Genomic DNA, 127,603 nt, shown 5'->3' with positions numbered 1-127,603 from the left:
AACCGGCAAAGATAAAGTTCATGTCAAGGATGCATTTCGTCGGTTAAAGCAATAAAATCATAGGAAAGGACCTTGGTGCCAAGAGGAGTACCAGACTTTGTTTGATTTAGTGAACAAGGATTTACTTATGAGGGCCTCAGAAGAAAGGAAAACTAATTAAGCATGGCGCGCATGCTGCGTGGTATCCTGAGAAGCAATTAGTGAGAAATTGGGAATTATAACCAATGCAGTTTGTAGCATGAAGTGGTATAACCAACTTGTATCACCTTTGGCTAAGCAAAAGCGTTAGGCTGATATTGATGACTATAGGTTGCTCGATGCTCTCAGTAAGTTGGAGGCTAGCTGTATTGAAGATGTAGAATGGGATGATCTGCTTAAACATAGGCCTAGAGATGTATGACGGCAGCGATGAGATCAAATGGTTAAATATATTGGTGAACATGTGATGGAGTCATTTCCTGAACAAGTGGTGGTTTTATCTAAACGGTATCCTGTTCATTTAATTGATGCAATTGAGGTCTTTGATAGTAAACAAGTGGCTGACTGAGATTAGTTGGTGGTATCAAGTAGCTAGAGTACTTCAAGCCGAGAGAAGTCTCTGATAGTTTAACCAGTACTAGACTAGTTTATTTAACAAGTAATGGCTTCTCACTTTTGCTTCTTGTTTGTGATTATATGTCCATATGTTTTTGTGTCAAAGGTTGTATTTGAGAATTGGTAATCACTAGACAATGATCTTTGTTTTGACATCATGGATGCCGGTGTCATGAGTGTCAATTAAATTCCAATATAAAATATTTTTGTACTAGAAACAAGAAAACGAATGGTATTCTTTGTTTGGTTCAATGGTTGATAGCCGTTTAGGCTACAATGGTATCAGCACAGACATTAATTTTCTTACAGAAGTACCGCAAAAACTCAAAATGTACAATGACAGAAGTAATGATGTTGTGATAAAAGTTCCCATGTTTTCAAATGTATCCATTTGGTCATTCAAATCATAAATATGCTTAAATTTTTCGAGCAAGATTCTTCTCTCAATTCTTTAGGCCTTGAGCATGTGTTCATGATAGCTATGATGTGTGTCAAGAATCATATATATATAGCTCTTCAAGACCTACAATGATGGAAGTTGTATGGCTAGGAGTGAAGAAAAATTGCTAGTCTGCCAAGAAGGATCAAGAATCAGAAGAAGGTAGGTGAAAAAGATTGCTCTGACTCAATGGAGTTGTGTTCGGAGACATGAGACAAGGGTCTCGCTTCAGAGGAGGGAGAGAAGAGCCTCGTTTCAAGGAGTAGTTCTCATACTCGATGTTGGAAAGACCCTACATCACCTTAACGAGAGGTAATAACCCATCAAAAGTGAGGGACAAATTAAAATGATGAATTCTTTTGGTCAGGGTTTTGCATAAAGAATTATGCTTTATACAAAAAATAAATAAATTGTTTAGTGGCACATGCCACATCATCATCTTGTACCTAATGTATACATGGTACTCTAATCTACATATAATCTAAAATGGAAATAAAAGAAAATTATGTGAAGCTTATTTTTACTAATAGATTTTAAGGTTATCCATGTAACAGAAATATAAGGTAGGCCTTATAGATCTTTTTGACAATTTTTTTTCTATGTGTCCCTCAACTTCTATAATTCTATTGCTAAAACATGGTTTTATAGCTATAATTAAGATGTATCTTACAAAAATAATAATTAATAATTAAGTCATCTTAAAATTTTCGTCTTTGGCCTCAATTTACATTTATTAGGTCTTGTTCACATATCTTAATAAATATAGATATGTTAAAGGAAAAACATAATTTCCTTATTAGTGTGCCTTCGTCAAAATAACTGACGGAGACAATTGAGCAATCAATATTAATATGTACTTAATTATGGATATGAATTATGTAACGGACAACTCTTATTCATTGTCATTAAATTGATTGATATCTTTCCATGTAATATTTCCACTATATAAAGGGGTTCGTAATAATACGAGTAGACCAATTCCATTTTCACTTTAACACGTTATCACCACGTTAGCTTTCCTCTGAGTATTCTGGCCAAAACACACACACACAAAAAGATTGAAAAACCCTAGTTTTTTTTCCCGCCGTGTGCTCGCACCCCGCTCCCATCGCCGCTCCCGCCGTCTGTCCTCCCGGCGGCGACATCGCCCCCTGCTCCGCTCGTCTCTCCTCCCGACGCGGACCAGATCTCCGACGCCACCCAAATCGCCGACCCCCGATCTCCGACGCGACAGGACACACGCCGCAAGCAAGATCGGTGACGCTCCGATTCGGGATCTCCGATTCGCGATTCACGATCTCCGACCCACGACTTGAAACCCGCGACCCGAAACCCGTAACCCGCGCCCCACGACCCGCGAACTCCGACCCGCGACCCGTTTCGAAAAGAAAAAAAAACTGAAATATTTACCATTCTGGTAAATCAAGGTTATTTTTTTTTACAATTTTTGTTTGTTTGTTTTTTTTTTGTAATTTATCGTAATCATTTCTTTTTATTATTTTAGAAATTTAATTAGTAAATGTGAAAGTTGGTTACTGTTTTTTTACCATATGTGTTATTTATTTTAAAGTACGTAAATATGCATGTCTACGAGATGGTTTGTTTGTCGGGTTTACTACATGCAGATATGCTATGTTGTAATGTTTTCAATTATGCATGGTAAATTTAAGACATTATTTTTATTTTATTTTTTTATGATTATGGCATATTTGATCAATGTGTTATACTTTATAACGTGCTTAAGAATTAAATGTATGCATATTTCATAGGTTCTTAACATCAATCTTATTATTAGCATGACTTATATATTATTTTCATGATAATGAAAATCATGCGCTTTACAAAGTTTTATAAAGTAACTATGTGATAAAGCATTTTCACAAAAAGCATCGAAAGAAAATATGTGACCACCATGAAATTTGGTCTCGAAATCCAATGCACACTCTTGGAAATTAATAAACATTTACTCTTGTTTTTGTAGATGGCTGACCAAACTCGACCCGAATTCGCCATTTTGGACTAAGAAGGAATTGAGTACCATCGTTGGGTTTCTGATGTTGAAACCACGTTTGTGGGAAAGGACTACACAACCACCATTTATCCTCCCACCGACAAAAAAGATGAACCGTCGGCAAAAACCAAAGCCAATGCCCTAATGTTCTTGAGGCGGCATATTGATCAAAGCTTGGTATGGGAGTACCTTCAGTTGAAAACACCCAAAGAATTGTGGGATGCCCTAAAGGGACGTTTTGGGAATATTCATGATACTTTGCTCCCAGAATTAACTGTCCAGTGGAATGAAATCCGCTTACTTGACTACAAAAGGGTTAATGACTTCAACAGTGATATGTTGCGCCTGAAAGCACGTCTCAATTTCTGTGGCAAGGAACTCACGGAAGATGATATGATCCAGAAAACTCTATCCACATTCCCTACTTCGGCCCTTATACTAGCGAACCAATGTAGGTTGGAGTATGACAACAAAACAATCACTACCTTCCATAAATTGATCACCATGTTGCAAGTATCTGAGCGTCATGATCAAGTTATTCTGAAAAATAATGCCAGACCTATTGGGACAAAGAAAATTCCCGAGGCTAACTATGGCAAGGTGAAGGATGGAAAGAACCCTAAAGTAAAGGGGATTGGACGTGCTGACCCTTACACACGTGGGGGCAATACCCCACGTGGAAAAGGATATGGAGGTCGTAGTATGGGCTGTGGAATGGGCCGTGGACGTTCTTCCAATGTATGGCGCAGAGATGGTGGTGCAGGTCCTAGTGGCCATGGTGGCACTGGACCCAGTGGTCACAAAGTGCAAAAGGCACCGAAAACCCCCAAGCAAAAAGGGAAAGAGTTGGGAATGAACCTTGCTATAGGTGTGGAGACACTGCTCATTGGTATAAGAACTGCCAGGCAAGTAACAGAGTAGCAGCCAATTACAAGAGGTATAGAAAGTCTAGAGAACAAAAGGCTCACTATATAGAGGAAGAAGGTCCTGAACCTAATGTCAACCTCACAATCTCGGACTTTAATGGCAAGATGGACCATGCCAAGTCAAGCGATACTCCAGATTTTCATTAATCTTTTTTATTTATTTTCCAAGTTGAGTGTGAAAGCGTAATGCCTTATTTTAATTAGACTATTGGTTTGGTCTTAAAGTTTATTTTTCAATAATGGTTTGTTGAAATTGGATTTCTATGTATGAGACTTATTTTGATTACCGTTGGATTATTAATAAATTTTCAGATTTTATTCTGAAGTATTTGAGATTGCTCAAGTTTTTAAAATTATTATACATGGTTCGGAAATAGCACTATTACTGATGTAAAGCAATACATCCATAAAAAAAATGTTGGAATGAAAAGTATATCATTTGACCTACAATAGAATACTCTACTGCATATGAGATATATATTTTTAATGATCATATCCAAATTTAATTGTAGGAATGAATCGAGGAGAAATAGAGTGCTTAGTCGATTGTGCGACTACTCACACTATATTAAGGAATCAACAATTATTTGTTGAATTAATTCCTTATAATTCATGTTTGTCTATTATGACTGGATCCGACCAAATAGTAAAAGGGCGAGGAACTGCCCAATTTTTCTTGCCAAATGACACGTTAAAAATCACCAATGCTCTATATGCACCTAGAGCCCCTCGAACCTTGTTAAGCTTCAAAGATATTCGCACCAACGGTTATCATCTGAACACTTATTGTGAGAATGGAAGTGAATATTTGTGTCTTACTTCTCTTGAATGTGGACGGACACGCGTTTTAGAGAAGATGAAGAGGCAAGACAATAGACTATATCTTACTACCATTCGGATTATTGAATCTTATGCTGTCACCAATGATAAAATTTGGGACACTAACTTATACAGGCTTTGCATGACCGATTAGGTCATCCTGGTCGGGACATGATGGTCCGTATTTTAAAGAATTCACACGGACATCCCTTCTTTCGAGGGAAAAATAAAAGGGGACAACAACCCAATACGATGCACAGTGCTCGTTACACTGTTCCAATGCAATCATTATCTTCTAAAGTAATAAAAGTGTTCCCTCCCTCTGTCTTAATGACTATTTCTAAGGCACATCAGTCATTTTGCAAAGCCTGTTCTTTGGCAAAAACAGGATCGAGACCTTCCTATGCTAAAGATACTAAACAAAACATTCCATTCTTACAAAGGATACAAGGTGATATTTGTGGACCTATCCATCCAGAATGCGGGCCATTTAAGTATTTTATAGTTCTGGTAGATGCTTCAACTCGCTGGTCATATGTTGCATTATTGTCCACACGAAACGCTGCATTTGCAAAACTTCTAGCACAAATTATTCGTTTAAGGGCTCACCACCCTGATCACCCTATTAAGTCTATAAGGCTTGATAACGATGGAGAGTTTACATCAAAAGCATTTGATGATTAGTGCATGTCTATTGGGATCGATGTAGAACATCTTGCTCTCCATGTGCATACATAAAATGGTCTCGCTGAAGCCACCATTAAAAGATTACAGATGGTGGCTAGGGCACTTGTTATGCGCACCAACTTACCTATCAGTGCATGGGGTTATGCAATATTGCACGCAACCTTGCTTATTTGTTTCAGACCTACTGCTAGCCAACCATTTTCTGCGTACCAGTTGGTTACTGGATATGAGCCTGACATTTCACACTTACGCATATTTGATTGTGCTGTATATGTGCCTATTGCGCCCCCACAGCGCACTGGGTCCTCAGAGATGACTAGGTATTTATGTTGGATATGAATCCTCAACAATTATTTGCTATTTGGAACCTTTGACAGGCGATCATTTTACCGCTAGATTTGCGGATTGTCATTTTGATAAGACAGTCTTCCCGTCGTTAGGGGGAGATAAGAAAAAAGATTTTCAAAGGGAACGACAGGAATTGTCATGGTTTGTCCCCACTCAATCTCATTTTGATCCCTGCACTCCACAATGTGAAAGTGAAGTGAAAAGAATAATCGATCTTCAGAACGTAGCAGATTCGATGCCTGATGCGTTTTCTGATATCGCTAAAGTGACAAGATCACATATACCAGCTGCAAATGTGCCTGCAAGGTTAGAAGTCCCCAAAAAGGGGCATGGTGCCGTAGTAGGAGGCACTGCAACCACAATGGAGGTGTGGTTGAGGCCATGGCTCCTCAAAGGAAGAAGGGGAGGCGACTTGGTTCGACTGATACTCGCCCAAGGAAGAAAAGGGCAACTAAGGCACAACCAGATCCATTAATCATCGATGTGGAGAATCCCTCTCATGAGATTATCTCTGATTATAGTTATGTCCATGAATCATTACTGGAGGACGCTCCGATGTTTGGTATGATTCCAGAGAACAAATAAATCTCAATGAATTATGAGAGTGCACATGAGTTGATGGAAAGATCTTTCATACACATTGATGATGCATTTGCATATAACGTTGCTCATGAAATAATAGAGCATGATGATATCGAACCATGCTCTGTTGTAGAATGTCAACAAAGAGCAGATTGGCATAAATGGAAAGACGCAATCCAGGTAGAATTAGATTCACTGGCAAAAAGACAGGTATTTGGTCTGGTAGTGCTAACCCCACCAAGTGTAAAGCCTGTAGGACATAAATGAGTTTTTGTTAGAAAGCGTAATGAGAAGAACGAAGTCCTAAGGTACAAGGCTCGCCTTGTGGCGCAAGATTTCTCACAACGCCCTGGAATTGACTATGAGGAGACATACTCTCCCGTAATGGACGTCATAACGTTTCGCTACCTTGTTGGTTTGGTAGTTTCCGAATGACTGGACATGCAGCTTATGGATGTGGTTACAGCATATCTCTATGAGGATCTAGATTCAGAGATATATATGAAAGTGCATGTGGCCTTCAATTGCCCAAGTCAAGTGACTCTAAACCACGGAGTGCGTTTGCAATCAGGTTGAAACGCTCACTTTACGGACTAAAGCAATCTGGGCAGATGTGGTATACCCGTCTAAGTGACTACTTGATTGGGAAAAGATATAAGAATAATGAATTGTGCCCCTGCGTATTTATAAAGAAAACAAGTTCCGGATTTGCTATTGTAGCTGTATATGTTGATGACATGACCATAATAGGCACTCTTGATGAAATAAGAGAAACCACGAGCTATTTGAAATCCGAATTTGAGATGAAAGATCTTGGGAAAACTCGGTTTTGTCTAGGCCTTGAACTAGAGCACCGAGCTTGTGGAATTCTAATCCACCAGTCTGCATATGTCCAAAAGATGCTCAAGCGATTTAACATGGACAAAGTGCACCCTATTAGCAGTCCCATGATCGGTCGAAGTTTGGATGTAAAGAAAGATCCGTTTCACCCACTAGAAGAGGACGAAGAGGTATTAGGAGCTGAAACTTTCTACCTAAGTGCAATAGGCGCATTATTGTACTTGGCCCAATGTACTCGACCAGATATTGCATTCTCAGTGAACTTGTTAGCTAGATTTAGCTCAGCGCCTACGTAGCGTCATTGGAGTGGTGTCAAGAACATATTTCAATACCTAAAAGGAACCATTGACTTGGGTTTATTCTTTCCTTATAGTAAGACAGGAGGATCCGCGAATGGAATTGCAGTTCCTAAAGAAAAGGTCGATGACAAAATTACTATCCCCTACTCTGAAACCCCAAATAATGTTTTGGTTGGTTTCGCTGATGCTAGGTATCTTTCTGACCCACATAAAGGCCGTTCCCAAACTGGTTATGTATTCACTATTGGAAAAATGGCGATATCTTGGAGATCAACTAAGCAAACCCTTGTGGCTTCCTCTTTGAACCACTAAGAGATTATTGCTCTACATGAGGCGGTTCGTGAGTGCGTATGGCTAAGGTCCATCATTACTCATATTCGAGGAACTAGTGGTTTAAGTTCTACCACTGAAGAGCGTACATGCATTTATGAAGATAATGCAGCTTGCATCGAACAGATGAAGCTAGGTTATATTAAGGGTGATAATACAAAACATATATCTCCAAAGTTTTTCTACAATCAGCAACAACAAGCTCTCCTCAAGATTCAAGTGAACCAAGTTAAATCTGAGGAGAATGTGGCAGATCTATTCACCAAGTCATTGCCTAAAGTTACGTTTGAGAAACATGTAAAAGATATAGGAATGCGAAAGCTTTCCGAACTCTCTTGATTAAAGTAAGAGTCATAGGGATGGGTAGACTTTAGGGGGAGTCTAGACCCACACATGTCATTAGTGTGTTGTACTCTTTTTTCCTTAGATCAAGATTCATTTTGTCTCATTGGGTTTTATCATCTGGCAAGGTTTTTGATGAGGCAACAGTTCACGCACTACTGTGTCTTTGACTTGGCACAAGGGGGAGTGTTAAAGGAAAAACATTATTTCCTTATTAGTGTGCATTCGTCAAAGTAACTGACGGAGACAATTGAGCAATCAATATTAATATGTAGTTAATTATGGATATGAATTATGTAACAGACAACTCTTATTCATTGTCATTAAACTGTTTGATATCTTTCCATGTAATATTTCTCCTATATAAAGGGGTTCGTAATAATACGAGTAGACCAATTCCATTTTCACTTTAACAAGATAGTATTTCTTTCCTAATCCCCATAATATAAGGAAAAAACTTCCGTCCATACTGTTATGGAGGGCTGCGTCCATACTCTCCCCTCTCACCCAATCACAACTTGCCACATCTCATTTGCCTTTATCCTTTTTATTTTCTATTTTTTAAAAGATTTAAAGGTAAAAAATATGTAACAACGTGAAATCAAAGGAGACCGCACGCGCGTCGACCTACGCTTTTGCCATCCTTCCGTAGTTCATCCTCATAACCATATCCCATGATTGTATCAATCCCAATTAGGTGACTCCCATCCGACTCCCATGATTGGGTTGGAGAAAACTTATGTCCAAAATGAGTCGGCAACCGAGGATTTTGCTATGTCAAGCGGCGTGGAGTTGAAACAGTGAAATTGGAAAACACCATCATTTTTGGGATGGAGATGAATCGAATTAGGGATGGTGGATGTTGCGGTGGTAGCGGAGCGGTGACTTCGAGTTCTTGTTTTTCTGGGTAAGATGCAATTTTTCTTTTGTGAGCATCACAAATGTTTGCTTGATTGCTATATTGGTGGGTTTTAATCACAAGATATAATTGGAATGATATATAAAATGCAAGGTTGTTAACTTGAGAAGGACGATTATGTTTATATATGATAATTAACTATAGTCCTCTGTGTTTAGTTTTGGGTTGATTTTACAATTGAACAATGGGCATTGATCAATTTTGAAGTTATAAACTATCGCTCATTGAAATGATTATGTTCAAATATGAGAACAAGAGAGAATATAGCAGTGGGAACTGATCAGAACTGTAAAGATGTAAGATACTTGTTTTGCTTTGCTAACTTACTTTTGCAGAACAACTTATATATTATGTTCATGACTTACCCATTTATATGCTTATGAATTATGACTTGTTTTTATCTCTTTGATTTTAGCATAGTTTGATGAATGTAGAGCTAGAGGCTTCTGATAAATATGCGTGGCATATATGAAAGAATGAAGAATAGTTGCTCAGATTTATAGATTAAGAATGATGGATATTGTGTGATATTTATGACTTTGAGATCATAAATAAAATCTCATACTTTGTATAAAGAAATGCCTTATAAAGGTCTGTATAGTTGTAAAAGAAATTTATTACATATCAAATTTATCAACTATTTTCCTCATTTTCCTCTTAATACGATCTCCTTACCTTTGTTATTTCATAAGATCTCGTTGAAATACATCATAGCTTCCTACACGAAGTCCGATCAACAAAGATATAATTTGATTGGTTACATATATAAAAAGAAATCAAATTGTAGTCTCTCTAATCCAGCTATATGAGTTCAACAAAATGCCACTAAAAAGTACCAACTTGTTTCATTGCCAATCATGTTATCATGCAAATTTGGAGTTCCACAGCAAGTGTCGACTCTTTCGAATAATATTTGAGATTCATATTTCATGAAAAACAAATAAACATTATTTAGCAAGCTTAACAAAAAGAACATAAATAGAACAAAATCTAAACCATAACATAAAGAACAAACTCTGTTGCAGTAGTTGTGATATTTTCATATACCATCTCCGGTTGCATTTTTGAATTAACACGAATAGGAGAGGAATCCTGAATCACAAGAAATACCAATTCATAAATCATACACGCATTTGTTATTATTATTATTATTATTATTATTATTATTATTATTATTATTATTTTGCATTGGAAGATTAGAAAGAATACCTTCATTGACAGTCGCTTTTTTTCCGGTGCTTTCTTCTTAAACTTTTTAGCTATGCCTTTTATTCTACCACCACGTGAACGTCCGACTGTAGCTTTTCGTTTCACTCCTCGTGGGTTTTTGCTTTCTTCAGACTCACTTTCAGTAGATGAACTCTCAATTTTTGGAGCTTCATCAATACATTTTTTGATATTTAAATATCTCTTGCTTCATTTCTCCAACTCTCTGAGTAACTGAATGGATCGCTCATTTGCATAAGCCGTTAATTTCTCATCTTTTGCTGCAACAAATGCGACCTCTCGAAAACTACGACACATATGACTATATCGCTTCCCCATTGATTCATTAGGGTTGTTGCTATGCTCATGATAATTAGTGATAGTCCTACCCTTGCCATTTCTTGTCCATCGCTTCAATATGTAATCTAATGGGATCTTTGACACATTTTTCTTGTCCAAAACTTTAAGCCCATGACGACAAAGAATTCCAACAAAGGTAAACATCATACAAGTGCAAGTAACATTCTGTGTCAAAGCACCAAATGCTCTCTACATTTTCCTATATATGATACTTTGTACTCATTGGTTCCTTCATTCTTCCCTACCTTATAGACCTTGTAATTAAGACTGCGGGTATACTCTTTCTGGAATAGTACAAAAGCTTCAGGAGTATACTCATAGAGTGCATGTTGCAAGATTTCCATTTCAATTATTAGCACATGAGACGTTTGCAGCATCTTAAAATCAGCAATCAACTCCTTATATCATCTATCTGCCAAAAGTCTCTCATAATGAACAAAGAAACGTAAAGATCATATTTTGGCTTCAAATACTTTTTCAACACATTGTTCATACTTTCACTTCGTTGAGTAGTCATCATGTTTGCAGTGAAAGTGTGTCGCCCATACACCAATGCCCATTTTCCCCTCAATTCAAATAAAGATGTTAGCCACTTATTGTTGTTCAGATTATAAGTTTTAAGCATATTATTCCATGCCGATAACCATTCATTTTCATTTTCAAACTCATATACCAATTCACCAAAATCGGTAGCAAATACTTTTGAAGCATGAAACACACTAGACAGATTCTTTGCACCATTTTGATAAATATGCCATACACATAATCGATGATGAGTTTCAAGAAATACATCCAATATAGCTTTAGCCATTGCCGCAGTTTGGTCAGTTAATATGGTCTTGGGCTGCTTTCCAGACATTGCTGCAAGAAAAGTTTCAAAAAGCCACTTGAAAGAGCTTGTAGTTTCATCATATAATAAAATTGCACCAAATATAATAGTATGCTTATGATGGTTAACCCCAATAAATGGGACAAATGGTATTCCGTATTCATTTGTCTGGTAAGTAGTGTCAAAACACACAACATCTCCAAAGAGGTCATAGTCACATACTGATCGTGGATCAACCCAAAACATATTTGTTATCATATCATCCTCATCGAGCTGCAGTGCATAAATGTATGATATATCTTCTATCTGTTTCTTCTGAAAATATTCCAATATTGCCGGTGCATCCTTTCTCCATATTAACTTTTCTTTTTCTATGTATGTAATTTCGAAGATCCTTATCTAAGAAACCAACATTCTCCCTTCCCCCTACTTCTTTACTCATGAGTTCCATAGTCTCCTTTATTGATATTCCTGAATCTTGTACATCATCACCATGTACCTTATAGGCTTTAGATATGGAACGATTAATCTTCATCATATGTTTCATGGGTGTTCGAACCATAACATGATTATGACTTGCCTCACACGAAACAATTTTCCATTTTCCATTTTTCTGAATCTGACAAGTCATTTGGGCTTTACAACCCACCCTAGTAACTGGTTGAGAGTATCATTTGCTTTCACTCTCTTTTCGAAAACCTTCTTTGAAACAACAATAAATGACTTTTCTTACAACCCCTTTCGTATTTGTTTTTCGGAGGTTTTTTCTTACATCGAAACCAACTCTTTGACCTTATTCAACATACCATTGGTAGACACTTTCATGACAATCAAACTCTCTTCCAAGTTCTAGGTCTGTATTCATACTTTTATCTACATCACACTCCAAACTTGGTTCAAGTACTTGGACATGCGTAGGTAAACAATTAAGATTCACACTTTCAGAATTTAGCTCGTCACCACTTACTTTTGTGCAATCATTAGTCTCCATAGCTAAATAAAGTCAAAACAAATTCTTTAGCTATAAGACAGAGACATCAACAATGAGATATATATATATATATATATATATATATAATTTAGCTTGCATAAATTGAGGTTGTAAAGAAAGAAACCATATTTCATTGCTAGCTTAACTAGATCATGATACTCTCTAAAGCTAGAGAAAGCAAGCTGATGTATCATACATTACTATGCAGCAATAATTATATATCTAATCAATGAAAATAAGCATGGTATGTGAATCAAAACAGTGCAACAGTAATAGATCAAAATAATAAGAACAAAATTTAATATCAATTGGGCAAATTTTTTTATGAAAACAAGCATGAAGCCTGAAATCATAGCAGTACAACATCAATGAATTGTTTGCTCTTTTTGGTTTGAATCGGATTGTATAATGAATTCCTTGTATAATTGAGACAGTCCACATATATGATAGAAAAAAGAGAGAAAAAAACAAAAGAGGAGAAGGTGATGAACTCAGCGATGACTGATATGAGGAGTGCCCAAAGTCCCAAACTGAGGAAGATGGAAGATGACGACACCAAAAACTGGAGAAGAGCAACGCGTAAGTAGCAAAAGCACGTGTTCTCCTTTTATTTCACGTTGCTACATATTTTTTGCCTTTAAATTATTTCAAAAATAGAAAATAAAAAGAATAAAGGCAAATGAGATGTGGCAAACTGTGATTGAGGGGAGAGTATGGACGCAGCCTCCATGGCGCAAGTTTTTTCCATGATATAATCACCATTAAGTTGATTGTTTGGATTCATTTTAGGGAAAAAATCAAAAGAATTGTTGAATGTAATCTAAGCGAAATTACTATTACGCCTTGAATTAAGGGAACAAAGGATTGAGTGTAAAGGATATTGACGTCTTTTTCTGTATGTGACCGTTGGAAACCGAGGGATTTAGTGACCGTTTGAAACCGAGGCGATCGCATTTCAATCCCTAAATCCCCAATTCGCGCGATTGGGCGTGATGGTCTGTTCACCGACATTAGAAATTCCAAGTCTAAGCTTCTATGGCGTCAAGCCCATCCTGTGTTATAAAGATTGTGTAGGTAAGAATGAAAGATATTGTTCTAGCCTTTTAGGTTGATAGAGTTAGGTTTGTTATTGCCTGTTAAGTTGTTAGAGTTTGACTGATACAAAGCCAGTTGATGCATAATAAACTTCACTGAGGTATTTCAGAGTCAGTGTTAAGATCTTGTGTTTCAGTCTCAACGGGGCCTGGTTGGGTGATGACATGGTTCTTGATTTTTGATGGATGGTTTATGGTTTGTATTTTCATTGCTGCAGAGATGTGTTGGATGAAGCTGCATACAAAATGTCCAAAGGGGAAGCCATTCCTAAAATCAATTCTGAAACGGTGAAGGTTCGTGACGGAAAAGCATTCATCCCAACAGGACCGGGCCGTCAAAATCATGTCCAGCGATTTCGAGATTTTGTTGTGAGCGTGTTCGCCGCAATCATGTGTATAAGGACTTCATCCACAAATTGAGCGCCCCCGGTCTGTCTCTGAAGCAGCTGCAGAATCTCTACTTCCATAAATTCTTACAAAGTCGGGCTAGCATAACTGTTTTTCCATGTTTTGCTCTGGACCATCTCCGCCAAATCAAGAAGGTAACATACAACTATAGACGCGGGAAGTGGACCGAGGCTTACAAAAGTTGGTGCGTAGACAATGGCGAAGAAGTTATAGACTTGGAGAAAACGGTGGACCGAGATGAGAGTGCAAGGAGGACTTTCGATCACAGGAGAAAGGGATACAAGGAGGATCCCATTGACGAAGCCGATCTTGTCAGGAACTTCATCACCCATTTCAATGAAAATCGAGCCTCAGCATGTAACAAAGCCGACATGGGAGAGGTCGTTTTTGACTTGTTTCCAAGGATTGGTCTCAACTTGTATGACTTTCTATATGAATGTGGTATATACATGGATTTCCTTGAATGTCGCACATTCTACGAGTGGGTGCCCTTCTTTGTTATTTTTTCCAGTAGCTTGCTTTTTATATGATTTAATGGTTTAGCATAATGATGTGTGGATCTTTTATAATGCAGAGAAAAAAATCCTGATAACTTCTGATTCTGATGCTTCATGCTGGGAAGGTCAGTATCCTCAGTCCTTGTAGCTAATTAAGTTACATATATATGGTTGTGTCCTGATATATTTGCTAATTACTGAAATGGCTAGCTGACTGTTTGTTTGGTCCGTTGACAGATATGTTAGGAGAATGGAAGATATTGAAGGGAGGTAAATGGCTAGGATATGCAGATTCTCTCCATCGTTTCAGTAGATACAGTGCTTGCTGGGGGCAGGTTTTACTTTTTCTAGTACATCAATGCTACTAATTCACATTACAGGAATTAGGGATAAGCACATAAATATATGAGCTCCCCTTTCTTAGTAGATATAATTCATGAGCAGTATGACTATTGAGTTCACCTGGCCATGTTGAACTACTAGTGTTTTGGATCATTAATATTGTTCACTTTGGGGAAACTTTAAATGTTGATATTGTAGTTCTTTCAAATGTTTCTCTTTAGCAGCATATATTTCATGAGTTGTGTTCAATGTCCATTCAGTCATGTGTAATTTGAAACTGTGTTTGTGGCTGTTGAGATTGAGCTTGACAAACTTGGTGACTATTTCTTTCTTATGTTGTCAGATTGCCTTGAACTTATGACCCTGAATCTTTAAAATGCTTTCCACCCACTAGAACTAGAAGCCTGTCCGTCCCAGGTCTTAGCAGCCGTCTGAACTAGAGCTCCTGTGCACAAGAAAACACAGAGAAACTGAGAGCAAAATTAGTCATCTGTCACTACCTTTAACACTTCTCATTTACATATTAAATAGATCCAGGTGACTTGCAATTGTGGTTCCCTAAGAGTTTACTATGATATAATTATACCATATTCAGCACGTTGCGTACTCATGACTTATGATGGCTACCCTGTTTGTTGTAGTGGACATTTGGCCAGCACAACATGCATTTCTTCTTCTTCTTCTTCTTTGTGAGTTTAGATAGCAATGTACTTTCTCCAGTTCATGGGCAGATTTGAAATTGACCAAGAAAAGGACAAGATAAAAAAAATGTTCCCTCAATCTATATAATATTTATAGATTATAAGTAATGTTTTTGTAGTCAAATAGGCTCCAAGAAGTTGATAGCCGATGGTAGATGCTAGTAGCAATAAGTTTGTTCTTCCTCTTTGTCATTCTCTACATAAGTTTTGAAATGGTATATCTATTGTATGTCTAAACCCCATATATGATAGTGAATATTCAAAATTTGAGTTTCTCCTCTATACCCTCCCTCATAGGCTTGATTTCAGTTATTGTTGTGCTTTATGTGCTAATTCGTAAAAGTTTTGGAATCTTTTCTCATTACTGCTGTAGCCATTTGGGTATAATGATTCACACTTCTTTCTTTGTTGTTGTTTCTCCATTTTTCTTGTAAAGGTACCTTGTGATTTCAAAGAAGGGGGTACCTTATATCTTGCGATTATTATAACATACTGATTTCAAGAGATGCTTCTTTGAAATCTGCAAACTTTCCATCAAATTTGATCAGATTTTCTCAGTTGTTCTGTGTCGTTTGCCTTGAATTTATCATTTAATCACAGCCTTTTCACTTCGTGAAGAGCATTTTAAAGTCCATAAATATTTTTTTATACAAACAAGGTGTTATTTGGAGTCTATGATGTTACTGTCATGCTGTCCTATAGTTTGTATAAAGTACATGTATATACAGATGCTTACATCAAGTTTTTGATCTCTGGTATTGCTAGATTGGTAGTGCAATATGATTAATTGCACATCTTGGAAACTTCGGATTGTTTTTTTTTTTTTTGCTAAATCAATTTTATGATGTCAGTGAGCTGGGTATTTTAGGAAGTATATAGAGATGCTCCCATCAGATTTACTATATCTTGTGTATTGCTAAACTGCTAGCGCATTATGATGAACTCCATATTTTGGAAACTTGGGATGGTTCCCTTGCTGTCAGAATAGAATCAAGTTATATGATGTCGGTAAGCTGTGTGTGAGCTGTGTTAGGAAGTATACGCAGCCAGGTAATGGAACTCCATCTTAAACTTGGGATTCCTCCTTGTGCTGTCAGGATAAGAATTAGACTGGGATGCTGTGACTCACAAGATCATGCTACCTCCATTCTTTTCACCACTCACAAGACCTAGAACTCTCTCATATGATTAGTAAACCATCGATGACTGTTCACACACATTGTTCTGTACTTTTAGCGTTGCCATCAATGGGTTTTTTTCGTTCATTCATCCTCTGTGAGGAACTGTGGGGGATAGTTGGCATTTGCTAGAGTACTATGCCTCGTGCTTGTTGATGGTCAACTCTTGGTTTAACTTTGTGTGGATTTTGATTTGTTCTTTCAAAAAGAAAAGTTCTGGAGTCAAATAGGCTCCAAGAACTTGATAGTCGATGGAAAATGCCATTAGCAGTAAGTTTGTTCGTCCTCATTGTTATTCTCTACATGAGCTTTGAAGTTATATATCTATCATGTCTAAACCAGATATTCTTTAGTGAAGATTCAAAGCTTGAGTTTGCCACAGCCTGTAGGGGCTTCATAGTTTGAATCTACTTGTTCGGTGATCTTAAGACCCATGATATCATTGATATGGTGTGAAGCTCTTTTAATCATTCGAGCAGCAGACCTTCACATTGCATCTGTTCTATGGAAAATTGAGTAAATTTGTACATGTATTCGAATATTTGATGCACAAGCTGCTCGTGTTGTCCATCTGCAAAAATAGATTGTAAGATTTTCTATACGTTGTGTATAGGCCTCGAATGCTGTCAACAACAACAAAAAAAACCAGCCACTGCAAAAGTAGCCTAATCGATTATTCTTATTCAGTTATTCTCTACAGTTAACTTGATTTATAACAGCAAAAAGTACAGCTGAGAATTCAGAAAGATTCGCCGAAAATGAAAGCATTCGGTTCTCTAAATATTTTTAATGGATCACATTGCACTGGCAGACTGCCCTTTGCGGATCAATCAAAAATAGGAATCAAGGTATCCATCCCAGAATGCACAAATAGGAGTATAGGACGATGTCAAAAAAGACCATTCAGCTGTGGAACACAAGGACAATCAGATAAAAATGGGGTCCTTTTGCAGTTTATCGTTCTTAGAAATGTAAAAACTAAAAAGACAGGAAAATACTATTCAGCCTTACGTAAAGTGTGCCAATGCTCCAATAAAAAAAAGGGTGTGCCAATGCTACAGTGATGATAATCAAACAAACAATAAGTCAGAAGATGTAGACCTAAATTAGATAACCAAAACCTGTCAAGTAACAAAAGAAAGAAAGAAAAAATCCCTCAGCTACATTCCTTACAAAAGCGAATAAGTAACCAATCAAAAGCAACCTCCTTGGAATAACTAGAAAATTAACAAAGTATCTCATAAACTGAGATGCAACTGAACATATTCAATCGCATATCACTTTGTTAATTCTATTTCTACGTTATGTGGGAAGATGCCAAATCTATTCAAGTGAATAGCCCCGAGTTTGAATCAGGTGCTATTTCCAAAATACCCTGATATTTCCAAAATCAACTACAGCTATGGAATTCTCTCCCGAGCTAAATGTCAATGGCCAAATTGTACAGATGAGAGACCTAGACATGTATTATTAGATTAAGAAAGTTAAGATGCCCAGAGGCAACTCTATTGACAAAAGAGGAAAAGGGGCTTTAAAACAAATAGTAATACACTACAAAAACCCATTAATTAAATCAAAGAACAACACAACCAGCTTTACTTTGCCAAAACTCCAAAAACAAAAACTTACATCTCTTAATAGATAACACCATTTCAATATATATTCTAAACTCTAAACAAACCTTATTGGGAACAGTGTTAATTTCAATTTCTATGTGGGTGCAGGTTTTAGCCCCACTGATATCTCTGAAGTTGCCTAACATAAAAAATATTTTCAAGCATATCAATCTTGTTTCAGAAATTTTATACACGTCACCTAGGCTGACATTATTTTCACCTATTACCAGTAACATTTAAAAGCAGTCCATGGGCACGCTACATAAATATTACAATCTTATGCAAATTAAAATCGGAGTCAGCATAAAACCCTCCAACAAACTTCCTGTATGTTTCCGCAAGACCATAGAACTTCAGAAAATCAAACCATATGCATATATTAAGGGCATAGTACACATGTCAATGCACACTTGAGCGTATAAGATATATTACTGGAGAAAAGACAAAAATCATTATTTTTTCTTTGTTTCAGTTTGAAAAGAATTGAAATGATAAACTTTATGTATAAGTGACTTTACTTCCCCAGTTGGCGCGAGAAGTCCTGAAAAATAGAGTGTCTCAGACAAATTGCCCGACAGAGAAGACCAATACATAACTGAATAATCAGACGTGAGATAGACATCATGTTTTCAAGCACATCAATCCAGACTTCTGAACAGACAACATCAGTCAAGGTTGTCAACAAAGTATATTATGCAAAGAAAGCATACACATATGGCACTTGCGAGTCAACTAACCTGAAAATGAAGAATTGTAGGTTCAACCAATCTTGTGCTGCTGAATAATATATAGTAGTTGCCACCCTTCTGCATTAGTTGACACTCCTAGTGTGAAAGATTACATTCATTAGTAGTGCCCACTCACTCCAGTACTCATCCACCAAAAATTCCGATTCATGGGGCTGCTAAAAGCCAGGCTCAATCATCCTTCCTTTCTCCATACATACTTTATCTATAGACAAAAAACTCACATTACTCGCAAATGTAGAAAAAAGAACCCAAAATTCCTACAAAAAACTACAAGACACCCTCAGAGAAAACAGCTCCTTGTGCTAATCCCATGCAAAGACACAAGTACAAATTTCGGAAACAAGCATTTTCATGAACACAACAAAAATTGAAATTGAATATTTTGGTAAGAGAAGAGAGCTATGAAGCTGTAGAAACTTAGCATAATCAAAGTGGGGCATGCACATCATATAAAACCACAACCCATCATGAACAAATAAGCCACACAAACACAAGTACAATACAAAGACACCAAACAACAGAAGAGCATGACTTAAAAAAAAAAATTAAAAAAACTCAAACTGAGTTTCAAAATTCATATCAAACTAATCAAAGCAAACTGAAACAATTAGAAGAACAAGGACGCATACATCCAATAAAACCTTTGAATGAATATGTGAGAGGGAGGGACAGAGAGAATAATATAATCATTGACTAAAACAGGAGAACACACAATACAAATACAGAATATGAATACTGAAAAAAAAATTGAAAACAAAAGCAGTTTATAAGAAGCTAAAAGGTGCTCCTCCTACTCAACAATGCAACAAATAAATTAGAGCAAAAAGCAACCAAAGGCTTCAGGCTCAGGATAAGTGGATGGATTGGTATAGAATTCGAAGATACGAGTAGGCTTGAATTTGAGGGTCAAACAATTCCTGGTGTCCTTGTTGATCTTGGTGATGTCAATCTCAAACTGAAATGGTATTGCAATACCCCGTGTCTTATGAGCCCCAACCTCGTTAAATTTAGGCTGTGGTTCTTGTTCATGGAGACACATTTCAGGCGCAAAAAGGCAGGCTTTCTGACCTCCTATATGGAGGAGGTAAAATCTTCGTGCGAAATCAAACTCCTCAGGAAACATTGGCAGCTTCAAATCAGCAATTAGTGTGATAGATTCTTGATTTTCATCCAAGGACATAATATAAGCTCCTAAATACGTGTTGACACCACTGCAGGCAAACAATAACTTCTTGTTGTTGTTGTTGTTGTTGTTGCTATTGTCCTCAGGCAGGTCCAGAACCAGAGCTTGGTCATCAAACGGAAAAGGGCGCATGGACTTGACCAATCTCCATTCTCTGTCCGGGTGAGTTGCATCGAAGCAGAAGACAGGACCAGCATTATCCTGACATAAAAACATGTTGGTGCCAGCAGTTGCCCAAGACAAGCGGCCGTATTCGAAATACTTAGTATTTGGATCCATGAATGGAGGCTGTGGCAGCGCAGACCAAGACCCCTTTTCGGGATCGAATACTTCAAATGAGGGAGGACCGACGACCAGCCTATTCGAAAGTGCATAAAGTTTGCCACCCACCTCCGTCATCGTCGGAAAATATTTGGCTTGAAGCAATTTGGCATCCATCTTGGGGATCATGCTTGCCTGCTGCTGCTGCTTGTCCGGGTCAGTTTCAAAGACGTAAACATCTCTATGCCAAGTACGCCCAGTGAACCTTGTAACGAATCTGCCGGCGGGTGTGAGGCCGGCGGCGAAAACAATCTGGGAGCCCAACACACCGCAACCCACACAGGAGGGGAGTAGCTCATCCTCATCCCCGCCCTTATAAGCAACCTGCCGTAATTGCAAACCATCCTCTGAATCTGATGACAACAAATCCGACAATTTGATGGATCGGACAACATAAGAGGCCCGCTTACCCGGATGGTGCTCGATGTAACATATATACAGTGATTTATTAGCCTCCGATTCATTCAACTTCAACTTCTTCTTCTTCAACTTCTTCAACTTCTTCTTCTTCCTATCATCAGCCTTATGCGGTCGTTTGCGGCAGCGCCGAGGCCGGTGGCCATCGCTGCCTCTGTCGGCTAGATTCAGAGTGTTTTTGGGGGACATGTAAACACGGTTTCCTTTGGGTTCTCGGCCTTTTTCTTTGGCTGCTCCTTTATTTATATAGGCAGCCTTCTCTATGAGGACGAAACCTTACCCATTTAGGATTGGAGATTTTTGTAATTACAGTTCCACCCTATTGTATTCCTAGTTGGATTATAATTCATCATATTCAGATATATATTATTTGGTGAACAGTGTCGGATCGGCTCGGCTTATGCACCTTTGCTCGGTTCGGCTTATACATTTTTTTCTACTTATTTACTCTGTATATAAAAAACATATTTTTGTTCCGGGAGAATTATTATTCTACCCTTGTATGTGTCTTAGCTTAATATGTTTCATGTTAGGAGATAGATTAGCATATCCGTAATAGATTATATCACGCACTTTGCCCTATAACCCTGAACTTTTAGAGCCATAGAATTTTTTCTTCTCTTCTCCACCGCCGACATCTTCCCGTCGGCGCTCCTCGTTGGCGCAGCCCCTACCCCCCCCCCCCCCACGCCCATGCCCGCAGCCCTGCACACTGCCCCCGCAACCTCCTCTGTCGGTCCTGCAAACCCCCCTTGCAGCCCTCGCAACCCCTGCATGCAGCCCCGCAGCCCAGCATGGTCTCCTCCGCATTCGCTTCACAAAAACATTTTTTTACCCCGCAAGTCCCCGCATCAAAGTATTCAAAATTGTTCATCCCGCATATTCACGCAAGAAACGCGAACTTCACAAGCAAGGTCTTCGCTCAAGAGAAGCTACTCCCGTCTACTACACACCTTCAAAGGTAATTTTTTCATAAACGTTCCCGCTTTTGAACGTATAGATATATTATATCGGGCGCTATTAGCCTTCTTCTTGTCTTTATTCCGGCCTTTCTTATAACGCCGATGAGACTATAGAGGGATGAGTTTCCCCTCTTGGTCGATGTTTTCTGTGTGACGGTCCTGGAGGAGTCACGATTGTTTTGAAAGAGAAGTTAATCGCTTTTCGTGTTGTCGCCTGAGTGCGCCGCTGTTTTGAGTGCGATCATGAGTATCGCTGTTTGCATCGATTTTTCTTGTGACCATATATGTCACCCCTTCTAATTCCAATTATACTTGAATCTAATCGATTCCGTATTCGTTTTTGTAGATGTCATCGTCATCTCGACCGGAATTTGGCTTTCTTGATCTAGAAGGAAAGGAATACCACCGCTGGGTTTTTGACATGGAGCTCGCTTTCGAGAACCGAGGGATCAAAGGCATGTTTGCCGACCCTCCTACTGATTTCCCACCCATGGCTAAGACTCAGACTCTCATCTTCATGAGACATCACATCCATGGAACTCTCAAGAGGCAATACTTGAACGTAAAAGATCCTAAAGAATTATGAGACAAACTACGCTTGCGGTATAACAACGTTCATGATAAGCTTCTTCCTGAATTGACCATTAGATGGGATAACATCCGCCTATTGGACTATAAGAGAGTGTATGATTTCAATCAAGATATGCTATGCTTGCAATCTCCGATCTTGGCACCGTTGGTGTCATCAAGACCGACCTAGATCTTCTCAATAAGACATTGGACACGTTTCCAATCAACTATGAGGTTCAAGCTCATACGTACCGCACTCATGTAGAGGAAGGAAAGATACGGTTTTTCGCCGACTTAATGGCGCTCTTGGATAAGAAGGAGAGACATTCAGAGATACTCCTCAACAACAACAATAGACTTGTTGGCACTAAAAAGATTTCTACGCCACAGTCTAACTACGGGAAAGCTCCTAAGCAAAAGAATCAATCAAGAAACGCTCCATACTAGCACCAAAATAACAACTCTCGTGGTGGGAGGCAACAAGGCCGGTCTCAGCCTAGGTACAATACTTGGACCCGTGATGGTGGCGGCGCCGCACCCTCCAGGGGAGGCCGTCCCCGTCCCAAACCTCAAGGAGGCCATGCGTTCCTCATGCCTCCACTTTCGGTAATGACAAGTCTCCATGCTTCAAATGTGGCTCCTTCAAGCACTTTAATCGCAATTGTCGCGCTAGCAAAGAGATAATCAAGGCTTACTCCGCCTACAAAAAGTTTCTACAACCTGAATCGAATCATATCGATGTGGACCCTGAGATCGAGACTCACCACATATCCATGAAGCCCGAGCCCCATACTTCTAAGGCTAGGCCTCCGGCCGTTACCATGGATACTCCCGACTTTGATTAGTCGTTTTAGCTTTTTTAGATTTATGATTCAAGTATTGTTATGGTCGACCGCCATTGTTATTTTCATTGACTTTGTAATAGTCTTTTGATTTTGGAATTAGAAGTTCATGTGTGATGTATTAAAGATTGGCATTCAATAAAATTTCTCATTTTCTTGCTTACAAGACGATCTCTTTGATAATTTTATTTACCTTAAACTTAGCATGATGATCAATGTGTGCAACTCACGTGGCTTTTAAAGTGGACGCTTTTGGGTTACATGGGACCCCAATAGCACAACATTGTGACTTTGGAACTTAAAATTTGGAAAACAGACCTCGGAACGTAAAAAACGACGTTGTTTTGCCCTTGGCCGTACCCGGTTACTGTTCCGGCGTTTCCGGAACATTTCTGGCGTATTCGCCGCCTTCCGGCCATTTTCCGGCGTTTCCGGCACCGCCATCCGGTTCCTGCCGGCGTCCCCTGTCGAACCTGAAGTTTCGGCCTCCATATCGGCCAGCACCGGCTGCCGCCGGTTTCCGCCGAGTTTTTCCGACGATTTTTTCGCCGTTTCTCATCATTTTTCCGGCATATTTCAGCAGTCCCTGCTGCCATGATTTCCTCGTCCAAATTTCACCCGGTTTTGAGTTCTTTTGACATGGTTTTCCGGTTAGTTTTCCGATTTTCTCCAAGTCCGTTATATGCACTCACCGACACTCTTTGTGTGTGTTTCCACACCATTTTTGGATGGTTTTCTACCACCATAGTTTACTGTTTGGTATTTCACTGCTTCAATACCATGATTTTCAACTTTATAGTTGAAGAATGTAGTACTATTGCCATGTGATACATTCGATGAGATCGCACTTTGTTCTGATTCCCTTTCTTACAATATCCTATGGCGTATTGTATAGAATTGTTCCTGTGTCGCTGACTCTCTTAATTTTCATTTTGTAGATGTCTCCCTGCACCTTGCTAAGTGTTAAGGACATACGTGCCAATGGTTTTCACCTCGATACTTATGTTGAGAATGGAGAGGAATATCTTTGTGTTACCTCTGAGAAAGCAGACCAGCGCCGCATCTTAGAGAAGATGAAGAGTCTCGGGAATGGCTTGTATCTTACTTCCATTCAAATCTTTAAATCATATGCGGTTGAACACAATTTTTGTGATTCAGACTCTTATATGCTTTGGCATGCCCGTCTCGGGCACCCTGGACGTGATATGATGATTAGAATTCTTAAGAATTCACATGGTCATCCATTTTTCAAGTCCCGAAAGCGATTGAATGATCACCTCACCAGTGCTCCGCACGGTGCGGCCGTGCCTACCCGTGCACCGCACGGTGTGGCCGAGCATGCCTCTCTTGGAAGCTCCACGGTTTTCATGCCATCGGTGGCGGCATCCCCTCCTTCACAGGAGCTTGTGATGCCTCTCGTGTTTTCAAATGCCTCCATGGCCATTTCTGATGCCCATCGCTCGTTTTGCAAAGCTTGTTCTCTTGCTAAATTTCAAGGAAGTCCTTCTTTTGCTAAGGCTTCAACCGAGAACATTCCATTCTTACAACGTATCCAAGGTGACATTTGTGGACCTATTCAACCAGAATGCGGACCTTTTCGATATTTTATGGTATTGGTTGATGCATCGACGCATTGGTCACACGTCACTTTGCTATCCGCAAGGAATGCTGCATTTGCTAAGTTATTAGCTGAGATCATCAAACTTCGGGCTCACCACCCCGACTATCCTATCAAATCCATTCGTTTGGATAATGCTGGAGAATTCACCTCCAAAACTTTTGATGATTACTGCATGTCTATTAGGATTAAAGTTGAACATCTTGTTCCTCATGTTCATTCACAAAACGGTCTAGCAGAGGCTACCATCAAGCGTATTCAGCTTGTTGCTCGGGAAATGGTTATGGGTACTAACATGCCGGTCTCTGTGTGGGGATATGCAGTGTTGCATGCAACGACACTTATTCATTTCTGACCCGCGACTAACCAAGCGTTTAGTGCGTACCAGATGGTAGCTGGTTACGAACCCAATATTTCACACTTACGCATTTTTGGTTGCGCCGTCTATGTGCCTATTACGCTTCCACTGCATACTAAGATGGGTCCTCAGAGACGATTAGGTATCTATGTTGGCTATAATTCCCCACAATTGTCCGCTACTTAGAACCAACCACCAGAGATCTATTTACTACAAGATTTGCAGATTGTCACTTTGATGAGACATGCTTCCCGTCGTTAGGGGGAGATGAGAATGTTATCATTCCAAATGAACGTCATGAATTGACATGATGTGTCCCCACTATGTCTTATTATGATCCCCGCACTGCTCAAAGTGAGTTAGAAGTGCAACGCATTATCGACCTCCAGAAAGTCGCGGATTCGATGCCCGACGACTTTGTAGATATTGCTAAAGTGACGAGATCGAACATACCCGCTGCAAATGTACCGACACGATTGGATGTCCTGAAATATGGACATGGAAGACAAGCTCCTGGACCTAGCAATGTTGGCACCGCCCCTAACAGTGGGACAGAGGCCGGCGGCGGCACCACCGTACGCCATGGTGTTGCCGGCGCCCCTTGTGGCGATGATGCCGAGATGGCTCGGCATGGAGTAGCTTCGGCCTCGGCTCCTCAAAGGAAAAGGGGGAGACCGATAAACTGTAGGGATTCAAAACCTAGAAAGAAGCGAATGACTAAGGCACATCGCGTCCTCAACGATGAATCACCATCGTATGAAGTTGTCTCTGATTACAGCTATTTCCATGAATCAACTCAAGTGTTACCGTGGGACGCAATGGAAACTTGTTTGATGCCAGAGAACAACGAAATCTTAGTGAACTACACAAGTGAGCAGTCGGTCCGAAACCGAGCCACTACATGCATTGATGACATTTTCGCTTATTCCGTCACACATGAGATCATATCTGAAGACGACGTTGAACCTCACTCTGTAGCTGAATGCGAACGCATAGCAGATTGACCGAAGTGGAATGAAGCAATCTAGGTAGAACTTGACTCATTAGCGAAGAGAGAAGTCTTCGGAAAGGTTGAATTGACTCCAAGAGATGTCAAACCAGTTGGACATAAATGGGTCTTCGTTCGTAAGCGTAATGAGATGAACGAGATCGTGCGTTATAAGGCAAGACTCGTTGCGCAAGGATTCTCACAACGACCTGGTATTGACTATGAAGAGACTTATTCTCCTATTATGGACATCATTACCTTCCGCTACCTTATTAGTCTGGTAGTGTCCGAAAGATTAAACATGCAGCTTATGGATGTGGTCAAAGCTTATCTCTATGGGGATCTTGACGCAAAGATATACATGAAAGCTCCAGAGGGACTACCTTTATCTCCATCAAGTGCCTCTAGACCACGGAGTGCTCATGCAGTCAGATTACATCGTTCATTGTACAGGTTAAAGCAATCCGGAAGAATATGGTACAATTGGTTGCATAGATACTTGGTGAGAAGGGGATATAAGAATGATGAACTATGCCCATGCGTGTTCATACGAAAGACAAATTCTGAATTCGTCATCGTTGCGGTCTACGTTGATGACATGAACATAATTGGTACTCTTGATGAGATTGAAGAGACCGTGTCTTATTGAAGTCGGAATTTGAGATGAAAGACCTAGGGAGGACAAAATTATGTCTCGGCCTTGAGCTTGTGCATAGGGCCGACGACATCTTAGTCCATCAGTCGAATTACGCGCAAAAGATGCTTCGACGTTTCAATATGGATCTATGCAGTCCATTGTCGACTCCCATGGTCGTCTGAAGTCTAGATATCAAGAAGGATCCATTCTGTCCTAAAGAGGATGATGAAGAAGTTCTTGGTCCTGAAGTTCCACACCATAGTGCAATTAGGGCACTATTGTATCTTGCTCAATGCACTAAACCAGACATATCTTTCGCAGTGAACTTATTAGCTAGATTTAGCTCCGCGCCTACGCTACGTCATTGGAATAGAATCAAGCATTTGTTTCGGTACTTGAAAGGTTTCCTTGACATGGGATTGTTCTACCCCTATTGTAGAGAGAACACCACCACGGTATCTCCCTACACCACCGCCGTCGCCGACCCTGGCCTTGCCGCCGTACACCGCAGCAACGCCGCCGGCCGCCATGGCGTGGAGACCGTGCACGGTGCCGAGAGCAGTAACCGGTCCCGTGCAGCTCCTTCCCCCGATGCAAAGACTCCAAACAACTTGTTAGTTGGTTATGCCGACGCAGGGTACCTCTCTGACCCTCACAAGGCTCGTTCTCAAACCGGTTATGTGTTTACCATTGGGAATACAACGATATCTTGGAGATCCACGAAGCAAACTCTTGTTGTTACTTCCTCAATCACGCGGAGATCATCGCTCTCCATGAAGCAGTTAAAGAATGTGTTTGGCTACGATCACTCGTTCGTCATATTCGTGATTCTTGTGGATTAGTCTCTACAACTGATCAACCTACGTGCATTTATGAAGATAATGATGCTTGCATAGAGCAGACAAAGTTAGGTTTCATCAAGGGAGACAACACCAAGCATATCTCGCCCAAGTTCTTCTACAACGTTCAACAACAGAAGTTCTTGAATGTTCAGATCAATCAAGTGAGTTCAGAATCCATTGTTGCAGATTTGTTCACCAAGTTTTTGCCTAAATCTACTTTTGTGAAACATGTGAAGAGCATTGGCATGCGTCGTTTATCGGAACTTTAGAGTTTGATAGACTTCAGGGGGAGTCTACATCACATGTTAAGATCTTTAAGTAGTTGGTGCATTGTGCTTTTTTCCCTTCGATCAAGCTTTTGTTTTACCCAAGAAGTTTTTGTTTTGCTTAACAAGGTTTTTACCGAGGCAACGTTGTGCGCCATGCAACCTAGGCATGCGACACTAGGGGGAGTGTTCCGGGAGAATTACTATTCTACCCTTGTGTGTGTCTTAGCCTAATAGGTTTCATGTTAGGAGATAGATTAGCATCTCCGTAATAGATTAGGATTCCGAATCCTACGGGATTGTGGTTTTGTAAATGCCTATATATAGGTCCCCATATCATTCAATAATACACAATTATTTCATCCTGCATCAATTTTGTAATATTTTCTCCTGTTTTTCTTTCTTAATTGCTCTCTCTATCTCGATTTATTTGTTATTTTATTTCTTTATACCATTTTTTTTAAAATTTAAATTCGCTTATAATTAGACCTTAAATTTTGTGATACATTGTTTATTGACTTATAAATAGTGCATGTTTGGCTTACGCCTTTTTTTTTTTGCTTATTTACTCCACTGTTACTGGGTATAAGTTTTTTTTGCCTCATTTTCTCATCTACTTCTCCTTCGATTGGTCTCTCTCTCTCTCTCTCTCTGTATCTTACTTTCTCTTTTATTCTTTCTAATTAAGCCAGTTTTAAACTCTAATTCACTTACACATCATTGTTTTCACTTATTTACTTGACTGCCACTAAGTATAATATTTTTTACCTCATTCTCTCATATCCTCATCCTTCGATTGTTTTCTTTCTATTTGTATCTCGTTTTCTTCGTTATTTTCTCCACTTAAACCAGTTTTTAAAATTCTAATTCGCTTACAATCAAGCCCTAAATTTGGTGATACATTGTTCAACGGCTATGAACATTATCGATTCAACGCCTATTTTTTTTCGCTTATTCACTCGATTACTACTGGGTATAAATTTTGTTGTTTCATTCTCTCTTCTTCTCCTTCGATTGCTCTCTCTCTCTCTCTCTCTCTCTCTCTCTCTCTTTGTATCTTGTTTTCTTCGTTATTCTCTCCACTTAAACTAGTTCTAAAAATTCTAATTCACTTACGATCAGACCCTAAACTAATAGATTATTGTTAAGAAATAGTATAACCCACGGCAGCGCGCGGGTATCATAATCTAGTTTCCCTACTATTAAGCGTGGGTGAATTTTTGTTGGATCATAATTTTTAGATATTCTAATGCCCTAAAACATGGAATTTATTATTCTATGTGCTTAATTTAATTTAGACTAATTCATTTCCATGTTTTGTAGAATATCTTAAAAAGAAGAGAAAAATATGAAATTCTGACAATTTTCCAAGCACCACCAGTTTTAGCGGTACTATTATGGCGGACCACCACAACCTTTGGTGGTGTCATGCATTTTTTGGCTAATTTTATGGAGGAGCAACACATTGTTCTATCACAACTAGATCTCATCTTTTTAGTTGAGATTTAACTACACCATTTTTCTCTCTTTCTCACAAAATCATGGCTCCCCATTGTCCAAAAATCCACACCTATATTTTATGCAAAAATCTGATTTGTTTTTGGGTGTAATCATCACCTCTAGGTCAATTATTACCTAGTCATCACCCACTTCCTCCTTTATCACATACTTCCTTACATGATCATTCACTTCCTTCCATGATCACTCACTTCTTCCATGATCACCCACTTCCTCTTTTATCACCAACTTCCTTTCATGATCACTCACTTCCTCCATGATCATCCACTTCCTTTCATGATCACTCACTTCTTCAATGATCACTCACTTCTTCCATAATCACTCATTTCCTCTTTTATCACCCACTTCCTTCAATTATCACTCACTTTGTAATATCCCACATGGGCCAACGGAGAAGCGGTGATGTGCCTTATATGTACATACCCACCTCCATCTAACACGAGTTCTTTTGGAGGCTCAATGGCTTCGGAAGGGTTGAGAACTCCGAAGTTAAGCTTGCACGGGCTAGAGCAATCCCAAGATGGGTGACCCACTGGGAAGTTGCTCGTGAGCTCCAAAAAACAAAACTGTGAGGGCAGTGCCCAAAGCGGACAATATCGTGTTACGGCGAATCGATCCCGGGATGTGACAATTTGTATCTGAGCCACTCTGCCGTGTGGTGCGAGTGTGCCGATGAGGACATCGGACTCCCAAGGGGAGTGGATTGTAATATCCCACATCGGTCAACGGAGAGGGGGTGATGTGCCTTATATGTATATGCTCACCTCTATCTAACACGATGCTTTTTGGGGACTTAATGGTTTCGAAGGGGATATGAACTCCAAAGTTAAGCTTGTTCTTGCTAGAGCAATCCCAGGATGAGTGACACACTGGGAAGTTTCGTGAGCTCCCAGAAACAAAACCGTGAGGCTATGCCCAAAGCGGACAATATCGTGTTACGGCGGAGCGGTCCCGGGATGTGACACACTTCCTCCATGATCACCCACTTCTTTTCATGATCACTCACTCCTTCCATGATCACCCACTTCCTTCTTTATTACCCACTTCTTCTATGATCATTCACTTCATTCCATGATCACATACTTCCTCATTTATCACATACTTATTCCATAACCAGCCACCTCACTCACTACACCATTATCTCTCAATTTTCTATAATTTTTCCACCACCATTCTCCTCCATAAAAACCTCAATCACCACCATCTCCATACACACCATTTCCACCACCAACTAAGAGAAAGAGAGGAATAGAACATTTCCATCTACCCATCTCATTCAAAAAAAACACCAAGTTTCATCACTTCATCATCCACAATTTTTCATACACCATCATCAAGCAAGGAGGAAGAAGAGGAATCTAGCATCATTTGAGGATCTTCATCATCACCATGTCAAGATCTTCATGAGTTCATCCACAGCATCCTCAACTTGAGATTCACTAGTCACCTCTTTACTCTCTCTTTACTTTGATGTTCATAAACAGTTGAAGCTTGTGTATATGGTTATGAGTGAGTAGTTAATTTGTTGGGGCTAGGGTGAAAGTCCTAGCCAATCTTGTATGACATTGATATAAATATTTTGTTTGATTCACTTTTCATTAGCACTCTAATATGCTAGTTCAAAAGTTCAACATTCATGCTTAAACTTAATCAATTTGTGTATGATTGTTTGTCATGACATGATGAATGATTAAGGCTTGATTAACCTTAGTTGTTTGAAGCATGATAGCATATCATATGTGCATGTTAGAGTTGTGAATTAAAATCACTTAGAGATGAGCATGGTTGGTTTGCATGATTTCTTCATCTCCAAACTTTATGCACTTATGGTAATGCATTTCATACTTAACCGGATTCATATGCATGACTTGAGTAGTTAAGTACTATACCCGAGAGGGGTTGCTTGATACCAACAAATGAGATTGTTCTTTGTCATACCCGATAGGGATACAAAAAGAGAAATTGGCTAGTTAGAGTGACATCATTCAATTTAGTAGCATCATTGTTCACAAGAGAAGCTAGATGTGGAAACCTTAAGTCCTAACTCCCATCAATTTTATCACATCTAGTTTATCATAGCCTAGTTTACATTTTAAGTGGTCATTTAGTTTTAGAAGTAACTCCACACCCGAAACAAATTTAAATCACTACACCATCTTGCATATATAGACCATGAATTTAGGTTCACTTGTGAGCTTTGATTTTTGACTTGTACATTTGCATATTCTTCTAGTGTCCCTTAGGTTATCCTAGCTAGAGAGGATTTTTCCAATCCCTTGGGTACGACATCTCTTACTCACAATCCCACCACACTATAACTTGATCCTTATACTTGAGGGTGACCTTTGAGTCGACAAGTTTTTGGCGCCGTTGCCGGGGATTGGAGTAAAATCCAATTCCTAACTTCATTTACCTTCGGGGAAGCTAGAATTTTACTTGTCTTTTATATAAAAAAAATTCAGGTCTTTTCCCTAAAACAATCGATCAATCGTTTGCTCTGTTTCAGTTTTATTTTCTAATTTTTGTGTTTCAACTTGTGTTCTTACCTTTACTTTGAGTGATTATAGGTGTTTATGAATCTCATTGGTAATTTAAGTGAAGAACATTTATCTCCTCCAAGTACCCTAAGTGACGATCAAGATCTTATCGTTCCGGATAGTGAACAGGAAGAAGCTAATCTCGATAAGACCATCGCTCTTATTTATAGAAGGAGACCAAAGGTTAAGGTTCTCTTAGAAAATATGGTTGATGCACCAAGGTCATTGAAAGACTATACAGTTCCCACTTTCACAAATCGTCCAAGTTGCATTGTCTTACCAGCATGTGCTCATGCCTTCCATATCATGCCAATCACTTTGCAACTTATATTGGCTTTTGATGGTGGTTTTGCCGGTGATCCCTTCAAGCACATCAAGCTATTTAATAAAGTTTTCTTGATGGTCCAACTCAATGGTATTGATGAAGACAATCTTAGGCTAAGACTTTTTCCTTTCTCATTGGAGGATATGGCCAAAGATTGGTTGTACAAGATTCTGACGGCAAGTATCACCTCATGGGATGCGATAAGGCCACATTTATTAAGAAGTACTTTCCACCATCCAAGAGCAATGCATTAAGGAACTCCCTCATGACTTACCAAGAGTTCCCATCAGAATTTTTTCATGAGTCTTGGGAGAGATTCTAGGACATGGAGCAAAATTGTCCTAATCATGGTGTGAAGAAGTGGCTTTTGTTGAGAACTTTCTATAATGGGTCAAGCCAACAGACTAAAAGAAGAATTGACAATGCTTGTCAAGGGAGCTTCATGGAGAAGAATGAGATTGAAGTGGAAAGCATTCTTGACTCATTAGCAAAGACATCAGAACTCTATGATATTCAAAGTGGTAGGAGGCCGGTGAATGAAGCCAATGTGATTTTGAAATAAAGAAGAGCTTATAAGATGAAGCAACCCAACACTCAAATGCAAATTGAGTTGAAGAGGATCGAAGCAAACATGAACAAGAAGTTAGATTTGATTCTCAATGCTCAAGGAAATAGAGAGCATTTCCAACCTATGTCAAGCAAGATGGTTGAGCAAGTTTGCTTAATTTGTGAAAGTGACCAACATGAGACAATGTTTTGTCCAAATGAAGGTGCATATCAAGTTAACATGGAACAATGTAACCAAGTTGGTTTCCAACCCTAACAAAAGAATGATCTTTATAGCAACACTTACAATCCCGGATGGAGAAACCACCCTAACTTTGGGTGGGGATGCAATCAGAACCGAGACCAAGGGTTTGTGATTCGTAAGAAATGCCAAGGTTTCCAAAGGCCTAATGGTGGCTATCAAGGTGCAAGCTCCTCCAACTACAACAATCAATTCCAAAGGGTTTCCTATCAACCTCAACCTCAAGCACAACTTATAGTTCTACCTCAAAAGCTATTGAATAAGCCAAGTGTTGAAGACTTGTTGATGAGTTTCATTATGGAGAACAAGGGTAACCAAGCCAAGCAAGATAAGAAAATCAATGTCTTTTAACAAGGCATGAGCAAACTTGAGGTTCAAATGGGGCAACTAGTTAATGAGTTATCTCAAATGAAGCAAGGTGTGTTTTCAAGCCAAGTGGAAAACAATCCAAGACATGAAGCCAAGTCAATTACTACTTTGATAAGTGGAAGACAACTTGAGAACAATGTGTACATGCCTACCAATGAAGAAGTGGTGTCTCCAAGTGAGCCATCGGGTTTCGAAAGAAGTAAGAAAGGCCAAGCAAATGAGTTGTCTCATGGAGAAGTCATTTTGGGATTTAATGAGGGTGGAGAAGAAGCTATGCATGAGAAGATGGTTTTTGACAAAAATAAGCCTATGGGTTTGAGAGTAGCTTTGGGAGATGATGGAGAAGCCTTGAAGAACAAATTTAATTCCAATGCCGGAAGCAAAGACAAAGAAGCCTCTACATCTATTTCAACCGAAAGACCATTTAAAAGAGGTATCACTTTCAATCCTCCTTTGAAGATAGTTCAAGAGAAAGAAGTTCCCCTTCCTTACCCTCAATTGTAAAGACCATTTAAAACAAATTTAATTCCAATGTCGGAAGCAAAGACAAAGAAGCCTCTACATCTATTTCAATCGAAAGACCATTTAAAAGAGGTATCACTTTCAATCCTCATTTGAAGATAGTTCAAGAGAAAGAAGTTCCTCTTCCTTACCCTCAATTGCAAAGAAAGGAGACATTGAAGCAAAGAAATGAGACTGTGAATAAAGAGTTTATTGACTTATTTAGGAAGGTAGAGATCAACATCCCTCTTTTGGATGCAATTAAAACTATTCCTACTTATGCCAAGTTCCTCTTGATATCACCTTACAAATGGCGGATAAGAGTCTTATTTACCCAAGAGGGATTGTGGAAAATGTTCTTGTGAAGGTTGAAGAATTGATTCTACCGGCAAACTTTAACATTCTAGATATGGAGAATGCTCTGCTTCATGAAAAAGAGTTGCCTATCATTTTTTGGAGAGCATTTATGGCAACCGCCAGTACTAAGATTGACATGAAGGAATTCTTGATGACCATGACGGTTCATGAAACTACCATTGTCTTTAGAATTTTTGAAGCAATGAGCAAGCATCACATGCCTATGATTGTTTCTGGATTGATGTTTTGGATGGTGTTGATAAGATAGTGGAGAAAACTTTCATTGAAAATGCATCTCAAGATCCATTGGAAACATGTATGCATCATAATGGAATGAAGTTCAATGAGGAGGCTACTAAATAGAAGGAGCTTGAACTAGAAGCTTTAAGGCCATACACTCTACATTTGGAACCGAAAGTTGAGGTACTCCTTAAAACCCCTACTCTTTTACCTCCTTCTATTAAATGTTCCCCTACACTTGAAATGAAACATCTTCCTTCCAATTTAAAATATGCTTTTATTTAAGTTTCCCGTAATTATCTCTTCATGTTTGAGTGATTTGCAAGAACAAAAGCTACTTAAGATGTTGGATGATCACAAGGAGGCCATTTGATGGACTATTGCTGATATCAAAGGCATAAGTCATCCTTCCAAGAAGAAGAAGAGCATTTTCTATGAGCTTCCTTATTGGTAGTTCAACCTCCTACAACACAACTCTGATGTCATGCATTCAAAGAAGAATTTCGCAGACAATTTCCTTGGCACCGTAATGGGAGCTCCTGGCAAAACAAAGGATAATTTGAATTCTCAACAGGATCCTGAGTTCTTGAACATTAGAAACCATTACCATGTAAAGACAAGTGAGTCAGGTTCTGAATACTTTGAGCGTGCTGAGTATGAGATGAGTAAAGAAGGAAAAGATACATTCTGCTCAGCCTTATTTGACTATAGAATGCCTGACGGTGCTGCTTTTAGTATTGCAAAGCATGTGAAGAAGATGGATCATACCATTGGAGATCTAAAAATCCACGATATGCATATTCTTCTACAATAACTTATTCCCTTATGTATACGACAATTTTTACGGAAGCATGTGGTTGAAGTACTGATTGATGGGAAGTTTTTTAAAATGTTGTGCTCGAAACTTCTCTGTGGTTCTGACTTAGAAGAGGCGTGTTCTCGCATCATCGTTACCCTATGTGACCTGGAGAAGATATTTCCACTATCATTTTTTTATGTTATGGAGCATTTACCTATCCACCTAGTTGAGGAAGCATTAATTGATGGTGTTGTCCAGTTTCGGTGGATGTACCCCATCAAAAAGTACTTGTTAGTATTGAAAGATTACGTACGACAAAGGCATGTCCAGAAGCATCAATAGCTAATGGATATCTGATGGAAGAATTCATGAGCTTTTGTAGCCAATACCTTAAAGATGTGGAGAGTCATTCAAACAAACCTTTGAGAAGAAAGATCGACGATGTTGACTCTAAGAAGGGAAAGACTTTTCTGCTCCCAAAAGTTACTCGATCATAAATTCATCGTTGGGTCTTGTTTCATACTGATGCAATCACACCATATTTGGGGTGAGTTATGAAGATTTTGCATATTTGCATCTACTTTAACATATTATTTTGATGATTGACATGCCACTGTATATAATTTCAACCTTTGCTGATCATTTGTCAAACTATGCAAGGAACATTTGGTGACAATTAAAAATACTTATCCTAATGTCGATGAGAACACCGTGGCACGTAAGCATTTTGATGAGTTTGCGGATTGGTTTAAGGCACATGTGAGTTGATAACAGCTGCATTTATATCATTATGTTTAATTACAGTTACTTTTATAAAGGTTGCTTACATATTGCCTCTAAAACAGGTACTGACTTTGCAAAATCAAGGAGATATGTCTATATCAAAAGAAATTGTCGCTCTGTCTAATTATCCAAGTCGTTCAGCAAGAAAGGTGAATTCATATAATACTAGTGGCTACTATTTCCGTGTGAAGAGTATTGATAACGCCCGAACCAGACAAAATAGTGGAGTGGCTTTAAAGGGAGACATTTTACCGTATTATGGGAGGTTGAGTGAGATTATCAAAATCACCTACTCAGCAGATGTTAACTATGCAATTTTTAGGTGTGAGTGGGCACATCCTATAGTAGGGTGAAACTAGATCCTTTTAAGTTCCCTCTAGTTAACTTCAAAAATTGTTATATCAGCATGATAGGGTTACAGATGAACCATTCATCTTGGCATCTCAAGCTTGTCAGGTGTAGTATAGTCCATATCCCTCAGGAGATGGCTGGTTAAATGTCACTGAAGTACATTCAAAAGATTTCTCTCATGTGCAAAGTGACTGCAACGGCGATAAAGAAATGGAATTTGTGGATGATATTGAACCAAATGAATAGGCTTAAGGGCAGTAGAGATATTAATATGCCTGACTTTTTTGTTTTGGGTTTTCAGGTTGTATTGATGTTTGACACTAATGAAATGATGATTTTGAGTGTTGAATGACCAGCAGCTGATTATATCGTGCATTTTGCCTTTTCTTGTTTGGTTTAAGTGTCATATGAAATGCATTTGCTGTTGTGATCATGCATATATTGTTTTATGTGCTTCTAAATAACTTGTCGTTAACTTACTGTATTTTGTAGGTACTAATCAAAATGAAAAGAACAAGGGCTGGTAGATCGCGTGACATGGTAGAGTTGTTGAATCCAAGTGGTTCAAGTTCAAGCCGGAATAAGAGCTCATCGCGCTCATAAAATTCATATCATCGTCATCCACCTTTATCACCATCGGTGCCTTCAACTACTTCCCATCCTCCACTGCTTCGTTCAGAGCCTACTTCACCCTCAGGTTCGTACTTCTTTTATATCATTTTTTTTCTTGTTTGAAATTCTCCAACAGTAAAGTAGTCGACTACTACAAAAGTGCTACTGATTGACTTCCTTGTCATATGTTGAAGCACAACTTGTTGCCCCTAAAGGTCACAACAAAGGTGTTGTTATAAGCGTCTTTAGATCTTAATAGTTATTTGCGATATAAGCAAAGAAGAGTAAACAGAAACACACCAAAGTTATAGTGGTTCAGCTGAAGCCTATCTCCACTGTGATCTCTCTTGAGAGATTTACTAGTACTGAAGAATTTAGGTACAAGTACTTATTGTAGACCTTAACCCCTCCCTGTCTAGCTCCTATCTCTCTATCACCCTTAGCTCTCCCTTTAGGATTTCTGTCTCTGTGTCTAAAAACCTCCCTGCAGCCCTATTTATATCAATAGGGGCTGTTTGATACAATATGGACTAGGATTACTAAACCTAACACAAATCCTAATAGAATATTGGAAGATATACTCTCCTAAAACATATAGAAAAGCTGTGCTAACTTATTTCCTTTCTAAACCTGGATTTGATTACTGAATCCTAACTCCAACATGCATCAACGAGCCAAAAACACAACAAAAGGTATCCCTGAGTGGAACACTGGAAAAAAGGTGTAAATTGATTTTGACGACAAATTCCAACCTATTGGACTAAGAGCTGGGCAGTTCATGTCACAATTAGGCCAGATTGTGCATGATGGCTATAAGATTCCAATGACAACTTTGGATTGGAAATCTGTTGATCCTAAGGTCAAGGAAGGAATATGGGCAGAGGTTTAGGTATACACTGTATTCATAAATGTTTAAGGCTTGAAAACTATTTACTTTAACTAATTTCTCTATTTTTCTATATGACGTACAGAGAAACTTGATTGATTATCCAGAAGGATATAAGCCTATTTGTCTTAAATGCTGTAATAATATGTGGAAGGACAACAAGGGAAAGACGAAAGCCGAATTTTTTTAGAAAAACAAACACAATCCAAAGCTCCTTGCTATGGTTCCTTCGCATATTGTGCCGGATCAGTGGCCTGTGCTTGTTAGGTACTGGAGCTCTGAGGATGCAGATACAAGTCTTATGTCATTTAATTTCCTAAATCTTGGCCAATTAGGTGATAGACTGTAACTGAGAGCAACGTGGACTAGTTCCTAATCTGAGTACTTATTTGATAGATACTAGCAGTTTCCTTTCTTGCTTTACATGTGTTATTTGACATTTTCTACATTTTATGCCATTTTTAAAATTATTTGGTAGGCTATCTCATAGAAATTCCTGCAACTGAGAGCAATGTGGACTAGTTCCTAATCTGAGTACTTATTTGGTAGATACTAGCAGTTCCCTTTCTTGCTTTACATGTGTTATTTGACATTTTCTACATCTTATGCCATTTTTAAAATTATTTGGTAGCTATGAAGCACGGACACGCGGCCAAGGGTCCGTATTGCGTGTCCGACACGGACACGGACACGGACACGCTCGGACACGCTCGGACACGCGAACTCAATTTGGACACGGCCCGGACACGCGAGTGTCCGAATTGGACACGCGGACACGCACCAACTCATAATAAAAGTGAAAGTGCTTATGGTGAGAATCGAACCTTGGTCATCCAAGGCACCCAACAACTCCTCAACCATTCCAACAGATTCAGTTTTTGTTATATTTATGCACACTTTAATATATATATATAAGGAGAGAAACTCATGATAAAAATAAAAATGCTTGTGGTGGGATTCGAACCTTGGTCATCCAAATGATCCAACAAATCCTCAACCATTCCAACAGATTCAGTTTTTGTTATATTTATGCACACTTTAATATATATACACATCTAAATACTTTCAAAATTTTAAATTATTTTTTTAATAAATATATATATATTAAAATAATTTTAATTGACGTGTCCACCACGTGTCCGTGTCTAAAAAAAATTTTATATGCCGTGTCTACGTATCGAATCGTGTCCAATACGGATACTCGTGTCCGTGTCCGTGCTACATGGTTTGGTAGGCAATTTTTCATAGAAATTCCTACAACTGAGAGCAACGTGGACCAGTTCATCATACAGGACGAACAAATTTTACACAAATAAGACATGATGTTTGTACTTGTGTTCATTTTTAGTTACTGACTAATGACTACATTATAATTTGTTATACTGACTATTAAATCTTGGTAGATGAAACAAAGTGGAGAAGAAACCTCAAAGATGAGCGTGTGGATAAAAACTCGCAATGCATCTAATCCAGAAGTTGCCGCAATCATTGTACTTTTAAGTTTATGCTTATATAATTAATACTTGTGTTTTCTCATTCATTGTTTCCCTTGAAACTAATCAGCCAATTTATAATTAATGCGCAGGAAAATTATGCAAGATTATTAGGGAAAGAGGCCGAGGACCGGCGAGACTCCATTGTTGTCAAAGATCGTATATTTCATCACCTTATTGGAGATGATGGTCATGGTTATTGTCGAACCTATGGTGATGTTGTCCCACGTAGTTTGGTGTATACAAAAGAACATATGGCAACACCTATTAGCAGTGAAGACCTTATAAAGAAAGTTACTGAGGAAGTAACCGAGAAACTGGAAGAGTCTTTCCAAAGGAGATTAGATGAGACGGTTAAAGGCCTTATTGAGCGATTCCAATGTGACTGCCCTGAGGGAAGAAGCAAGACTGCACATTCAGTGGTAAGTGAATTTCTTATATGTACAAGCCTTGTTAATCTTTTGAAGGTTTCAGCATTGATCCCTTTTTTTGGAAGAATTTAGAATTTTGATAATTGGTTTGTAGCACTTGTGGTGTTTTCAAGTACATAATAGTTTGTGTTGTGCAGTTGGCTTGTCTACATATGAAGTATGAACTTGGTCATGTTAAACTCGATGATGAGTAGTTTTCAACACCTGTGGTTTTTTCAATACGGTTTACAAATAATTGTTTGTGTTAGAATTATTTGAAGTATGGTTTAGCATGAAAAAGAGTTAATTTGGTACTTTGGTATAATCAAGTTATGCCAACTGTACTGATTTTCTTTTCTTAATTCAATATTGCATATGTCACTTGCTTTATTTTGTATATGGTTTTGAAGATTATAAAGTTAGGTCACTGGTTGAAAGAATATTTTACAACCATTTATACTAAGGCCTAGTCTATAGCAGTCAATTTTCCTCAACAGCCCAGTATTGCTACCAATCATGTAATAGCTTAGCATGTGTGAGCTGCACTGTGCATACCTCTGTCTTTTGTACTCCTTTGAGGACTATATGTATTAGCTCCCACCTCTTTCATAGGCATTTATGAAATATAACTAATCTCGTTTCATTCCTTTAAGCTTTCAATTCTACAATTTTCCTTTTGTTCTTCAATTTATGCTCATTTCCATTTCAGTGCTAATGTGGTTGTATCATAATGCATTGAAGTTTCACTTTTTTAATTGATTTGACTTTTCTATATGGAATAGGTACCAGCTGATGCAATCAGTGGCTATAATGTGAGGAGGGAGTCTGTAGGAGAGCAGGAAACTAGCAGCATTGGGAAAGATCAATCAGCTAATGAGGAATGACTTGATTCACAGGGACATCATGATCGTGTTGTTGATGATGGGAGGCATGATCTATCGCCCCCAAACTAATTAATATGCAGGTTATTTCTTAATTTTAACATGTCAAGACTAAGTTTGAATAGTGGTGGCTTTCTTTAAGCAGTAGAACTCTTTTGTTTTAGTTGATGATGTGTTGGGAGATGTAATATTGTTCTTAACTGACAGTCGGTTTTGTATCCAAAGGAATGACTTATTCAGTTGGTATTACTTTGCTTTTGTGTTAGATTGAATGATTGTTGTGATGATATAATGTTGGTTGTGAAAAAAGTGCACATTGAATAAAGATTGCATGAGATTTGAATCAGGTCTTTTTACCTTTTGGCTTCTGGTAAAATTGAAGCTAGCTCAACCAAATGTCGTAGCAAGATTGTAATAGCTAGCTACAGTTCATTTCTGTTTTTGCGATGGTAAAATAGCCGTCGCAAATAGTGTCCATTTTTTTTAAAAAAAAAGGCAGAAAATATAAACAATATTTGGTGGGAAATTCCAAATTATAAACATTTGCAACGGCAATTTACCGTCGCCATGTATAAGCATTTGGCGACGTAACCACATATTTTGGACGGCAATTTTTAGTAGCAAACTATCGCGACGGCACAGTTTTGCCGTCGCCAAATAAGTTGGCCACAACTAATTGCCGTAGCGGTTGAGTTTTTCCATCCACCTATGCGCAACGCATCAATTGCCATAGCGATTTGCGACGGCAAATTCACTTTTAGCTACGGTTATGTGCCGTGGCCAATTGAATTTTTTTTTGTAGTGAATAGACATGTAGTCACTATTTGAATACATATATGCTGCAGGTGTGCACAAACAATACTTGATATCACCTAACGTGGAAAAAAAACAAACAGATCCATAATTCCTTATATGAGAATATAAGGACTATCACATAAAAGAAAGAAAGAGATAGTCAGCTTTTATCTAGGCAATAGAAAAGGAAAGTAGCACAGGTGGTCATTCAAAATTAACCAAACTCACATAAAAAAGGCTGAAACCACTCGATTAAAATCACCAAAAAAGATATATCATACATGATACAATTTTAAATGACCATTACTATGAAGTACTAAGTAAAATACTAAGCACCGAGGCCACATAAAACTAAGCTTATAGCAGGTAACTTAATGTGAAACGTTTACATCATACTAACTTGCAGTTACAATTAGGGATAAAAAGCATCCACGCACCTTAACACACACAGTATAATAACAGCTAATATAAATTGCCAAAAGCCTCAAATCTGCATTTGAGATGGTGGGTATTCCATATATAACAACCACCACAATATATATATACACACACACATTAACCATTAGCCACTAAGTAAACCAAAACATAAGAAAAAATATTATATGTGATTGTCAAAGTATTAGGGAATATTTAGGCTCACACAATCTGCTCATGTTAATACTCAAAAACCCTGACACAATCCTAATTTTTAGGCTCCTTTTATTCCAAAAAAAAAAAAAGGCTTTCCAATTTCTTAATCTTCTGATGCCCATTAGTCGATTCTTATATGAGAGCTCTCTTTTTCAGGCTTCACAAGTGTAAGATTATAATTTAGCAAGGGAAAGCAAACGTATATGTACCAAGTATATGTCCTCTGGAAAATGCATCATGGACAATATTCTGAATCTAATACTCGTTTGTTCATCATTGATTCCAGTAATTCTATATTAGTAGTATAGCAAAAATGCGTTCCTCCGGTCAGATTATACAGGATGAAATCTATGGGACTTAAGGAGGACTTTCCAAACAGATTTGAGAGCTGACAGTGGACACATTATCTTTGCAGCATGGACCTCACTTGGTATCTAGCAGCAACAGTGGGCACATGATCTTTTCAAGGACATTAAAAGTGAAAATTGTATCTTGTTCATTTAAAGGGCTAGGTGGAAGTGAACTTTAAGTTCTACTAATGAGTATATAGCTCAACCATTATATTTTAGACCATAGTTACATAAATTATGTACTGTGAATTCATTACATAAATTATGTACTGTGAATATATTACATAAATTATGTACTGTGAATTCAATACATAAAGTATGGATGGGTCAAAACATATTATTTGTTCTATTCTCTGTTTGAAAAGTACCCTCTAACTTCTGCAATATCTAAATGAGATTTTTCTTCACTCTAAATAAGATTTCAACAAAACAAAAGAAAATAAGAAAATCCCACTAAGGTATATGTTGTGGAATGCACAATTAGATGACCCGCAGCAAAGCTCTGTCTCCCAAACTAGTGAACAACAAGAACCAATTATGGTTAGAAATCAAAAACACCAATGATTAAGTAAGGCTTAACCTTAATTGTGATATTGACAGATTATTTGGCAGTAGTAGCCATCTTTTTATCATGTTACACCTCTCATTTGTACCAAAATTAATCATATTTTGCACCAGAAAAATTAGATACAACTCTCCAACATTTAACCTTTTATGGGATTCTTGATCCTACGGAAAGGGGATGAAACCCTCTACATTAATGTGTGTTTTGTACATAATTGTGGTGCTCAAAGAGCCTGGTAAGTCCCCGAATCTAACCGGATCGTTATTGTCAAGAACCAACAAATAACACTACTCTAAAACACCATAACTTTCTCAATTCTCAACCAAAATAAGCAAATAATATATCAATTATATGCTACTCAAAATGGCCATCAAGTCTGTTCGAGGTTTAAAAACTTAATAGACATTATAATTTCACCAATACCACATTGATCAAAGAGAGAAACTATATGCCACAATTACAGTACTATGAAGTTTGGCAAGTTTAACTCACCTCTAACTCCTCTTTGATCAAGGAGAAGCCTTCAAACCTGTAGAGCTCTACCTATCCCCTGAAGAAGCTAATCGGAAAAACAAACCATCCAACCAGCGGGCTCTATATGCAATTGACACTGAAACAAGTTTCAATCCTTCAATGGGCTGCAAACGGAAAACACATATTAAATATAACTTATCCCCAATTTGTATTTGATACAAAACAAACGCTGGGGGTTCAGACCTTTCAATGATTTTGGGTTTTCGGGTTTACTAGAGGGAGAGGGGGAGAGGAGAAGAGGAGGAATGGTCAGAGTCGGGAGACCAACACACATGAGGATGAAACTAATTGAAGTAGGAGAGAGAGAGAGAGAGAGAGAGTGGGTATGCATGATATGACTGGTGACTGGTGAGCGGTTTGATTTACAGTAAACATTAAATCACCGCGTTTGAGGTTTTTTTTTTCTCGTTCTGGCCCTGATTAACGTTAACAGGTTTAACGTAGTCATTCATATTCCCATCACGTGCCCAACACATGGGCGTGTATTCTCACAGCCGTGCATGCAAGATACCCCGCATTTTAACATTGTTCCTTGAGGATAAATATATCAGAGTAACTCATAACTGTGATTTCTTTTTACGCAATGAAAATAAGACCGCAATTAAACATTCTCACTAGGCCTTTACACTCTCCGGATCGCCCTTCTAGCTACTGTATATACATATCTAAATTCTAATGGTTGTAACATTGCACTGATTTAGACTCTATCTAGCTACTGATCACTATCAATTCGATAGATTCTATTGAGATCACTGTTTATTAGTGCCTAAACTTCTGAGATTATTTCTTTACAATCGCATGCATGTAATTATCTTTCTCTGGGTAACAAAAAGAAGTGGTCGATTAAATGTCAAATGCCATAATTAGTATATTTCTCTTGCATACAGATTGACATTTCCTTTCTACTGATCGATGATATAAATCATATATAAGTACTATAACTATGTCGCCATCCTAATTATGCATTATTCCCATGCTGTTATTCCATCTGCACGCCATTTATTAGTCGTCGTGGAAATTCTCTCTGGATTCGATCTACAGAGGTTTTTGTTGCGGGAGTCGACCAGAACTCAGCCAAAAAATGAAAGTAAGAACTGAGCAATCCTAATCAAGTTCTCTGTAATAATCAGCATAAAACACACAAAACTACCCAAAAAAAAAAAACTACGCGCGCAAGATTTGATGTAGCATATTGCTAGCTAGCTTTTAATTTGCTTGAATTGGCTCGGGCTTAATTTGTTACCGTCCTACTGAGCATTAGCTAGGAGAGAGGGAGAGTATGCATAACCCCTAAAACACCTTCAAATTAAATGAGCTATTCTTAGGGTTGATAGTGTATTAATTATCCATGGATGATGCCCTCGTTTAGATTCTATAGGGTTGATCATCTAATAATTAGTAACAAATTAATTAGGCTATATATATTAATAAGATACATTTAGGGTTTCGATCTCTCTCTCTCTCTCTCTCTCTCTCGATCAGCTATGTCAGAGTCGATAGATTTTCATATGCTATATGTGAGCTTCCACAACAATGGCTGGAAACCCCTTAATTATTCTGGGCTATATGCTAATCAATTATGTATATGTCGCAATTTAACTAAATAAATCATGATCACACACAGGTCTTTCTAGTACATGAATAAATAACTCAGGACTCATCGCCGTAATGTATTATATATACTCGATTTTACATGGTCATATAAGTCGATCATATGCATATATATGATGTATCAATACCCGTATGTATACGTCTTTTGATATATTTTCTATTGATTCAATCATTTCAATGGTATATGTGTTGTGCTTCTATGTATACACGAACAAAAGAGAGAGAGAGAGAGAGAGAGAGAGAGAGAGAGCTCATATTTTTAAAGCTATATACGTCACTGTTCTATTAATTCCCGGAACATAGTCGGCCAAACAAACTTTCCGGCCAAATTCCAGAGAATGTACATGGCTAGCTGATTAATTCTATATGCTTTTATAATATGATAGTACGTAACACAACCCAATTGCAAACAGTTATGATTATTCTCACCACCATAGTCAACAATATCGTAACAACCTTGTCAACAATCCACATGACTGACCTTCCTAGCGATGAGCTAGCTCCGGCCATCAAAATATAATATCTCTTGCAGTTTTAAGTTTATAGTTACACTGCTACTCATGATCAATACCTATTTCAATTTTTTATTAATACTAATTAATCAGTTCAGCATCCACAAACTAATTACTAATTAATCACCAAGTACCTCATGATTGAAGCTCAAAGCTGCAATTTCCACCCTGCTACCTCCAAAGGCGGTGTATCCAAGCCCTGCTCTGGTTGTCGGAGTGTCTGTCGAAGAGGAGGTGCCAGAAGACGGAATAGGTGGTGGCAGCCAATCCAATGCCCCTCCACCACCAGCTAAGGCTGCAGCATTACTTGTAGTTGGTGTACTAAGTACTCCGGTGTTAACATTAAGGCATTGTTGTTGAGGATGATATTGATTGGATTGTTGTAGCAAGCGAATTTGTCTCTTCAAGAACTTGACATAGCGAATGGCTTCGTCTAACATCGAAGCAGTGTCCATTTTCGTTCCCCCCGGAACAAGTCTTTGCAGGATCCGGATCTTCTCGCTAATCCTCTCCCGCCGGTGACGCGCAGCCACGCTTTGCGGATCGTCGCTGATTCGGACGTTCCTCCTCTTCGGCCTTCGGATTGTGGCAGGATCAATATCCACTGGTTGCATCGCGGCGATCTTGTACATCATTTCCTTCATAGCTCCCAGCTCCTCTTCCTCTTCGGGATCCTCTTCAAGATGAATATCTTCTTGATCCATAAAGTTATTATAGATCCCAGGTAAAAGCAGTTGATGATGATGATCGTGATCGTGATGACCAAACTGATCATAATGAAGGTGAGAAGTGGATGACGATGGCACTTGATGATGTAGTTGGAGAGGGAAGTTTGGCCAAACGGAATCGTACGAAATTTGGTGTTGATGATGGTGGTGGTGGAGCTGGATGTGATCTTCCATTCTCACATGGTCATCGAGATGGTCTCCGGCGGCTGGGACGAGGTTGTTTCCCAGCGGATTGGTGAGGTAATTGGTGTGATCCATGCTGATCGATGTATATACTATATCTGAGTTTTCCACCACTTCTATGAGTCCTTTCAAGAAATTGAAAATTCTGATCTAACTAGCAAGAGTACTCCTGGATTCCTAATATGAACCGAAAAAACTGCACCAACTATCTTTATCGATATATACCTCCTTGAAAGAGCACGCATGCACATCAGTCGATCAGAGGTTATGAAGTTTGGTAGTTGAAACTTGAAAGCAGAGAAATTAAGTAAAGAAAGAAAGAAGCAGAAGCAAAATCCTTCAAAAGGCTTGGAGTCGATTCAGCGAAAGAGAGAAATGATTTAGGATCAGATTTTTTCTGGGGCATGATCGATGATGCAACCAAGTACCACAAGAGAGAAGATGAATGTGTTGAAAATATAACAGTAGAGAGAGAAAGATTGATATTGAGTGGGCCCCGAGACGATGATCAAGTAAGGATTTGAAACTAATTTTATATCTATCATTTCTGGTAAATCTCTCTCTCTCTCTCTCTCTCTCTCTCTCTCTCTCTCTCTCTATCACCAACTGATGAGCATTCAGGCTTTACTAATTAGCTTTGCTAGCTAGCTAGGGTTCTCCATTCCATTACTTTCTTTTTTGCTCTTAAACGAATTGATTATGGCTGACCCTGATCATGACCATGGTAGTACAAAGCAGCTAGCACTGAAATCCTAGCGCTGCTGCTGCCGCTGCATTTGCTTGCTTGCTTCTTTATGCTTTATGATTCTCTCTTCTGTTGTGCTCTGCTCTCTTCTGTTGTGATGTTGTTGTAGATGTTGATAATGACTTTCCCTGCTCTTTTAGTCAATATCTGGTTTCTTTTGCTTTCGTATTGGAGTGAGAGGTCTGTTAGGTCCTACTCTTCCCACACACATGCACGCAATGCTTTAACTTCTTATCATCTTATTCATATGGACCTATATATACAAAACATAATATCGGTTTTGTTGAATCTGAATACTAACGTACTGCAGATTCAATTTAATAGATCAATTTCCGGCCAGTTAAGAAACTTATGACATACTTTTATGAACTCCTACGTACTGATAGAATAAGAATGAGTTTGATGTTTAATAAGCGAGTCGAAATGCTTTCTCACTGGGCGCGATTTTAAGCCCTTACTTTTACATCCTAACCCCAAACCGCAAGCAGAAACTCTTTTAAGAATAACAACGTTACTACACAATCTCTTCTGTGACGTACACAGTTTTACAACACAACCCGGCGTGGCCTACTGCAAACTGCAACTTGAGTTCTTAAATTAAGTTATCACATTTCCTAGCTATTTGGGAGCTTAATTAGTTATCGTGAATAAGAACTCTGAACTCATGCAGGCATCTCTAGCTACCGAACAATGTCTGAAGTTTGGTTCTTTACCAGTAGCATGAATAATTATTTGAAAGGAAACACAACGTACAGATATATAATTACACCCCATGCATGCCAATTAATTACAATAGCAATGATAAAGATGTACCTAATTTCAAACAAATTTTTTTTTTACACATGCAACATATATGCATATATTTGAATTGCATCACCCTCTAATGTACTGGATCAGACGGTGGGACAAGTGTCTTATGTCAGGTTTCATGTTTTCAAGTGCAATACTTTCACAGAGGGTCACCATCGTTGCATCTAATATTATAATTCTTGCTTCTCTACACTTGCGCATGCAAAACGCAATCATTTTAGGGTTTCAGCTGTGTTCCCAGAAACCCATGATGTAACATTTTCAATTTGCATGGATTTACACTAAATTTATGAGAGTAAAACCCAAAAACATTATATCCATCTATCGACTTATGCATATATTCCAACATATTCATCAATCATCATGTCTATGTATGGATATATACACACGCATACATCTTACATGGAGTAATCAGAGACTTCGATCATGAACTACTGTCTAACTGGATGGCAGCAGAATTGGCCAAATTTACCCCATATATTAACAAAACAAGCTAAATATTTCTCTGCATATACATCAAGCAATTCGTAATGTATAAGAAAATTGTCAAAGAGTACTGGAGAAAAAGTCAGCTATATGTTCTAAGCACACCTTAATTGATCGACTCGTATAGAACACGGAAGTGGTTATAATTAGACGTACATTGAAGAGTAAAGCTAGTTAATTATTCTGGTTAATTAGGTGCGCGCTTATGTCTTTGAGGGCTTTAACGATTACCAAATTGGCTGAAATTTTACAGAGATGATCTACACAATATTATCTAGATACTAGACGGTGGAGATGAGAAAATTTGATCAAAAAGTGGTAAAAAGATGGAAATCCGCACCAAAATCTTGGTGCGGACCTCCGCAGCCAATAATGGATGTATACATATTTTCTCAAATGCGAAGGTCTGCACCAATGATTTTGGTGCGGATTTCCATCTTTTTACCACTTTTTGATCGAATTGTCTCATCTCCACCGTCTAGTATTTAGATAATATTGTGTAGATCATCTCTGCAAATTTTCAGCCAATTTGGTAATCGTTAAGGCCCTTAAAATCGAATAACAAATGGACGGACCGAATTCTGTCGAACCGTTATCGTTCATATTTTTAACAGAAAAACGCAATTTTGAGGGCCTTAACGATTACCAAATTGTTGAAATTTTGCAGAGATGATCTACACAATATTATCTAGATACTAGACGGTGGAGATGAGAAAATTTGATCAAAAGTGGTAAAAAGATGGAAATCCGCACCAAAATCTTGGTGCGGACCTCCGCAGCCAAGAATGGCTATATATATATATATATATATATATATATATATATATACAGTCTCTATCCAGAGTGAACCTTCACTCTGAAAATTACAGTGTGAAGTTCCAATTTTGGCAAACTTTTCGGTCGAATTTTTTCACTATAAGCGATTCAATATTTAGGTACGTTATTCAAGATCATCTCTACAAAATTTCATCAAATTCGGACATCGTTAAGGTATTGAAATTAGATTAAATCAATGAATGAATTAAAACTATTCAATGTGAACCGTTCGTGTAAATCTCAATTTTGAAAGCTCAAACCATTATCAAATTGGATGAAACTTTGTTGAGATGATCTTAAATAACATACCTAAATATTGAATCACTTATAGTGAAAAAATTTGACCGAAAAGTGTTCCAAAATTGGAACTTCACACTGTAAATTCAGAGTGAAGGTTCACTCTGTATAGGGACTGTATGTATATATATATGCAGTCCCTATCCAGAGTGAAGGTTCACTCTGAAGTTTCAGAGTGAAGTTTCAGAGTGAAGTTTCAATTTTGGCACACTTTTTGGTCAAATTGTTTCAGTATAAGCGATTCAATATTTAGGTATGTTATTCAAAATCATCTCTACAAAATTTCATATAATTCGGACATCGTTAAGGTATTGAAATTAGATTAAATCAATGAATAAATTAAAACTGTTCAATGTGAACCGTTCGTGTAAATCTCAATTTTGAAAGCTCAAATCATTGTCAAATTGGATGAAACTTTATAGAGATGATCTTGAATATCATATCTAAATATTGAATCACTTATGGTGAAAACATTTGACCGAAAAGTGTGCCAAAATTGGAACTTCACTCTGAAATTTCAGAGTGAACCTTCACTCTGGATAGGGACTATATATATATATATATATATATATATATATATATATATATATATAACCTTCGTGTTGTCCATTTTGAAGCCTAATTCAGTAACTATTCACAAGATCGAGGAAATGAATCACACATTCACACAGGTAATCAGCTCCTTGCCAAAGATCTTTTAAAATGGCATGAGGATATTAATTGTTTTGGTGTTCGAAGAACCGGATGAGGGAATCTTATAGTATACGTACATGTCCCAACTAGATATGATAAATCAATTAACAAATGTGAACATCAACTCGTTGGTCAGTCTAGATCACAAGAGTGTGATGACCAGGTATTGATGTTAAGGTACATATGGAACACTTTCAACTGCGTCGTGATCATCAATAACACTGATCCCCAACGTACGTACAGTTACTTATACTACACTCAAATTAGTTTAAGTTCCTAACTTTTTAATGTATAATCACTATAAATCTATAATGTATGAGTAGTACGTATCGCATACAAGAATATATATATATATATATATATATATATAGTCTCTATATTGAATGTTCATTTTGAAATTACATAGTGAATTTCGTTATTTGACTTTAGATCTATATTTTGTAATCTGAGACGCATATCATCAAGAACAATGGAAATTAAGAATAAAGTTGAATAGACCTAGTTTTTTTTTTGTTTTTTTTTTCATGGAAAACTTCTTACTTTCATACACCGTTATGATCTGGGAAAGGAAAATCATAATCATCACTGTCAGGATTGTAGCTAGGTAGCTTACGAAACCTAACAATGCTAGTCAAGCTAGAAATCCAACTCCAAGAAAATGGATATTATCCATTATTATGAAATGGATCCCTTCAAAAAAATTAAAAATTAAAAACTCAAAGAAAATGGATCCTTCGAAAACAATGCGCAAAGAAAATGGTGGGTGATCGATAAACTGCATAAGTATATATGATGTATCGATCAATTGATCTTCTCTTTCTGTAAAGTTGTCATCCCAATGGTATTGTCAAGAAACCGGATCTTCTCTTCTCTTTCTTTTTAGCCAGTTCGATTCAAACAAACCGGTATTGTCAAGAAAACAAGACAACCCTATAGATAGCTAAAGCTAGCCATCGATTGTCATAAGATGGACCAGTCTGCAATAGTAGAGTTGCAGCAGAAAAATAATTAGGGGAGAAGAACATTTTTAAGGATTGGGATATCTCTATTATGAAATGCCATACAAAAGAGAAAAGGGACAGAAAAAGCATCCATGGATTTAAAGAAAAGGATTGGATGATGGTCATGAAATTCAAAGCTCTTCTGCTTGGGAGTCTGCACTATTCTGCAGGATTCATAGTGACTGGCTTAGAGTGAGGAATTTCAAGTTTCCATTCTGGGATAAAGGTCTCAAAAGCGATGTGTTCCTTTGTTGGGTCTGTTTTCAGGCCTGAGAAAATAAATTATTCAAAAGCTAGTTATACTTCTTTGGAATTTTATGTATCACGGTACTACTGTGTTTTTTGAGCTCTGAAAAAGTGCACCAACTATTAATCTTCTTCTTCTTCTTCTTCTTCTTCTTCTTAAGTCTCACTAATCGAATGGAGCATATTATTTCTTCTTCTTAAGTCTCACTAATCGAATGGAGCATATTATTTATACACATATAAGCATGCACGAATATGAAGTTTACCCCTTTGTCTTGTAATTAATAAAAGTATTAAACAACTAACGCGTAGAAACAAAATAGTACTTGAAATGTTATCAGGCATGTGATGATCCCATTAGGTATATCATGATAACGTAATGATTATGAATTATAATTAACTTCAACAAGCAGTGTAATTAATTGAATCTTGATGCATGCTATAAAATTCAAACCTGTATAATGGCAATATATGGCTTCCTTAATTCCTTAAGTTTAAAGTATCTACAAAAATTCCTCTATGCGCCAGCGGTGTTCGTAATTGATCCAGCAATTATATTTACAGTCGACACTTGTTTCGTTACAAGTGATCCGGCCAACACTTGTATCTGTTCTCAGAACTCTTATTACCTACTGGTACATATGTACAATTATAAGGACTGACGAATTTACGTACGGCCAGTCGTGGTCGTTACCAAGGGCGATGCTACCAAATTGAACGTGTTCCTGCACAATCAAATCAACTGCTTATGTGGCTAATCGCGTACGTATTTGACTTCGGTTAAAGAGGTTTCGATCGGTTGCTAACATGGTCACTCCCATTAATTACTTGTGTCGAGTTTATTAGGGTTCATTCAACATGTATGGTTAACTTCCAGTATTTTTTTTAAGGTTATTGACCCCCGCGGGGTCTGGGGAAGTTAATAAGAAACCCTCCTGCTTATGTTTTATCGAGTTAGCTCAATATAAATTTACTTTTTGAAATTGTGCATGCATGAATTCGTAGCCAAGTAGTGCTAACTGCTAAGGTTAAGAAAATTAACACAAGATGGAATACCATCCATTGTGTTAACCTTAAGGTGGTGATCATGATAAAAAATAAGAAGAGCTATGCTCCGAGTCTCGAAGGAATTTGGCCAAGTCGACTTAATTAGGTAAACGATCTCACGAAGACAGCACGCATTCTGAACTTCCGTAAAGGTTATATTATCCCTGATTATGAACAGTCCTACCTTCAATGCACGCTAATTTTCCTAATATCGGATTTGTGTCATGGTATTTTCTATAATATAATTGGCAATCCATAACTGGCACCTCGCTCATTTGCTAATACTTCTGTCAATTCAAATGATCGATCATTGTACCATTTTAGAGGGACATTTCTTTCAATTGATATTATTCATCATGGCCTTGAAGAAACTTAAACCCTTAGGCCTTAGCTGTCCAAGCCTCCCTTTGATCACAAATTTGTCAAAAAACCATTGATTTGCTAGGGATTGACTCATTGTAAATTTTCCAATCTAACTAGATTTCAAGCTCTAACAACTCGATCGATCCTAGCATCGGATATACCAATCGAAGTTGATAGAGATCTTAGCATAGACAACGCAAAAGCATTCTTCTTCCTAGTTCCTACCTCATGTTCTGTTAAGGTTAAGAGGTTAACGACCCTAGAACCCAAAATAGCTACAGGTCCCGGCCGGCGATCACCATGAATAGTACGTCAGAGTATCCCATAACCTTGTGCCACTGTGCTATACGACTACACGAGCCATTGTCAACACCCACGAGATCAATAAACCCTAATTAGGAATTACAGCTAAACCTACAACCTTACACGTGTGCTGCGACCGGAAAGCATTGAAGTGGCCCCATCCCCTAGTCTTGTTTGCACGTGAGATCCGTACATGTACGGTTTGCTCCCATCTTGTTTGTGTCTTTCATATTCGTTTTCCGCTTTTGTTTTTTTCTCACTCAGAAAAAAAAAATCTTAAGATCAGTAAACTCATTTCTCATTTTACAGTCTAATCTGTTTTGGTACGTAACTCGATTCAAAAGGCTTATGAAGTAAATTTATATCAATGTTTTTTTTGCAACCTATAGCATATCTTGTTAAAATGCGAGTTATTATCACTTTCGACCCCGCAAAAATTTTAGTACATCACCTGGTGAAGTTAAATTTTAAAACGAAGGAGCGAGTGTACTATGATCTTATATAGTTATACAGGGTATTTCTTGAAGCATAGTTTTTATGTAGAGCTAGAACCGTAGAAACCCCAAATTAAGAGTTATCTTCCATTTTTCCAGCGAATGCCGAACTGATTTGTTTCAATCTACTTGGGATTGGGAGCGAAGTAAGAACTCGTCACCAACAAAGCAGCGAACCAGAAGATACAGGTTAAGTAAAAGAAGAGAAAGAAGAAGAATGTATTTGAACACTTGGTGTAGGTTCAGTGATAGCTCATTAAGATTGTAGGTAGTCTTGGACTTCAACGTTTCGTCACTAGTGCCAAACAGAAAATCTGTTTTAAACTTTGATTTCAATGTTTGCAAACTGGAATAATTGCATTTGTAGCAAGATGAAAGTCGGAAGTTGCAATAACCACCAACGTCAATAACCAAAAGTTACATGTACAAGAATTAGCCCCATGGGAAAAGCTTGGCTTTAAATGAAAATTACAAGAACTAAGTTGAAAAGGTGAAAAGCGCATGGGAAGCCACCAACAATTTCTGAATACCGCGTACCATTTTAACAAACTAAGAAACAAAAGAAGGCAGAAACATTTCAACAAAAGTAATCAAATGCTAGCATTCTCTATTATTCAGTCCTAAGTTTCACTATCCTCGACTGAATTAGTATACATAAACAGGACGGAAAGCTAATATGTCCAGAGGGTGCGAGACTGGGGATGCGATGCTGTCCATAAGACACAAAAAAAAAAAAATCAACACCATTTCCTCCTGTTTAGCCTTTCTGCATTTTTTCCACATATGCCTGCAACAAATGTAAATACTAACAAATTAATAAAGGTGAAGTACCCACTACCAACTATTGTAACAGATGCACTAAATTACAATAAACAAGATATTATAACCGAAGTTTGAACATCTATAATCTATGATGCCAATAACATAGCTATAATTTAAGTTTCACCAAGGCCTTACAGGGCCTCAGACAAACTCTTCACCTGACTTCATACCCCAGACTTCCAAATCATATGCTAACAGAAGGTACACAAGAATCTAGTTTCTTTCTCTTTTCTATCAATTTAGGGATTCTAATATCTTCCAAAACCATGTTCCATTTTGAATGACAAATAATACAGACCTATACTTTTCAGGTTAAGGGCTTCAGTGATTAATATTTCCATCCATTGGGAAATGGGAAGAACCTGACACATGGGGAACATAGATTTCTTAAGATCAAACGCAAAAGGGAATTCCCAAATCCAGTACTTCTCCCTCAACAGAGTGATTGAAGTGAAAGAAAACAATTAATCAGAGTGACACCAAAGTGGATTTTTCGCCTTATACACTAGGATATGTTCTTTCTCTAATCATCTTTTCAAAACTATGTATACAATAATAACGACAATGCTGATGATAGTACATAACTATCAGCACATGATGTTCATAAACAAGACAAAACAAAAGAAATTGGGCATCTATCATAATCTAATCAAGCACATTATAAGTATAGTAAAAAGATAAATCATTAAAAAACAGCAAACTAAGCTTTTAATTACTAGATGCTACAGTATAAAAGTCACTCACCTGTACAAGTTTTGTCAGCTTTGGTTTTGAAAATGACAAATAACTATCAATCTTTTCTTGTGTCTGTGGAATATTAGCCGCTGGAATGGTACCAGTTACTTTGTCAACGACCTTCTTCACTATGGTTTTGTAGGCATCTTTGCTGACTTGACCATCTTTCCATGAGGGTTTTAAAAGATCCTTCACATACTCCGCAAGAGCAAATTTAAATGCACGAATACCCTTCACTTCCTTGAGTTTCTTGCCCTCACCAGCCCCCTCTTTATCTGTGATCTCCAAGGGATCATTTTCTGGGGAGTTGTTCTCTTCTTCTACTTTTTTTCTTCCATCAAGGCCATGCTTATTATGTCCATCAGGCTGGTGGCTCTTGCGCCTAGGTTCCTCTACTGAATTACGAATATGATGGTTATCATTTGACGGCTTATTTAGATTTCCATCAAAATTTGTCTTCCCCGTGCTATTTGACACCAGGCTCGCAGAGTTGTTACTCTGTTCCTGCTTCTGAGACAACATGGCTGGGTCCGGCTGAATAGCTGAGAGCTGACCAGAAGATCCTTCTGATTTGGGAAACGAAGGAGCATTCAATGCATTATGAGAATTTAAAGCAGCATAAAGCTGTGGAAGCTGATGTCCATTTTCCAATAACTGAGCCAGAGAGGCTGAAAGACTGGTTAGTTGTGTGAGATCTTTACCACCTACCACATTAGGCACTGGAGGAAGGCCAGTAACTAGTGGTGTATTTGGATCCCCAATATCTAACTTGATTACTGATTTCCTCTGTGCAGGCAGTGTATCTTGTGGACTTACAAGTCCTTGGGTGTGAGTTGGGATAGGTGCTTGACTATGCCCAATTGTGTTCAAGCCAGGATACGGAAAAGCAGTTGAACTCTGCACACCATGGTCAAAGCTTTGGTGTGACATGATATTTGCAGAAACATTGAGATCAGCATGAGAACTAGCAGTTCCATCAGTTGCATTTTTGCCATCAAGTAGATAACTAGATCTTTCGGCTATCATTGGTTGCATAACAGAAGCACCACTGTGTACCTGGCCTGCAGCTTCTCGCATTATATTTTGGTTGCTGGCTTTTTGAGAAGTATCATCAACTCTTGAAGATTCTGAGCCCCGTGCAATGTGACTGTGCTCTTCTCTGCTAATATTTTTTTGTGTCTGCAATGTATAATTCCAATCCGGAGACATATCTTGCTTGCAAGCATTTATAGAAGTATCAACGAGTCTTGAGATTTTAGAACCCCGTTGACCGTGCTCTTCTTTCCCAATGTTGGAGGATTGCAACGTGTAATTCCAATCTGGAGACATATCACCAAGCCATTTTTCAGTATCTTTTGACTTAGCACCTACTTTATCATCCTTCCACAGTTGTACTTCCTTCTCATTTTTCTTGGCTGCTTCATGACTAGCACTTGGATCAACACACATTTCTTTCTCGTTGTTCGGACCATGCCCCCATCTATTATCATTCATAGACCAAGCATTTGACCTTAGCTCCAGAACACCAATATTCCCGTTATTAATCTTATTATCTGCAGCCAACTTTGCCGACTCTGGAGGAGCTACAGAATCACTCCATTTTTTACCATCCCATGGATGGTCTGCATCATTTATATTTTGGTCCAGGGCCCATCTGCCATCCTGTGGTCTTCCGCTACTATCTGAAGGGCTCAACTTTGCAGAATCTGATGCACTACCATTCCATTTTGGACCATTCCATGCCTGGTCTGTATCAGTGAAATTGTGGCTCGATCCCCACCTGTCATCCCGCGACCTTCTTTCAGTGCTTACATGTGATTGAATATGATGGGAAAACCGACAAAAGTTTTTGTTCCGACAATTTCCTGCGGCAAAAAATTTGCAAGGAATATCACTACTCCTGTGGAACTCACGCTCAGCACCTCGCTCTGGAGAAGCATCTCTTCTCCTTCTATCACTTTCCCTTTCTCTATCATTGTCCCTGTCTCTAATAGTATCATTCGCATTACCTTTACTGAACCCATCTGAAACTCGGTGATTATCAAACTTGCTAGATGTCTCCCTCCTAGACATCCCATTCACGTACTCACTACCATATGAAGACCGTCCACTCTTTGATGGATTATCCCCTATAACAGGTGTTGTAGAGTATTTTGAAACACTGCCTTTCCTGGGCCTACCTTCCCAGCTATCATCATAATTGGAATTACCCTCATGTAGTAACTGACAATCACTTCCTCTCCTGCATCTTCCACCAGCAAAATCCTTGCACACTTGAGCTGAAACTCCGGATCTGCTTCTACTTCTGTCAAGGAAAACTGATTCTCGCCTATAGCCACGATCTGGACTCCTGCTCCAGCTCTGGCTTCTACTCCTGGTCCAGCTTCTACTTCTGCTCCTACCCCTGCACATATTTATTAGGAGAATATAAGTGTCAATGGGGAGTTCTCAACTAGGAGAACATAAACTATCCAGTCAGTTTGACTCATTAATATGGTATTCACGTCAATGAACAATTGAACAGGATGTCTGGCAATAAAACCCATAATACATACCGTAGTACTAACCAAGAGTTATTCAAGCACCCAAAAAAAAAAAAAGGATTCATGTGAAGAGAAGATAGTACAGTACAGAGGATAAGAGATTATGTATATTGTACTTTGGGACATATTACAGTACAGATACCACATCTGAAACTGTGAGTCAGAAATTACATGAGTGAAAATCTAACCTCAGTGGCCTGCTCCAACCACCTTTGGGGGACCGACTGCGATGTTGTCTCCACTCATCCAGACCAGGAGACATCCTTGTGCTGCAATTTCCTTCTTCATCCCAGACCATGGAGTCTTCAGTATATCTGCTGCCACCCTTACTTATACTTTCATTTCTATGTAAGCTTCTGCTTCCAGGTAAAGGTTCCCTGGATGGCAATCCTGAACTACGCTTAGATCTCTGCATATCATTTGTCTCTAAACCAGACCATTTTGAAGCATTACTACCACCAAGCTCAGGAGAGTGCCACTCCCGTCCAGATTCTTTATGATGAAATGGCCTACCTGCTTTTCCCATCCAACCATCATCTGGTATGTTAGAATCTTCAAATTGAGGTTCTTCAGGCAAATCCCATTTAGAAGAACGTTTCCTGCTGCTTCTACTCATTTCTCTGCGACTTAGAGCAGCAGTAGTTTATTTCTTGTCACCAAGTATAATCAGGAGACTGCAAAAAATATATAAAAAAATCAATCACAATGACATGCACAATTGCTATTTGTTTTTTTGCTTAGTTAATCTCTCTCAAATACCACCAAGTTAGCATCTTCCACTAACGTGCAGAAAATAGTGAAATTCACACTATTTTAAACAACACAAGTACGATGCATAATTTAGCAAACGTTAATATTCTTTCAATTAATTAAATTTAATAACAGAAATGAAACCTCAATCACACAATCAGTTTCAAGATCCAACAAGAATAGGGATGCAGAATACAGACAATTTGTGACAGAAAACACACGCACACACACACATATTCATATATCACGGTATGACACATTTACATATATACATTTACGTATTAATGTATTAACAACGAAAAGGGTACAGGTTGGGGACTTGAGGCCTTACTAACCCATGGATCAGAGGCATGCCCGGAAAAATTCACACTAGTGAAGAGATCAATACCTACTACACCCATTTGACTAGTTTAGTAGTTTTTCAAGTATTGGCACCGCAGATTTCCATGAAATCCAGAACCATAAGTTTAAATGCACAAATGCATTGTAACAGACCATAAAGCCACAACCGACCTGGCTAGATTACAATATCTCGGCATCGCAAAGATTCTTGAAATCCAAAAACCTTAGAATGCATTCTAACATTAGTTGCATAGGATATGGTTACCAGGAACGGAATGTAAATAGCTTTGTGTATCAGAAACCGGCTTCTATCTGGCATCAAGGAGACAATACCTAGCGAAAGTCATAAAGTCCAACACAGAAGTCGAGCAAACTTTATCACCATAAATGTTTTACCAACTGCAAAAAAGTTAGAACCATCCATTTTCAAAACACTGTTACTGATCCCTCTGACCTTTCCAAATGAAAAACCAAAAATCAGCTTTTCAAGTCCTTTAGGTGTATTTTATGTTTTCAACATGAACCTGAGACCTCACTGAAGTACTTGCAGAGTTCATTAATGAACAACAATTGGATTGTGCTTTTCCATTCAAATCTGTTGTATTTGGAAAATAGCAGAATATATCCTTTAAACAAGTAAATATGCCACATGTCAAGAAACTGCTTTTCATTCGATCAAGTCCCCATTTGAAGTAGCAAAGCCAAATTAACCACTTGATTTGTCTAATGTGGCATTTAACAAAGTGAACATCATTTGTGACACACCCAAGAAAAGATGTCCATACAATCATCATCAAAATCCATAGGGAAGATTGGAATTCAACATACAGAAATACACAAGATTCTTAAAACAAGAGCTGCTCAGAAGCTCAATGGACATACAATTGGCTCAAAATCCCCCATTCACCAGTACTGAGTAATATGCTCAAGTACAGTGAGAAAACTTCCTTGTATTAAAATGATTTTTTTCAGTCATAAAGTTGACCTCAATATCTTTCACATTATATTATACACACTAGGAACAAAATCCTTCACACATATTGCCAGATTGCGAATGAATTTCCAAATAATACCAATCTCCCTTAGCAACTTCAATTCCCAAGTTGTCTCGTGCCTTTGCAAATCTTTGAATCCTGTGGAAAGATAATTAATAGACAGTTTGAAGTTTAAACTACCAGATAGCTTTCGATGAACTACTTCTATCCACTTCTTTAAAGATGAATGCTGCAATCTTCAAAACCATATGCTTCTTAGGCTGGTCCCTCAAATCATCATTCCATTTCTCGAAATCGAGCATAAAGGGAAGGTTGAAGCATTCTCTTCTGAGTCCTTGGATTATTTAGTATTTATATTCTCAAAAGCTTTCAGAGCAACCTCCAGTCTAAAGGTTTATCCAACAATATGTACTACTATCCAATGCAGCACTTGTGGAAGGATGCTATTGTAATCAGTTACTTTGAATGAAATTGGCAATCCCTCCATGCAGTGACCTCATGAAAGTACTGCAGAAAATTATACTAGATATCAGCACCCACGTAAATGTACTCTTATAGAGTAACATAGATCTAAAACATACACTAGGCTTAACTATCGAGGTACCTAGGCTACCGAGGAAAGAGAGAGTAAAAGAATGAGCCAATGAGCAAGGAAAAACTCATGAAGATAAAATCATAAACGTTGATACACATATACTGAAAGCTTCCCTAAATACAGAAAGGGGGAAGTGCATCCTCTCAATCACTCTTTTCTGCCTCTCTTTGTGCTGTCCACCCTTTCAAAATCCTCTGCTTTTCTCCACGGCTTCCATTGAGATCACATCTCCGCTTCTGTTGACCCCAAACGAAGACACCATACTAACACACTCGTCTTTTCTATTATTATGTTTTCTTATCTCGGCTATTATTGTCCAATGTTCATATTTAACACCCATTCAAGATAGATCCAACTGGTTAATACCCCGCACCAGCAGTAGTTTTATACTACTATAAACAATGCAATGATTACAATCAACAAAAACTAAAATCCATTCACTCATAATCATCAAAATTTAAAAAACTAAACAAAATTGCAAAGAACATATTTGTACAAATCAGACCCAAATTGACACATCCCAAGAACCATACTTGAAAACACAAAATCAAAGTAGCAGTCACTCTAGGACACCAAATCTCAAAATTTCAGTACGAATTCAATAAACCCACTTCAAAGATCAAATCTTTACAGAGAAACGAAACCTAAAGAAACCCCCAAAATGCAAAGTACGAATCTTTCAAGTAAAACACCAATATCAGTAGAGACGAAACCCTAAAAAAATTGAAATTGAGATCCAATTGAACAAAGAGAAGCAATGAAAATATGCAAAATCCTAAAGTAAAAGAGGGATTGGGAATGAACTTACATGGAAGCGGAGAAACCCTAGACGGCGTTGGAAGACACCGAGTTGGGCATGTTTGAAACTTGAGTGAACTAGTCTGCTCGTCAAAGGAAGAAGAAGAAGAAGAAGACAAGAGTGTGTCGTCTCAAACAGAAGAATGGTTTGGTTTGGCTTGGCGTGCTGCGCTAAACTGCTGAGTACTCGAGATGGTGTTGGTACTACTACTCTCCGCCTGCAGTCAAAAATTTGCTCTTTCGGCCTTTCCCCTAAATTCAGTAAATTGAGGTTTTTTTTGCCCTTGTGATTTTTCCTACGGTCCCACTTGTTTTTATTTTCTTACAGTCGCAATTTTTTTAGGGCAAATTAGAAAATCTATCTCCCATCATAAATTAAAAAAGACCTCTACTTATTTCCACATTATATTTTTACATCTCATATAATTGGAAAGAGTATCTTATGTATTCTGAATATTGGTTAACGATGCTTGCGTAGGATACTTAAAAAGACGAGATATTTAATCAGGGCCAGTCCACTAAACTTAGAGGTCATGTGCGAAATTTTTTTTACTGAGATATATATATATTACATAATAATTTCAAAATTTTATTGAAAAAAATTGACAGAAATAATCAAAAAGAAGAATAGAGAGGAGAGATACAAAGGGGAAAAAATTATCACAAAAAGAAAGCCAAAAAAACGGTGTATACATTTTTTTGGTTGAGAAAGAAAATAATTAATAAAAAATATAATGGGGTTCGAACCACTTACCATAAGCTAGGAAGCACGGCGTTTCCCGTTTCCGAAGCGGAACCACTCCGGAAACGTCCGGAAACGCCCGGAAACGTGTTTCTAGAAAAATGTGTTTTGGAAACGCGAGTTTTCCAAAAAATAAAGGTTTTTATGTTTTTTTTAAATGAAGGGCTAGACCTACATTCGTCGAATTAAATAACTTATTTCGACATATTTTGACCTTCTGCCGAGTCGCCGACCCTCCTTCTCTCTTGTTGATACCTAGATCTCTCATTATATTTGTATTATTTCGAATGTTGAACACCAAGTTATTTAAGTTTTTTGAGATTTTGAGTTACTTAAATAAAAAATTTATTATTATATTTATTTTTTATATAATTTATATATATTTATATTTTATTTTATTTTCGATGTTTCTAAAACGTACCCGCTTTCTAAAAATTTTGAAAAACATGCTTTCGCGTTTCCAAACGTTTCGCTTCCACGTAACCGTACCCGATTCCGTGCAGCCTAGACCATAAGATAAAGAGAGTTAAAAAAACCCAAAAAATTGCCCACTGATCTGAGAAATGTTATTTGTGCATGTATTGCATTAATATATATTTGTTTAGTAAATGTATATACCAAAAAATATATATATATTTGAGGCTCCCTGGAAATCGGAGGCCATGTGCAACTGCACGTTTGGCACACCCTCCGGGCCGCCCGTGCATTTAATTAACCTAATAAAAGTCTATATTGTTATAACGCGCTTGAGAGGAACATTTTTTTAGAACCGATAGATGCTCCTAGATGAGAAGTACCTTCTAAAGATAATAACATGCTCCTAGCTAGGCCGTGCATCCTCCTTGGGAGAAGTAAATAACCTTGTAGAGATGCATGCTCTTAGGCATAAGTACCCTTCTAGAGGTAATTCTAGAGACGATACATGCTCCTGAGTGAGAAATGTCATACTAAAGAATTACCCTAGTAGAGAGGATACAAATATCTAGGCAGGAAGTACCCTACTAGAGACAATATATGCTTCTAGACGAGAAGTACCTTAATAGATAAGTACCCTAGTAGAGATAATACATGGTCCTAGACGAGAAGTATCATAATATAGAGATAATATGTGCTCTTACTTTAGAAGTTCCCTAGATGAGAGGTACTCTAGTAGAGACAATACATGCTCCTAGACGAGAAGTATCCAACTAGATAAGTACCCTAGTAGAGATAATACATACTCTTTGGCAAGAAACATCCTAATTGTAATACTTGAGATTTCTAATCTCGATTACCGATATATTAGGAGTAATTAATCGACATTTAGTGTAAATATCAAGTATGTGGTTTAATACGTCATTATTAAACTACACATCGCCACGAGTTCGGAAATATATTCGGAATATTTTTCCGACGCTCGGTTTTGTTTTAATGATTTTCTAAAGTTGTGTTTTGCTTTAAAAATAATTTTCTATTTGGGTATTTGTTTTTGAAGCCCAGTCTTCTTTAACTTGACCCGAGCCCAAGAGCCGGGCCCAAGTCACTGTTCTTTTTCTTTCCTTCTTGTTCTCTCTCTTCCTCATCTCGTCTTCTTCTTTTTCTTCTTTGTTTTCTCACCGAGACCGCACCAAACCACCTTCTTGTCGGCCTCGCACTGCCGCCGTCCAACGAGGTCTGACACATACATCACCACCTCCAAATTCTCCTCCTCCTTCCCCACAAATTAAAATAATGCTATATAAACAGTAAAAGGGTAAAAGTACAATGGTAAAAACTAATATTTTCACCCTTATATCTCTGATCCTATATTCGGCCTCCCAAACCACTTACGATCAATACAAAGCAACATACAATTCACTCACACGATTCTCAACAATTCATCAACCACCAATATTGATAGAACAAAAGTAAAGAGAAGGAGATTGCTACCTCCACAAGTCATCGATTTCAAACCGGAGCTGTTGCACTCCTCGGCTCCACACTCAAGCTTCTGTACTTTAATTCTAAATCTCCAAACTAGTTGTTTTCACACTAGAGAGGGTCCGAAACTCCTTGAGCCCACTAGCTCATATGAAATCGAAATACAAAAAGGGAGTATTGGAACCAAACTTAAATCAGAGAAATTTGAAGAGGAATCAAGTCAAAACTAGAAAGAGGAAACTAGGCTTACCAAAAAGAAGTCCACGAGCTCATTGACGCTCTTAGAATCGCAAGAAGGAGGAAGCTCGAAGGCGGAGCATGGCGGCAATGAAGAACGTGGAAAGAAAGCCCAAGTTAGTCCCTGAATTTGAGAAACTGAAAAAGGAAACTGAATTGGGTATTCAAAGAATCGATTAAGCTTACGCAAAACAAGGTTTCTTGATAATTAGTCGCATTAAGCGTGTTGCGATAGACATGCCAGAAATCAAACTGTCTTCTTGGATGCTTGCTATGTCGTCGTCCGAGATACTTGCTAGTAGTTCACGAACCATGTGAAGTCAAACTTCTTGAAAATAGAAAAGGGACTTTAAAAATCTAGAGAAATTAAAATCATTTATGAAATGTTTCCTCGATAGATAACGAAATCATGCAATAGAACGTCAATGAGGTCTCTGTGAAGATCATTTTTGCCTCAACTTGTATATACGCCTTCTGGTACTGGTTAATCATCGCGTTCTTGATCTCGTGAACATTGTTCACCGGTGACAGAAGTCTTATGTCCCGTAGGGTTACAAAAATTCACACTTATGCTATGAACAAATATCATTGTAGCATTAGATCACAAGGGAAATGATCAATGTCCAAAATGCTGGAGCAGCAAGCTAAAACGTCCTTTAAGCTGTTGTTAGACCGAAGTCGACGATGGAGCGATAACTGATCCGATGTACATTTCATTGGTGTTGTAGACTCTCTATCGGATTCTATTGTCCAACAAGCTATAAATCGAAAGAGATCGAGATCCTTGATCTGTCAATCCTTAAGTCAAATGGGAATCTTTTCCCAATCAACACGGCTATAGGGATTCTTTTGGCCAATTATTCCAATAAACATAATGGGCTGACTAATGTTAGCATGATGTATGATTATTTTTTCCCAAACAATGGAAGGACAAGAAATGAGCCACACAAATATTGTTGATCTTTGCAAAATGAACTTGGCAAAGTAAGACTTTGGTTTTCTCTGATTTCAAATAAATAACTTGAAAACCAAAATTGTTATCACAATTTACCCTCAATTTAAATAGCACATGGAGCTACGGATTTTCATAAACTCGTCAAATATTTTTTGAAACTTTCGAGTTACACAAACTGGGAACAAATATTACAACTCATTTAGGTGCACAAGCCAATGGAACATGCAAATGACTTAGGCTTTGTGGATTTCACGTCTGAAGTTGTAATAGAACGAACTTAAGTAGAAAAGGCTCAAGTTAAATCGCAAGCAGAGAAATTCTAAAATTTAGAACAAAGGAATAAGATCACCTCGTAATCTCAGAGTAAACGTTTTATTAAATTTTTTTTTTGGGTTGTCACTAAAGATTTAAGTTCAAAGCTTGAATGAGTCACGGATCACTATGCGAAAATAAAACTATTCGCAGAAAAATGATTTGAAACACCAAGGGGTGTTGGATGCTTTGGAAACTAAGCACTACTGAAATTGTGATGATGTAACAACATCATTCAAACAAAGTCACTTAGATAAACTCGTCAAATATTTTTGAAACTTTCGAGTTACACAAACTGGGAACAAATATTACAACTCATTTAGGTGCACGAGTCAATGGAACATGCAAATGACTTAGGCTTTGTGGATTTCACGTCTGAAGTTGTAATAGAACGAACTTAAGTAGAAAAGGCTCAAGTTAAATCGCAAGCAGAGAAATTCTAAAATTTAGAACAAAGGAATAAGATCACCTCGTAATCTCAGAGTAAACGTTTTATTATTATTATTATTATTATTATTATTATTATTATTATTATTATTTTGGGTTGTCACTAAAGATTCAAGTTCAAAGCTTGAATGAGTCACGGATCACTATGCGAAAATAAAACTATTCGAAGAAAAATGATTTGAAACACCAAGGGGTGTTGGATGCTTTGGAAACTAAGCACTACTGAAATTGTGATGATGTAACAACATCATTCAAACAAAGTCACTTAGACATGACCAAAGGTTTAGGGATAGTCAGCTCAATTTAAGGTTAGGATAAAATAATGCCTAATCATTTCCGCGTGCTGCTTTCTAATTCCTAATGATTCTATAGGGAATTGAGAAAGGAATGAAGGATGCAAACCTAAAAGAGGACAAGAATGTACAAAAATGAACATGGAAATGGAAAAGGAAAACTAAGACACGAGCCAACAAAAAGATCTTTGGTATCAGAGATTTCAAAACATTTCACTCAAGTATTATCTTTGAGCAATAGATAACTCATGCTCATCTGATTGCCATAAATGATACACCGTCGTTACTAGAAAACAGTAACGGACTACGGTCTTATCTCCATATGCTTTAATTAATGATCATCGACGGTCGTGCTTTCATAGTTTACCCAACCGGAAATCGAGAAACTGTAAGTGGCATCACTTTCCCAAAGTTGTTTCCTTAGTTATTCTTGCCACTTTTGTTTAAAAATTGGGTTGTCTACTTATTTAATTTAGGCCGGTAGCCGCTACCTTCTACATTCTTGTTGTATAAATTCATCTATTTTCGTGGAACTGTAAACAATTATCCTTTTATTTTGTAAATGTATATATTTGACTTGTAAGAAATATTTTGTTCACAGGTTTATGTTTGTGAGTGTTCATTGTAACGACCCCAAAATTTCGAGCTTAAAAAAACTCAAAATTCTAAAGTCGTTAAACACCAAATAATCTCAAATAAATCGAAATCATTAAAGTGTAACAGCGGATCAATTCTGAGTTCTCATTACAACTCAGTCAACCAATTATTACAACCCAAATTTATAATCCATACATAAAATGGAAATGTAATAATCCTCACAAATCACTCACAAATCTCACAAATGAAATTACACAACTTCTCACACACAAATCCACGCTAAAACCTCACCACAAGTAGGATACGAACGACTTCGAGGCTCTGTAGTCGTCACTCAACCCCCACTAATTAGCACCTGCAGAATTATCCCCTACACCATCGAATTGGTGCACCGGGATTGTAAACACAAACCCGGTAAGCTTATAGCTCGTATGAGTAAAATCAAAATATAATTCGCATATCAAAGTATACGAAAGATCACAAACAACAAATATAAATGCCCTCATGAGTCATTGGTCAGCCCATCTGGTTGACCCAAAGAAATATGAAATGAAACGCTCATGAGAAAATTAAGTAACCCTTCTGGTTACCCAATGCATTTATAATACGGGTACCAAGAACGCTGGTACACATCTGTTACCCCTCTCGTAATACACCGTTGATATTGGATAGCCACCCGCTACCCAACATCCAAAATAAACTGAGTACCCATGAGCAGATAACTACCCGTTACCTCACATGCAGTACTAAGGCAGACAGACTAGAGCTCTAACTGTATCGTAACTTTCGCCCGGCCAAAGGCTAGGTTCCGATTTGCCAAACACGTACAATAATCTCACATCATATTGTACCAAAAATCAGGTCCGAAGACAATTCACATTTTAACAATCTCAATGTTAAAAATCACGTACAATAATCTCACATCATATTGTACGATTCAAATCACATGCTCAATATGATCGCAATAAAATCATAACAGTATATTATATAGCAAACTATATATATTCGTACTTATTTACCATTTATACAATATATATATATAGTCCACTATATCTTATACATGTCATATTTCACAACACATGCTCAACACACAATTTCTCGTCATTGAAATGACCTTTTCTAATGAATTAATAACAGTACCTAACATAATGAACTATATATATATATACTTATTACCATTTATACAGTATATATGTAGTCCACTATATTGTATACATGTTCGTAATTCATTATTAAATACCCTTGCAAAATATTGAATCACTGCGAGGGTAGATTCGTAAATACGTGAGATTTTACTCACCTTAACGACTCGAGCGTAATTCCACAATTCCCGATGATAATTCCTTTCCTCGATTTAACGATCACCTTGAAAAGATAAGAAAAGAATTTAGAATCGTTTCGTAACCTTTAAATGCCGAAACAGTAATAATCGGTTACTGTTCAGCAATTTTCGGTTTTACGAAGTTACTGTTCAGTGGTACTATTCACGGTTACTGTACAAATATACAATTAATACGTATTTCTGTACGTATAAATACTATATACGTATTTCTGTACGTATAAATATTAATACATATTTCTGTACGTATAAATATTATATACGTATTTCTGTACGTATAAATATTATTTACGTATTTCTGTACGTATAAATATTAATACGTATTTTTGTACGTATACGTACTATTTAAATGTAAATACAAATTCAGTAAATAAAATTTACTAAATTACCCTTTTACAAATTACTTTTTACATTTACTGAAAGTAATTTATATTTACATTTACCAAAGGTAAAATTTAATTACATTTACCGTAGTAAATAAAATTTACATTTACATTTACCGTTACACAGTGAATTACCAAAATACCCTTTCTGTCAAAACTATTCACACCGCCGCAGTGGCGGCGCGTGGGGCACACGCGCCACCTCCGGCCGGCCGCGCGTGGCGCTCACGCGCCGACACCACCAACGGCGCGTGTCACGCCACCGCCGCCCCAAATCTCTCCTTTTCTTCCTCCTCTTCCTCCCCACGGCCTCACGCCGCCCCTAGACCCGCCTACGTCCTCACACGCGCCGCCTAAGGCGGCGGTACCCCTCCATCCTCTCCAACCTCAGATCTCCACCAAAACATCACAACACCACTCGAAAATCCAACAACAACATCACAACAACATACCTAGGCTATCCTCACCTCGATTGGAGTTCGAAAACCACCGGAGGCAAGCTTGGAAGCGGCGGTGAGAAAACAGGAACTTGGAGACGTTCCAGCGGCTTGACGACGGCGTGGCACGGGCTGGCGATCTGGAGGGTTGCTGCGGATGTCCTTGCGACGACGCCGAGCCAGGCGGTGCATGTCACGGCGGCCCAGAGAGGGCGGAGGTCAGGGGAGGGAGAGAGAATCGCGAGGAGAGAGAGAGAAACCGAGAGAGAGAACCGAGAGAAAAGATGGAGGCGGAAGTGAAGAGAGAGATAGGGTTTTCCAATTATGGAAACCCTAATCTCCAAAATGCCCTTATATACCTGTTTCCAAAATCGGAAACAACTTCTATCGTTAATAACTTTTACGTACCTCATCCGATTAGAACGCGTCACATATCCCCGAACTCGTATCAACGAGCTCTACAACTTTCGTGAAGGAAGTTTTCGCAACCGAGTGACGGAATAAAAGTCGATATAAACGTTACGGAATTGTAACGTTTTTCAAATTAAACGTTCTGAGAACGTTTCCGTTTCTCGTTTAATAACGTCTCAACCAAACACATTCATTCTAATTAAAATTCGAAATTTTATAGAATCCAAATCAAACTAATATTGTTTGAAATTTAGGGTTATTACAATCTACCCCCCTTAAAGGAATTTCGTCCCGAAATTCAAGCTCACTCAACAAACAACTGTGGATATCTGGTCCTCATGTCTGACTCTAGCTCCCAAGATGCATCACCCTCAACAAATAACACAACTTATTTGTTATGTTTGCTTGCTAATCTTCTTTTAAATCTTAATATATTGTTCATGTTCGAATCCGGGATGTGACAGTATACCAACAAGTCATAGCCTTGTCCTTGTTCTCTCCGAAATTGGAGAACGAAGCCAAGCTCCAATCTCCATTGATTTCGGCGATCATTTAACTTCGATCGGTCTCCAAATCCTCTCTTTGGGTAAGCTTCATCGATTATTTGAATACCCAACTCAGTTTCCTTTTTCAGTTTCTCAAATTCAGGAACTAACTTGGGCTTTCTTTCCACGTTCTTCATTGCCGCCGTGCTCCGCCTTCGAGCTTCCTCCTTCTTGCAATTCTAAGAGCGTCAACGAGCTCGTGCACTTCTTTTTGGTAAGCCCAGTTCCCTCTTTCTAGTTTCGACTTGATTCCTCTTCAAATTTCTCTGATTTAAGCTTTGTTCCAATACTCCCTTGTTGTGTTTCGATTTCATACGAGCTAGTGGGCTCAAGGAGTTTCGGACCCTCTCCAGTGTGACAACAACTAGTTTCGAGATTTAGAATTAAAGTAAAGAAGCTTGAGTAGGGTGGACACGCAGACCCGAAAATCGAACCCAAACTGAATTCGAAAAAAAAAAAACCCGAAAACTGAAAAAAACCAAACCAAAATAAAAAAACCGAACCGACCTAAATAACCAGAAGTCAACGGTCAACATCATCGTTTTGGTATATTTTTACTTTTATTATTTTAAAAATAGTAAAACTAAAACCCGCATAAACCTAAATGATCTAATCAATTTTGCGGTTTCTCTCATCTCAGACAAAAAAAACTTATGGCCATCTCTCTTTCTAAATCTTCACTTCTCAGTTTAGTACTATATTAAAAGTAGGGTTGGGCATGGGCCGGGATTAGGTGAATCCTGGTCCCGTCCCGTAATTTTAAAAAAGAGATGAGATGAGACGAGATTAGGTATCTTTGGATTACCGGACCCGTGTCCCGTTTGGGATCAAGACGGGATCGGGACTAAAACGGGCCTAAAATGATATTTGTAAAATAATGAAATAGTTATCTCAAAATGAAAATAAAAAATTAATCAATTACCGTATAAACTATAATAAGTTCAATTCTACTTGCTAATTAACTTTAGATGCATATCTGGCTTAAATCCATTACTAGATAATCAATAAAACTATATATCTTAATTAACAATGGTTTACCTAATGTTTAGAGAAGCAAAATAAACTTCTTCTTCTTTTTTTGAAAGGGTAAAATAAACTCTTAGGGCTTGTAGTTGTTGTCAACCTAATATGTCTTAATCAATTTAACGGTCGAGATTAAATCACATTATATATATACTAGTTATTTTAGTTTATATTAATACGGGACGGGATTGAACGAGACTTATTAAGTTAATCCCGATCCCGGAGCCGGGACGGGATGTACATTTTTCAAACATGAATCTCGTCCTCGTCCCTGTAAATTTAGGGACGAGACCGGGATTTCGGGACCAAATGCCCAACCCTAATTAAAAGTTCACTTCATTCTGCAAATCCAATCCTTATAATTCCTCTCTCCTCCTTCGATCTTCATTTTATGTCTCTTCTTTTTGTACCTGACTCTAAAAATTGAATTCTCTAATCAATGATTTTATTAATGTATTATATCCTCAATAAATAAGTATCAATAACGGCTCACATGAGACGTGAAAGAAGACTTGGACATACCAAATGACCTATATGATGAACTTAGCGAGGTTTAATTACCTAAACCCATAGGGAGTGCAAACATTTTTGTTCCTCTCTGATTTTAATGCAGTAGAATTTTTTGTACTTGAGCTAAATATGCACTGTGGAGATGTTAGAGTCAATTAGGTATGGAATAATCATTAGACCAATTTTTTTCATCTTTATGTTAAATTTTGTAGTTTAAAATTAATATATAACATTACGTATTTTATATACGAGTAAAACCGAAAAAAAGAACCGAACCAAACCATACGGGTTGGGTTGGATTGTGGGTCATAGTCTCTAAAATAGAAAAACCGAACCGAAGTAAACTAAATTTAAAATTTGGGTTGGGTTATGGGTTTTGTCCAAAACCGAACCGTATTGACCCGTGTCCACCCCTATTTGAGTGTGGAGCCGAGGAGTGCAGCAGCCCCGTTTTGAAATCGATGACTTGTGGAGGTAGCAATCTCCTTCTCTTTACTTATGTTCTATCAATATTGGTGGTTGATGAAGTGTTGAGAAGCTTGTGAGTGAATTGTATGTTGCTTTATATTGATCGGAAGTGGTTTGGGAGGCCGGAAATAGGATCGGAGAGATAAGGGTGAAAATGTTGATTTTTACCATTGTACTTTTACCCTTTTAATGTTTTACTTTGATGTGAAATTATCGAAATGCCCCTGACAGATTTACTGTTTCCCAATTACTATTTTACTTTTACTTTTACTTTTACGACTTTATCCTAAGTTACCTTTTACTATTTACTAAATGATTTTAACGGTTTTACTTTTACTTAAGGTAACTTAGTGAAAAACTAAAATTTTAAAAATTGTGACGATTTAAGTGACTTTTAAGTTACGACTAATGTTAGTTCTGATTCTCGCCCGGTTCGAGAACCGAAGACTCGTTTAACTTAGTAATGTAGCGGTAAAGTAATAATGTTGTCGATACGGTTTGGGGCATGTTTAAGTTTAAGGCATGCTTATTATCGTTCAATAATTATAGTTGAACTATTTTTGAGTCATTCGAGAATTAGTCGAGTTTTGATCAAAGTCGGTTAACTTCGTCAACTCCTGGTCAACCCAGGAAAGACTTGGTCAATAGAAAGTCAAAATGTTAACTTTCCTGGTCAAACTAGGAAAACTGATAGACAACTCTCGGATTGAGATTGACTCTTTCATACTTCATGGATTTAGAGTAAATTTTTCGGGCAAGCAGGATCGTTCGAAACTTGGAGCAGCAGCAACAGCTATGTGTTGAGATTTGGATATCGGCTGGGATTATGCACGTCATTCCAGGTAGGGGAGCTAACCCTCCTATGTTGATTTTGGGCCAATTATAAATGCATAGTCTAATTCTCGGTTGATTGTTTATTATGCATTAAATGTTGTGAAAACCCGAAACTAAGCACGATTTCGAGATATGGTAAGTAGTGAATCATCGCGTGTGTTGACCTGAGAGTGACGAAAGCCTAGAATTTTAGGTAATCATAGGGTGTCGATCACCATGAACCTCCGGAGGGGCAATGCCCTGATTATTATTAGATCCACAATTATATTTATTATTACTGAGGGCATTCCAGTAAATGGACACTCTCACTACTCTGTTGTTACGATAGACGTGTAGTTAGCCTCAACTATTTAGTCGCTAGGATCGGTCGAGCATTAATTGTAGTTGAATTTACCTTACCCTACCTTTGGCACGCCAAAAATGTTTTAGCATGATGTGTTCCAAATTTGCATGTTTTCAATAAATGTTTTCTCTAAGATCTCGAAAATACCCTCAACCTTTGTATAAAGATTATGTTATATCCTTATTCGGTTTTCAAACCATATGGGCGGGTTGGCCCCTACTGAGATAGCGATGACGACGCTCACCCCTACTTTAGTTTCCTTGCAGGTTCGATTGTGATTTTTGGAGCTAGGAGTCCCATTGATAGTTAGCGTTTGCGTGCGCCTTCATGCTTTTCTTTCTCTTGTTTGTTATTAATGTTTTCGAGTAAAGTTTCCCGAGGTCGATCTTTAGTTTTCTTGCCACATTTACTTAGTTTTTAGGTTGTCAAATATTTAGTTTTGGGCCGATGGCATAAAAACTGCTTTCCGCATTTTTGTTGTATAACTTTATTCATTTTCGCGGAATCGTAAAGAGTTATTATTTTAATTCGTGAACGCATTTGACTTGTCATAAAAAATTTAATCTCTTGTTCGTGTTACTGAGTGTCCGAGCGAAACTTAATAGCTCTGTTCGCTTGTTAACTTCCTTCTAATCCTAATATATTTGTCATATTTCAATTCGGGATGTGACACTAATATAGAGACGATATGTGCTCTTACTCTAGAAGTTCCCTAAACGAGAGGTACTCTAGCTAGTAGAGACAATACATGCTCATAGACAAGAAGTACCCTACAAGATAAGTACCCTAGTAGAGATAATGCATGCTCTTAGGTGAGAAGCACCCTAACAGAGATAATACTTGCTCCTAAACGAGAAGTACCCTACTAGAGAACATACATATGCTCGTCAACGAGAAATACTCTAATGGAGAAGATGTATCTTCCAAAGCGAGAAGTGCCCTAGTCGATAAGATACCAAGAGTTGGATGAACCAGGAAACAAAGGGAGACGCCTGGTCGAGAGTAAATTTAGAGATTGCATGGGGTTGAAGCACTTCACCGACTTTTACAGATTGAGGACTTGATACAAGGATCGTGTGTTCAAATGTAGAAGGATAAAGATTCCAAAACACATGTAGTGATATTGCTAAAGTTGATTAGCGTTAGAACTAGCACTCAGATCGATTTCAAGTAGGGTCTCTCGGGGAGTCTTTCTTAACTTTGATTATTAGAATTATAATTGAATTCAGTGATTTGTATGACCTTGTTTGATATAACTCTTGGGTGTTATTGCTTTCGATAAAAGCATGTGTAATCGATGATTGAGTTATATGATTAATGCTATTGCTTTCCTTAAAAACATGTGTTGTACGTACATTTTATATATACTTTGTTATTAAATTGACATGCATAACGCATTGTGTGATATGATTACTATATATTTGAGAGTGGAGAAAGTGGAAACATAAGAATGAGATTGAAAAAGAAAAGAACATCTTTTGTGTAGTTGACTTTTCCATGAGGAATGCCAAGATTTATGGTCAGCCACTCAGCACAGCAGACACAAATGTGGAGAAAGTATGCCCCTTCGACCCGGAAGTTGATAAAACGATATTTTTTGGGTTTGAGATTTGAAAGATCATGAGATTAACAACATGACTAGCAAAAGAGGTAAAATACACGGTAAAAATGTACTTATCAAGTCTACTAGTTGTTAGATTATGTTTCCGAAACATTAGAGACCCAAAGCGAGTAAAATACACGGTATGAAATGTGTTTGCTTTGTTATTTTTAATATTGGGTCTAATATCTAGTAATTGAAAGGAAGAAATTCATAAGCATTCATGATTCTGATTATTATTAGGAAAATATTTAAGCGCCATAATATGACAAGTAATTATTCTGTGTACCCACCACACCACGTAACACTGCCATGTCGTGTACCCAACCAATCATATTACGTCATGGTATAATTAACATGCACGCGGTGAAAATGACAAAAATTTATTTATATATAAGAACTCATTATTAACAATCACAGTAAAAATAGACTAATACATTAAAGGTGTACGCTAGTGAGATATGTGGCGGGTATATATAATAATTTCTCTAATATGTCGCCAGATTCGACGTCACAATCATATGTGGCATGCCACATAATAGGGCCACATTAGTAATCAAAATAGTTATAATATGTCATTTTTGTTCCGGGAGAATTATTATTCTACCCTTGTGTGTGTCTTAGCCTAATAAGTTTCCTGTTAGGAGATAGATTAGTATCTCCGTAATAGATTAGGACTCCGAATCCTACGGGATTGTGGTTTTGTAATGCCTATATATAGGCCCCCATATCATTCAATAATACACATTATTTCATCCTGAAACACGTTATCAGCATGTTGCCCTAAAAACCCTGAAATTTTTAGAGCCCTAGAAATTTTTTTCTTTCTCCTCCTCGCCGGCGCGCCTCCTGCTCGCCGCCACAACGCAACCCCTGCACGCACGCAGCCCTGCTCGCGACACCTGAAGCCCATGCATCCTGCCCTGCTGTCCTGCTGCCCCTGCACACAGCCGCAGGGTCTCCTCCGCAAAAACATCTTTTTGCCCCGCAAGACCCCGCATCAAAGGAACCAAAATTGCTCCTCCCGCATATTCACGCAAGAAACGTGAACTTCACAAGCAGTCTTCGCTCAAGAGAAGCTACTCCCGTCTTTTCTACCCTTTTGGGCCTATGGCCTGCCAAGCCCAATAGCCCTTTGGGCTTCATATTATATTTTTTTTTCTTTTTCGGTTTTTCCTATTGACTTATTACATCGTTTGTTCGCACGTTTAGTTTCTAACTAATGTTCACGTGCTCGTATAGGAAAAATGATCAATTGTCGTACCACTGTGATGACATTCATGCATGAGACGGACGTTACTCATGCGAAATTTATGACATTAGTACGAAGATCGAAAAGGAATTCATCAAGCAACTTCTTGCATGACGATCGATTTGCAGAGCAATTTAATTATATGCGGTCTATTTGGCAGACCAACAAGTATGTTTTTCTTAAAGTTGCTGCTTTTGAACATATATATATATATATAAATTATCGGGCGCTATTAGCCTTTTTCATGTCTTCTTTTCCGGCCTTTCTTATAACGCCGATGAGACCAAAGAGGGATATGATTCCCCGATTGGTCGACATTTTTCGTGTGACGGTCCTGGGGGAGTCACGTTATTATTTAAAGGGAAGAAATCGATTTCGTGTGGTTGTCTGAGTACACCGCTGTTTTGGGTGCGATCATGAGAATCGCCGATATGCATCGATTATTTTGTGACCATATACATCACAACCCTTCTAATTCCGGTTACATACTTGAATATTTCGATTATTCAAAACCAATACAACCCTCGTTTCTCATGGATGCGTCGTCATCGCGACTGTTATTTGAATGTTTGAGTTTTCTTAAACTCATGTCTATAAACGATAATCCCAAGGTCTACGTACTCATTTATTTGAGTTGAAATTCATTACTCTGAAGCAGCACTATTTGCTGATAAAAGATCTCAAAAATAACGAATTCTATGGGACACACTTCAAGTGATTTAATGAACGTCTATGACGTTGCATTATCAGAGTTGACATTGATGCATACTCCACATCCAAGAAATGCATGCCATTTTTGGCACCTGTATCTATTTCTTGAGGGAATTTTGGAGATGGAAAAGTAACATTCTTACACCCTAAACATTCTTACATTCTCAAGTAAGCAAACATTTTTGAGCCTCACGCTAAGGCTCCGCCCGATCCGATATGCAAGATTTTGTTGCTACGGACTTTTGATTAGTCAATATATTTTGACTATGTCTTCTGCTTACTATTTTTCAAGTATGACGTTGGCATTGCCATGTTTCTTGCTCGACTTTAGCTTAAGTCGTCTATTGGAATTGGAAGTTTGGTTGTGTTGTATTAAATATTGGCATATTCAATAAAATTTCTTTTTTACAAGATGGACTCGTGAGAATTTTATTTGCCTTGGCTTAGCATGCATGGTCAACGTTTGCAACTCACGTGGTTTTTAAATTGGCCGCTTTTGGGTTACATGGGACCCCAATAGCACTACATTGTGATTTTGGACCTTTTAAATTTGGAAAACGGACCTCGGAACGTCAAAATTGACGTCGTTTTTTCCGGTTACTGTTCTGGCGTTTCCGGAACGTTTTCCGGCGTATTCGCCGCCTTCCGGCCATATTCCGGTGTTTCCGGCACCGCCACCCGGTTCCTACCGGCGTCCCCTGTCGGACCTGAAGTTCCGGCCTCCATACCGGTCAGTTTTCGGCCGGTTTTCCGACAATCGGTGCCGCCGGTTTCCGGCGAGTTTTTCCGATTATTTTTTCGTCGTTTCTCGTCATTTTTCCGGCCTATTTCCAGCAGTTTTTACTGCCACGTTTTCCCAGTCCAAATTTCACCCAGTTTTGAGTTATTTTGACATGGTTTTCCGGTTAATTTTCCGGTTTTCTCCAAGTCGTTTCATAGCTCAAACGACTTTATTATTATTGGTGACCACCCGCACTAATTGGATGGTCTTTACCACCCAAATTGTTTGGTATTCAACTACTCCAATACCATGTTTTTCCAACTCTTAAGTTGAAGAATGTAGTTCTATTGCCATGTGATACACTCGATGGGATTGCACATTTGTTTCAATCCCCCCTCTAACAATATCCTACGGCGTATTGTCTAGAGAAGTTCACCGCATCGTTGACTCTCTTAATCTTCATTTTGAGAATGTCCCACCGTGAAATTGAGTGTTTTGCTAATTGCGTAACCACCCACACTGTCCTACCGCGCAAGTAGTTGTTTTACGGATCTCGTGCGGAGATTGTGTTCTATATCTTCGTGCCTTGCTAAGTTTTAAAGGCCATACATGCCAATGATGGATTTTCATCTTGATATTTGTCTTAAGAATATAGAGGATTAAATCTGTCATATTTCATTGACAGTAGCTTTTTCAAGCTTAGACAGTAGCTTTGTTAGCCTGCAGACATATCTTTGCTTGTCTGCAGCAATAGCTATAAGTAACTCAAGATTCTTTGAATCATGGGTTCGGTTTTGTTGTCTCCTCGGTTTTGAAATGATCGTTTTTTGGTCATTTTGAACAAGATATGATGATTCGAGTTCTTTGAAATTCACATTATCATCTATTTTTCATGTTCACGAAGCGATTGGAGAACCACCTCACCCGTGCTCCACACGGTGAGGCCCTGCCTATCCGTGCCATGCACGGTGAGGCCGAGCCTGCCCTTCTCGGCGGCTCCATGGCATTTAGGCCATCGGTAGCGGCATCCCATCCTTCACAGGAGCTTGTGATGCCTCCCGTGTTTTCTAATGCCTCCATGGCAATCTCTGATGCCCATCGCTCATTTTGCAAAGCTTGTTCTTTTGCTAGATTTCAAAGAAGTCCTTATTTGATAAGGCTCCAACCGAGAACATTCCATTATTACAAAGTATTTAAGGTGACATTAGTGGACCATATCCAACCGAATACGGACATTTTTCGGTATTTTTATGGTATAGGTTAAGAGTATCGACGCGTTGGTCACACGTCGCTTTGCTATCCACAAGAAACGCAGCATTTGTTAAAGTTTTTAGCTATAATCATCATCATAAGGGCTCACCACCTTTCCTATCCTCTCAAATCTATTTGATTGGATACCGTTGGAGAGTTCACCTCCACGACTTTGATGATTTCATTTTGCATATCTACTAGGATCGTCGTTGAACATATTATTCCTCATGTTCATTCACTGTACGATCTAGCAGAGCTCGGACTTGGTTATGGGTACTAACCTGCCGATTTTTGCATGGGGATATGTAATGATGTTGCATGCAGTGACACTTATTCGTTTCAGACCCACAACTTGCCAAGCGTTTAGTGCGTACCAGATGGTTACTGGATACGATCCCAACGTTCTTTTCATTAAACGCCTATTTGGTTAAAGTTGTTTATGTGCCTCTATTGTAGCTATCTCAATGGGTCTACTTGAAACGATTAAGTATTCTGGTTGGTTATGATTTATGAATCACCAACACTTGTCCGCTATTTCCAATCTACAACTGTTGATCTATATCCTGCGATATTAGCAGACGGTCACTTTGATGAGACATACTTCCCGTCGTTAGGGGGAGATATGGAAGGCTCCCATTCCGGTTTTAACTCCAGGAATTAACGTGGTGTGACACTATGTCTCATTAAGATCCCGCAATACTCAAAGTGAGTAAATGTTCAATGCATTATCTACCTCCAGAAAGTCAAAGATTCGATACTCAATGACTTTACCGATATTGCGAAAGTGACAAGATCAAACATAAATGTTGTGATGTGCCAGTAAGGTTGGAACTCTCAGAATATGAGAGAATTTCATATGACCTGGTCTTAGCACCATTGGCACCATCCCTGACAGTGGGAAGGAAGCCGGCGATGGCACCATCGTACGCTGTGGTGTTGTCGGCGCCCGTAGTATTGCACCACAAAACAAGGGCGGCAAATGCAAAGATGGACTAGTAAAGGTCATAGCTTCGGTCTTGGCTCCTACCTAGATGAGGGGGAGACCATTATTCTCAGGAATCAAAACTAGAAAGAAGCGAGATGCGTAGGCACAAGTATTTCGCCCATCATCAAGAGATATTCTCTAAACATGTGTATCAACTAAGTTTCTGTGGAACGCTATATACTCCTTTTGTTGATGTTAGAGAAGAATAGAATTCTCACAAATTGATCGTATACAACGCGCGCATGTGTTTAATGGATTGATCTCCCATGATTGACGATGTATTCGCTTATGCTCTTATTCCGTTGTAAAAGCATCAACGATGAGCAACTTGACCGAAGTGGAAAGAATCAATACAGGCTGAACAAGACTTGTTATTTTGATCGTTGTTCGTAAGTGTAATGAGAAAGATGAAGTCATGTGATATATGCAAGACTTATGGCGTAAAGATTGTCTCATTATCCTAGTATTGACTACGATGAGTTATATTCTCTCGTTATGGACATAATTGCTTTCCGCTACTTGATTAGTAGTAGTGTCCATGAAAACTGATTTGCAGCATATGATAGTAGTCATAGAATATCTGTTAAGGGATCTTGACGCAGATATGAGAGTGCCCGAGGGACTTTAAATGCCTCCAGACCACGGAGAGCTTATGTAATCAGATTGCGACATTCAAGAGAACGTAGTACAATCGGTTGCAAGAACTCATACCCATATGTGTTCATATGAAAGCTGATTCTTGATTCTCTATTCCGTCTAAGTATAGATGATGAAGAGATTCAATGAGCAATAGATTCATATATGTAAGTGTTGTTGGAACACTATTGCTTTCATTATGATGTGATTAACTATGCGCCTATGCATCGTCATTGGACTTGCATTGCTCCATTGACATGGGTTTAGTTCTACACTTAGTGAACCAACACAAATCCTATCCACACCAAACCTGCCAGCAGCTCCAGCAATATCAACGTACGTCTTGGTGTAGTAGTCGACACTGGTAGCGTAGAGGATGCGTACGGTTCCGTCTCGGACCAAAATCAGTCCTTCATTGGTCCATTCCCCCATTCTTTTGTGAAAGACACATTGAATGTGACAAATCAGAATCTGTTCAGTTTCGTAGGTCAACTTCAACGAGACCTACAAGACAGCTCGCTCGATGAAATGTGAAATTGGTACCGTTGGAAAGGTCTATGTGTCTACTTTCCAGGGACACTAACCATTCGTTCATAACTATTATATTAAGTGAGTTATGGCCGTTTTAGCAAAGTAGGACAGTTCTGTCCAGAAATTTGCAAGTCAGTCAACTTCGACAGAGCATTGTGAACTGCTCCGATAGAATTAGGTTGTGAACCTTATGTCACTGGAAAGCCACGGGTGTCTACTTTTCAGAACATTTTACGGTTCGCTGATACCTATTTTGGCGAAGAAGTTATGGCTGTTTAAGTGAGTGAAGGTCATTCTATCCGAGAATCTGATCTTCATTGCAAACTCTTGTTTTGAGTTGTTATGCAATCTTGTTTCCTAAGATCTAAGTTTGGCTAAGTATAGCATATATGATCTAAGGATGTGTGGCTAGATTAATGATTAATCATTGGCCCAAGACTACGTTTGAGAAGCATGTAATGAACGTTGTATACGTTGTTTTTTGTACTCCATGATTATGGCACTAATCAGGGGGAGTCTACCTCACATGATGCTATCAAATGTAGACGGTGCGTTGTGCTCTTTTTTCCTTCGATCAAGCTTTTGTTTTTACCCAAGAGGTTTTTATTTTGCTTGACAAGGTTTTTACCGAGGCAACGATGTGTGCACCATGCAACCTAGGCATGCGACACAATGGGGAGTGTTCCGGGAGAATTATTATTCTACCCTTGTGTGTGTCTTAGCCTAATAGGTTTCCTGTTAGGAGATAGATTAGCATCTCCGTAATAGATTAGGACTCCGAATCCTACGGAATTGTGGTTTTGTAATGCCTATATATAGGCCCCCATATCATTCAATAATACACATTATTTCATCCTGAAACAATTTTTAAATAAAAATACAATTTTATCCATGTTAAACTAATGACTCTAGATTATTATAAAAATATAATTTTTTTCCTTACGATAATGCTATCAAACTGTAATTAATATTTTTTTTCATATTTACGAAATTATGCTTGTACACATATATATATGTGTGTGCGTAAAACATATTTTCAAGATTATAATTAATTTAATAATCTACTAATGTTTTCTACGTCAGTAATTAAAATAGTCATAAAATGCTATTTTTAAATAAAAAGACAATCTTATCATTGTTTAATATTTAGTCCTTATGATTATTAAATTAAGAAATATTTTCGTTTGATAAAAAAGGAAATAATTTCATGGACATAATTCGGATACCATATTTAGTAAATATAAATTAAATTCCAGACAATTTAGTTACCTTATTACATTTATTTGAAAATTATTTTACGACATTTATTCAAAAAGTTATCTTACAAGTGATGAAAACAAGACTATTATCTTATGACAATTTATTAGATTTTATGGGACCGGTAAGGTAACAAATTATTTTTGTCCATGCATATATTATATATTAAGGCCATATATTAATTAAGATTAATATTGTATGTTACCATGTTTTCATTTTTCTGTCATATATTAATTACTTAGGATAAAATATTTTTACTAAAATATTTTTCGCACACACGTCTATATTTTTCGCTATCTTGAAACTATGTTTTACGCGCACACAGATATATATATATATATATATGTATACAAGCATAATTTCGTAAATATGAAAAAAAATTAATTACATTTTGATAGCATTATCGCAAGGAAAAAATAAAGGATAAATAAAAAAATTATTTTTTTATAATAATCTAAAGTCATTGGATTGATATGGATAAGATTGTATTTCTATTTAAAATGACATATTTTATTACTATTTTAATTACTGACGTGACAATATTATGTGACATGCTACATATGATTGTGGCGCCGAATCTAGCGACATATTATAGCGCCTAACATTTTTCTATGAACATTTGATTCTACATAGTCTGCTAATTAAGTATTGACGTATAATTAATTTTTGCTCGTAGGAATCATAAAGAACTTGTTAACGTCATTGTGGAAGTTCTCCTCAATAAGGTAGCACCTGAGGCAATTGAGTCTACAAGAGATTTCCAAGCATTTGAAGCAACAAGAAAAGCCACGGATGAAGTTATGAAGGCGCTTAAAGATGACGAGGTTACAGTTGTTGGTGTCTATGTCATGGGCGGGGTTGGGAAGACAAACTTGGTGGAACATGTCAGTTCACAAGCCCAGAAAAATGGGGTTATTGATTATGTGATTAAGGTTGTCGTATCCCAGAAACCTGATTTCAAAAAACTTCAAGATGCATTAGCAGAGCAGTTGGGCTTTAAATTCAATGAGGAGACAAATTCTGGAAGAGCAGCTAGATTGAGGAAGGATATAATGAGAAAAGAAAAGCTACTGATACTTCTGGATGACATTTGGGAGGAAATGAAGGTATCAAAAATAGGAATTCCAAGCCACCAGGAACTTCGAGAGTGCAATTCCAAAATCCTACTGACCACTAGGATATGGAATGTCTATCATGTCATGAAGTGCAACAAAAAGATCCCCGTTATTGTTCTCTCAGAAGTAGATTCTTTGGCCTTTTAAAGATAATAGCAAGAAGGTCTTTCGAATCTCCCGATTTCGAGAGTGTGGCAAAGAAGGTGGCTAGAGAATGTAAGGGTTTACCTATTTCATTGATAACAGTTGCAAAGGCACTTGGAGATAAAGAGTTGGTGGAGTGGAATAGAGCATGTCAACAACTATAGAAGTCAACCTGCCAACCCTGACGATAATGGAGAAGCTTTTAAATGTATAATGTAAAGCTACGATTACTTGAAGAAGGAGGAGTACAAGTCCTACTTATTGATGTGTTGCTTATTCCCAGGAGACTTTGACATTCCAATTGAAGACTTGTTCAGGTATGCGATCGGCAAAGGATTGTTTCAAGATGCTGACACACTCGAAGAAGCCAGAGGCAGAGCTGATTCTGTGGCCAGGCACCTTAAATATTCTAGCTTGCTTTTGGAGAGTGGAAAAGGGAGAAGATATGTAAGGATGCATGATGTTGTTCGGGATGCAGCCCTTCAAATTGTGCAATCTGCAGAGCATGTTTTTTTTTTTGTGTGAAAGCTGCATGTGGTTTAATGGATTACATGAAGGTTGTTACTCTGTCGTCTCACTAATGAATAATGCTATCATAAAGCTACCCGAAAAGTTGGTATGTCCAAATCTCCAGATTTTGTTACTAAACAGTAATTCGAGAGATGATCATTCCTTGATAGAAGGGTCTTAGAGATCTTAGCTGGAGTAAAGTTTCATTTGTTATCCAAATCATTCAGTCTCCTAACCAACCTCCAATGCAAGCTTTGTATTTAGATGGCCATGTAGTTAAAAATACTTCCACACTAGGAAACCTTAAGAAGCTTGAGATTCTTAGTATGAGAAATTTGGGGGTGACGGAGTGGTCTACAGAAATAGGGAACTTGACCAATCTAAAGATGTTGGATTGCACCCGTGGAAAGATTTATGGATTCCCATCCGGAGTGATATCAAAGTTGCAGAGTTTAGAAGAATTGTACATCCAAGAATTAGAGGAGTGGAGGAGTATAGTTGAGAGAGAAGGAGAACGAACCAATGCTGGCTTTGACGAGGTAACTATCTTGTCAAAATTAAGAGTTCTAAAGGTTTGTATCTCCGATGCACGATGTCTTCCCGATAATGTTAAGTTCATACCAAACTGGGTTAGGTTTGATACATATGTTGGTAGTTTCGACCACATAGAAATGGATGGAGCCTTGAAGTTTGCTGACGGCCATAACTCAATATGCTTGAAGATTGACAAGATCAGTGAATTACCGGACTGGTTTCGCAACAACTTAATGTATGCAACAGAGAGTCTACGTTGGAAAAGGGGCCGAAGTTTGATTGACATATTTGTGGAATCTGAGCTTGGCAAGTTACCGAGACTGAAGCGACTCGATATACTGGGTCCGAATTCCGAGGGAATTATGTACACAATGCCATGGGTTCCAAGCAAACCTGTGTTGGAGAATTTGGAAGTGCTGCATTTGTGGAACGTGGATTGCGGGGAGTTATGTTCCCTTAGATCTCTACCAACTGGGTCTCTCTCTTCAATTTTAAGGTTTTGAACGTAATAAATTGTCACAACTGGGGGAACATAAGTTTTACCATCAGCGCTGTTTGGAAGTCTCTGTAGCTTGGAAGAACTGTATTTTGATTCCACCAAAGGGATTGAGTATGTGTTTGGGTATGAAGAAGAAGGTTTGCTTGTGTCACAAGGATTAAAATTGAGAAAGATAGATTTGTGGGAGCTAGCTGCAGTAATCATGTGTGAGGGACCTGCTCCGCCCACAATGTTTCAGAACCTTCAAAGTATGCCTTTCTCAGCTGAATTCATTAATACTAGATAGATGCTCTTTGGAAAGAAGACCATCCTTCCAAAATTGAAGCTTTTAAGTTTGCTAGAACTTCCATTGTTGTGCTATGAAAGTGCTACTTTTGATATTGAGTGTCATCATTGGAAGAGTTGTCTCTATGGAGGTGCCCCGAATTTTCCGTCTCTGGTTTTGCCTTCCGCAGCAAGGAAGAAGTCCAACTATATGGGTAAATTTCGGTCTCCAAAACTTTATTTGATTTGTGGTGTAGTTTGGTAGTCTGATTGCTCGCTAATAAACATTAATCAAAATACAAATGTTAACTTTTGTTCTCTTAATTCAAGAAAGTTGTCAATGAAAAATAGAGTTTCCGAGTTCTGATGCTAGAACACTACAAAAAAGTTTGAGCAAAGGAAAAGATTTGTGGGCAATGTGTGGCCTTTGGTGGGGTGGGTATTGCTTAAAATCCCACAAAACTCATACAAATGTCAGATATTATAATTTTGCTCAAATGTTTTGTAGTGGAACGCCAATCAAACGCTTGTTTTTGCACCGGACTGATTGACTGAATATTGAGCAATTTAAGTTTTATGTACCTTCACTTACTTAAATCGTCTATATTCTATGTTGCATTATAGACTTATAGTCTACCTTTTTGCTTATAGATTTTTAATTTCATCTTATTGTTTTGAGTCGATTTGAAAAAAAAAATTAGTAGCTTTCGAGATTTGTTTTGTTGGAATACTGCTAACTGAAAACAGGAAAGGTGCCATGAAAAGAACCCTTTGAGCAAATCTTTTGAGACTTTTTCCTGATTACAAAAGCTTTTAAGAACATCTCCAATAGCTCATGTAAAATTTCTCTATTATAAAGAATGAAATCACAAAATTTCTATAAAAAAGTCACAAACTTCAACAACTCATCTATATTATTCGACAAAATTAAATGCATTCATGCATAATTTAATGAATATAAAAAAATATTAGGGGAATGTTATATAGTCGTTCTAATTAAAGAATATTAATATTTGACTTTATTAACGTTTTTCCCTTTTAGGAAGAATAAGAGAGAGTTGTAAATGCAATTAATAAAGTTTAGAGATTGTTTTCAAAATTATAGAGGTTTTGAAAATTCTACAAATATAGAGGAGCTGTTATAGCTAAATTCTTAAGTTTTTCCTTTATAATAGAGATTATTGATGGTTTATAATAGAGATTATTGATGGTTTAAAGAAGTTGTTAGAAATGCTCTAGGACCCTAAATATTCCATAAAGTATCAAACATATACTTCTAGCGTTCCAGATTAGTTGGGAGGGAAAGTTCGTAGAGAACTCCAATTGTAATTGAAATTCCTAATGAGCGTGGATATTACCATTTACTTATTGTCACATTTGTTTCACTTGTTGTTTAAGGTTGTAAGTTCTCTCCAGGATTTCCTTCCTTGATGTCACCATTAGCTTACAGATTTGAATCATTTGATAGAACTGTAAGAAACAATATTCAAGTAGAAGACTAAAACCCGTTACGAAATTATTCTTATTGCTTACCTACATTGAGTAAAGGAATAAAATATCGGTGATTACGGAAATATCGAGAGTCTAAAAAATAGAAATTTCGGAAAATAATCGATCTTGAAAAATAATTGAGAAAATTGATGGAAATTTGAATTAAAACATGGAAATTTTGGATGGAATTTTGAGAGATGTTTCTTTGAATCTACTATATTTCACAAGAAAATATTGTATAACTATTAGTCTATAATGAGTTATAGTATTTGAGGTGAAACAATAGTCGAGAATTCTGAAAAATTGACACTTTAAAAGTTTAAACATAGAATGTTTTTATGACTAAGAACTCAAAGAAAGGCTAGGTCATCACACCTTATATATATATATATATATATATATATATAAATATGATACATTGAGCATGAAATTGCATGAGTGATTTATAACAATGTAGAAAATCTATGAGATATAAAATTTTAAATTATTAAGACTTTGTACAAAATTTTAATTATTAGAACCTTATACCACATAGAGAATCTGGTATAAATATTAATTTATAGTTATAGTGAGTTGTATTATAATTTAACATGATACGGTGCATACTTAACTATTGAGAATTAACAATAATTTAATTTATTTATTTAATCCATGACCCAATAAGACATGAAAAAATAGGATAATAATCATGAAAGGTGTAACTAAAAATGTAGTGAAATTAAATTTAATTATATAGAAAACTATATTAAAAGGTACAATTTTTTTTAAATTTATCAGAAATATTGGGAAATATTAGAAAATATCGAGAAATATCGGGAAATATCGAGGAAATATCGAAAATATCGGTAGTGAAATTGAATTTAATTATATAGAAAATTATATTAAAAGGTACACAAAATTTAAATTTATTGGAAATATCAGGAAATATCGAAAATTTCGGACGAAATTAATTTGGTATGGCAAAGATATATCCTTACCCGAAAAAAAATGAAATTATTGCCGAAATATCAACGATAATTTCAATTTTTTAGTCCTTGCATTGAGTGATCACTATCCTCCGCCATTGAGCCGGAATGAGATGAGACTCCTCCAAGGAACGAACGTAAGCAACCTAAAACAAATAGAATTCCACGAATATGTTTTCGAGCACCACCGATCCAACCACTATTACCACCACGAATCCACGACCTTGCGACCTTTGAACTAGAACCCACCTTCAAGTTGTATGTGCGCTCTCCCAGGTCGGACAACATCGGCTCCATCTCTAGCCACCGTTGTCCCTCCCATCCTTCCTCCAGCCGATTTAGATAACATAGTCGTCCCATTCTACAGTGCCACTCTTCACAAAAGACTCACTCCATCGGTCTCTTCAAGCCCGTCCGATGACAACACACACATATCTCAAGTTCTAGGTCTTTTTATTTTTGGATTATAATGGATCAATCAACTTGTTTTAGTGACAAAAGAGAAAAGCTTTTAGGGCATCTTCACCGGCGAGCAAGAGGAGGTGAGCTGCTCGAGCAAGAGGTGAGACTGTGACGGTTTGCTCGAGCAAGCCAAGATATGAGCTCGCACCGGAGCTGCTTGTGCTCGCCCAATAAATCGAAAGGTTTTGCTCAATCGATCGCTCTAGCATAATTTGCTCCGACCTTTGCTCGTCCGCCTGGCGGAGCCCACGACACATGGGTGACTCCATGTCCTCCCCAAGCACGTCTGGGTGCAAGGAGAACTCAATGGAAAGACGAGATCGATGGTGGTGACATGACAAAGGTGATGAACAAAGTAAAAAGGGGAAATCAAATCGGTCTCAAATCAAAGAAATTGAGACAAGGATGAATTGGGTACCAAGAAATTAAGTTAGACTCATCACCCCAATGCCATAAGTCTCACCGGAGCTGAGAAACTCGACGTCGGAGCTCCCCTGCCTCAAAACTCAATCTCGTCGTAAAATTGGTCGAATCCCATATGCAAGGACTTGGTTTTGAAGAGGAGAATGAAATGAATATTTTGGTGGTGGTGTGCCGACCATAGGTGGCCCGACGGTGGCGACACGGTCTGAGGAAGGTGGCCGGTTTTTTGGGTACGCAGAGAGAGAGAGAAAGAAAGAAAATGGGCTTGACCCTTTAAATAAAATTGGACGGCCAAGATTAATCAATATAAAATCAACAGTTTAGATTTAAAAATAGAAAATATGATTTGTTTAAACAATTTGTGAATATGTGTGTGTAAAAATTAATTTACTTAAGCAAAATATGATATTAATTTGATTGGAGTAAAATTTGGTCTGACCCCGCCAATTACTTGTGCAAACCGTAAAGATGCTCTTAAATCACAATCACTGAATCACATATTCAAGTTCAAGTTTCAATTGACACGCTTATTTTATCGTTGCCACTTTGTACAAGTCAGTCAATGCTTCTCCCCATTATTGAACTTTCCTGCACACCATCATCCCTCTCCCTTCTTCCCCAAACAGTCAACAACCCAGATCCAATCTCATTCCTCCTAGACTCCAAAAAAACAACAGAAAAACAAACCCAACTCTTCGAATTCGATCGTTTCCCTCCAATCTCCACCACCCAAATCCCCACTGTAGCTTTCATCACTATTCCCCTCCACTCTGTCCATCCGTGACAGACACAACCACAGCCGAAAGCAAAAACGCACTCACCCCCGTGACTCAATCTCGTGAATTTGCTGGAGGGTAGGTTCCAAATTCCACTTCGGAAAGAAAAACCCCCAAAACATAATGAACCCAATTACTCTTACTACCCTCCAAATTCTGTTGCCCCATTAACTAAATCCACCACAACCACGGTCTCCTATGACCACCCATCACAGAAAACCCATAAAACCCAGCTTCCCTTCACTCTCCAAACCATGTTCCCCCCTCTCCAAATTCATCATGGCCTCCCTCGCCTTCCTCTCCCTCCTCACCCTCACCCTCTTCCTCTCCCTCTCCTCCGCCCGCCACCACAACCACTCCCCCACCACTCCCTCCGCCTCCACCCAGATCCAGCTCGCCTGCAAAGCCACCCGCTTCCCCGACTCCTGTCAGTCCTCCCTCACCCAGCTCCCTGACCTCCCACCCCACCCCACCCCAGTCCAGACCATCGGCCTCTCCATCCGCGTCTCCTCCGAGGGGCTCAAGACGGCCCAGAAGATGGTCTCGCAGATTCTAGAAGCTTCCAAAGGGAACCAGAACCGCACCACGGCCGCGAATAACTGCCTCGACGTGATGCGGAACTCCGAGTTCCGCATTTCCCGCGCCACCTACGAGTTGGCACTTGCGCGCGTCAAGAGCGCACGTGCCGCGATGAGCGCGGCGCTGCTGTACCAGTACGACTGCTGGTCGGCGCTGAAATACGCCAACGACACGGCGATGGTGAACGAGACGATGTCGTACCTCGACGGGCTGACGGGGCGGACCAGCAACGCCCTCAGCATGATGTTCTCGTACGACAACTTCGGCAACGACACGTCCCTCTGGGCCCCGCCGAGGACGGAGCGGGACGGGTTCTGGGAGCGGGGCTCCGGAGGCGGGTCGGGTTATAATGGCGGGGTGGGAGTGCCGAAGGGGCTGAAGGCGGACGTGACGGTGTGTAAGGAGGGAGGGTGTGAGTACCGGACAGTGCAGGCGGCGGTGGATAATGCGCCGGAGAATCTGGGGGCGGGGGAGAGGTTTGTGATTGGGATAAAGACGGGGGTGTACGAAGAGACGGTGAGGGTGGGCTTAGAGAAGCGGAACCTGGTGTTCCTGGGCGACGGGATGGGCAAGACGGTAATTACAGGGTCGTTGAATGTGGGCCAGGTCGGGATCAGTACTTACAACTCCGCCACCGTCGGTAGGTGGTTCAGTGCTTCATGTCTCATTCGTATTTCCCACTATTGCAGCACCTGCATGCCAGGTCACGTGACCGGGTTTGCTATAAATAATTGCATGCGTTTCTGTTTTTTATTTTTCGGATCAGAAAAATAAATAAATTATCCGTCACGATATTTTAACATGTGAGTTGGAATTCTAATTTTCGAGTTTAAGGGTAGATAATGCAGTACATGATGGAGGACACTAGCTCACTTAATAGTGGAAGTCGGGTCAGATGGAGTGTAGGTGTAATGGGCATGGGTATTGGGTGGGTTGGGTGGGTTCATAGTTTAGGTGATGGCTTAGTTGGGCAACTAAGACTAAGCTTTTTGTGTTGCTCATATGGATGGATCATAGGAATTGTTTTTTTCTGGGGTTGACAGTGAGTAGTAGTATCTTAAACTAGCTGACATTATATGATTTCACTAAGCCATTTACAGTAGTTGGAAAATGTCGACAGAAAATTCAAAACTGGTTACATCGCTTTGTTTAGGTTCTTTAGGAAGATGATGGAATCACGTCGTACTTAGTCAATGCAATGAGTGAATCTGTTACATCTAGAATCAGTTTTTGCCATATATCTGAATCGTTTGCACTGTACGCAATAATATTGTATGTCTGGGAATTGATTTTGCCAATGTACTAAATACTAGATTGTTCAGTGTCATTTTGATATGAGAACGAGTGATATATCTGTTTACCGTGGCAAATTTTTCATCTGGCATTGCTGATTGTTAATTATGCAGGAGTTCTTGGTGATGGGTTCGTGGCCAGTGGCCTCACAATTTCGAATACAGCAGGCCCTGATGCCCACCAGGCTGTGGCTTTCCGATCGGACAGTGATCTATCAGTGATTGAGAACTGTGAATTCTTAGGCAATCAGGATACTTTATATGCACATGGCAACCGTCAGCTCTATAAATCATGCAAAATCCAAGGCAATGTGGATTTCATCTTTGGAAACTCAGCTTCCATTTTTGTGGATTGCACAATCCTTGTTGCTCCCCGACAACTCAAACCCGAGAAGGGCGAAAACAATGCTGTCACAGCCCACGGCAGGACAGACCCTGCACAGACAACAGGTTTTGTGTTTCAAAATTGCTTGATCAACGGAACTGAAGAGTACATGAAGTTGTATTACAGCAAGCCTCAAGTGCACAAAAACTACTTGGGGAGGCCGTGGAAGGAGTATTCAAGGACAGTTTTCTTAAACTGCAATATGGAAGCACTGATTACCCCGCAGGGGTGGATGCCTTGGAGTGGTAATTTTGCTTTGAAGACATTATTCTACGGGGAGTACGGGAATACAGGAACAGGTTCGAATTTGGCGCAGAGAGTTACCTGGAGCAGCAAGATTCCAACCGAGCATGTAAGTACATATTCAGTGCAGAATTTTATTCAGGGAGATGAGTGGATGGTGACCAGTTAGATTATAGAGGAATAGGCCTTCCTATGCAGTAGGGGAATTCAAATATGGCTCCCCTTTGAAATAATATATCAATTCAACTAGTGTGAATTTAGGAAATTATTAGTAATATATATATATATATATATATATGGTCTGCATTGATCGACAGCCTTATTGCATGCTTGCTCAATAGAAATGAATGTAACATGTATGAATGTAACACCCCCCCCCCCCCCCCAAAAAAAAAAAGAGAAAATATCCGAAATTAGAAAATATCCGAATCACTCTTCATTTTTAAAAGCTTCTTCAAAAGACAAGTTCTTCCCACTTTCTCCCTCCTCGAAACATCCTTGCTTGTAGTCACAACGCCAAACTAGCATCCCATCTAGAACTAAGTGCAGCAGTTGTTATAGGAGTATGAGCTAAAACATCTACCAACATTCCTTCACGCGCGGGCATCCCCGCAACCCTCAAGCTTGATCTGAGCACTGCGCCGGCTGTCTTTGATAGTCCTTAAGGTGAGTCGCAATCACCAATTTAAATCTGGTGCTTACTGGTTCAGGAGCCCATGGATAGTGAAGTTTGAACATCTAGAAGGTCGCATTGGTTGAACACGCAAAGTAGTTAATGGAGTTGATCAATGGATAGGAGGGGGTAGCTTTCCTTAGAATAACAAGACCTTCTGGGAGGTTCACTTGTAACCACAAGACAAAGAAAGAGATGTTTTTGTGAATTGTGAGGACCTTCTTCAAGTCTTGAATGATAATGTTTGCATTCTTTGAGTCTTGGCAAACAATACAAGCAATGCAGGACTATCTAGGTAATATTGGTAATTCAACAACACGCTTTTGAACTTGTCAACAAATCATCCAGCTGGTTATGTTATGAGACCAGGCAGCATGAGAAGCAACCATCATGTACAAACTCTTTCGTAGTTTGATCATCTAGCCTATATGTCAAGTCTGCTGACCCGACTTTTAGTGAGAAGTAGGTCATGTTCACCTTGACTATGTTTCTCCTACTTGTGACTTATCATTTCAATGAAATGGATTCAAAATTCATGAACAAAACGATCTCTCCCAAAAATAGGAAAAGAGAAAATATTACATTTTTCTCTAGAATGTTGTCATGCGTACTTCTAGTTTTGAAAGGGATAAATTGGTTGATTAGGAAGCGTTAAACAACTGCTTGACATGTGAATCGAACAATAGCTTTGGAAACAATGAGCGATGAACACGTTATTCTGCACAATATGATCCTCTTCAGTCTTCAGTCTTCAGTATATATTTGTGTAGCAAAATCAGCCTGAGAAGCATTACAAATGATGAACAATACCTACCCTACCATGGTATCCAAATTACCAAACCTGTCTAACACCTTGTGCTTAAATACTCGTGGTGAAAATCAAAACAACCTTTCCATGCAACAGAACTCTCGACCTCTGTAATTACATGGCTCCATCAAGGTGTAATGCAGTTGGAAAGGTGGTAAAAGCAAGGCAAGAGTTAAACACTGGTGATAAAAGTTGTGGTAATTGCAGGTGGAGTTGGAGTGTACACAACCATATCATCAGTCCAGTTTGTTTCTCCCCAATGCTTCAGCATGTTCTTCCAAGAACACACATTGTCTACACATCTTTTCAATCGCCCGTCTTTGATTTTGATCTTCCAATGTCCATCAGTGAAGTTCGCTTTCTCGGCTTCCCTTCTGTCCCATTCCAGCTGTGCCTTCTGCTTTGTCCTTAAAAAACAAAACTGTTGCAGCAGCTCAGGCATTGCATCATGAATCTTCCACCAACTTGCATGAGCAACATCACTTGCAAACTCTTGAAATATATCTGAGTTCCAGTTACAGTCGTAGTCGCGAAAGCATAACCATGGCTTCAGTCCTAGGTAGTGGAGGACATAAAGGACTGGAGGATCGGCTCCAAAGAGCCAGGTCTTCTTCTGCTTCATCTCCTCCTCATCACCGTGCCAGAAATGTTTCAAGAAATTCATGTGTCTAGGTATTCTATGCCACCATGTAAAAATTTCATTCAAGTAGCCTTGGTCACCACCATTGTAGGAAACTATCTCATTAATGTGATCCATAAGAATGTTAAATGTGCAATTTGAAGGTTCTATAACCATCACACCGGAGTTAAAAAGTGTGGCATCATTCCCTGTGGCAGAAATTTCTGGCATTGAAAATAAGATATCAATGTTCCTTAGTATAAGCAAATCAGCATCAATGAAAATGATCTTATCATATTCTGTCAGCTGCCACAACCGGAACTTGCTGTAGTTCCATTCGTTGTATGCATCTTTCTCAGCTTTCGGGTTCCTGATCCTTTGAATAGTCTTTACTATCCACCCTGCTGCCTGTAGTCCACTCCTATGATAACCACTAATGGTTTCATCAACAAGTATCACAAGGTCTCGAGTGGACCCTGCCATTCGAATGCTTTGTGCAGCAGATATGGCTCCACAAACATAAACATCAGCTGAATGGAGAATAGTTGCATATGCTTCTCGGCGTGCATTGCCAGAGTAGATCAGCCCTGTTGTCGAGAGTTTATATTATCTTTTATCAGTAGCTAATAAAATGAAATATGCTGATATTTTAACATCTAAAATGGAGCTCATCATATCAGCATCACAAATGCACCAACATAATCACTACATTGTCCCCAACTTAACAACCTAATATAGAGCCACCTAGCGTGGCATAGTGAAAATACAAATGCACTAACATGATCACTATAGATTCGAGGCTGAAGAGTTTATATAAATGATGCACTGGGACTGACCTTTGCCTCTGAAAGGAAGTGCAAGTTCACATGAACCTACAGGAAGCTGCACATTTTCTCTAAGCACATTGAGGTCTGGCTTATATAACCACACATTCCCCTCGCACGCCACAAGCTCTTTACATTTGAACAGATTTGGAATAGGGAAGCAGTTAGTGACGAAAAGCACATGCACATGGCGATACCCTTTAGAAGATGCTGCAAGTCCAGCAGCAGCAAGCTGCAAGTGCAACCGAGCAACATCTCTAGACCAATTTGCTAGCTCTTTCCGACAAGGAAGTTTAACAGCTATGAGGTCAAGCCGTCTGCTAAGTGGTTTGAGCTTTGGCAGAGTTGGGCAAAGTGGAAGTCCATCTTCTTCCTCCTCATCTATCCATTCTGGATATAAGGACTCCCAAGTTACATTCTTTGCAGCGTAGTCTAGTTGCAGAACAACATTTACTTCTTCAGGAACAATCCGATTCCACTCTTTTATTTCGCTTGTGTTGAAGTTTAATAGGCCAATTCCTTGATACTTTTTACTGTCAGTCAGCCTCCCCATTACTTTCTCGACATCATCCCAGTTAATGTCTGAATTTGATTCATAACGAGAATCCGAACCACCCCATATCCACCTGTTTACAAAACTTGACATGTCATAACATGTTCACAGATTCTAAACAATTTTAGTAAGCTGCACTAGGCAAGTATCATAAGCAAGAATGATGAGAATACAATACGTACTGAGGAACAGAACGTGTTGGAAGGTTATTGTTGTAAACTTCTGGAGAGTATAGGAGTGTTACAAAAGTACCACAAATGCCGATTAGCAGGATTAGTCTCAACAAAGGAAGCTTGTATCTTGAACTTCTTTCTTGGATGGATAAATTGAAAGGATTCTCTGTATTGTTTGATTTACTTTTTTGTACTCTTCTTCGGTATATATCTTCACTGAACAATGTATACATTCAAGAACATATCAGTGAAGAACGAAGCAAATTCTAGAGCGGAAACTCTAAGATAAAAAAAGAGGTAAGTATCAGCCTTTCATCTTTTATTATTTGAACTCCTAGTACATGTTTACTACCGAGATTCTGCTTATGGGGTTTAGTGAGAAGAAATTTGAACTTGGAAGGCACTCAGAATAGCCATGAGAAAATGCCGGCAGGCAGTTCACTTGTAAGCAAGTCTTCAAGTGGGTAGGCTTTTTCTCATATATAAGATAAAAAGGATCTTAAAGTCACCACCAATTACACAGACAAGCATATGAAAGTATATGTAAACAGTTTCATTCTCTGAGTTGATTTCAAATGATGTCATGTTCTCAGTTTAAATTATAAGCAATGAGCCTAACATGGTTTGGCATCAAATTGTACTACATGGCAAACATTGCTGATCTGGGTTATGCAGTACTATTAAGCATATAACAGGAGAATAATTACATGGCATTAAAATGAAACTCACAATGATGCAGATAGCCGGTGCCTAGCTTCAACAGCACGCGGGGAAGTACCCATTGCTCCTCTCATATTGACTGGTTAACAGCAACCAGAAGGGGATTTCTGCATCTAATTTTCCAACAATGGATGAAACAAACTTTGAGTAAATACAAATGGAGAAAACCAAACTACATTAATGTATACAAAGCATGTGTACAGAAGAACAGACTTGACATGTTTTGAGAGATGCCAATCACCTTATATAAAAAGCATGAAGCTAGGAACAAGCATCATGAAAACAATGCTTAGTGATAAAACACCATCATATAAGCAACGCATGAATCAGTGTAAACAATGCATGAATCAATATATTTGCAACCAAAGAGAAAAGCACAGAGAGAGTAGAACATACCAGGAGAATAGCAGATTGAGAAGATAGAGTAAGGGATGCAGCAGCTTAATAAGCAAGAAGAGTCAATATAGAACAAAGTAACGTCTGTTTTAATTTTCAGAGGAACTATTCAGTTCCCCATTTCTGTTTCTGGACTTTTTCTGTCACCAACCTTGTAATTTTTATTTATTTTCCCCCCTAAATATTGATGTTCTGGCATATCCCACCTACAAGGTACACCCTTCTCTTTTCCTTATCTAAATGAAGCCTTTCTATTTCTTACATAATGAAAATTCTGCAACTATAGGCCAACCTTCTTTCTAATTAACAACTTTTATCTAATTCTCTACAACATGATAATAATTTTTGGTCTGGAAACTTTATTCTGAAGTATAACATTTAAAGACTTAGCTTTACCTAAAACTTGAAAGCTATAGAAGTACAATCGAAAGGTTGACATTGAAAGCCTATGGTCTACCTAGAACGAACATTAAGAAAATGATCAAATTCGAATAAATTCAACTGGGTGCTGGAAGTGTCTGTCTTGTCATCTCATTCTAATCTTTAGCCTTAAGCATGCTTATTATGAAAGGATGATGCAGCATTAAACTTGCTTAACATTCTGATCAAGTTAAAATTAATTTTCTAATTAACCTAACAGAATAAATTTTCTAATTGACTTGATAAATTTAAAAGCACCAACGTTAGATTCGCAGTCTAGTTCAACCAATGACATGATTCAAATTGATCATAAGTAAAACCTTTAGGTGGTTCATATTTTTGTAAATAGATAAATAAGAAACTAACCATCACTTTCTGAAAAGGAGATATACTGAAATTATAGTGATTGTCATTATAATAAGTAGTTGTAAGAGATTAGGTTAACTAGGCCACTATGTTGGATTGGTTGAGAGATGTGGATTTTGGATTTTGAGTAAAGGAGTACTAGTATATCCACAATTCTAAAGGGATGATTCTTATAGGTTTGTTCTTTAGGTGAGTAGAACACATCTTCACTCGCTCTCTTACAATTAAGTGTTGTTGATAGTCTTTGGTTTGAGGAGCCTCCTGATTTTATTCGGGATGTGCTTTACGAGAATATATGTGGTTTATCTCATGTAGCACGGGGTTTAGGTTTTTTTTTTGAATAGAGGGCTTGTGCGGCTACCCTCAAACCTTAATAAATGAAGATGTCGAATACAAGGGGGGACATAAAACCTGAATTTCTGATTACAAAGATTTGAAATAATATCATAAATCCTTACAAACAAGTACTCAACGAGGCACCAACTAGAAAAGAGCGCGTTGATGGCTACTCTATTTGCTTTAATGTAGCGGTGACGTACCGGAAATACAACTCGACTATTACGAAGCATATGTACCAATTGAACAGCTTTCCCACTATGCTACCGCCGAAAAATAGATCCGATGACACTTAGTTTCACCCTGCCACTAGGCAGCAACGAACATTTGACAAAGTAAGAAACTCACTGCCTACCTAGAGCAGACAAGACACAAAGAGTGCACACACGGACACGAAGCCCGACATCTCCTACACAACTGATGTAGGAACTTATTAACTTAAACACACAACATAAACTAAAGAAAACCAAAATAATAAACACACATAGGATTGGGCCCAAAAGAGAAGCGCAAACCCAAACTTTATTGCACAAGGAGGAAACCGCCGCTTGCGCCACCCCTCTTTCTCAGTCGGGTCATCACCGTCAATGGCACATCAATGGAGCCGCTCCATGACTTCGCCATCCCACATCGCCCTAGTTCGAACCCCCACAGCACCACACATATCGACTCCAATCTCGTCAGATATGTGCCTCCATGGACTCGCCGCCACCAGACCTTCTGCAAGCCGATGACACGTGCACTCCTTGACGTTAACCTTGTGAACCAAAAGCCAAACCTCAGCCGACCACTTCTCCTCCTCCTCACAACCACACACTCTCCCAACCCTATATCAGGCTATGGGATCGGTGGACACTAGACAACTCAAAACCAAATAGTGCCCGTCTGACGACGGCAAGAGCGCCCCACCGGACAGGGCGCGACGCCAAGGTCTTTTATCTCGCGCGGCTAGGGTTGTTTCTCTCGCGAGACGTTCGAGAGAGAAGTCATTTGTATGGAGTTCAGGTTCTTTGTCCCCCTCCCCCCCCAGGTTGCATAATCTATCTTTATCTAATAACACTTGCAGCACCTAGTTATTGCTAGGTGTTCTGCCTTAAAAATAAAATTAACACATCTTTTTTATTTATTTTTTACATCCAACATTTTAGGTTTTTTATAAACATCAAGTAGATAATCAAGACATCGTATTTGAGTAGGACTTTGCATCAGTATCTTGCTTTGGGTGCTCATGTCTTCCTCACTAAGGAGTGGACAGACATGCTGGTAAATTCATGGTGGCTCCTCCTTTCATCTTAACTAAATTTTGCTAAATTCGCCTACCTACACTTCAATTCTTAAATGAGTTGTAATTTACGATCTTTAAAATGGTGGAGATGCCAATATAAAGACATGAAGTTTTTAAGTTTCAATTAGTTTAACAAATAACATATTTGTTAAGTGGCCCCTTCTTTTTTATCAAGATAAAATTATTTGCTCTAATGGAAAGAATGCCATACAGTTATGGTGAGGATTGTTTTGTGGTGAAGGAAGGAAACTTTCACTAAAACCAAGAAGGAAACTCCCAAGTCTCCTACTTAAACTGCAAACCCTATGGTGCAAAATGTATAAACGTGCAAAGTCAGATGGCTCATTTTGGAAGATGATATCTGGTATAGGAAGGCGAGTTGGTTGCTACTGGTAAAGTGGTAAGTGATAACTGATAACCAAGCTTCATTCTTAATCAAAGCAGCATATAAGAAGTCATAAGTTTTAGGGATGGAAGGACATTTTAGCTGTTTACGGAGAGAGGTTTGGCATTGCATATCAACGTACTACACGTAAAAGATTACAGAAGCTGTATATATACGTATAATCATGGCAAGGCACTTTGATAGTTACAGATCTTATCACGCATGAAAGCTTGCAACTCTTGCTAGCTATGATGATGGAGTAGTGCACCTATCGCTACGTATCTCCGTCACTCCACCTCTCATGCATTTTGTATATCTACATATAAATATATCTGCTACTTTTGAATCGGTTAGATATGTGTAATGTGTATGTATATTAACTGTAGTAGAAGCAAAGCCACCGGCCGAGAGAGAAAAGACAGGTCAATGCATATCTGGTATCTCTACCAGTAGCTGTTTCTAACCTTTCACTTTCTATTCAGGAGCATGTTATGAATGATTAGTATAACCATTGTCCCAGTCCCAGAAGTCTTTAAAACCATGCACTGGAGATTTAACTTGAAGCCATTTCATGCAGATAGAGCACGCTTGAGTGAAACGTCACGAGTTCCGACTTTGGTTCATAATAAAGACACCTAGATATGTGACTGATACGGGTTTCCCATCTCGGTCGAGGGCAAGGCTAATGGGTTTCCTTGCAAGTCCATATTAGTGCAAGTTTTGCCTAAATCCGATGAATAAATCTGATAGGTCTCAGTCTCACTGAAGTGAGTATTTCAGATCGTCCGTCTTAGAGGTTGGAACGCTGTTACGCGTCGAAAATGATTAGTCTATCCCAAAGTTACACTAAAATGTTTTACAGTTCAAATTATAAGATGGAATCGAGGAATATAACTTTGGGATTCCTCTTCTAGTTCTGTTTCATACATGATTACCAATAATAAAAAACAACATACAGTTCAATACAGAAATGCATAAACAGAGGGACCTGGGATGTATGAAACATCCTAGACAGTCCATTAGACGGTTAGAGTATGCAGAAAAAGTCTCTTGATGCCATGAAAGGACAAATAGAAAGCTGAAATAAAATTTTCCATTGAAACCTGTATTACAGAATGATGATCCTTAACTTATGCAAGGAAAATGTTTCCTTGCCAGCTCTAACTCTCATGGCCACATAATGAGCCAGCTCTACAATTCTACATTAAGTTACAATGAATGGTTTAATGGAAGAACTAAGAGAAAAAAAAAAACCAACCAAAAGCAAGGGATCTAAGGCCAAAATTAGCCAGTGAGTTGCCAATATCAATATTGATATGTTAAACAAAATGTTGAGTAGGGTATTCATGCTCATATCCATTATAATCATAATATAACCTCTCTCCTTTAGCAATATCACGAGTAGCAACCAATAAGACCCGGCATTCATCATTGACACTGTATCTCACACATTTACAATTCTGTTTCTTCTTACCCTCCCTGTACCAATTATGATACATTTTCAGCATAACAGATTCAAACATGACAAGCATTTGAAAGGAATAAAATGGGTGTGGTTTTATTATACGTTATCCCTAAAAAACTAATGCAAGAAGGCGTAAGTAATAGGTTGCATGGACTTACAGGGAATGGTTGTTGATTCCATTGATAAATCGAGCAATGTTTCCACGTTTATCAGGGCAGATGACAAGACTCTTAGATGGATTGTGTGCTAAGAGAAGGGTCATCATGCTGTCACAGTCATCATTTTCCCGATGCTTAATGTAGTCAACATCACCCGTATATTCAGCAATTAAAGTGAGATCCTTAATGAGCTCATCAGCCTCTACTGTAAAACTACATAAAAGAACTCAACAGAATCATACTCGATATGCAGATATCATCACTTAATCACTGCAACGCACGAGAATCAAAGATAAAGTTACCCTTCACATGCATCGAAAACGACTGTGAGAGGAGGGCATTCTCCTCTCTTACACATGGCTCTGCAGTTTTCCAACGTCTCAGTATCTTCTTTGGAAAGAATCTATTAGAAGAGTACCATTACTTACACAAATGATGAAAAGCATAAATAAGGGTTGGCAACCAAAGAAAATAGATTGAGACTGGTTCAAAACCTGCATTCCACCATCTTCAAACTTGGACTGGTTTGCAGATCTAGGAGCCATGCCGGGCATGTATGTGAGATCATCACTGAATTCCATGCGCAATGCTGTCAAAGCAGATGCAAGGGAACCCATTTGTTTTAGCCTTTGAGCAGGATCCTCTGATGGGATAAATGGCAATAATCTTCTTCTTCTCTTCTGCATAACTAATGATCCTGAACGTCTCCGTCGCTTAGGAGCATCTAACAACCAAGCAGACAAAGGAATTAATTTAGGAATAACTGTGTGATGCAAGTAGATGAGTAATAGGAAACAATCGTATCACCCTTTATGTATTTTATATCAATCAAAAAGCAAGTACTAAACTAAATGAGGATGACCTCCAAAAGCATTAGTAGCATGATCATATAACATGATACTGGATAAAACAATCTTTGTTGATAGACACAAAAACTCTGGACAACCAAGCAGTTGGACAATTGATTTTAAGAAATTTGATGTGAACACTAGTAAACTTGTAATGTTTCCAATAAAGGCTGCGACAATCTTTTGGAGGTAGCAGCATGGTCAGAGGGAAAAAAGAAGACCAATAAATTATTTATGTATATACAACAGCAAAGTGTTGTAGTTTCTCATAAAGGATACCATCCCGAGTAGAGATGTTACATTGTTTCCAAGATAAAGAGTATAAGCACTGAGGCAAACAGTTGGCTGAGTTTCAGTTATTGGGATGCATAGTTGAAGTGTATACCATGATAAGTTTTCTAAACATATATTGCTGACAGTTTACAGTGAGCTAAGCTTACAACTCACAACAGCTCTAAGTACCATACATGTTAACAATTTTTTTTTCTCTCTGGAACGATATTCATTCATATGATAACTGATTTTTTCATAATTACACTTGTACTATATCTATCTTTACACATACTCCTACTTACCAGAATAAATGACGAACCCATCAAGGTCCTACTTTTTCCATTACAGAGTGCAATGATCTATATTCTAAGAAACCAGTGTTATATAATTGTCAAAATGGGAGTTTGAAATGCCTTGATTGTGAGTTTTCACAAATTAAGGTTCAGAAGATCTAGTGCTCTTTGTTTCTAACCGTTTCCCTTCAATCTACTGCTGAACAGTTTGATCCCAAGTAATTATGCTGTTCTAATCCTAAATTTCTCTGTATATAAGATATAGTGAAATTTGATCAAATTACCAAAATTTCTTACTGTTGCTGAAATTTGCAGGGATGATTCCTAACAGAAATCAAACATAAACAGGTTGGATCATTGGACCACCTTGTGTGGACCCTAATAATGGCATTCCTTTTAGATCTTTTAAAGTGGGATCCTTCTTACTCTTTGTTACCACTATTGAATCCAAAACATTTTGATGCACCTCAGGTGTTATTCTTTATACAAATTGTTCCAAGTTATGTGTATGAGTCTATACTCAACCAGTGTTTATTCTTTGAACATTAATTGTTACTCTTTTACTATTTAGAATATGCCATATTTAATCCTTTGTGAAAAACTGTCATACTTAATCACCCATATCCTATATGTGCTTCATTGTTAGCAGCAAGGTTGGTCTTAATTCCCAGCTTATGTAACCGCACCAATGGTGTGGCATCTTCAGCCCGCTCACTATTGAGTGGCAACTATTGATTAAAGTAGGTGAAACTTTAATCAATGACAAAACACAAGCCTAATGGAGAGTCAATTCCGGACAGTATCATGTACAATTGAATCCTACATCACCAATTTTTTGCAATGGAAATAAATTTCAGATGAAATTAAGTTCCTTTTAATCTTTTATACATCAGCACCTCATCAAAGGGCTTATCGACGACAACAATTTGCTCATTGAATGCGCATGAGTTGAGGAAACTTTAGCTAGTCAATATAGAACTATAGAAGAGAACTGCTCTGCGGATTTTTGCATTTTAGTTTGACATCTGTTATGCCATGATGCCTATGCCAAAGTTTCACCCTCTCATATCAGGCATAACTAGCATAATTACCAAAAAACTTATAGCCTAAATTGTTTAATGCTATACTCAGATAAAACTTTTGATTACAACTATTTTTAATGCACTGTTCACGAGCATCATAAAAGTAACAACATATATGAAGTTCATAAAGCATAAGTTCCAGTTGAAAGCCCAGCAAGACAAGGTTGGGGCCAATTATACACATTTCTTGCAAAATATTTATTAATACGTTGGTCAAGTGGAGTTCTTGTTAGAACATCAACTTGCAATTCTGATGAGAGCATAAGATTACTAATTATTTCGGAAAGACTCTCCATTTGATGAATCAAGATTGCCACTATGACATAGTAAGGATTAATGATAGCCGGAAGCTATTTGAAACCAATGCACATTCAAAAAACAAAAGCACCCCAAAAGTCAAAACATTGTGCACTCAGAAAATGGACATTATGTGTAAAACCAATCTACATACAGGAAATGAAACCATCCTGAAATCTACCAATTTTCTTAAAAGAATTAGACTGAGGAAGCCATCACTAGTAAACCAGAAAGCTTATCAATGTTCTTGACAACACTCTACACTCATTCTTATATCAATGTCCTATCCTCCGATTTTGATTTCTCTTCCGCTCTCTATCATTTCCTTTATATTCTAATCCACCTTCGTAATCCCTTAAATTAGTTCACAAAGCCACGAACGGATCAAAACTCAGACAATGAGAAGCAACATTATCACCATAATGCACCAAAAATTTTACCTTGAGGAGAAGCACATTTGTCCTTGTGTTCATCACCACCACATTTCTGAATCCGAAAGAAATCGATGATCTTCTTCTGCGAAAAACCTAGAACAAAACAAGGCGAATTTCGTCACGTTTCACACAACACCTCCAGTCCCAACCAATTCAAACTCAGATAACCAACAAAGCAAAGCCGGCATTGCCATCCCTACTTCTTACTCTTCGGTGTCCGGAGCACCTAGGGCAGAGCCACGGCCCAATCGGAAGAATGGCGACGATCGGCCGGAGACATTTCATGTGGAAGCCTCTATCGCATTTGTCGCAGAGCAGCAGCTCCTCTGCTCGGTCGCCGGAGCCGCATTGCTCGCACCGGACGTCGCTGTAATCGGTTCTCTCCACGACGGAGAATCGCGCCGTCTCCATTATCTCCGACAGCAGCTTGAACTTCTTCGGCGGCGGGGACTGGGGCGGGGAGCGGTGGCGGCGGGGCGCGGAGGTCCGGCGGTTGAAGCGGATGAGGCGCTGAGCTGGGCCCGGCGCCGAGGAGGAGGTGGTGGCGGGAGGCATTGGGGGAGGGGTAGAATTGGGATTTTGGGGCGAATGTGATTCGTTGTTGCAGAAGGAACAGAAATGGTGGGAGCTTTTGGGAAAGGAGGAAGGAAGGAGGGGTTTGGGTGGTGACGTGGAGGGAGGTGATTGGGTGGAGCCAGTATGAGACGGAGGAGAGTTGGTGTCGGAGTTTTCCACATTTGTAGCCGTTTGAAGTGGAATGACGGAAATAGGTTTGACGGGGCCGGCTCACCGAGTATTTCGAATCCCATAGGAACTTATTTTTGGTAATTTTAATTTAATTGTATCTAAAATTGTTAGTCCGAAATTAAATGTCAGTGGAGAACCCAGATTTTCTCAAATAGAATGTTGTGGTGAGGATTGTTTATACGGTGAAATGAAATGAATTCGAGTCATTTTGAAATGATGTTACTTAACTTGATTAGCTAAACCATCATTCATTAGCTAAACCATCATTCATTCGAGAAGCAACTATTTATCACGAATAGCTTCAATGTTTCATATTAGTGTAATATAAGAACAAATCGAAAATTACGAATTTGTGGATACAACTAATACTAGATCTTTCTAAATCTATGCTTCCATTTTAGTTAGGGGATCCCTAATTCCCCTACATGGCCACCACCCACATATTTACATACATCAACATATTAAATGATGGTGCGTGACGATAAACTTGTGAAAATTAATTATCAATTTCGCATCATGAACTTTGGTTATATATATTTTTTATCGATCAATAATTGACTTCCCACGGTACCGATACAAAGCCAAACTTGATTATTGTCGCAAACCACGCAATTGCAAGTTATATCGAGTTTATGAGATAAATTGATACTAGCAGTCTAGTACCAAAGCATACCGCCGGAAACTTAGTCATCGTGGCAAACCACAACCTATTACCATTTTAGCAACTATGTGTCAATGAGATGGTTCAGATACGGCTATGCAGCTATCACCTAATTAGAATCGAACTGAGCATTCTATTCCTTTTGAGAAAAAAAAAGACATTCAACTCCGAACTTAATTTCATGTATATCGACTTCCTGTAAGAAAGTAGACACTGTAGACTAGCTTGTGTGCTCAACTTAATCTCAAATCAGTCAATCTTTAGATCGAACTAGCCTACTTGATGCATCATTAGTTCTACGGTTTTACTACATTAATCATTATAAATTCCTCCTATGGTACCTGAAGTATGCTCAATTGGACAGTTTGGTACCTGATGTATTAAAGAGGACAACTTGGTACCTCATGTTCTTCTCTGTTTTCCCCCTTGGTACTTCCGTCACTATTTTCGTTAAAACTGACCACGTGCTACTCACATGCTATTATTTCCAAGGACACTTTCGTAACTATCACACCAAACTTCCCTCCATAAATCAGGATTTCCCTCCTTTTTAGCACTACACTACAAAATAAAAAGTACAAAATCAATGGAAAATTTTCAACGAGAATATGCAACTGGTAAGTAATTGAATTACTGTAAATTCACATTCAAATCTATCGGCAAACTATTTGATAATGATATAAAGATTAGCAATTAGCCTGAAAGTCATTCCATACACATATATATATAGCTGCAAATGTCTCAATTTACAGCATAAAATCCAAAATAACCTAGTGCATGGAGCAGGTTTGATTCCAAAACACCATTTCTAACTCTTAAAACAAGGCATTAATCTAACAAAACACCAATATCTCACGTACATGCCTTCATAGAATAAGTTCTTAAACATATATGACACTTAGGTCTTTCCAGATGAATCAATAGGTTGACTTGAGGATGAGTGATTAAACTGGAAAATAGTTGTGGGAATGGCTGGTTGAGATGACGCATGCAAGGACTTTGAAGGTGCACTTTCAAACGTCACTGATTTTGATCCAGATGCTTCACCAATTACCTTACTTGTTCTCCTAGCCTGTAACAACAAATTATCTCAATAATAAATCCAACATGGTAATTGTTCAAACTGGAACACAACATTAGTAATATAGTAACTATTCATTAGTAATATACCTGTTTCTTTGCAGTAGCTACTTGGTTGGATTTGACATTAATGCTTACATCATTATTCCCTTGATTCTGAACCTTCACATTCATAGTGTTATTTCCTTGATTACTCACATTGACTCTAATACTTGCTCGTTCTGCTTCTAGCTCCTTCTACAAAATGTGGTGAAAGTTAGAAACCTATGAATCATTACTTTATAAATAATAATAATAAAAATAAAGAAACATTGTCATATGAGTACCTTGCGAATGGGACAAGTTCTAATGTTATGCCTTGGATCCTTGCAACACTTGCACGTTCCACCAACATAAACTACCCTGTGTAGTTTATTGGATGTTGTAGTTGTTGGGTTGGTTGTCCCTCCACTAGCTGGTATATCCTCCCCTACTTCCTTTGTCCTAACCTTTTTCGGCCTCCCTGGCATTCGTCTAAATAGTGGAGGTTGAATGGGATGATCCACCATTTTCCACAAGTCTACTCCGGGAACTGGATTGATAGGATATGCATATGCTTGCAAATAAAATTGCTTGCTATAGTAAGGATGAACGTATTGAGCTAGATCGTGCCCTTTCACAAACATACAAGCAATTGCGTGAGGACATGGGATACCAGATAAAGCCCATCTCCTACATGTGCAATTCATCGTAGCCAAGTTAACCGAGTGTTGAGATTGAAAAATAGTGCCACTTGTTCCATTTACCTCATATACATAATCAGTTGACCTGGTTGTTGTGTACGCATAACTTCGCGATGCATTTTTGTTCAAAATCTTCTGAATTCTTGGTCCAATTTGTCCCTTCCACTTAAGACCAGCACATCTTCTATTGGCTAACCTTGTCATTGTATTAACCCTGATCTTCTCCATCAAAGTTAGAATTGGCTTATCTCTTGCTTCAATAATACTGGCATTGTAAGACTCACATAAGTTATTCAACAGTAAATCACACTTTGTTTCTGTCCTAAATGCTGATCTTGTCCAGTGACATGGCTTTTCATGTTTTTCAAACCACCTCCATGCCTCTGGAGACTCAGCTTTGATTTCCTCATAATGCTTGATGAACCAACTTTCAGTCGTATCCCTTGCAGCAGCCCACACCATATTTTTCAGAGTAGGACCAGGATTTTTCTTTTTGAAATTATTGTACATGTGTCTGACACAATGTCTGTGTTCAGCTTCAGGAAGTAAGTGTCTCACTGCATCTAGCAACCCTTTTTGCTTGTCAGACATGAATACATAAGCAGCCCCGGAGTTCATATCCATCTTCAGGTCAAAAATCAAAAGCTGAATGAACCAAGTCCAACTATCATAATTTTCTAGTTCAACAATGGCAAATGCTATTGGGAACATGCCATTGTTAGCATCAATGCCTACTGCTGATAAGATTTGCCCGGGATATTGACCCTTAATATGGCAGCCATCTAAACCTATAAGGGGTCGACACCCCTCAAGCCATCCTCTCTTGCAAGCATCAAAGCATACATACATTCTTTTGAACTTTCGAACATCCCCCTCCATTTCTGTCTTTAGAACCACGGTTGAATTTGGGTTAGTCTCTTTTAAAACAAGTGCATAAGTTTGAAGTAAGTTGTATTGTTGTGCCTCACTGCCTTCATTGAGTTTTAGTGCCTTTTGTCTTGTCCTCCATACTTGTTTCACAGAGATATTCTGCTTCAAATCCTCCTGAACAGTGTCCATGAAATTTTTCCTTGACATGTTAGGATCTGCCTTCCACCTCTTCTGATATGACCCTGCGAGAAACGTGGTGGTGCACATGTTCACCCTAGGCACCCGAGGGCAATTGTTGTGAATCAAGTCACATGTCTTCACTACGAATACAGGTGAATCATCACTAATAGCACTAGCAAGTAACCAAAATGGGCATTGTCTTTCGCTCCTCTTACCTTTCTGTTTCTTTCCACATACAACAATGACTTGTTTCTTATTGTTTTTCTGAAAGTGCAGATTTGCCTGGTTAACTACTGCATAACGCCTTACTACATCCTTAAACTGAAACCTATTATCAAAATGCTGGCGTACTTCAAAGTGGGGGTTTTTCATATCTCTTTCAGGGACCCATTGTTTCCCTTTGATCTTTTTTCTTTTACTTGATACTGAACCATCATCAACTTCATCACTAGATTCCTCAAGTGCACTTCCCAACTCATCACTATTTTCACTATTGTCAGATATCTCACCAGCAAAACCCATATCAGTCCATTCCTCAATCTCATTAATATCGTCAACATTTGCATTGAACTCAACATCATCTACTTCAACACCATATGCTTCACCATCATCCTCAAGGTTTAACTCATAATCACTATCAATGAACTTGTCATCAATCTCTTCTAACATTTCAACATCATCATCATGCTCATAGTCTTCTTCCTCCTCACTAGCTTGAATGTCCATCTCTTTCCTTTTCCCCTTATCATTCCCCATATTAGCAGCGTTAAGTGGTACCATAATGATCACTGGCATGAAATTTAAATGCGGAACCACATCTGAAAAATCTTTCATCCGATCCTCCTCGTCACAAATTTCCACATTTCTGTCACCTCCTCCAACAAAATATACGTCTACCTTCCTAGTCTCAGGTAGATCTGCGAGCATGCGCACAACATCCTTATCAATCCTAATAGGTAAATATTTTGGTTTTGAGTGACATTTGAACCAATAATGAACAGGAGGCTTTCTATAACCTAATCTCCAAGCAAGGCAATTCAAATCTGTCCAAGAAAATCTCTCTGGATCAATCATTTCGACCCAATGAACTTCACCTCCATTGTATTCAAATCTTTCACCACCAACTTCAACAAATTGGCCACCATGGTGTATCTCCAAAATGACATACACATCTGAACAAAAAATAAAACAGTATATATGAAAGCAAAGAATAAGAAGCAAATGTTATTGAAACTACTCTTCATTCCAGGTCCCCAGAATTTATTCCATAGTCCACACTAAACCGACACAATCTCAAGAATATTAGGCATTAATCAAAGTGAATGCCACTAACAACATCATACTAGTTTATTCACAATTTGGCAATTAATAATTGGTATATCTTCATTGAACAACAAAGTACATAACTTTTTTTTTAATTAGATTTCAGGGCCAAAATCCCAGTATATGCACATGGACCTCAGAAGCTAGATTTACTTCATTAATTCAAAAAAAGGACAAAACAGATTCTTAAAGGTACAATCCCAAGCATAAAACACATTGATGTATCAAAACGAGGATAAGTGAGAGATTACCATGATATTGGAGCTCACCACGAACTCTAAATTCCCTCCAATGATTAGCCAACATAAGTGACTTCGAAGAGTTAAATCGCACTTCACTCCACCTTTCTCAATTACGAACCCTAAATTAGGAAGACATTGGGTTTTTGACTGGGTTCGAATGGTGAAGAGAGAGGGGATTGCAGCAGAATAAATATAAATAATAAAGAAGAGTAGAACTGTAGAAGACTGAGATTTCAATGGGTTTGGTGTAATAGTTACGAAAGTGTCCTTGGAAATAATAGCATGTGAGTAGCACGTGGTCAGTTTTAACGAAAATAGTGACGGAAGTACCAAGGGGGAAAACAGAGAAGAACATGAGGTACCAAGTTGTCCTCTTTAATACATCAGGTACCAAACTGTCCAATTGAGCATACTTCAGGTACCATAGGAGGAATTTACCCTAATATGTAACACAAAATGCTTAATAGTAAATATCATGTTTCAGCTACGGTTATACAGCTAGCATATATCGATGCACCGAAGTCAAATTCGTGAATTACCTCCCCAGTTTCAATGTCTTGACTCTTCTCCTTCCCTTCGTGGTAGTACATATGTTCTCACACCGCCAACTATTTTCGAGTCAACGCCGTCCATCTCTTCCATATGGTCAATACTGTTCGGCATCACACTTCTTCATACATCTCTCTCTCCTCATTTCCTCCCCCCAACTCACTCCAACACCACCACCACCACCCAACCCACCAGATCTCCTCCTCATCCCGGCCGCAATGAACCCACCACCGCCGCCGCCCACCACCCCCAAAAAAGAGCTCCAACTCCAAGGCCCCCGCCCTGCCCCTCTCAAGCTCAGCAAAGACTCCGTCAAAATCAAGAAGCCACCTCCCCACCCCCACAACCTCCGACAGAACCCACCTCAACCAAATCGACACTTCCAGCCGCCGCCGCAGCACAACCAGCCGGTGGTCATCTATACCGTGTCCCCCAAACCCATCCACGTCTCCGTCGACGAGTTCATGTCCCTCGTCCAACGCCTCACCGGCCCTTCCTCCTCTCCCCCCGGCGACATCTCCCCCGCCGCCCGCCTCGCCTCCATCGAGAAAACCAGCCCCTCTTCCGATCACAAGTACTTCCCTCCCCCCGCCGCCACCACCGCCAATGACGACGACTTCATTGACAGTATTCTCGAAGGAATTGACATCACGGGTCAGTTCCCGGGGATACTCTCCCCGGCGCCCGCTACTATGCCGCCGATCCCACCTGGGTTCTTCTCGCCGGTCGTGGAAGAACCTCAAAACTTCAACAACTGGCAAGGAGCTCCGAGCAGCAGCAACGTCAACAGCGGCTTCAATAGCTTCATGGCCAGTCCTTCGGCTATGTTTTCGACTCCTCTGGTTTCTCCGAGCCCTTCTTCATGGGATTTCTTCAACAATTTCTTAGAGCGCTTCTAGGAGGCTGGGGAGCTGCCGGCCGGCGGTGAAAGCTTTTTGTTTTCTACTGTATTGACATTGTTGACTGACTTTTTATTGTCGTAAATTACTAAATCGTAGAGATCAGAATAGTCGACTATTTATAATTTTATATGTAGCAAAGATGATTGTTGGTATTTCCTATTTGGATTTGAGCGTTGAACTTAAACCCTCTCTTTGTAATGTGGATGAATTTTGAGCAAGAGTTATTCTCTCCCTCTGTTAAGTGTCTAGTGGAATTGAGGGTTAAACCCTTCCTAGTATCTTTTGTATGCGTTGCGGCGTTTGTAATTGAGATTGCTGTTGTTGAACACAGAGGTTAGAACTTGAAGAGAACAAGAATTGGGTGTGGCATATTGAAGGGCATTTACATAATGGTCAGGTGATACTGTGGCAACTTGTAGACCACTTCTTTTCAAAATAGGTAAACTTGTTGCATGTTCACCAGGGAAGCATATATGCAAGTGTTCTTGTAACTCCAAAACCAGCTTTAGCTTTTCTTCTATTGCCAAATGATAAGGTACTTTTTTATGACAAAATGATGAGTGCCTAATTGGTACTTGAAGCAATATAAGTTCCCACATTGGAAGAATTTGGAGCGAATGCAAAGTTTTATATGATTATAGTTAACATGTAACTAATGTTATATATATTTATTTATTTATTTATGATCAAAATTAACCAAAATTTGTTCTTATTTATGTATTATTGTTTGTTTACATGCAATCTAAATGGAGGAACTGTATAATTTGAAATATGCCAACATTACCATAAACAACCAAATTTAAAAATATTGTATTATGTGTCATACAATATTTTGAATTTGTTTTATGGTAACGTTGAGGACACATTCTTTGCAACAGAATTGAGTACACCGTGATGTTAATCTGAATTGTTAAAATGTAAATATATTTTCTTTCTCAGCTAATATTTTCTTTAAAAACATTCTCTCAGATTTTGAAGAAGGCATATTTTAAAACAAAAGAGTTTGGAATGAGTATTTGTAAGTGTAGTACGAATGTGGCAACGTTGTACGATTTTTCTCACCAAGTACGAATTGGTTGGAGAATTGCAGGTGCAGTAGATACTACAAAGCTTTTAGATTGATCGATCATATGAGAATTGGCAAAGGGGAGGCTAATGTCCTTCACCTGTCTATATCAATTGGTGATTAATCTTATCGGCAACTTGCCTTGGATATAAATTTGTTATCGTAAGCGTAACAATTACACGGTCTTGCATTTAGTCAAGAGCATGTGCCTTTTATGGGGGTCGTTTTCTCACATATTGAAGTAAAGCTACATTTTGGCTGGCATCACTAGGAGCAGCGGAGCAGCACCTTGGTAGGGCCGTATATGCAAGAACGTAACACGATTTTGATGTAGAAATTTACTGGTTACAATATCGATAGAACATCACTTGTTGTAATAATGCTTTACCTCAAAAACAATATATATATATATATATATATATTGAGGTCCGAGTAGTTTTAACTAATTAACTTACAATTCTTACGGCTCTTATATGAGAAACCGATAGAAGCATATAATATAAATAAACATGTTAATATGAATTTAAATTCAAACTTTTAAGATATGTGGAGTAGATGAGTTAACTATGTAATAGACTGAAACAGCCCCAGATATGGTCATACTTTATCCGACACACCTTAAAATATATAGAATTTCGAAACATAATTTATTGAATTGAAAATAATTTACATATGAACTTACAAGATGAAATTAATGCATGAGGACTGGGGACTATAGTTGAAAAATGGGAGGATGAACTAAAGCAGTAGACCTCAACACATGAAAGACTCTACGATTAAAACTAGAGAGAAAAGGAGGAAGCAGAAAAATTGAAAGTAACTAACTGAGGAGTCTGGAGCTCCTTATATAGAATTTACAAAGTGATGAACTAAAGCAAGGTCATGCTTCTACTGTGGATAAACAGTGACTTGTCTGTTTTTTTAAATCAAATACTAATACAGTTTTCAAATTAATTAGGAACGAGGACAACTAAGCCATTACATACCATTCTGCCGTCATCTTACAGATGGAACAAGAAGTTATGAGAACAGACTCTCACAATAGTACATAAGATAGACTACACATTATAAACAATTTAACCAACTCTCAAGCCTTTCATCTACCATAGAGATGAAGGTGAATCTAGAACTTATAACAAAATAGAATTCAGTCAAAACTGAATAAATAGATATAGACTTAAGCTAGACCTAAGCCCAATAAAAAACAAAATAAATTGCCTTGGAAAACCCTAGCAAAAACTTAAATGACATAAGCTCGGCCCAACAATGTATCTTGACCAAACCCAATAGTGCCAGACATTGACGTTGCACCTCCACCTTGCCGCCACCCCCTGCTATTGTTGCGGCTTGCACCACCACACCACCGCTGCCAAGATCATACCACCTTCAAACCAGAAAACCAAAGGCCCAGAGAACTCAATCCCATTACCTGAAACTCAATCCTGAAACTGACTCCGTCAGGAACTTAGGATTCGATGTAGGCACAACAACCTAACCCAACGTTCTACCAAATCCAGCCAATCCAATATGCCAAGACCGAGGTTGCATCACCCAACAACAAGGAAACTCGGGTCAACTGCAAAATCATGTTTGGCAACATAATTTGTCCGGTTTCGACGTGCCCAAAGAGCCCATCTAGACCGCCTGCTGCCACCGGACGAGAAGAATGGAGAAAATAGGAGGTTGCAGCTCTTAGGGTTTTTCTTGATAGAAAAGGTCTCAACTTGTTAAACAAACTGATGAAACAATTGGTGACTTGTCTGTTTACTGTTGATTTTCTATGAAAATATTGACTTTTGACTTTTGGTGCATGGTCTTGATTCTATTTGGTTGTTTATAGCTTGTATGGATCCTGACTATCTTGGTAGTCCGCCCATTTGGCTGGTTGACTTGGTGATGCTTCTTAACTATGGGCCGAAGAGGAGGAAGAACATTCTTCATCCTCGCTTTTGGCAGATAGACTGGCCGCTTATTCCGATAGACTTGTGCATGTTGTAGTAGTTGATTAGCCATATCCTCTAATTCGACGGCTTTGGAAGTGGAAGTTTTAGATGTTACTAATCTTGTTTTGATAGTAGATGATGGCTGGATTGGTGAAGTTTTGACTGGAGGAAGAGCAAATGGTTGGTGAGCAAAAAAGGCTACTGGAAGTGCTGACTGGGTAGTGACTGGGTTTTTAGATGGAATGATTAAAAATTCTTTAATAAATTGAGACAAGACTCCTTCTGTTTTGAATTTGTCCCACCATTTGATTAAGAAGTACCGCATCACAATATATTCATTTAATTCATAATGTCATTTCAAGATCCCAAAGATCTTATATTTTGCCATAAAAATGAGGGTAGGAGTAAACCTTTTCTTATATTCTTAAAAATCATGACTCAGGCAAATTTTGCAACTGCATTTTGAAGATCTGAGGGAGGAAAGTCCAAAGGGGATCCATGCTTTTCCCACCAGTTATTAAACCACATAGGAAATTGGCGATTGAAATTTCTATCAAAATTGATAAACCATGAATGACTAAAATATTATGTTTGATGGTGTAATATCTTGCTCCATGCTTGAACATAATCATGGTAAGTGTGGAGGGTCGGTTTTACTGTGAAGGACAAGGGGATTCTCCCCACTGGGATAATGGGATGATACAAATGATGTAAAGAGAATGATATAATATTTTGGACTGATTATTTGGGTCAAAGATTGGTTTAATGGATATTGACTTGGAGCTGTATAAGATATCTTTATAAAATACTAATGGTTTACTCGGAGGATAATGAGAATTAGGGCCAAAATAACTTTTTTACTAAAGAAGCAGGAGTTTTTAGATGACTCATGGATGGTTCAACATAGAATAGGTAATCCACATAATTGAATTGGTAGGGAGATGACCTTTTATGAATTATTAGTTGGTGAGTAGATGAATATGCTTTGAAAGGGTCATATTAGTTAACTAAAGCTGATTAATAATTGGATTTATTTGGACTGAGGGTAGTACTAAGTCCACTATTTCTATTTTCGGTTGGCAGGAGAGAATGTCATACATAGAGAACTAAGCTAACTGGTGATTCAGGTGATGACTCTTTCTTGGCTGGGGAAGGAGATCCAAGATTGACTATTGCTTTTTCAGGATTTCTCCCGAGATTTTTCTCTCTAGATGAGCTGGGCTTCATATTTTGGTACCCTATAAAAATTCTCGAGTTAGAAAATTTAGAATATGAATGCAATTTCAAAATCAAAGATGCTTAAAATTGTTTGCCATCTGGCAAAGACTTGTTTACTGACAATGTTTTGGACATCTTTTGCACTTTTGCAATCAATTCTAACTAAAATGTTTTGATTTAATAAACCATCTTGAAATTTACTAATACTTAAAACGATTAATAAAATTTCTTTTTTAAAAGTACTATAATTTGATTAAGCTTGATTCCAAACTTCGGAATGAAAACAAATAATTTATTTAGAGTGATTGAGAGAAAGTTGTTGTTTGCGGATCCCTCCATAACTTATCTCAGAGGTGTCTATTTCAACTATCTTATAAGAGTCAAAAATATGAATGTCGAGACATGGTAAGGTTTTTACATGGCTCTTAATTTCCATGACTAAGGATGTATGAACTGAGGTCCATGGAGGAGGGTTATTTTGTAATCTATCAAATAGAAGTTTGCACTGCTTCCTAAGGTTTTTGTAGAAATTGTCTACATAATTTAAAGATCCTAAAAATCTTTGTAATTGGGTTTTTTCTAAAATGACTTTTGGAAATTTATCAGCAAAGTGAATTGCTATATCTATTGGTTTAATTTGGAGTTGATGAATATTGAATCCTAAGAAGCGAATATTGGTTTGAAATAATTTAATTTTTGAGGCAGAAACAACTAAACCATTATTCTTTATTATGGTGAAGAATTAATGTAAATGTTTCCAATGTTGTTCAATTGACTGAGAGAAAATCAAAACATCATCAATGTAGACTATGGAGAAACGACTATATGGATTGAATATATCGTTCATCATGTTTTGGAATTCACTAGGGGCATTTTTTAGGCCGAATGACATAACATTTCGTTCATAATGACCAAAAGGTGTGACAAATGCAGTTTTGTATTTGTCTTCTTCATTGATTTAGATTTGCCAAAATCCTGATTTCATATCGAATTTACTAAAAATAACAGATTTTTTAATCTATTAATATGGTCTCGTTTATTAGGAATATGATACCTAATCCATTCTAATACGAAGTTAAGAGGTTTGTAGTTAATGACTAGACGAGAAGTGTCTCGCTCAAGTTCAGCATTTTTCTGAACATATAAAGCAGGGCATGACCAAATGGATTTACTAGTGCACGAATAATATTTTTGCTAAGCATATCATTGATTTCATTTTTACAAAAGTCCATAATTTCATGACTCATTTGATTTGGGCAAGTTTTGGTATAAATGTTTTTCTCATTGAATTCTTTAATGTAAGGAATAGAGACAATGTGTTTTTCCTATGCCAAAAGGCGGTAGGAATATCTGAACATATTTCTTTGATAATGTTTTTTCAAAGTTTTAAATTTTTTGTTGAAGAAAAGAATCTTGAAGTTGATTGTCAATTCTTTTAAAATTAATTTCTTATTTGTGAAACATGATTTGTTTATTTTTTACTTGAATACAATTGAGGGTTTTTGAAACATTAATTTCTTGAAATGCTTTTAAGGTGTGTATTTCAGGATTAGAAAGGAAAGTGAACTTTGTTGGTTGACCGAAAGGATGAGTGATAATGCCATCATATCCTGTGGTGAAATGATAAATTAGAGTAATAAAATGGAGACCTAAGATTACTTTATCAGTTAGATTTTTTGCTAAGACAAATGAAGTTTTGAAATAGACATTGTTTTGGCTAATGTGAGTTTTAGGGATTTCATATTTAATGTCCATTCTTGATCCATTAGCTAAACGTAATGACTCTTTTGTTTTTGCGAAATTTTTTAAAGGTATTAAACCTTCTTGAATGCAGTTGAGATTCGCGCCTGAATCGGTTAAGATTATTGTTGTTCACTGGAAATCTTCAATTTTAAGTTGGATTGTAGTGTACCATTTTCTAATTTGTATTTGTCTAATGGAATTTATAGTAGCATGTCGAGAGGCTTTAAAAGTTTCTTATCATATAAGAGATTCAAAAGGTTTTTTGGGGGTTGGATTTTAAGATATTGGTTATCTAATTTAACTAGGTTTAATTCTTATTTAATTTCTTTATTGTCATTAATGAGTTCTAAGTGTGACTGTTGATTTTTATTTCTTTTACTTCATATTGTAAATCTTGGATTGTTACTTCTTTTTTACAATTTTTGAATTTGTCAAATGTTGTAGTAAGACAAATATTTTCTTGAAGGGAATAAACCACATTTTCCTGTATGATTAATTTTTTTAATTTTTTGAGGTATTATGCTTTAAGGTCGGGTTGTCAATTTTACCTATTAAGTCTATCAATAACTCTTCTTGTTATTCTTGTTTAGACAAAACATTTATTGATTTGCACTCACATGCATCTTTACACCCAAAGCAAACATCTGGGGAAGAATGTTCACTAGACTCGGATGAAGAAGATTCTATAATATCATCTTCAGAAATGTCATTTTCTGAATCAGTATTCCTTAGTTCTAAGGTCTAGATAAGTTTTTCCTTTCTTCTTGACTTCTTTTTAGTTGAATAATAGTATTTTTAATTGGACAGTTATTTCTGAAATGACCAGTTTTGTTACACTTAAAACATTTAGTTTTACTTTTATCAAAAGAATTTCTCTTTGGTTGGCGTTGATGTTTTGACCAAGACTTATGAAATCTATTTTTAAGAATAAAATTTGTTTGTTTCAAAGTTATCTTTGTTTTTTTAATAATGTTTAAATCTTCTTTTTGAATGATAGGGAATACATTTATTGCTTGACTTTTTTTTTCTAGATGGGGTTAAAGGCGGTAAGCCATATTGCTCACAGAAGTTTCCTAATTCATACTTGATTGTTTTCTTATCTGATTTTATTTGGGCATTTAACTTCATGTCAATGCACATTTTTAATCTTTCTTTTTAGATAACTATAATTATATTTCCATAAGTTAGTGAATGGTAATCAATGTGGCATGTTTCACTAAAGACTTGTCGAATTTTGTGAGCAAATAATTTTGGAAGGCCATTTATGAAGTTTTCTTTCCAGAATGGTTGGTTACTGTCATCTCTAAGCATGACTCCGAGAAATGAACACATCTTTGTACCCTTTGAAATCACTTAGAGTTGGACACCTAAGGTTACTGAGCTGATCATGAATTCCGGAGGTAATATGACTAGGAGTTCCTATGAACTGTTGGATAATTGTGTAGAATAAAGTATTAACAACATCAAAAAATTCCCATTCCTGAGCATTTGTCAAAGATGGGAGTACCATCTTCATCTTGTTTGATTGCATGTTTAACGGATGACCTCGAATTAGAAGTGAGATGTTTTTCCCACCAGGGATGAAGTATTCCTGTAAATCATGTGGAAAGTATGTCAATAATTTTGGTTGGCTGAAATTGTGATTAGTGACATAACTATTGACTGCCATTGACATGTGGTGTAATTTATTTAAGATTTTTTGTTATGATAAATTATCAATATTTAATTCATAGGTTTTATCAGAAGATACTGAGAATTGGTTACTAAGATAATTACTCGGCTGTATATCTATGGAAAAAGGACGTTATGTCCAAGTTTTGAAAGGTCGTTTCTTTGGGTGGACTAGACTATTCTGTCTATTTACCGAGTTTGAAGTAATTGGTCTAGTTTTAAAATTTTGCTGAAACTACTACTAGTGTCACTTTCAGATGAGCAACCTCATATATATATATATATATATATATATATATATATATATATTACTTGTTGATCCTACACACTCCAACCTAGTAGTGGAATTTGACTTGTAAATTACCTTGTCACTTAGGCGTAAGCAGCAGCCATCAGACGATAAGTATCGGAATTTGACTTTCTTCCAAAATTTGCTAAAGCTTACGAGTTAGTAATGTTTACAAGAATGATCTTGTTAAAATGAACTCAAACCAGAACAAAAAGGTTTAGCAATGTCTAAGCCTCCAAGGTTTTGTTTCAGAGTATGGCTCTTTTAAAATTTAACACCACGTTTTATCACCCTAATCTTACAAGGGGCTATTTCCAATAAAGATCATCTTATTGAGTACTTATTGAGAACCTCTTTAATTTACCCACTTTTTAATTTCATATTCATATCTCGACCGTTTAATTTTTTAATATATATGAATAGATCATCTCTGCAAAATTTTATCAAATTTAACAATCGTTAAGACATTCTTAAATGTGATTTACTCATGATGAACTTGAACAGTTCAAGTTTAACAATTTTAGTTCATTTATTCATTTGATCTACTTTAATTCTTTGATGATCACTAAATTAGCTAAAAATTTATACATCTAATCTACGTTTATATTTTTAAAATCTAAACGGTTTAGATGAAAAAATAGGACCGGACAATTACTTAGAAAGTCTTTAACTAATTCTCAACAAGATGATCCTTATTGGAAAATCTCCTGGTCTGACAATTGTTTCTCTCCAAACCATGAATCCTGAAGAGTTCAGGATGCAATAACCATGAATCCTGTAAAGTTCAAGATGCAATATGCGACGTTTCTCAGTTTGTTTCTTTCTCTCTTTTTTGGGGCAAGAAAGTCCCAGCTGTAGATCTCATTCACTGTTTCATTGTATCATATAATCACTTGAGAACAAAAAGAGTTTGGACCGGCAATACTAAAATTACTACAAAATTGCAAGTTGCTTATCTTAGATAGAAAATTATTGACACCTTACACTATGAATAGTTGAATACTAGTACCTTTGAGATCGTACAGTTCTCCCAACAATGCCAAGATTGGACTCTCAAAAGTTTTGAGCTTCAGTGACAAACCACCTCAATATACATCAGCGTCCAGAATTGATCTAGTTCATGTTCGTGGTGCCACTGTAGAATTCCATGCTGCCCCTATTAAAGTGCCGACCTTCTCCCCCTTTATGGCTTTTGAGATATTACCCGGTTTGCTTAGATTAAACACAACAACTGCATCATAGGAAAGAAGAGATGTAAAGAAGAGCTTTTTAGGGTTGGATATTGTCTACACCAATTACATATGAAGTAAGAGAACATTAAAAATATGCAACATTCTAAACATACCAGGAATTTTGTTCTCCTGACATAAAGTAATGGCAGTCATGTCCATCACTGAAAGATCTTTTGATGTCACCTCCTGATATGTAAGAGTATCAAGAAGACGGGCATTGGGGTTACACCTAGGATCCTCATCGTAAACTCCATCAACATTTGTAGCTTTCAGCACCACCTCTGCATTGACTGGGTAAACAGTTCACAGACAAATGTAATTAGTTTGAAACACAAGAAAAAAAAATCTGAGCTTAACACTAGTTATCAGTCAAGCTGCAATTCAGCACAGACCCGTACAGCCATCAATAAAAAGCGTAAAGGTATTAGACCATCCTATAAGAACCATAGAACCACCATTGTCTGCCTGACACTTGAGGAAATATAAGTGAACTTTCAATAAATAATACAAAATATTTGACTCACTTTCAGCACCACGTAGTGCTGCAGCAGTATCTGTTGTAAAGAATGGATTTCCAGTTCCTGCTGCAAAAATCACTACCCTGCCCTTTTCCAGATGCCTCACAGCCCTTCGACGTATATAAGGTTCTGCAACCTCAGACATCCGAAATGCAGTCTGCACTCGAGTAGGGATACCAATACTCTCCATTGTGGCTTGAAGAAATATTGAATTCATTACAGTAGCCAACATCCTATAAACTTGAAATACAACAATTAGCAACTAAAACATCAGGCATCTAAGTTCTGTACAGGTATCACAAAACAACTGAGAAAAAAAAATCTCACTTCTGTTATTCAGTATTACAAAATGGAAGTACCTAATGCAATCAAGAGACTGAGGGATTGTATTTGTGGAAAAAGCACCCAGTTTACAAAATTATTTGGGGTATACCTTTACTTTTTTCAGCTTTCAATTATAACATGCTCATGGTGGATTCAATGTTTACCAACTCAGAAACAAAATAACTGCAATTTTACAGTCCAACTCTACGATAGATATTATTTAAAAAAATCCAGAAATATGACATGTCATTGCCAACTTTATAAACATGTAAAGAAAAGAAAATGCATGCAACCAAAAGTCTTCACATGTAAGAACCTGATTGAAGGAATTACCCAATGTAATCAGCGGATGAACGGTCAAGACCACTACTTCCAGTCCAGGAAGCTCCACGGAATATATTTCCCCCACCAACAACAATGGCAACCTGAAATATTTGATATGGTGACGAAAATGTATTGCTTGAAAAATAACTGTGTTTTGGATTTCTTAAGCTGACAATGTTACAGGTATATTAGCAATGTCATAGCCAGCAACTTGAATCAGCCTTACTACCCCTAGATCCAATTCATGCAAGTTTGTTAATAGCTCTTAGAAACCCCGGATCCCAGTCTTAAATTTAACCTGAAGCATTTTCCTGAATAGAGATAGTATATAGATTCTAGGCTAGGTTAGTGGAAATGCTAAACATTTCTAATAGTTATTCCACGTCTAGAATGGTCTAGATAGTTCCATAATCCCCAAAATGTGACTAAGTTTAACTTGCTACATCAACATGACATGACAGATGGTTACCTCAATGCCGAGGCGAGTCACAGATGCAACCTCCCTTGCAATTTCCATCGTTACCTATTGCAAGGGAAATTAGAAGTTATCAAGAGAGCATATTTATCAATGATGATTTAACAATGTTAAATTCACACCTTCGGGTCAATATTCTGTGTGTGATCTCCAGCAAGTGCTTCCCCACTTACTTTAAGCAAGACCCTTCTCCATTTATAAGGTGGTCTGGACAACCCAGCTTCATTCATTGTCACCTCAAAGGGAGCCATAGACGACATTTGGGTATGTCTACTTAGAAAATAAAATAAAATTTTGAAATTAGCAAACAATTTAAGGTACATAGTCAATTTCCCGCACAAAACTCATAAATCATGCTAGTAAATTAAAGATGCCACCTGCTCATATTGAGATTGCTACAACCCAAAGTTTACCACCATAATTGTAATGAAAATGAGGCTAACGAATCAATTTCTATCATAAGTTTGCAGTTATTGATGTATGTCATGCTTCAAACAAAAGAAAGTACAGAGAAATTTCTTTCTAATAAACTCACATAAACCTCATACTATGATACCTAAGCAGTTTATTATTTGGCTTAAGACCTATGTTATTCTTAAGCAATGTCTAAAACTCTAGTTTAGTCCCTAATTGCTCCAGAATGCTTCAGCGTGTTGATCTTCCAAATATCTTTGGTATCATTGTAGACCTGAATCAAGGTGGAGTCGCATTTGGGCTCTGATATAATATCTAAAGTACAACAAAAACTCAGGAGGGTGGGCACGGGGCAGTTATGAGAAAAGTTTAAATTAGTTCCCCATTTGTTGTTTATTCGTGTTTCTACAGACCCATTAGAGAAACTTCATGTCACTGTAGGGATAAATCTACATGTGTGATATGTCAGAACTGAACTTGAAGCAGCACAGCCAGACCATAAACCGGCCTTCAAGACCAAGTAGGGTTTTTTTTATTGCTTCTAAAAATCTCCTACTTAATGTAGTATTTCATATCCAACGACTAGTGTTAATGTCAAGGGGCTGGTCATCAAACTGTCTGCCTCTTTCTACCAAACCTTTCTCATATTCCTCACATTCCCAAATCTACATATAGCAGGTTAACAAGTGCTTGACTGCAACCCAAATTAGTCCAGACATTTCGACACTCACCGCGACTCCTAGCATGTTGCATCCATTACTGCGAGCGCGTTCAATTTGTATACTTCATACACAAATTCATTAACCCATATATACAGTAAAAAAAGGACAAGAAAATGATCAACATACTCAAAAAGAGTTTGAATTAAAGTCGAAAATGAAACCCAATCCAATTTGTTTCCCTCTTAGACATTTCTACAAACACCTATTGGAACACGCGATTAACTAAAAAACAACTAAAATTTAGGCGCAACCCAACACACAAAACGCAGAAACAAAGCCATTCAGATCTCATACCTTCCATTTCCATTGAGCGAGTCGGAGCCGGAATCAGAATCAGAAGACGAGCAGCTAACCATCAAGCGCTGATTCCTCACAACCAAACCGTGTCTCCGGGGCTTCAGAGAGCTCAGAGGAAATAGAAACGAAGAAGAAGAAGAAGAAGAAGAAGAAGAGGAAGAGACGGCGTTGAGAGACAAAAGCGGAGCAAAGGAAGAGGCGGCTGCCATTAAGAGATGGAAATTGAAAGCAGAAGCAGCCTCCGCAGCGCCAAAGCCCCTGTGTTTCAATAAATAGGCTGCAAATGAGGATAACGTTAAGAATGAAACTAAACGACACGTCGTTAATCAGTTTTGACTGCTGTCGTTTATATTGAATTCGATTTTGGTTTTAACTATAAAATTTCCATTAGGCAATTGGCGCCTCCGAGATACGTTACCAAGGATTTTAACCTCTAAAACTATCCCGCCGGAACGGAGATGATGCAAGTCCCTTCGGATTGATGGTTCGGAAATCCTTTGGTCTTTCAACTAGGGTTTGTTAGGAAATGAAACACAAACCCTAGTTCTGATGCCCATCGAAGACCGGCGCCGCCCCCTACCCATGCCATTTGGGAAATTCCGGTGGCTGTAGGGGATACTTACATCAGTTACATGTGGGAGCAAACTCAGACTCGTTGATGGACCAAGTAGGGGATCAATCTCCTACGCATATTCCCCACATATATAGGATCCTTTTTGTATGGCCTTGATGGTACTTATGTAAATGAATTGAGTTTAAGCATAAAAAAGTCACATGCACTTGTTCTCTTAAGCGACAAAAATAATAGACATGCAATCCTATCTATTTATATTATGTTACGTTACTTCAATTTAGTTTAAGATACATTACTATTCCCATACGAGGTTTTTCTTTCACGACCGTTCCATCGATCTTTTGTGAAAATACAATAAATTTGAGGACCCTGTGATGACCTCCAAAACTTAGAAGTCATAAATCAATAAACGAAAACTTGTTCAAAGGGATAATTAAATAAAACATCATATCTTAGAAAATTATAAGTGAAAGAATTTTCATGACCGAAGCATCCAATCCAGCGATGATGGCTCCACATGCTTTTTCGTTGCAGTTGAGACAATACAGGTACTCTTATATACATCGTCTCTACTGCACTTGAAATTGTTGGTGCATTGCCAGCATAGTAAGTCTATCATACAAACTAAGTTGTTAGTCGATCTGTTTCGTTTTCCAAGTTCAAGTAGAGCTTGGAGTCTTGAAGCATGCATGGCTATATACATATATACAGAAGCACTTAATTACCCTGATGGGAAACTTCTTTTTTTAATTGGTTGTTCATCTCATCACAATCAGCTATCACCCCTGAAACAACATAAATTATTTTGGAAGATATTTCAACTTTCTTGTTTACGTTGTCTCGAACTGAAAATTAAATTAAAGGGTCTTGAGAATCAGAGAAAAAAAAAAGAAAAAGAAAGGAGGGACGGGAGAAGATCATTTCAATTACTTGTAAGCGGATAATTTGGCTTATCTTCCTAGGAGTTACACTATTCAACTCCAACTATGATGATTCTTCCTATGGAACTAATGGCAACAAGCCAACAAGAACTGTCCCCTTGAGCTTCAAGTCCAAAGATGAAGATCGAGGATTTTGAACTCGTGCAACGCATGATGTATTTTAGATGCACAAAATCGCAAAGAATGTGCGAGTTTATCAGAGTGCAAACTTGAACTGTGGTACTCGTAAGAATTATTTGTAAGAATTCACTAAAAAAAATGTAGCATTAGGCACATTTAAATGTGATTTAAATGTGGCTTCAATGTGCCTTTTGCTAAGTTTTTTTGTAGTGATTAAGGTGCATGGCCCTTGATTATATAGAGCACTTAACATCTCTCAAATTCATAAAGAAAGACAAAATAATTGAGAAACTAATAAATACATTAATTAACCCCCCGGGGTCTAGCCATTTAAGGAGTGAGATCCTCTCCTAATGGACCTCTCCTAATATAGCCTAATAAGGCCATCTCCAACCCTTCTACTTAAAAGGTTAAAATGTTATAATATGAGAGCTAAAAGACATTGTTAAGGCCAGCTCTTAATAATACATTTTAGCCTTTTAAATGAGTATTAAATCTCATTTGTTTATTCAATAGGTCATATATTTAATCAACTTCTATTAATTTTAATTTTAGTGATTAATATAATTAATTTTAATTTTGATGACCTTAATATAATCAATTTAATTATGATAATTGATACAATAACTTTAGTTTTGATGATTAGTATAATTAATTTTAATTTTAATGATTAATACAATTAGTTTAAATTTTAATAATTAAAATTCGGAATGATCTCTCTACTTGAATGGATTAAAAAAAATAGTCTACATGAAGCAAATAGTTACTGATGATGATATATATATATATATGTCACGACCCCAAAATTTCGAGTATGAAACTCAAATTTCGAAGTCATGAAAACTCTAAAACAATCTCAATAAATCGAAATCATTTTAATGTTACAGCGGATCATTACTGAGTCTCATTGTATAACTCAGTCAAATAGATTATTACAAACCCAATTTATAATTCGACATTATAACAAATAGAAATGTAAAAATCCTCACAAAATCCTCACAAAAATCCACACAAAATCCTCACCACAAGATAGGATAAAAACAACTTCAAGTCCTCAGAGTAGTTCGTCGATTTCCGCTAATCCACACCTGCGGAATTATCCCCTACACCATCGAATAGGTGCACCGGGATTGTAAACACAAACCCGGTAAGCTTTGCAGCTCGTATAAGTAAAGCAACAATACAACTCGCATAAAAATATATACGAAAAATCCACAAAACATCAATTATAAATGCACTCATGTCTCATTAGACGGCCCATCTGGTTGTCTAATAATGTAAAAATATATATGCTCATGAGAAGTTGGGTAACCCCTATGTTTACCCAAATGCATTTATAATACGGGTACACATGAGCGCTGGTACACCTCTGTTACCCCTCATGTAGTACGCCGCCGAGGCCGCTGACATTGGACAACACCTGTCATCCAATATCAAAAATATGGGTACTCATAAGCCGATAACTCATTTGTTACCTCTTATGCAGTACCCCGACAGATAGAGTAGAGTTCTAACTGTATCGTAACTTTCACCCGGCCAAAGGCTAGGTTTCGAGATGCCAACACGTCTGAAGATAGAAAAACACGTCCGAAGACATAAACACGTCCGAAGACAACAATGCGTCCGAAGACATAAACACGTCTGAAGAAAAAAACGTTTTAACAAACTCTATGTTAAAACCACATACAATAACATCACATCATATTGTACAAATCGAATCATCATGCTCAATATATAAATCTCAACACCAAAATGAACTTATTCACAATGGAAATTACGATAGTATATAATATAACAAACCATATATGTACCTATTTACCATTTATACACATATACAATCCATTATATCAAATACATATCATAGTTTATTCTTTAAA

At 38.0% G+C, this 127,603-nt stretch overlaps 8 protein-coding genes, 1 long non-coding RNA gene and 1 pseudogene across 9 annotated transcripts; 4 read left to right on the top strand and 6 right to left on the bottom strand.

Annotated features, from left to right (window-relative positions):
• The first annotated feature begins 14,187 nt into the window (after nucleotides 1–14,187).
• LOC126794878 (uncharacterized) lies at nucleotides 14,188–15,101 on the top strand. The gene is made up of 3 exons (XM_050521675.1): nucleotides 14,188–14,505; nucleotides 14,599–14,646; nucleotides 14,759–15,101. Exons 1-3 carry the CDS (start codon nucleotides 14,262–14,264, stop codon nucleotides 14,887–14,889), a joined length of 423 nt encoding a protein of 140 aa, XP_050377632.1. The 5' UTR covers nucleotides 14,188–14,261; the 3' UTR covers nucleotides 14,890–15,101.
• A 4,097-nt stretch (nucleotides 15,102–19,198) lies between these two features.
• LOC126794896 (uncharacterized) lies at nucleotides 19,199–44,175 on the bottom strand. Its single transcript, XR_007672191.1, has 3 exons — nucleotides 44,039–44,175; nucleotides 43,814–43,959; nucleotides 19,199–19,309 (listed from the first exon to the last, which is right to left on the bottom strand). It is a non-coding gene; the product is annotated as an uncharacterized LOC126794896 (long non-coding RNA).
• Nucleotides 44,176–46,097: 1,922 nt separating this feature from the next.
• LOC126794850 (transcription factor HEC3-like) lies at nucleotides 46,098–46,964 on the bottom strand. The gene has a single exon (XM_050521641.1). The coding sequence runs from the start codon at nucleotides 46,962–46,964 to the stop codon at nucleotides 46,098–46,100; it is 867 nt and encodes a 288-aa protein (XP_050377598.1).
• Nucleotides 46,965–54,531: 7,567 nt separating this feature from the next.
• Nucleotides 54,532–61,880, bottom strand: LOC126794761 (zinc finger CCCH domain-containing protein 38). Its single transcript, XM_050521541.1, has 4 exons — nucleotides 61,781–61,880; nucleotides 58,479–58,964; nucleotides 55,757–58,151; nucleotides 54,532–54,977 (listed from the first exon to the last, which is right to left on the bottom strand). The coding sequence occupies exons 2-4, from the start codon at nucleotides 58,904–58,906 to the stop codon at nucleotides 54,948–54,950; spliced, it is 2,853 nt and encodes a 950-aa protein (XP_050377498.1). The 5' UTR covers nucleotides 58,907–58,964; nucleotides 61,781–61,880; the 3' UTR covers nucleotides 54,532–54,947.
• A 33-nt stretch (nucleotides 61,881–61,913) lies between these two features.
• LOC126802581 (probable disease resistance protein At1g61300) lies at nucleotides 61,914–85,825 on the top strand (annotated as a pseudogene).
• A 3,689-nt stretch (nucleotides 85,826–89,514) lies between these two features.
• On the top strand, nucleotides 89,515–92,481 carry LOC126794792 (probable pectinesterase/pectinesterase inhibitor 51). The gene is made up of 2 exons (XM_050521575.1): nucleotides 89,515–90,891; nucleotides 91,658–92,481. Exons 1-2 carry the CDS (start codon nucleotides 89,871–89,873, stop codon nucleotides 92,338–92,340), a joined length of 1,704 nt encoding a protein of 567 aa, XP_050377532.1. The 5' UTR covers nucleotides 89,515–89,870; the 3' UTR covers nucleotides 92,341–92,481.
• A 1,120-nt stretch (nucleotides 92,482–93,601) lies between these two features.
• Nucleotides 93,602–96,652, bottom strand: LOC126794782 (UDP-glucuronate:xylan alpha-glucuronosyltransferase 1). Its single transcript, XM_050521563.1, has 4 exons — nucleotides 96,551–96,652; nucleotides 95,831–96,037; nucleotides 95,108–95,721; nucleotides 93,602–94,858 (listed from the first exon to the last, which is right to left on the bottom strand). The coding sequence occupies exons 1-4, from the start codon at nucleotides 96,613–96,615 to the stop codon at nucleotides 93,825–93,827; spliced, it is 1,920 nt and encodes a 639-aa protein (XP_050377520.1). The 5' UTR covers nucleotides 96,616–96,652; the 3' UTR covers nucleotides 93,602–93,824.
• Nucleotides 96,653–100,812: 4,160 nt separating this feature from the next.
• LOC126794819 (probable Histone-lysine N-methyltransferase ATXR5) lies at nucleotides 100,813–105,197 on the bottom strand. Its single transcript, XM_050521602.1, has 6 exons — nucleotides 104,780–105,197; nucleotides 104,586–104,672; nucleotides 101,847–102,076; nucleotides 101,655–101,755; nucleotides 101,353–101,565; nucleotides 100,813–101,208 (listed from the first exon to the last, which is right to left on the bottom strand). The coding sequence occupies exons 1-6, from the start codon at nucleotides 105,132–105,134 to the stop codon at nucleotides 101,049–101,051; spliced, it is 1,146 nt and encodes a 381-aa protein (XP_050377559.1). The 5' UTR covers nucleotides 105,135–105,197; the 3' UTR covers nucleotides 100,813–101,048.
• Nucleotides 105,198–111,041: 5,844 nt separating this feature from the next.
• Nucleotides 111,042–112,183, top strand: LOC126794858 (protein MKS1). The gene has a single exon (XM_050521653.1). The coding sequence runs from the start codon at nucleotides 111,172–111,174 to the stop codon at nucleotides 111,850–111,852; it is 681 nt and encodes a 226-aa protein (XP_050377610.1). The 5' UTR covers nucleotides 111,042–111,171; the 3' UTR covers nucleotides 111,853–112,183.
• Nucleotides 112,184–120,662: 8,479 nt separating this feature from the next.
• Nucleotides 120,663–124,320, bottom strand: LOC126794827 (uridylate kinase PUMPKIN, chloroplastic). Its single transcript, XM_050521614.1, has 7 exons — nucleotides 124,089–124,320; nucleotides 122,781–122,928; nucleotides 122,653–122,706; nucleotides 122,193–122,284; nucleotides 121,542–121,768; nucleotides 121,131–121,307; nucleotides 120,663–121,016 (listed from the first exon to the last, which is right to left on the bottom strand). The coding sequence occupies exons 1-7, from the start codon at nucleotides 124,298–124,300 to the stop codon at nucleotides 120,904–120,906; spliced, it is 1,023 nt and encodes a 340-aa protein (XP_050377571.1). The 5' UTR covers nucleotides 124,301–124,320; the 3' UTR covers nucleotides 120,663–120,903.
• Nucleotides 124,321–127,603: the final 3,283 nt, after the last annotated feature.

The sequence above is a fragment of the Argentina anserina genome, chromosome 1, assembly GCF_933775445.1.
Source record: "Argentina anserina chromosome 1, drPotAnse1.1, whole genome shotgun sequence".
Taxonomy (NCBI): domain Eukaryota; kingdom Viridiplantae; phylum Streptophyta; class Magnoliopsida; order Rosales; family Rosaceae; genus Argentina; species Argentina anserina.
The sequence above is the reverse complement of the archived record's forward strand: the minus strand, read 5'-3'. Positions and strand labels throughout refer to the sequence as shown.

Bases quoted from the DNA above. Each gene is read 5' to 3' on its own strand.
- LOC126794850 (XM_050521641.1), bottom strand. From the start codon at position 46,964: ATGGATCACACCAATTACCTCACCAATCCGCTGGGAAACAACCTCGTC.
- LOC126794858 (XM_050521653.1), top strand. From the start codon at position 111,172: ATGAACCCACCACCGCCGCCGCCCACCACCCCCAAAAAAGAGCTCCAA.
- LOC126794819 (XM_050521602.1), bottom strand. From the start codon at position 105,134: ATGCCTCCCGCCACCACCTCCTCCTCGGCGCCGGGCCCAGCTCAGCGC. The intron at 104,673-104,779 runs GTAGGGATGGCA...GTTTTGTTCTAG, and splicing joins CGGACACCGAAGAGTAAGAA to GTTTTTCGCAGAAGAAGATC. The intron at 102,077-104,585 runs GTAAAATTTTTG...CTTGGTTGTTAG, and splicing joins CAAATGTGCTTCTCCTCAAG to ATGCTCCTAAGCGACGGAGA.
- LOC126794761 (XM_050521541.1), bottom strand. From the start codon at position 58,906: ATGAGTAGAAGCAGCAGGAAACGTTCTTCTAAATGGGATTTGCCTGAA. The intron at 58,152-58,478 runs GTTAGATTTTCA...AAATATGTGCAG, and splicing joins GGTTGGAGCAGGCCACTGAG to GGGTAGGAGCAGAAGTAGAA. The intron at 54,978-55,756 runs GTGAGTGACTTT...CATTTGTTGCAG, and splicing joins AGCTGACAAAACTTGTACAG to GCATATGTGGAAAAAATGCA.
- LOC126794792 (XM_050521575.1), top strand. From the start codon at position 89,871: ATGACCACCCATCACAGAAAACCCATAAAACCCAGCTTCCCTTCACTC. The intron at 90,892-91,657 runs GTAGGTGGTTCA...TTAATTATGCAG, and splicing joins TTACAACTCCGCCACCGTCG to GAGTTCTTGGTGATGGGTTC.
- LOC126794827 (XM_050521614.1), bottom strand. From the start codon at position 124,300: ATGGCAGCCGCCTCTTCCTTTGCTCCGCTTTTGTCTCTCAACGCCGTC. The intron at 122,929-124,088 runs GTATGAGATCTG...TTTTCTAAGTAG, and splicing joins TCGCTCAATGGAAATGGAAG to ACATACCCAAATGTCGTCTA. The intron at 122,707-122,780 runs GTGTGAATTTAA...CCCTTGCAATAG, and splicing joins CACAGAATATTGACCCGAAG to GTAACGATGGAAATTGCAAG.
- LOC126794878 (XM_050521675.1), top strand. From the start codon at position 14,262: ATGAGAGTGCAAGGAGGACTTTCGATCACAGGAGAAAGGGATACAAGG. The intron at 14,506-14,598 runs GTGGGTGCCCTT...TTTATAATGCAG, and splicing joins GAATGTCGCACATTCTACGA to AGAAAAAAATCCTGATAACT. The intron at 14,647-14,758 runs GTCAGTATCCTC...GTCCGTTGACAG, and splicing joins TGATGCTTCATGCTGGGAAG to ATATGTTAGGAGAATGGAAG.
- LOC126794782 (XM_050521563.1), bottom strand. From the start codon at position 96,615: ATGAGAGGAGCAATGGGTACTTCCCCGCGTGCTGTTGAAGCTAGGCAC. The intron at 96,038-96,550 runs GTGAGTTTCATT...TACATTGTTCAG, and splicing joins CACCGGCTATCTGCATCATT to TGAAGATATATACCGAAGAA. The intron at 94,859-95,107 runs GTCAGTCCCAGT...TCTCGACAACAG, and splicing joins ACTTCCTTTCAGAGGCAAAG to GGCTGATCTACTCTGGCAAT.